A 115,558-nucleotide genomic window follows, 5' to 3' on the forward strand; every position below is an offset into this window, starting at 1 on the left:
TTATTTCTGAGACAGAGAGAGACAGAGCATGAGTGGGGGAGGGGCAGAGAGCGAGGGAGACACAGGATCTGAAGCAGGCTCCAGGCTCTGAGCTGTCAGCACAGAGCCCGACGTGGGGCTCAAACTCACAAACCATGAGATCATGACCTGAGCCAAAGTCGGTAGCTCAACCAACTGAGCCACCCAGGCACCCCTACATTCAAGTCTTTAATCCATATTTAGTTAATTTTTGTGTATGGCGTAAGAAAGTAGTCCAGTTTCATTCTTTTCCATGTAGCTGTCCAGTTCTCCCAACACCATTTACTACAGGACTGTCCTTTCCCTCATTATATATTCTTGCCTCCTTTGTTTTAATTGTTTTTAATGTTTATTTATTTTTGAGAAAGAGAGAGAGAGAGAGAGAGAGAGAGAGAGAGAGAGAGAGAGAGAAAGCACAAGCCGGGAAGGGGCAAAGGCACAGAGACACAGAATTTGAAGCAGACTCCAGGCTCTGAGCTGTTAGCACAGAGCCCAACGTGGGGCTCGAACTCATGAGCTATGAGATCATGACCTGAGTCAAAGTCGGACGCTTAACCGACTGAGTCACCCAGGTGCCCCGATTCTTGCCTCCTTTGTAGTAAATTGAGCATATCTGCATGGGTTTATTTCTGGGCTCTCTATTCTCTTCCATTGATCTATGAGTCTATTTTCACTCCAATATCATACTGCTTTGGTTACCATAATTTTGCAATATAGTTTGGGATCAGGGAGCACAATGCCTGTAGCTTTGTTCTTTCTCAAGATTGCTTTGGCTATCTAGGGTCTTTTGTTGTTCCATGCGAATTTTAGGATTTTTTTTTCTATTTCCGTGAAAAATATCACTGGAATTTTGATAGGAATTGCATGAATCTGTAGGTTGCTCTGGTTGGTATGGACATTTTAACAATATTAATTCTTTCAATTTTTGAGCACAAAATATTTCTCCATTTGTTTGTGTCATCTTCAATATCTTTCATCAATGTTTTATATCAATGTTTTCAGAGTATAGATCTTTCAACTCCTTGGTTCAGTTTATTCTTACTCATCTTATTCTTTTTGATACAACTATAAATGGGATTGCTTTCTTAGTTTCTCTTTCCAATAGTTCAATATTAGTATACAGAAATGCAACAGATTTTTTACATTGATTCTGTATCTTGTAACTTAAATGAATTCATTATTAGTTGTAACAGGTTTTTAGTGGGTTTCCTATATATAATATGTCATCTGCAAATAGTGACAGTTTTACTTCTTCCTTTCCAATTTGGGTGCGTTTAATTTCTTTTTCTCGCCTAACTGTTCTGGATAGGACTTCCAAAACTGTGTTGACTAAAAGTGCTGAGAGTGGGCATCATTGTCTTGTTCATGACCTTAGAGGAAAAGCTTTCAGCTCTTCATTGTTGACTTTGATATTAGCTGTGGGCTAGTCGTGTATGGCCTTTATTATGTTGAGGTACATTCCTTCTATAGCCACTTTGTTGAGAGCTTTTTTCAATCTGAAATGCATGTTGAAATGCGTCAAATGGTTTTTCTGCATCTATTGAGATGATCATATCATTTTTATCCTTAATTTTGTTAATACGGTATGCCAGATTGATTGATTTGTGGATGTTGAACCATCTTTGCATCCCTGTAATAAATCCTGCTTGATTACGGTGTATGATTATTTTAATGTATTATTGCATTCAATCTGCTAATATTTTGTTTGGGATTTTTGCATCTATATTCATCAGGATATTGGCCTTTGATTTTCTTTCCTTGTGGCATCTTTGTCTGCTTGTAGTATCAGGGTAATGCCCTATAAAATGAGTTTGGGAGTATTCCCTCCTCTTCTACTTTTTGGAAGACTTTGAGAAGGACTGGGTATTAATTCTTCTTTGAATGTCTGGAAGAATTCACCAGTGAAGTCATCTGGTCCTGGATTTTTGTTGGGGGGGGGGTTTATATTACTGATTAAATCTTCTTACTAGTAATTGGTCTGTTCAGATTTTCTATTTCTTCATGATTAAGTCTTGGTAAGTTGTATGCTTCTAGAAATGTATCCATTTCTTCTAGGCCATCAGATTTGTTGGCATATAATTGTTCACAGTAGTCTCTTGTGATATTTCTCTTTCATTTCTGATTTTATTTATTTGACCCCTCTCTTTCTCTCTTTTTTTCTTGGTGACTCTAACTAAAGTTTTGTCAATTTTCTTTATCTTTTCAAAGAACTGGCTCTTTGTTTCATTGATGTTTTCTATTGTCCTTTTAGTTTCCATTTCATTTAGTTCCACTCTGATGTTGTTATTTCCTTCCTTCTACTAACCTTGGAATTTGTTCTTTTTCTAGTTCCTTGAGGTATAAAGTTAGGTTGCTTATTTGAGATTTTTCTTGTTTCTTCATGTAGGCATGTATCGCTATGACTTTCCCTCTTAGAACTGCTTTTGCTGCATCCCATATGTTTTCATATGTCATGTTTCCATTTTCATTTGTCTCAAGGCATTTTTTGATTTATTCTTTGACCCATTGGTTGCTCAGTAGCATGTTTTGTGATCTCCACATATTTGTGAACAACTGATGTCTAATTTAATCCTGTTGTGCTCAGAAAAGGTGCTTCATATGATTTCAGTCTTCTTACATTTATTAAGACTTGTTCTGGGGCACCTGGGTGGTGCAGTCGGTTAAGCGTCCGACTTCAGCCAGGTCACGATCTCGCGGTCCGTGAGTTCGAGCCCCGCGTCGGGCTCTGGGCTGATGGCTCAGAGCCTGGAGCCTGTTTCCGATTCTGTGTCTCCCTCTCTCTCTGCCCCTCGCCCGTTCATGCTCTGTCTCTCTCTGTCCCAAAAATAAATAAACGTTGAAAAAAAAATTTTAAAAAAAAAGACTTGTTTTGTGACTTAATGTATGTTTTATCCCAGAGAATATTTCATGTACATTTGAGAAAAATGATGTCTTTGGATGGAATGTTTTGTATACACTTGACCCTTGAACCATGCAGGGGTTAGGTGTGCTGACCCACTGCAGGGCAAAAACCCAGGCAGAACTTTTCACTCTTCCAGAATTTAACCACTAATAGCATACTGTGGACCAGAAGCTTAATGATAACATACACAGTGGACTAACACACATTTTGTGTGTTGTATATATTACATGCTTTATTCTGACAAAAAAAGTAAGCTGGAGAAAAGCAAATGTTTTTAAGAAAATCATAAGGAAGAGAAAATACATTTACAGTACTGTATTGTATTTCTTGAAAAAAAAATCCACATAAAAGTAGACTCCTGTAGTTCAAACCTGTGCTGCTCAAGGGTTAACTGTATATCTATTAAACCCATCTGGTCTCATATGTTAAGGCCAATTTTTCCTTTTTTATTCTCTTCTGAATGATCTGTCCACTGATGTAAGTGAGATATGGAAACCCCCTACTACTATTATATTGCTATTTGTCCCTTTAAGTTTAATATTTGCTTCATACATTTAGGTGCTCTTATGTTGAGCACATAAATCTTTACAAATGTTATATCCTTTTGTTGGATTGACCCCTTTATTATTTTGTAATGCTCCTCTTTGCTGCTCATTAGTCTTTGTTTTAAGGTCTGTTTTGTCTGATATAAGTATAGCTACCCCCCGTTCCTTTTGGTTTCCATTTGCAAAGAACATCTTTTTCCATCCTGTCACTTTCAGAGTGTGTGTGTCTTTACATCTTAAGTGAGTCTTGTAGGCAGCATACAGACGTGTATTGTTTTTTTATCCATTGAGTCACCCTATGTCTTTTGACTGGACAATTTAGTCCATTTACACATAAAGTAAATATTGATAAGTATGTACTTATTTACATTTTGTTCATTTTTATAGTTCCTCACTGTTCCTTTGTTCTCTTGCTCTCTTCCTTTGTAGCTTGAATTTCATTAGTGCTACGCTTAGAATCAGTTTTCTTTATCTTGTGAGTATCTACTACAGGTCTTTGGTTTGTCGATACCATGAGGCTTACATATAATGATATATTTTAATGGTCTATTTTAACTTGATAATAACTTCAGGTTGAATGCATTCTAAAGCTCTACGTTTTTACTATCCCACACACACTTTATGGTTTCGATGTCACATTTGACTTCTTTTTATCTTGTGTGTTCCTTAACTAATTATTGTAGTTACAGCTATTTTCCCCACTTTTGGCTTTTAACCTTCATACTAGTTTTATAAGTGATTAATCCACTACCTTTATGTTACCAGTGATATTTATACTTTCATGTTTTCTTGTTCATAATTAGCACACTTTTCTTTTGAGCTTCAAGAACTCCCTTTAACAATTCCTGTAAGGCCAGTCTAGCAGTGATGAACTTCTTTAGTTTTTGCTTGTCTGGAAAACTCTTTATTTCTCCTTCAATTCTGAATGATAACTTTGCCAGGGAGAGTATTCTTGGTTGCAAGCTTTTTCTTTCAGCGTTTTATTTTTTTAAGTAATTTTATTTATTTTTATTTCTTTTTTAGTTTTTTTAATGTTTACTTCTTTTTGAGAGAGAAAGAGACAGAGCGTGAGCAGGGGAGAGGCAGAGAGAGAGGGAAAGACAGAATCGGAAGCAGGTTCCAGACTCTGAGCTGTCAGCACAGAGCCTGATATGGGACTCAAACCCACAAACCGGGAGATCGTGACCTGAGCCGAACTCTGGCACTTAACCGACTGAGCCACCCAGGCGCCCCCATTTTTATTTTATTTCTATTTCTATTTTTAAGCAAGCCCTACACCCACTGTGGGGTTTGAACTCATGACCCTGAGATCAAATGTTGCATGCTCCACTGGCATGAGCCAGCCAGTCATACACCCCCACCCCCACCCCCACCCCCAACAGCGCTTTAAATATATCGTGCCACTCCTTTCTGGCCTGGCAAGTTTCTGCCGAAAACTCTGCTAACAGTCTTGTGGGGATTCCTTTGTAGGTAAGAAGTTGTTTTTTCTCTTGATGCTTTTACCATTCTCTCCTGTCATTAAATTTTGACATTTTAATTATGATGTGCGTTGGTGTTGGTGTCTTTGAGTTCATCTTATTTGGAATTCGGTTTGCCTCCTGGGTTCAAATGTCTTTCCTCCCTCGGGTTAAGGAAGTTTTCAGCCATTACTTCATGGTATACTCAAAGCCCCGCCTCTGAGCAACTGCCAGCATCTACACATACTGGGCATTTAGGAGCTGAGACTAAATGAACACCCCACATCTGCCAACATGTGTTCATCTCCCTCCTCTAGACCGTTCCCCCCACCCGCCCCCCAGCTCATCAATTCATCTACAAGGCCCTCATCAGAGACCCCAGGGCCTGTCATTGGAAAGGAATCCAGAGGCTGATGTTCTTTGGACACTAGCTCGGCCTCCTCACTAGGCCTTACATAATTTTATGTTAATCTATGTAAATCCATACTATTGTGGAGGGTAATTCGTAAAGGTTGGACCTTTAGCTAGAAAAACATTTCCAAAATGTCAGAAAAAAGGTTGCATGCTAGGCTTGTGCAGGAGGACACGGGGGAGAGTCCAGGGGAGCCCTTCTCTCTGCTGGTGAGGAACGAACCAACACTAGAGGGGACATCAGCAAGCTGCAGACAGCATCACCAATGACCAGTCCCAAGAAAGAGCTTGGATCTGGGCTAGGGGGACCTGGAATTCCGTACAAGTGAAGGGTCTCTCAGGGAGACAGACGCAGCTCTAGACTCAACCACTGCAGCCTGAGTTCCCTCTGTCACTGCAATGTCTCCGTGTCAGTGAGAATAACTGAGCCACGCAAAGCCACGCAAAGCCATGGATGAGCTCTGTGCCAGTCACACAGGATGGTGTGAGTCCCAGTGTCCCCGAATTCTTGTCTTACCGTTTTGTTGTTTGAAGCAAGGCCTTCTACCCCTCAGCGACTCATCTATTGTGTCACCAGGCTCTTCTCAGAAGCCCCCGTGAAGTCCAGGGACAGCAGCAGAAGGGTGGTAGGGCCTACACTAGGCCACCACTTCTCAAGAGCCAGAGCTTTGAAAATATGAGTGTGGAGGTCCCTTTCCACCCTCAAACCTGTGAGGTCCAAAGAGGCCCCTGCTCCCAGGAGTTTGGTGAGGCTCCACTGATACCCCTTCCCATTGCCCAAGAAGCAGGACCCGTGGGGCTTGGGGTCCCGGGCCCATGTGCTTGCTCACACTTGCCTTTCCTCCTCCAGTACCTGGATGACTGAGGGGCTGCCCCTTCCTGCCCTCCTCGCATCCGTGTCCTCTCCCTAGATACCACGGGCTCCTGCCTACGTGTCCCTGAGAGGGCACGGATCCCCATCCGTGGTCCTGATTCCCCAGGCTGGACCTGCTGTGGGTCCTTCACGAAGGAGCGCAGCGCCGCCACGAGGGGGCGCTGCTCCTCCTTGAAATCCTGCTCCAACCTTCCCTGGACTTCCTACACATTGCTTGCTGAAGAATTTCAAAAAATAAACGTGTGGAAATAAGAGTGAGCAAATAGGAAGCTTTGCGGGGGGGGGGGGGGGGAAGACATCATAACAATGGCCAGGTTCCCTAAATTCTAGACCCCTGGTTCACAGAAAGAGGCACATGTTCCAGCAAGTATCTGCCTATAGAAATTTGCTCCTGACATCTACCCAATCCCCCACTTCTGGGTGAATATATGTGGGATTTTGTTTGAGCTCATCTGGGGACCAGATGTCCCAAGACTTATAGGGACAATAGGGAATAGAGGAGATGGGGGCTTTGGAAAATTTTTCCTGGGGTAAGAAGCTACATGTCCCTAAGCAAGTCCCCCAGCCTCTGTGAGGCTATTTTGTCATAGAGATAAAAGTGCCTCCCAGAGGGTTGTTAGAACCATCAGAGGCAATGTGTACAGTTCTCACCCCATCACCAGGCAGCTCGATCTTCTCTCCCACCCCACTGGTGAATCGCTGCCACCTGAAACCACTGTTCATCCGAGAAAACGAATACACCAGGTATCACTCCATATCCGTTAGAATGGCTGTAACAAAAAAGAAAAAAGAAAAATAACTAGTCTTGGTGAAGATGTACAGAAGTTCGAGTCTTCATACACTCCTGGTGAGAATGTAAAATGGTCCAGCCACGGAGGAAAACAACTTGATGGTTCTTCAAAAAGTTAAACACAGAATTGCCATATGATCCTATAATCCCACTCCTAGGCACATACACCCAAAGAACGGAACGTTGGTACTCAAATATATATACATATATTTGTATATAAATAAATATATATACACATATGTCCATTGAAGCACTGTTTGCAATGGCCAAAAAGTGGAAACAACCCGAATATTCACCAGCTGATGAATGGATAAGCAAATTGTGGTAGATCCGCACAATAGAAATGTGACGGAGGGAAGAGAGGAAGGTGCTCACGGATGGAGGGGGCGTTAGTCCCGAAGCAGGAGACAGGACCCTGTTCGGCTTCCTCTACTGTGACTTGGGTCTCTCTGGACCCGTTTCCTCATCTGCAACCCAGGGCAACACCGTGATCGTTGGCTTCGTGACTTGAATTAACAGCACAGTGCCTACCACACTAACAATACTAGTAAAAACAGTCATTGCTTTTAGTACGTCCTTATTGAGATATTGGGAAGAACCACAGGAGTGCAGATATGGCTGCAGAGAACCTGGGGGGATGGGGTAAGGTAGAGTATGGGACCAAGGAATGAGGTGTGGCCTCCTTAGTGACCTGGGAGACGCCACTGACCACAGATAGGGCCAGAGGACCCAGCTGGGCAGGTCCCCGCACTTGCAGCCTGCTGAGGCTGCCCACCAGGATCTCTGTCTGGGCGGTGTAACCAGGCCCCAAGGACACTCCAAGCTCCGCAGGCCAGACTCGGACCCTCCACACACACACACACCCCAGCCGTCCCCCCCTTCCCCCACCCCACCCCCCCACCCCCAGCTCCGTGCCAGCATCCAGACTGAATCACCTGGGATAGGAGGGGCCACTCCCCTGGCCTGCAGTCCAACCCGGCGGGGAACGGGGAGGGGAGGGAAGGGTTAAGTTACCGCCGCGCGCGCCGGGTAGGGGGTTGGAAGGGAGAGCTGACGCCGCCGGCGAGTCGTCGCGATTGGCTCGGGCGCAGGACCCGGGGGCAGCTGCGGGCGGACGGCCGCCCAGACTTCCCGGACGCGCCTGGCGCCTCCGCTGCGCCGCCGGCGGCCTCCGGGGACGCGCTGCCCGGCTGCCTGGGGACAGCTCTGCTCCTGCGCCAGCCCCCCACCCCGCAAGTCTCCCGCCCCCGTTGGGGGACTGGCGGGGACTGTCTTTCTCGGTGCTCGTCAACCGCGGTGACAGCGAGGTTGTCAGCGCGCTCCAGCGCGTGCCAGTAGGAAGAGCGCCCGCCAGCCAGCCAACATTGTGCCCCTCCCCGCGGGAGAGCGGGCAGGGTCCCAGGTCTCCAGTAGGGGCTGAATCTGCCTGTCCTGGTGTCTAGCCATGGGGCAACCTGCCAGGTCTTGAAGCGGGGGGAGGAGCTGATCACACCTAGGGGAAAGCCGGGGCTGGATGCTTTCATCCCCCCTCCCAGACCCCAGGAACTTCGCATGCCATACAAACAGGGGTGGACTTGTTCCCTCGGCACCCCGTGGAGCCCTCAGCCACCCCACTATGGCCAGGGACCTTGGTGGTGGCTGAGCAGGCCAGCACTCCCACCGCCCACCCCCCCCCCCCACCCCACTACTGACAGCCAGCCATCCAGGCTAGAATCCTAATTGGAGCCACAGAGGCTCCAGAAAATCCAAAACTATAGGTTCTAAATCTATGTGACAAGTGTGGATAGTCTTGGTTATTTTGAAAAGTGTACATGTGCTCATGCTGGTGAGACGGGCACTGGTGAAAAGGATATCGATTCAGAGAGTTTCACCGCAAAAAGAAGACAAGGTTAAGATCAAGATGAGGAAAAGATTATGGAGGTTTTCAGAGAAAAGTTTTCTCCACTTTCTCTGTCTGGACACTGGAGCCACATACCTGCAACCACCCCAGCAGGACCCTCTGGGCCTCGGCCCTGCGCAAGATTTGGGGGGAAGGACATGTCTGCTTCCTTACTTTGGCCTTGCCTCATCTTCTTCATGGGGACCAGGACCTAGTCTGTGTCCTTCCACTCCCCAACCCCACTCCCACCGTGGCCCTGCCAGCCACCCTATCCTGGCTCCCCTCCTGCTCCCCCCTCCTAGGCTGCTCTCCCTTTATAAAAGGGCAAGAATCTCCTTGCAGGCTCCCTCTCCAAGGGGAGGGAGGCAGTGAGGCGATCACCTGTCCCACTCCCTCATCTATCACCCTGAACTGTGTTTCACGATAAAATTACTCATCCTCAGCCAGTGATAAATGAAATCAGTCTAGAGGCGACCATACAGAGTGGGGGTGGGGCGCCCCATTCAGGGTTTCTGGGCCTGGGTGAGGGAAACCCGGGGTGAATTATCTCTGTGTTAGCGCATAGCCTGGCGAGGGCCAAGTTAGTGGATTTGTGCGTCCTCATGTGTACTCTTGGTAAAAAGACATGTGTGATTCTGTGTCTATCCTCTGCAGAGTAATGGTGGGATGGGGGCTGGGGGCTGAGCCTTGTAGCAGCTGGGATTCAGAGTCTAGGCAAGGCCACAGATAGGAAAGGCTATATCCCCAGATGAAGGGCCTGGAGGGATCAGAAAACTGTGGTGAGCCGCGGAGTAGGGTGCTAGGGCAGACAGGAGGAGGGTCTGGGTGTCTAGGAGCTCTGCCTGGTGCTGAGGGAAGGAAGCGGGCAGCTCATGAGCATACAGGCAGGACGACCAGTGGCCATGTAGCTGCAGGTGAGCACAGCAAAGAAGCCTCCAACAGCTTCAGGTGTCAGATGAGCCCTTGCCCATCCTAACTGGAGCCTCTGGACCTTGAGACAGCTAGAGCTCAGGCAACTCTTAGTACCAGTCCCAGGCAGCAGAATGATATCCGATGGCTCCTCTGGATCCTACTGGATCCCCTGCTTTCTTCTTCTTTCAGCCCAGGAATCCGTGAGAAGTCCTTTGCTGATAACTAAGGGGTTAATTAATAATCAAAATGATGACCTCAGGGCCGCGCCGTGGCCCAGAGCAGCCGTGGGCTCCTTTGGTAAAGCACAGAGGTCCAGAGGCCCCGATCTCAAAGCTATTCCACCACGTGCCAGCTGTCATCTATAAAAGAAGGTGGAAAGAGCACCGACCACACAGGTTGCTCTAAGGGCACTTGAGATTATGCTTGTGAACTGCTGAGTCATTGTGACACTTCTTTCCAAGGCCTCCTGAGAGCTGACTGGCCCCTGGAGTAGAGATGAGACCCCTCTGGGGCTGACAGATCAGGTAGGAATATCAGATTCCTGTGCCAGCCAGATCCAGAGTCAGAGTTCTGGAAATGCAGGGAAGTGTGCTCAGATGTTCAAGGGACAATGGACTCATTCTGACCAGAGAGCTCTAGGAAGCTTCAAAGAGGACGCAGCACTTGAAATCAGCATGGAAGGACAAGTAGAATGGGACAGAGGGGACTGGTGTCAAAGTGCTGTCCTGGAATGTGGATGGTCCCACCAGCTTCAGGTAGCCCCTTTTCTGTCTCCTGCACCAGGAAGAAAGGGCTGTGTGAACATTCACCTTTGTGCCTGGGTGGGCAGCACTGTGACAGGCACGGAGTCCGACTCAGTGGTGATGAAACAAACCAGGGATAAATAATAAATGTGTGTTCATCTTGCAGGCAGTGGAGCCATGGAGTTAATGAGTCGAGAAATGACAGGTCAAACACTCTGGGCCGTACAGGAGAGGCCAGTGGAGAGACAGCAGTACCCTAAGCGGGCTGCCCACAAGGCCAGGCGCGGGGCAGGGGCAAGCAAGACTCTAAAAGGGGAGCGAGTGTGGGACAAGGAGGAGGGGGCTCATCAGAGACAGCTCGGGGCTGGGGAGGAAAATGGCTCCGTCGAGTGTCTGTGGTGCCTGCTATTTGGGCACTGAGCTCCCCAAACTCACTGCCTTTGAGAATAGTGCCTTGTGGGGACAGAGGTCACCTCCCAGGAGTAACACTGGTCTCCAAGCTCCCCTGGGGTGGCTGGTGGCAGCATCCTTTCCCCGTGGAAGCCTCTGACACGGGGTTCCCGGATGCTCTACCCTGATGCTGGCCGTGCTGAAGGTGGGTGGCATTCGGGACTGGGCCCAGGTTCTCTCTCTGAGAAAGAGGTTCATCTGTCACTCAAAGAATGCCTGGCTCATAGGAGCCTTTGGATCCAACCTGTCCCCCAAACAGAAGAAACAGAGCCCAGTTCAAACCCAAGACTCAGGTAGATGGTGCCCTCACTCCCCTCCTCTCTGCCCCTCCACACTGCTCTGGAATACCCCATTCCTGATGCTGTCTGCCCATCTATCTGCAAAGGTAGAAGTCAAGGCCCCTGTTTGCCTGCAGGTTAGCTGTCCACCTCTTCCAGGTACCATGCCCCAGGTTGCTTCTTCAGCTAGAGGGCCAGCTGCAAAGAGTTCCCCCACGCCGAGCTCCCCATGTCAGAGACACCCTGTCCTTGGAGTCCCTGGGTAGCGATCGGCCAAGATCTGAACCCACCTCAGTTTCAGGAAATGTCCACTCCTGCCTGTGTCTCGTGTGTACACGCATGTTAGCAAATGCACAGCCTTGCGTGGCACATGTGTGTGTGTTTATGACCGAAGCTGCTGTTCATACAGTCCACAGATACCATTTCCAGGCAATAAAGAAAACCCAGCACCTTTAAGGCTTCTCTCCATTCCCAGGGACTTACCGAGATGGAATTTCCTCCCCCAGTGACAGCATCCTAGGGCACTGGTGATGAGGCCCTCCCTGCTGAGGGATGGATTCCTGGCCCAGGGTCCATCGCGCTCTCCCCAGAGTGGACTTAGCCCCCACTCCCAGCTCTTGTTGCTCCAGGCATGGGGTGAACCTTCACAGTTCCTGTGCTGTGGCCCATTCCCTCTTTCCCTGTCCTCCTGGTCCCCACAGCAAAGCTGCTAGTCACTCCAGGCAGCAGGGATTGGCCCAAGGTCCTGGAGGTGGAAGTGGCCAGTGGGTACCACGATGGGAGTGCTTCAGGGAGCTGTGGCTCCCAGGCCCCTGACCGTGGAATCCCCTCTGATGCCCCTTTCCTGGGCTGAAGTTCAGGATGACCCAGCTTTACCAGGCTGTGATTGGGTCAGCAAGTGATGGGCCCAGGGGTCTGGTGTGCTGCAGGTTGTATGGGCCACAGAACTGGGTCACATAAAGAGCTCAGGCATGCTCAGAAAACATTCACTGAGAGCTTCCTATATGCCAGGCCCTACACCAGGTACAGAGCACATCGTAGGCACACTCATGGGACAGGCAGATGGATAAGACAGAGCGGCCAAACTTACCCTCCTGCCAGAAAAAAAAAAGCAAAAAAACCCTCAAATACCAGACAAATACAGAAAACATGGCCTTCAAGACACTGGGTATCATGTGATGAAGAGGGAGCCCCTGAGAGGCCCAGCTCGCTTCCCAGAGCATTTCCAGCTATAGTGCAGGGAGGGGACCCGGCAGGCTCAGGGGTCCCCACGAGGGGAGAGAAGGAGCTGGGAGTCCCGGGAAGCTAAGGCAGCTAGAGTTTGCAGGAGGCAGCACGGGAGAGGGGAGTCCTAGAGATCTGCAGAGCGCGAGGAACGTGCTCGAACGTGCCAGGAAAACCAGCGAGAGGGTCACAGCAAGTCCTGCCCGGAGCTCACACGGGGCTGTGAAGAAGAGTGCTGGGTCCAGGGGCCAGTCCGGAAGACCTCAACTCAAAGCAGGACAAAATTAGCCCTAGACCAAACACTGCTCTGGTCCTCCCAGCAAAGCTTAAACGCAAGACCTAGAGGAACCAAACTTCCTCTCAATGACTTCCTGATGTCCAGAGCAAAGTACAAGAATATTCATGAAAATATTCAGCACCCATCAAAGTTCACAATCCTGGTCACCCAACTAAAAACCACCAGGCAGGAAGCAGGAAAACACGACCCATGAGAAGGAAAGTCAGTCACGTGATGCCGACCCAGAAATGGAGGGGTTGGCAGAGTGAGCACACAAGGGCATGAAGAGGCCCACTACAACTGTCTCCAGGTGTCCAAGAAGTCCGAAGACAGACTGTGTTTAGTGGGGACCTTCTGGGGCTTCCCAGAAGAGGTCAGTTCTGGGAAGAGGGCAGACTTCTTGGATGTGGACACAGCAGCATCTCTGCCAGGGGGACTTGGGCTCAGACCCAGATCCCGCAGGTGGCCGCCCGGCAGGCCCGGCTCCCGGGAGGCCTCATCTCCATCCCACTGTACGCAGACTTAGGATGCCTGGGGCACAGCTGGTGCTCAGTATATATTAACTGTCTTGTTTCATTCTCATTCCCACTTTACAGATTGAGACTCAGAGAGGTTAAAGGTCTTCCCAAGGCCATGAAGCCAGGAAGGGGTGGGTGCAGGTCCCTGGGCTTGCAGCCTCAGGCACTCTGTGCAGCACACCTCCAGCCACCAGGTCTCACCAACCTGGCGGGTTCAAGGTAGCCTTAGAGTATAACCCCAGTCCCCCAGGAGGCAAGCCAAGGCAGGAGGCACATCAGAGTTCGGGTCCGATACCAGTAGCTGGTAGGAGGCAGACGTCAGTGCCCGCACCCGGATTCGCAGCCGGATTCTGTCTGCACCCTCCATCCAGGATATGTGGAGTCTAGGGCAGAGCCCCCCCCCCCAACCCAATTTCCCAACCTCGCCTCGGCCTCCCCAGATTGTGGGTGGAGACAGGGAACGGCAGTGGGCAGGCTGGGAGCCCTGCCTGAGGGTGCTCATTTCTGTAATTACCATAATTGCCTTAATCACCACTTGGGCCGGAACACTCATCTGCAGCCTTTGCGTTCAGCCCCCCTCCTCTGCACACCTCAGAGCTCCATCTGGGGGTACAGATGCACAGCCCAGGGGCGCAGCATGATCTCCCAGCCACCCCAACAGGCCCCAGCCTTCTGCAGCTTGGGCACCGGGTGCCTCCATCAGCACCCTTGCCTAGACTATTTGCTCAGTGCCTGCCTACCAATGCTGGACACAGGAAAACAAAATGAGCCAGGGAGCAAATGCCAAGTCTGCAGGTATGACACTCAGGTACAGGTGTTTGCTCTGAGTCCCACCCAGGAAGGCAGAGACATACTCGGAGGAGCTGACCCAAACCCAGAGGCAGACCTTTCCTTTCCCCTGATCTGGGGCGGCAGTGGGGGGTGGGGGGGTGGTCGGTAGGGGGAGCCGTCTGCGGGCCTCTGTTGTGTTGCTCATAATGACCGCTGCCCTTCTTGAGCCCGTGCCATGGGCCAGGAGCGTGTGGTTGCTTTCCCAACCTCCAGTGCTTTGGCTTCACTTACAGAGAGGGAGAGTCTGAGGCTCGGGGCACAAGAGCTGAAACCCCAGTTCCCCTAGCTCCAGAATTGGCCTCCATGCCAGCTGCAGCCCCTCAGCCCACACGGAGGCTCCAGGGTCCCGCCAGTGAGGGACAACGAGGGTCCGCACCCAGAGTCTCCACAACAAGCAGCAGCTGAGAGCCAGGCCAAGGCAGGCAGTGGAACTGCCGCTGGCTCCTGCTAGGCCCCTGGCAGCATGAGCGATGGCAGGCTGAGCGATAAGAAACTAATAATTTATGTTTCCAGCTCCCGCGGCCCCGGCGCCAAGGGAAGGCTGGGCCACAGCCTCCTCCTCACGCTGAGCGGCCGCAATCCTTTATTGCACAAATTATTAACGACCAAAGAATGAATGACTCCGTAATCAGATCAGGACTGCCAGCACTTTTCATTTCGTTTATTTGTACAAATTCTGAAGTCAGGGTCTAGTCTGAGCTCAGAAAGCCAGCCTCACGCTGGATGGGTGCTCAGACCCCCACCTGGACAGAGCACACCCCTCCTTCACCCTCACCCGGAACCCAAGGGGATGTGAAGACAGAGGGTGCCGAGGAGGGGACGGAGAGGTGGGGTGACTGAAGTGTGCCCACTTCAACCTCATTAGGCACCGTGCCCCTGGGCCAGGGTCAGAACTCTGTCCTTCAACCTGCCTCAGGGCCACCTCCTACCTGTTCTGGGGGCCAGGGGCTAGCCCAGGGCTTGGCAGTGAGAGAAAGCGCCCCTGTTCCTGCATGACAGCCTCTGCTCCCTCCCTCTCTTTATCCTTCTCCCCCAGTGTTCGCCTCATCAGACATTGCTGGCCTGGGCCATCAGTGGCCCCAGCCCTGTGCCCTGCTCCCCCTGCTCCCCCTGCCTGCCTCCCATCCTCTTCCCCCTACTCAGGCTGGTCTCTCCCCTGCCTTCCTTTTTCCTGTCCTGGTGCTGGGCTGGGCTGTCCTCCCTTGGGACTCAGAGACTCAGGCCATGAGGTTTCTGTGGCAGCACGGAGGAGTGAGCCGCCTGTGGCTCTCTCACGAGCCCACTTTTAATCCCATTGACCTCTCGTTATACTACAGCGCATAAATTCAGATTTGGAGAGCTTATGTTCCATCATAAATTGGGCTGGCAGACTTCCGATCAACAAGATAAAGCTGTCTCCTGTGAGGTGGGTGTTTTATTGGTCTTGGCTTCAGTGCTGCAGGCGCCAGAATTGGGGGGGAGGGGTGAGTCCTCTGCTCTGGAACCCTCCCGTGCTGTTCAGAGTAGCCTGGTGGTGCCCAGGGATCAGTCTTTCCTGTTGTCGTGGGCAGGCACCAGGAACTGAGGCATCCCCTGGACCTGGTCTGTAACTGCCCTTAGATCCCCATCCCCAGAGCACCAGACTGAGCAGCCACTATGAATCCCCAGGCCGGGCACTCAGGGGTCAAGACAGAGACCCAGTGTGCACCCAGGCATGCGTATGTCTGTGCCCCTTCCTCCCTGGTGGACCTTTGGGAACCCAGCCAGAGCCAGAGTGGGGTTTGGGGGTTGGGGGAAGCGGGACTTGCCTGGGAATTCTGGGGGCCAAATGGCTGCAGGGGGTGACCAGAAAGAGGGAAGTCAAGCCCCTGCCTCCAGAGATGTGGTCCAGAGGGACCCTCGTTGTCCCTCACTGGTGGGACCCTGGAGCCTCCGTGTGGGCTGAGGGGTCCGGCTCTACCTGCAGGTACAGACACAACCTGTCCAGAGTCCCCACGGGCGGACACAGGAAGGTCTTGGCAGCTATGGGCCACCCTGGGCCTGGGATCCTGCCACCCAGAACTGGGAATAATATCTGCTGGCCTTGCCCGCCCCTCTCTAGAGGTCAAGTCTTTCTTCCAAATCTCAGTCTCTGCCAATACCACCTCTCTCTGCTACTGATACTTCCAGCCCAGCCTCTGCACCAGCCAGCCAGGATTTCTTCTAAGTGAGGTCACCCAAATCAGCACCCCCAAGGGGACTTCACCTGGCCCCTCTGAACACCCTCATCTGCCCAGGGCCTCAGCAGCACAGGAGTAAATCTGTGGCGCCAGGGTATGTGCTGGTGTCCTGGGGTACAAGGGACCCTGACAGGAATGGAGTGTACTCCTAGGAGGCTTCTTGGAGGAGGGGGTGCTGCTGTGAGTCTTAAAGATAAGTAGGTGGTGGCAGGGCCAACATTACCACCAGGTGAGGGAAGCACAGAACCTGGACTCCTGGTACTATTAGAGACCACAAAACATTTTACTTTTAATTTCCCTTAAAACCAGAATGAAAAAAGAATATAATAACAATGAATGTTGAAGAATGAATCTATCATGGGCTATATTTATCTTTATACCAATAGAGTTATAAGTTATAATTTAAAACTTTTCAATGGAGGAAAGGACTCCCAAAGACAAAAGGTGCTACACGGGTGGTAACAGGGCCATTGGTTAGTGATTCTAGGGAGTGGCACTCCTGGGCAGAGGAAACAACTCAGCCTCACTCAGAGACACTGAGGGGAGACAAGGAAACAGGAAGTTGGGCCCTGGGGAAGAGGCAAGGCCTGGAGGCCAGGGGTCCTGGACTATTCCCAAAGGAGCCCCTGGAGAACAAGTTGGCCAGATGTGCCCATCAGGCACTGGGTGAGTGCAGGCAGAGTCTGGGAGTATCAGAGAAATATGATAGGTGAGAGGGGCCAGGTTAGGTATTCAGCAGTGAGAGGAATCTAGAAGGGAGCATAGATGAAGCTAGCTGCTTGGCTCATGGGGAGGAGTCTAGTGCCAGCTCAGTGACTGCAAGAGAGGTAGGCATGACAGCATGATGGTGGGAAAGGGACCCAGGGGACCATGGGGTGGACGCCTATGGCAGGCTATAGACTCTTGAGCGTCTGGACCGAAGATAGACTTTCAGATTCCATCACCTGTAAAGAAGTACATACGAAAGAGAAGGGTGCCTAGAGTGGAAGCCTAACCCACTTACCCTTTCACCCATCATACACTCGTTCACCCATCAATCCATCCCCCCACCCATCCTATGCTTGAGGGGTGGGTGAGGCAGAAGAGGGTCCTGAAGGAAGGAATGAGCAGGGAGGCTGAGCTGAGAGGAGGGTCTCAGGGCCCATGAGTGCAGCTCATCTAATACATAGCAAGGCGTCAACTAGAAGCACCAAGGAAAATCCCCATGTGTTGATGCCAAACAAGGTTTATGCAGAAGCTGACAAGGTTGCTGAGGGCCATGTTCCCGGCTGGAAGATGGGATGACCCAGCCCAAGTCCTGGCTTTGCCCCTCACCAGTCATGAATCACCCCATCCTGTCTCTGAAGCCCCAGGAGCCCGGGAGCCCACACACACCTGCTGGACTCAGACACACAGTTACTCAACTGCTAACATGTGGCAAACTCAGGTTTTTGCAAGGCCACCCAGTCTGAAAGAACGGTCTATCTGTTCTGCTGGAAAGAGTCTGCAGCACGCTGACATCTGTTAGCATCTGCATGTACACAGAGCATGAAAGGTCAGGCTCCTTTGTTCTGAGCAGGGCATGAGGACTCCACATCTGGGGATGCCCACCCTCCTCTATGCAGAGGGAAAACCCCCTCTGACCGGCCCCAGTCCTGCCAGGTGTCTCTTCTGCTCGCGCTTTCCATGGGCCTCCAAGCAGCCTGGCCAGTCTACAGGTGGGAAGGCCCCCAGGACCAACCTGGGACTTCGTTAAACGCCCTGGAGAAAGTGCCAAGTTGTGGCCTTGGACAGAACCCCGGAATCGCTGCCCTTCCCCTGCCCACGGCAGGTGTGGGTCCGGCCTCCGCAGGCGGGTCCTGCTCAGTGTCTCAGCCCACACCAGAGGAAACAACTCAGGGACACAATCAGGCTGTGCTCTTCAGTCCAACACACTTCTGGGGCTGCACCTGGGGCACCGTGCAGAACTTCAAAGGGTCGGACATCACAGAGTTCCCGCGCTCATGGCAAAATGTGCAGAGCTACTCTGTTGTGAAACCGCAGACGGCAACGCGGAAGACGAAATGACCCGGTGGAGGACGCGGACAGTTGCAGTAATAAAGGAACCCTCATACCCAGACGGGCACCCACAACGACATCATTGCACTCAGCAGGCATATCACCAGCTCAACCAAGCCTTGGATGGGGTCAGGCTAAGTCATCACCTCAGAAAGCCAGCCTGGGCTGCAGTTGTGAAACAGTAAAACTCACTGACCACCTCAGCATGCTACTTCTGAAAATCCCTGATGTGACAAATCAATGATGACAAGGTGACTGTTGGTCGTCTGGGTGACCCTGATGGTGGGACTGTGCGTGAAGTACGCCCAAACAACCCACCCCTCCTCCCAGGGTAGGCAGACACAGAGTTGCAACCCTGCTGGAGCATGGTAGATGAGGCCGGGCCAAGAGATTCCCCCAGACTTGGGAGTTTTCGCTCTCTCTCTGAAGAAGACGATGTCTGTGGCCAAACCTTAAGAAGCTTCTGGGGATAGGAAGGTATTCAGAGTCCTGCCTGGGCAGAAGCCCAGTGGGCAGGTGCTGGGAGAAGAGGTTAGCAGGCCTGGGGCTGCCTCAGGCCAGGGAGGCCAAGCCGGGAGGGTGGAGGGGGCCACACCAGGGTGGAGCCCTGTAAAAAGCCTCAAATGCTGACACGTGGTGGGTATGTCAGAAAACAAACAAAAGTCCTGCTCGCAGGGAGCTCACAGTTAGCAGGAAGTCCAACATAAACAGTCACTTCCAGGGCCAGTCTGGGCTCGCTGTGGAGGCTGGGAGTCTCTCAGAGCTGGGCCTGGGGGCAGTACCTTCCAGCCACCCACCCTCCTAGCCCTCCACCAACTGGCCCCTTACCTCCAGCTTCTCTCTTCCTCCAGGATTTCTGTGCCGAGGGTCCCCACCTGAACGTCCTTTCTCCTTCAACTTCCACTAACAGTCCTGGCAGAGGCCCACCTGAGCCCATTCCTCCCGCCCAGAGGCCTGACTGCTGCCCTGTGACTGAGGGTGGCACATCCTAGTGTCTCTATCAGGACCGTGGTAGGTTCCGAATGCTCACAGGTCTTCCCAGGCCAAAACAGGTGAGCAGGCCAAGAGTGAACATGTGACCAGCACAGCTGGGATTGACCCTCCAGGGCCTACACCCCCACAGGGAGGAGCATGGGTCCCCAAGGCCTTCATGTGGGATCTGCACTGAGCGTGAGCAGCAGGACCGTGGTCACAGGAGGAGGAAAGCACACTCACGCATAAGCACACAGCATAGACACACGTGAGCACATGCGTATCCCTACACTCTCGGGTAAGGGTCTGCTCTTCCCTCACAATCAGCCCCTGCTGGCACACTCCCGAGACGCGGGGGTGTAACGGGACTGGAACTGAGTCTGCGTGCAGCACCACTCCGACAGCTCTGCCACTCCACTCTGGTCATCTCCCTGACCTGACATCCGAACGATTACGGTGCTGCAGTGGCTTGTGCCATGAGGGATAAGGACCACAACCCCATGGACACACAGCAGGACAACAGCTGCAGCCAGGGGTCCCCTCGACCCCCTTCCCACCCCAGGCCGTGTCCAGGCAGCAGACCAGGTGATGTTTGCAGGGACAGAAAGGGGTGGAACCAGCCCACGTGCCCATTCATTGGGACAGATTCTTCTGTCTCCGGGGGCCCTAGAAGACTCTATTCCTGCCCTTTGCTTGGCCCTACCTTGGGGTGAACCCATCCCCCAGCTCCTGTACTCTGGGCCCATTTATGGAGAAAGCATCAAGAGTGTGCTAGGCCTGCCTCACCGTGCTGACCAGGGCACCTGTAGCCACATTTCACCCTGATTGCTCTGCTCCGGGCCAAAGGACCCCACAGATTTTGAACCCCTATCTCATTTTCAGATGGAGAGAGCAAGGTCCTGAGAAGGGCGGAGAAGGCTGGGTCATTCAGTGGCTGGCTAGGAGGGCCCACATCTCAGGCCACTGAAGGGTCTGCCACCCTTACCACCTGTGTCAGCCTAACTCCAGCACAACCCAGGCCCAAGAGGGGCCACAGCACGTGACAGGCTGCCCGAGGCAGGTGCTGCTCTCTGTCCCCGGTGATGCCAGTGAGTGGGTGTCTTCACTCCTCCTGCAGAGGAACTTGGCTTGCAGAGCCAGTGGTAGCCAGGACTCCCATTCACGTTGCCAGACCAACAGCTCCCTCTGTATGGCTTCCGAGTGTATCCAGTGCACCCTGTGGTGTGTCAAGCTCACCTGTGTCACTGTGTTTTTGCCTGGGGTCACTGTGTGTGTGTTTGTGTGTGTGTGTGTGTGTGTGTGTGTGTGTGTGGCTGCTTATGCGTGATGAAGCAGGTGAATATCATGGTATATGTTACCAATGCTCTGGCAGCGTGTGCCCTGTCGGTGCCCCGAGTCTGCGAACCCACAGGGGAATGTAGGGTTGACCCTAAGCCCTATCTCTCTACTCCTTTATATAGCATCAGTTAAGGTCGGTGAACAGGCTGGCCTCGGAAACATGTCTACTCCTGAGGCATGGCCTGCAGCCAGCTCACGGCGGGCCGAAGGCAAGGCAAGTCTTAGCAGGGCAGCCCCTCCTGTGTCTGACCTGCAGCTGGGAACCGACACATTTCTGGAAGCTCTGACCACTCTAGCAGGGAGTGTAAAGGAGCCCTAGCTGATTCGCCACTGACCTCTGACCTCCCAGGCTAACCCTTCCGAGTAGAACACTGCTGCCAGCCAGCAGACGCTTGCTCCAGACACGCTGTCTTGGGTATGACGGCTATATCCATCTGGCGCTCATGCTGCAGGCCTGTGTGTCTATGTATGCTTTTGCACAGGTGTTGGTGGTGTCTTTGATCTTGGATGTAAGTTAACACACATACTGTCTGTGCATGTTTGTGGTGAGGATGTCAGCCTCTGTGCTGTGTGTGCAGCTTGGGGAGCTGCTGTGCATGCATATGGAAGCGTATCGGCATGAGCTTTTGAGAATGCATGCATCTGTTGGTGGCTTTGGGCACATGTATGTGTACCCGTGGATGTGCTTCCTCACAGCTGTGTCAGCTGTGCCCGCACCTGTGTGATCTGTCCCTACATGCCTTCCTGTGTCTGGCATGTCTGGGCCTGCTCTCCCACCCCGACAGTCACCCTAGATGAGCTCAGGAAGACTAAGGCTGAGGGAGCAGGTCTCCTCTGCATCTCTCTTCTTCCAACCTCACCCATCTCTCTTCCCGGGGTTCCACATCTGGTGCTCAATAAATGATTGCTTGGTGAAGGAATGGCTCAAAAGGGGGCTTTAAGGGGAGCAGTCTGGGGATGAGGGTAGGTAGGCACTCCAGGATGGGAGGGAGGCTTCTGGCAGGAACGCCAGTTGTGGACAGGGTCAGATAGCGCCAGAGGAGGCGGTCATGGCTGGCCGAGCCCCGGGTTGGGGGCAGCAGGGTCTACGGGCTGCCCCGCGTTCCCCGGAGACGTCTCGGGTCACAGTCTGCGCTGCTCAGGCCGAGCCGCCCCGCGGGTTATTTATGACCCCCCTCCCCCTCCCTGGCGGCGGCGGCGGCGGCGGCGGCGGTGGCGGCGGCGGCGGTGGCGGCCGCGGCTCCGGCCTCGGCCCAGCGGCGGAGGGCCCCCAGAGGGGGTACCGCGAGGAGCGAGGGCGCCGCGGAGGCCCGGAGGAAGGGGAGGGGGCGGGGCCTCTGCGGGTCGGAGGAGGGGCTTTGGCCGCCTAGCCCACCAGTGTTCCCCCGGGGTGCCGCCAGGCCAGAACGCGAGGCGAGGGGTGGTTCTAGAGCCAAAATTCTGTCCGTCTGACCTCTGGCTCAGTCAGAAGTGCAGAGGAGCACACGGGGCCCCAGATGCCAAACCAGGACAGAGGCGGATAGGAGGGAAGAAGTGAGCAGATCCTTGTGGAAGGAGTGTAATGTCCAGGACTAAGGACGTCTGATCCCTGTGGGAAAGTGGCTCTGACCCTGTGGGCAGAGAGGTCTATTTCCCATGAAGAGGGGGAAACAGGTAGGGGTGGGGGTAGGGGTGAACTGATTAGCCAAAGCCCTGGACAGCCCCTGGAAGGGGGTCTCCTGGGAGTCAGGGAGTGGCCCTTGGAGGAGAAGGGGTTCTGCAGGGAACTTTGACCCCAGTCATGGTCTTTTCAGGAAGGCACCCTGGTCCTCCAAAGAGAGGTGGGGGGCAAGACAGTAGCACGGAGGTTAGGTTGGGTGAGCTAGGTTAGCCCCCATACCTTGCCAGCTGGATCCTGCTCCTGAAAGCCAAGGTTGGGGCCTTCTATGCCCCTCCTTCCCCACTGTGGGCCTGTTCAGGATGAAAGAGGCCAGGGGTGAGTGAGGGGTGGTCCTGCAGAAAGGAAGGGAGGCTCCCTCCGCAGGCTACATGGTACCTTCTCAGATCTAGAGACATACTTCACTAGGCTTCCCTCCCCAAACCTTAGTTTAAAGGTCAGGGGTTAGGAGGCCTAAGGATCCGTGAACAGGTGCAGACAAACATGAGAAGAAGTGAGTGGAGGAAACCATCTTTTGAAAGCAGTGTCAGGGCTGTGGCCAGACGAGACAGTTGGCCCCCCTCTGAGTCCTGATAGCCTCTCTCCACACTGTGCCATGACCACAGATTAACATGATGGCTGCTCCGTGGGCCACGGCTCTTGGGCAGCAACAGCCTCCTGCATCGATTAGAGACGGAGGCACCACACCTGAGAGCAAGACAAGGGCCACCAAAGGTGAATGTGCATCTAGGGTCCGACATTTTCTGGACACCCTGCCAAACGCATCTCACAGGGCTGGCGGGGGGAGGGGGGTGCTGTCTGCGTGCTGGGTTTGGATCTGAGGCTACTTGCCAGCTTGTCCAAAATAACACACCAGGGAAAGCCAAACCTGTCTCAGCAGCTGCGAGTGGGTTTCTGTTTCTTCTCCTAATGCTCCTGCTGCAAGCTGACATGCTGCTGTGCAGGGAGACGGGCGGGAAAAGCTGCCCTCATTCCAGACCTGCTACCTCAGGACACCAAAGTGGACATGGATGTAGCGGGTTCCTCTTCCCCAGACCGGCTCCTAACAGGGAACAGAAATGTTCTCAAGTGCACGATCCCACATTCATTGGCCCTTCCTCTTCCCCACATCCCCCAACCCTCACTCAGACAGGGCCCAGCCCACCTTCCTGCCCCACAACGTGTCTCAGATATTGTCTGTCCCGGTGTCAGACGGCCTGGATTTAAAGCAGCTGTGTGACATCAAGAGAGTTACTTGACCTCTCTGTGTCTCACCTTCCTCATCTATAAATGACACAATGAGGAAAACTCACTGAGATGATCAAGTGAACTAAGGCATGTAAAGCGCATAGTAAGGTGGCAGTGGCTGACAGAATTGTTGTTACTCACAGAGCGTGAAGCCTCCCCAACACATCTGCTGAGGCCACACACCACAAACCCACAGCCTCACGCCCTGCAGATGCAGAGGAGACCCCCCACGCCCGACAGTAACGCCCACCACCCACCGCCGCTGTGCCAACACTCCTACCCAGAGCCGCCACGCAAGCAGGCGGTCCCAGACCACCGATCCCCCATCGGCTAGGAGCCCACTCCGGGTCCTGGGCCCGCCCCCTCCCCACGTGCAGTCCGGACTCCAGCTGCGCCCAGTGACTCCCTCAACAATGGCGCGGTAGGTGCGCGCGGCTTCTCGCTGGCATACGCCCCTTCGCACACCCGGGACTCCCTTTCTCCTATCCTCGTCCACTCGGGAATGAGGCAAGGGTGCGTGCAGCCCCGTCCCGCCACCCCCCGCCGCCAGCCGCGTGAGCCCAGTCGGCCGTCACGCACCCCCTGCCGGAGCCCGCGCCCGCCCGCCCGCCGCGCCGGGGCCGTTTAAATGGGCCAAGTTGTGGCGGCGGCGGCGGCGGCGGCGGCGGAGGCGGCGGCGGGAGTCTCCCAAGTCCCCGCCGGGCGGGCGCGCGCCAGTGTACGCGGGTGCGCGGCCGGGGCGGCGGGGCGGCGGGGCGGCGAGGCGGCGAGGCGGGACCTGGGCCTGGGACCCCTGGGCGGGGCGGGGCGAAGGGCCGCAGACTTCCCGACTCCACTGCCAGGCTGGGCCCGGCGGGCAGTCCGGCGAGCGGGGCGCGGGGCCGCCTCACGGGGCGCGGGCGCAGGTGGCCCGGCGCCCTGTGGAGCCCTGGCGCTCCGGAGCGCGATAGGAGATCGATAGCAGCTCCCGCGGCACCATGACTCGGGCAGCCGAGGCCCCGCCAGCCGGCCGGGAAGCGGTCCGAGGTGGCCCGGCGGGCGGCGCGGCGGCAGGTGCTGGGGTGCAGTAGCGGATAGGGCGGGCGCGCGGCCCTCGAGCTCCAACTCCAGCCCGGGCCCAAGCAAGTTGCGCCGGCGGCGGAGAGCCGGGCTGCAGGGCCACCGGCCCGCCATGCCGGCGGTCAAGAAGGAGCTCCCAGGCCGCGAGGACCTGGCCCTGGCTCTGGCCGCCTTCCGTCCGACCCTGGCCGCACTACCACTGCCGCCGCTCCCAGGCTACCTGACACCACTGCCAGCTTCGGCCGCCCTGCCCCCGGCCGCCTCGCTACCCGCCGCGACCGCCGGCTACGAGGCGCTGTTGGCTCCGTCACTCCGCTCGCCGCGCGCCTACCTGAGCCTACACGAGGCCGCCCCGTACCTCCACCTGCCCCGGGACCCCCTGGCCCTCGAGCGCTTCTCTGCCACTGCGGCCGCAGCACCGGATTTCCAGCCGCTGCTCGACAACGGCGAGCCGTGCATCGAGGTGGAGTGCGGCGCCAACCGCGCGCTACTTTACGTGCGCAAACTCTGCCAGGGCAGCAAAGGTCCGTCCATCCGCCACCGCGGGGAGTGGCTCACACCCAACGAGTTCCAGTTCGTCAGCGGCCGGGAGACGGCCAAGGACTGGAAGCGCAGCATCCGCCACAAAGGTGCGGCCGCCACCGTCCCTCCTCTACGCTCCCCGAGGACCCCTGGGTCGGGACCCCCTCATTCTGCCACCTGGGAGACTCCGTCTCCGCCCAGAGAGGGCGCTGCGGCTCCGGGGCTGCAGCAGAGACACTCCCCCGCCAGCCCTCCCAACCCCCCCCCCCGTCCCCTCCCCCCCCCTCCACCTCCGCAGCACGGTCGCCTTGGTGGACCGAGGCAGAGCTCCCTCGGCCTCCACCGTCACCCCAGCTTGGGCCGCGGTGCTCTGGGCTCCCAACTGCACGCAAGCCGGCCCCTCCTCCCACTCGGAAGGTCTTTGCGGGATTCCTGGGCATTGTGGCTCAGGGGAAGTTTACGGGAACTCGGGAAATTGCGGGAGACCGGCTGGGCGGGACACACTTCCCTCCCTGGTCGGTGAGCCCCCAGGATCCGGCGGGAGTCGAGGGACACACATGCGGCCGGGCTGCGGGTGGGACTCGGTGGAGGGAAGGGGAAGGTGTGTGGGTGGCGCAGGCAGGTGGGGGGCGCGGGGGCGCGCGTAGGGGCGGGGGCGCGCGCGGAGCTGGAAAGGCAGCGGGGCTGGTAGCAGCCTGCTTGGAGAATTCAGGAGTCTGGCTCCGAGGGCGCGAGGTGCGGGCGCCTGAGCAGGCAAGCAGGGGAGGCGCGGCGAGCGCCAGGCGCGGGGGTCGGGGGTCGTTAGAAAGTTAGGGACCCGGTCGCGCTGGGCTTTGGGGTTCGCAGCTCAGCTGTGGCTGCCCTCTTCCCGCTGCGGGGTCACGCGCAGTCCTGGGTCCTGGCGGCGCCGTTCACCTGCGCGCTGGATCGACCTTCCTGGGCCCGGTTCCCAGTCCCCGCAGACAGGCTTGGAGAGGGTTGGAGCGCGGGAGGGGGGACGCAGGGGGCGGGGAGGAGGCGGCTTTTGGTCAGGGGAGGGCGCTCGCCGGGAACTAGAGTTTCTGAGCTCTGCAGATCCCCGTGGCTTCCTCGAGGGTGGGGTGGGCGGCAGGGCCTGGGGGTGGGTTCGGAAGTTGGACTGAGGTGGTTGTTCACACACGTGCCGGGAGGGGGAGCGGGCCTTGCAGTTTACTGTGACCCGAAAGCGTTCCTGCGTGCGTCGACTCTACCTGTGCCCAGCCCTGCTCTCTCACCGGTTCTGCCTTGGCCCTCCTCACAGGAAAAAGTCTGAAGACGCTTATGTCCAAGGGGATTCTGCAGGTGCACCCTCCGATCTGCGACTGTCCAGGCTGTCGAATATCCTCCCCAGTGGTGAGATGTGGGAGAAAAGTTGGGGCTTTGGGATCTTCTTTCTCCCCTGCAGAGCTTGTGCCTGTTTTCTAGGATCCAGAGTCCATGCCAGTGTGCAGGAGGGAGCCCCTGAAGAGCAAACAGGGGAGACTTTGCTTTGGGTGGGAATCCTGGGGGAGCCCTCTCCCCTTTGGATGCAGGGCCTGATCACGCCTATCTTGAAGCCACTCCTTGGGGAGCCTTGGAGCTGCTTCTCCTGAGGTCCTGGGGACAGGGTGTGAAGGTGTCCTCCCTGGACATGTCATCCAGCTGTGGCCTGGGGATCCTGCCCTGTCACATGTTTGGGGGGGGGAGGGGGTCCCACTGTGTCAGCTGGCCCAGGTTGGGAGAGAGGCTGGTCCCAGGGTAAAACTTGTTCTGGGATGTAACAGTGTTGGCTGGCCTGGATGTGCATTCTGGGGTGGTCACAGCTTAGCTGTGACTAACATGTGTCTCTGGGATGCCAAGAGCTAGACCCCTGCTGGGCAAGGCTCTGGATGTCCAGGAGAGTCTGAAGATACAACCCAATTAGGGGCAGAATCTGAGCAGTGTGGGCCTTTAGTGTCAAGAACTGGGGTTGGAGGCTGATGTGGGGTCCCCAACCCAGCGCAGACATATACGACCCCCTCATTGGCCTAGCGGAGCAGCAGAGATCGGGGTGCTGTGCCTGCCCCTGAAGCACTGTCTTCCATGTCACATGTCCTCCAGGCAGCGGTAGTTGGAGGGTTGATCTGAAGAGGAAATTGTCTCTTGAGAGGAACCAGTTTTGAGCTTCTGGGGGAGAGCCACTTAGGGCCCTGGCTCTTGGTGGCAGTTAGGGTTATGGCGCTGTTCCTGGCACCATCAGCAGCACCCTCTCACAGGAGGTGGTGAGAGAGGACCCGAGACACCCACCTTCGGCTTCTTTGCTTTGGACTAGAGGTAGGAAGGAGAAAGGGACGTCTTGGTTTCCTTGTGGACCCCGGAGGTAGCTAAGCTGGGCGAGCTGGGAAGCCACAGACACCCCTGTGAAGACAGACACCAGATCAGACGCACAGATTGGACAGGGGAAGGGGGATACAGCCACGCCTCCCCTGTGTACCTATCCCAATCACGTGCCTGACACGGGCTTATTGCCAGAGTCTGTTGCACAGGCAGCCGGCCTCCTGCCCACCACCACGGTTCCTGCCTGGGGCAAGAGACTGAGTTCCTTCCCCACATATGCACCTTTCCAAGGAGCTGGTACTGGAGAAGAGTCCTCTGGGCACCTTCCAGGCTGGCCTGGAGTTTCTCCTTGGGTCGGAGGAGACCCGCCTCTCCCAACCCACTCTTCCAGAGATCTCTCCCAAGAGTGTGGGGTACAGGTGGCCTGAGCCCAGTATCAGTTTCCCCAGGACACTGCTTGGATTGGGGGCAGGGTGGGTGGGTAGGTCAGACAGGGATGAGGCCCAGCCTAGAACTGCCTACTTGTCTGGGGCTCTCAGGTCACTGCCCTACAGGAGGGATGCCTCAGACCTGGGCCTGCCTCTCCTGAACCTGGTCCCTCCCAAGCCTATCGCTGTACCTCACCCTTAGGAAGGAGCTCCACAGACTTCCTTGTCTTTCTAGCACCCACCTTAGCCACACAGAGACTGTCTTGCTCTACACCCCCCCACAGCCAGGCCCAAAGGTACGTACACACTTCAGAGTCACAGATACTCCAGGGGCAGAATGTGGGTGTGCATGTGGCGCAGGGATCGTGCAGCCATGCAAGCTGGCTTTCATGTACCCACGCTTGCACTCTGAGGGCCCAGTGCTTGGCGAGGGGCAGAGGCTGGGCACCCAGCTTTCAAATCTGTGCTGCCGAGCACGGGTTGAGGTCTTGGGTGTGCCTGGGAGGCACGTATGTTCTCTGTCCTTGGCTGGAGCCCTGGTCCCTCTTCCTCAGTTCCCCTTCACAGGAGCCACTCCAGGCCAGCACAGCTGGTCAGGCTCCGTCCCAGGTGGCAGTCTTACTGCTGTCATTTCCCTCTCCTCTTCCTTGTCTTACAGATGAGAAGCAGAGGGAAATGCATTTCCTTTTCTTCGCGAGAGAATAGTGTAACTAAAGCAGAAAGGAGAGGAGGTCCAGGTGCTTGGGCTACAATAGGCTAGAGAAGGGCAGGGCTGAGGGGACTTCCCGGCAGTGCACACTTCAGACAGGCCAGGGGCTGTTGAAAACACTTCCCCCTGGAGCCCACTAGCTGGCACAGAGAGGCACGGGGACCAGACAGGCGGTCACACCTACAGCCTCACCCACTCTCTGCTATTTCCAATAGAGCACAGGGCCAAGGCCAGGGTCTCAGAAGGGGCCACAAAGCAGGCCCTTTCATCTTTCAGGCCTACCCTCAGACTCCATTGCCCCACCCACCCCAATGCTGTCCCGTATATCTCATTGAGGGTGTTGCAGAGAGGAACATGAGGGTGTCCCAAACGGATTCATAAGGGCTGGCTTATGGAGACTGGCTCCTGGAGTCTGGGGATGGGGCTAATTGTGGTCCCCAGACCCAGTTGAGGAGGGGGAGAAGACCAGGGCTCCCTGGCTCTCGGCACCACTGCCCAAATCTGGAGCTTGAGTGGGCTGGGTCTGAAGAGAAGGACCCTTACTCTGGAGGACAGGACTACTGTGGTGGCTGCACAGCTGTCCATTAGGTCCAGGATGACACTGGTGAGGCAAGACCCTCCTTCACACCTTCCTCCTCGGGTCCCCGGGTATGGTGGCATTGTCCTGGCAACAGGGAAGAGGGTGTCTGAGGAGGCCTCAGTCACTGAAAGGATGAGAGAGAATTAGATAATCCCAAGATCCCTGCCACCTCCAGGAAACAGCAACCTGTTATTAAATAAGAAAAGGCTTCCTGCCCACCAGAAAATAATAACTTTTTTCTTCCACTGGGGCGGCAGGACCTAAAGACACTGGAGGGAGCGGTGGTATATAGGGACCTTGCCTGTCCCACTGGTGTGTGAGCATGCTCTGAGCGTGGAAAAGCTCAGTGTGGACTGGCCTCCACGTCTGTGCAAATGCTTCCTGCTCTGATCTCCCAGCATACGGCACACACATGCATCCACATACTCACAACATGGGTGCAGGGTGGGGAGAAGTAGGTATTGTGAGAGATACTGAATCTCTGTTTCTGACCCAGAGGCTGGGCCCCGAGAGGGGCAGGGGAGAGGCTGGGCCCCCAGAGGCAGGGTCAAAGGGTCTGGGCTGGTAAGGCCTCCCCACCAGGTGACCTGCGAACCCCAGGACTGCAGTTTGCAAGGGGTCAGCAGGCTCAGGCCCCAGACTCAGGCTTCACACTGCCCTCGAACTGGACCTGGCATGGCACTAGCAGAACAGAAAAAGGACCTGGCATCGGTTGGGGGTTCACACAGGAGCTGCGTGGGATTGTCTGGCAAACACATGCAGACAGTGGTAACGGCACATTGAACAAGTGGCAGAACACAGACCTCTGTTGTGGGGGCTCTCACGGCCTCTTGGGGCTCCCTGGCGCCAGGAAAGCCGGGGCTGGCCTTCAGGTGGACATCCCCACACTCAGGCTGATCGCCTGTGGAGGGAGTGAGGCTGGACTATGGAGTCTGGACAAGGCATGTGTCATGAGCAGCCTGGCCAGGGCCCACAGCCCTTCGCCTCACCCCCCTCCAGGGTGGCATGGAGCAAGGAAGGTGGTCTGTGGAAGGGTCCCTGACCCAGGCCTCAGCTCTCTGCTCCTGTCTTCGCCTGTGGCCACCGGGGCTCATGTGGACCCTGGGGCCTGCACTGCAGGCTAGAAGCACCTTAGCAGGGCCTCTGATGGTCCCTATTTGATCTTAGTGGTTGCTGTGAGGGCTTCTGTCACCCGGGCCCTGCCCGAAGGTTGGGCCTGGGGTGCAAGCTGCCCAGGAGGCTGAGGGTCCTGATTTAGCCTAACCTTCCTCTGCTCCCTCCCTTCCCAGAACCGGGGGCGGCTGGCAGACAAGAGGACAGTTGCCCTCCCCACTGCGCGGGTCCTAAAGAAGGAGCTGACCACCAGCTTCTCGGCCAGTGATGGTGACAGCGATGGGAACGGCCCCGCCTATGGGCAGCGGCCAGGCTTGAAGCAGGAGGACACCCCCCATGTCCGTATCATGAAGAGAAGGTACTTTTACCGATGACCAGGTGGGGAGGGCACATGGGCTCTGGCTGTGGTGGTGAGGGAGGGACATCAAGACTGGGGCCTCCAGGCAGCTGAGAGCCAGGCCAGGGTGAGGGCCCTTGGACCTCAGGACAGGGCCCAAGTTTGGATTTTCTTGTCTTGGTATCTGCCGAAGCTGAAATAGCCTGAACCCCTCCATGCCACGGGACCGTAGTGAGAACCCACCCGGAGGGAGGGGCCGACATGGTTCTGTGGGGGGGAGGAAGGAGGCTGGGCCAGCGGCTCTAGGAGGAGGCAGTCAGGGAGACCCAGGAAGGGATGGCCTGGCGCCACCGCAGCCAGGCAGAGAGGAGGAGGCTGAGCAGCCCCTAAAACGCTCGTGCTCATTCTCCTTGGCAAGCAGCGGCTCCCCTGGCTTCTCACCGTCCCTTCCAGCCTTGAGGGTCACTATTCCTGACTTCCCACCCTCTCCCCTCCTGGCAGAGGCACCTCCCTCTGTCCACTCACCTCTTCATCCCTCCATCTGTCTGTCTGTCCATCCAGCACATGTCACACATCCCCAGAGTCTCGAGGCCTTTTCTCTTCTCGCCTAGTCTTTTAACATGTTCCAATTTCTGCTACCCTCAAATAACCCTCCCAAACCCCCAACACCCCCACTTCCCAGCCCCCATACCCCCGCTGGCTAAGTTGACACGCCCACACAGGCTTCCAACCACCCTCCTTCAGCCCGAGGGTCTTTCTGGGAGCACTGCTGTGGGTGAGGACACAGGCACAGGGCAGAGCTGTTTCCTTACTTGACTGTCGTACTGTTGTTCTGGCATCCCTCCTACCTACGGGGCGCGGTGCTCACTTCCAAGAGGCAGACTGGTAGCACCTGGGACCCAGGGAGCTGCACCCACCTGGGCCGACACTGAACCATTGGTGCTAGCGGCAGTCTGGGGGCTTGCTCCGTCCCTAGTTCCAGCCTGGCCGAAGCAGCTCTAACAACAAGCAGTTTGGGTTCAGTCGTATGGCTGCTGGGCAGAAGCAGCCTTAGGCTGCCCTGCCCCCTCTGCACAACGTGGCAGTTCTTCTGGGTTCACTGCACCAAGAGGCAGAGGTATGGCAGCCTCGATTCCATCCTTCCCAGTTTCTTTGTTCCGTGAGACCAGGAACTGGCTCCCACCCCATGCTTCTATCCTGATGTCAGCCACCGGCTGGTTGAGCTGGTACCAGACGGCACAGGAGACAAAGCTGAGCCAGCCCAGTTCCCTTGGGGCCAGCGCTCTGGGGCAGATGAGGGCTATGCCATACCCATGCCCTGCTGTTCACGTACTAGGTCCCGGAGGCCACTTTGACCCTCTGCTTCTCTCCTTGCAGAGTCCACACCCACTGGGACGTGAACATCTCCTTCCGAGAGACGTCCTGCAGGTAGGGCTCGGGTCTGGGCCAGGCTTTTCCCCATACCCTGTGCATGGGCAGGATGGAGACCTGTTGCCCCATGTCCCCTGGGTCTGCTGCTAAATCTCTCTAGCTCCCTCCCTTCCTCCCCTCCTTACTCTGTGGTCTGTCTGTCGACTTGTGTCTGGGCCTTGACAGCAGCACAGGCATGGGTTCTGGGCAGCCCAATCCTGGAGCCAGAGTGCACTCCCCTTCCCAAATGGGACTGGCCATTTGAGTCGATCTGCCCAAAGATGAGGCCGTGACCTCTCCCTCTCACCCTCCCAAAGACCCACCAGGAGGTGAGAATGGTGGTGTGTACATGGGATCTTACAGGATGCATAGGTGTTTACTAGGGAAAGAGGAAGTCTGCAAAGGTATGGAAGAACAAGGCAAGGGGATGTGTGGGATGGGGGTGGGGGTTTGGGGGGAACTGGCAGGTCTGACTCAATTGAATGCTAAAGAACTTTGGATGCTGAGGCTGTAGGACAGGGTCCTCCAGGCAGTGAGGAGCCACCAGAAGTTCTTGAGCAGAGGACTGACAGAGTGTTTTGATGGGGTCCTTCTTGGAGGCCCTGCCCAGGAGGTTGGAGGTTTGCTCCAGTACACGGCACTTCAGGCTGTAGAAGCATGGGGGAGGGCAGGGGGGCTGCAAACCCAAGACTTAGTAAGGAGAGACAATGAGGGGACCTGATGAGGAGGTTGGGGGACATTGAGAAGGCCCAAGTTCCAGGTTCCAGAGGGGCAGAGGATGGTCAGTCTGTGGATGCAGCCCAGGCTGCGGTTTCTGGTCAGCGGGGTCAAGTCTTACCCTGGGGTTTCCAGGGAGGACACAGGAAGGGGCCAGCCCAGCAGGTTAGGGGCTTGCGCTCCCCACCCCCAGCCTGGCCCTGTGCCATATGTGTTCTTAGTTACATCTCTGAAAATGTTTGGGTCCTGGAGCCGGATTACAACGAAAACACCTTCAAACTTATTTCCACCTCATTCTGAAGTTGCCCACTCAACTGTTCATTTTTATGAACCGTCATGAACATTGATGACATTTTATGAGGCTTTTACTTGGGAAGCCACAGGAAAAATTTGTCAGCGAAGCTTATAGGGAACCCAAGGGAGGCTCCTGCATTCCGAGAATGACTCCTCCTGCCTGCAGCCCCCTCCTCATCCACCCCAGCCTTGTAAAGTGAGAGAAGGTCCCAGGTGTCCAGACGCAGGGGGCCCCTGGTAAGGGGCCAAGTCCAAGTGCGTGTGGGGTCCTTCACTCTTGCATAAGCTCCCAGAGGTGGCTGGGATGACTTTCTGGATTTTACCAGAGGGGAGATTGCAGTTTGGGGGCAGGGGCAGAGCACGGTCAAGAGGACTTACAGCCCATCCGCCCTCTACCTGCTGGTACGGCCCCTCGGCCTCTGGCCAGGCACACAGCCCAGCTGCCTCACACTGCCCCCTCCCCGGCTGTCTTTGTCTCTTCCTGGCTCCTTTTGGCCCCGTCTGTCTGTCCTTGTCTCCTGTCTGTTCTCTAGGCTCTGTCCGTCCGTCTCTCTGCTATTCTCATCCTTTCGATCTCTGCATCCGTCCACTCGATAGTGCCTGTCTGCTCGAACGTCCTCATCTCTCACTCTCCGTTTGTCTGTCTCTCTCCATCCATTGGCCTGCCTGCTTGAAACTCCCACCTCGGGCCATGCACCCCAGGCAGCAGGCAGAAGATATGGTCCCTGCCCTCCTGAGGCCCCTGAGTTGGCTAGGATATGGGCAAGGACTGGACAGTATGACAGTCGCTGAGGGAGCCTGGAGGAGCCCTGGGTGCCCCTCAGAGAGAGTTGGGGTCCAAGGGTCAAGACCCTTCTCCCTCATCCTCGCAGCATACCCTCCTCCATGTAGCCCCTTCTGTCACTCAAGCTTTCCCCCTCACCTTCTGACACACAGCCCCACTCCATGGTGCCACAGAGAGCCTCCCAAGTCCCTCATGGGCTTTGTCCCTTGTGCACAGCAGGACGCAGCAGAGGGTGTTTCCATGGCCACAGGAACCTCGTACTTGGGATGCCAAATGCAAGGCTTACGCATTTTCAGCCTGCTGTTTCTTTGTAGTTCTTTATATAAAACCTGGCATATTTTGTTCAGTGAGTGGCCAGATGACCAGAACATGTTTTCCAGGCTGTCTTGGGCCCTGTGGGATAAACCCCCAAGGCAGAGAGCAGGGGTGGGGTGGGCGGCAGTGTTCTGGTTCCCACTAGGCCTCACTTCCACCGTGCCACAGCACCTGTGCCCGAATAACTGACCTGTCAGTAAAAGAACTGATGGCCATAGTGGGGGGGGGGGGGGCGGGGGTACAGTCCAAGGTCCCTGTGTGGGCGCTGGACTAAGGGTTCATGGGGAACAAACTGATGGGCTCCTTCCTCACCTATCCGGTCTGCGGGTAGTTGGTTCACTTGCTATAGGAGCCCTGGGGACACCAGAATTGGATCCCCTCGGGAGAACTCGGAGGCGTCTCTAGACACCCCCTCACCCCCTCCCTAGTGCTGAGGACAGCAGTTCTCTCCTCAACACCTTCGCATTGATGAGGATGATAGAGGGATGAGAATTGCTGCCAATTAATCCCATAAAGTACTTACTCCCACCCCACCTGCACTCCTGTTTGCGTAGGGGGGGCCCTTCTCTCCTGGGAGAGGCGGTGGGGGTGGGGAGAGAACCCACATCTGGGTCTCCCAGAAGGCTCTAGAGCCCAGCCCTGGAGTCTTTGGGGGCTGAAACTGATCTGCTTAGGGGCCAGCCTGGATTAGCCTACTCCAGCCGCCCAGGCCAGGGGGGCTGGGGGCTACTTAATGAGGTTTAGGGTCGGTTCCCAGGTCACTCCGTGGAGGCCCTCTAGCAGGGGCCCAGCTGGGAGGCTGCTCTGGTACAGGTGGGCCAGGGAACAATGGTCCTGGGGAGGGTGGGGCGCCAAGGGCCCTCCCTGCTCCTCTCCCGTTCTGTCTCGACTTCCTGTTGCTCTAGGCTGTATCTGTGAGATGGCGGGTGACCCTTCCCTGTGCCAAGAACATCAACAGCAAATGGGGCCATTTACACACACAGTCGCGCTGAGATCTTCTCACTCCTTCTTTTCTCTGGGACTCTGTGGTGTAGGATTGAGCTGATTTAGCAGGAAGAGAAATGAGGAAACAAAAGAGTTAAATACATGCTTATTCCAGGCCCGCACATGCCTGGTGGCTGAGGCTCTTAGCTGGGAGCTTTGGGGAGAGCAGAGGGTCCTGAACACACGGGAGGACCAGGCTCCCAATTCATGTTGTGTGTCTGTGTGTCTGTGTGTGTCTGTAGGTGCATGCTCTTTAGGCCCTTTGGGTGAGTGTACACGTGTCCCTGTGTGTGCACACACCTCATTGGCTGCAGGACTTTGGTCCGAATCTTGGTTTCCTTATTTGAAGAAATTGAGGGTCTGTGGGTGGTTACAAGTTTTAGTTGAAAGAGCGCGTGCAACTTCCTTAGTGAAGCACAGTAGTTAAGTGCTAGATAAGTGATATGTGCATGTATGACAGTGTGTGTCCTCTCTGGGCACCTTCTCATGAGCAGACCCCGCCCCCCCCCCCCCCCCCCTTGCCTGGTGATTGCTCTGGTCACTCAGGGGAGAGCATGGCAAAACTGAGCTGGGCTCCTGAGCTCTGTACACGCCCTCCCTGGAGACCATGGTGGGGCCTGAGTGTAAGGTCCCGTGCCAGGTAGACACTTGGCAGGTCCTAGTGGTCTTGGGTGGGGCCGGATAGGTCACACCCACTAGATGTTTCCCCTGGGACCGGCCGTGGGGATGCCCACATGTGTGCTGTCACAGGCCACAGAGAGGTGTGTAGGAGGCCTTGCACTTTTGTGTTGTCCTCGGGCTCTATGCGTGCCCACACTCGAGCTCGGTCAGGCATTTGCTGTACCCAGCACTGGGCACACGGCCTCTTGGGGTCTCACCCTCACTGTCTTGCTTCACGACAGCCAGGACAGTGACCTGCCCACCCTCATATCCAGCGTCCATCGTAGCCGCCACCTCGTTATGCCCGAGCATCAGAGCCGCTGTGAATTCCAGAGAGGTGGTGTGGAGATCGGCCTGGGAGCTGCAGGTGAGGAGCTGGGGGGCGGGGGGGGGAGAGAACAGGGCTGCCAGGGCCACTGCAGCTCAGCCTGGGGACAGCCTGCCCTGCCACCCTCCCAGTGTCTCTGCTCAGCAGCTCTGGATGCCGCCACCCCCAGCAGCCTTGGCTGGCAGCCAGGGAGGCCAGCGGAGGCGGGAGGTGGCAAGGCCGGCTGTCCCCTGGGGCTCCATGTGATGGTAATTGTGTTAATCCCGGCCAGCTGGGCAGACAGGAGGCACAGGCAGTGGCTCCACCGTGGCTGCTTCTGGGGTGGGCTTGGAGTGGCCAAGGCCACTGCCATCCCCCTCCCGTAGGAGCAGAAGCAGGAGGATAGTCACGGATGTGCAGGCCTCATAGAGGCTCAGAAATCCACACCGTGAATGGCTCACTTGAGGGCAGGGACACGCTCTACATGCATGAAAGTGCCCACCGACCCCATGGAGCACAGGCGCCTGGAGGAAGAGGGTCCGTCACCTAAGAGAGGGGGCATCTCTGCAGGGGTGAGGCAGGAGAGTGCTAGCTCAGAAGCTCCTGGGGTCATCTCAGAGGGACGGCTCCTGGGGGCAGCAGGAGCTCAGAAGGAGGGAGCAGCTGGGGGACACCGCGCCCCCCCGCCCCAACAGAGGAGTAGGCCAGAGGGGACTTGGCCACAAGGCTTTGCTGCAGAGAATGGGGCATGGCTGAGCTTCGGCTAAAGGGGAGGTAAGAGGAGCTGGCAGGGGCCCCTCGCAGTCCTACGGACCCTGGGCAGGGAAGTTTCCGGCAGCTGCTACAGCTCTCAGAAAGGCTGGGGAGAAGACGGTCATCCCCCATTAGTGCCCCCAGGCGTGCCTGTGCCTGGGAAGGCCTTTGTGGGGTGGGTGTGAGGGGGCTGCTTCTGGAGCCTTGTTGGAGGCGGCTGAGCAGGCAGCTGATAAAATCTAATTGCCCCATCGATCGGGCGGAGCTGCGGGAGCCACACAGTGATTGAGATATTCTAAGCCAGCAGGCCCTCCCCATGCTGCCCGTACACATGGAGACCTCCCCACGGTACACAGCACGAGTGTGCATGCGTGCCCTGCTCCCAGCTGGGGCTGCATGCCTGGGGCCTTCGCGTGGCCCCGCACCCAGCTCACACCCCGTGTCTGGGTGTCACCGTGCCACACACCTGTGTCCTCACTCTCACTTTATGCTGAGACGGGCGTACAAGCGTGTCAGGGGTCACAGGTGCTCTGCATGGAGTGTCACATGTGTGCGCTGTGCCCAGGTTTTGTCAGAGTTTGCCCTCTCCTCGGGGCTGCAGTCCCCCATTGGCTTCCACTTGTGCCTGTGGGCCCTTGGGTGGAGACATTTGCCTGCCGTCACCTCCTCTTGCTTCTCCGGGAGCCGCTTGTCAATCTTATTCCCACAACCCCAGCCCTGGTCCTTCCCTGGATCCTAGACAGGAAGGGCCGCGGAGGACTGTGAGGGGCTCAGCTGGGGTCCATGCTGGCATCTTACGACTGTGTGTGTGGGTCTATGAGTGAGTGTGGCCCTCATCAGGGACTGGTGGGCCCCCAGATCTCCATGGCGGGCTCTTACTGTAGTCACAGGGCTGAGTCTCACTGTGGGCCCTTCTGCCTCCAGCAGCACCTCCCCCAGACAGAGGGGAGCCTTCATCCCCCAAGAGAAAGGGGAAGGGGAGGTTCCACTGTGGAAAATGGGAAACAGAACTCAGGGAAGTGAGGGTGCTGGGTTCTTTGCTAAACCCAGAAGGGGTGTATGCAGGATGGGGTGTGGACCCAGCCCAAAGCCACTTCCAGGCCCAGCACAGCTGGATGTTGTGGCCCTCCTGCCCTGAGGCCCCAAGGCTGTTGGGGGCTGGCCCTCATGCTGGTTGTGCCCCCTACCTGTCCTGCCAGGTCACTGAGGTGGGGACCCTTCAACCGAGCAGTGAGGACCTCGTCTCCCAGGGCAGGGGTTGGGCTGCCGAGCCCAGGCCAGTGGCAGCGAGGTGGCTGAGATCAATAAGTTATTAGCACCATTCTGTCAGCTGTAAAGTGGAGATTGATCGGCCTCTCACTGCTGCCGCACTTCCCCGGCCTGATAAAAATGACAGATTAAGGGAATAAGAGAAAGGAATTAGGCTCTGGGAATTAGGCTTCTGGGAAGCCTGCCTTGCTGAGGTGTCGTGGCAGGCCTGGTTCACAAAGGGGGTAGCCCCCTCACCCCACCCACCCAGGCGGCCTCTCAGGTCAGAGAGGGGGCCAGAGCACAGGATCTGGCCTGGAGGCCAGCACTGGGGTGGTCCCAGGAGAGCAGGGCATCTGCTGAGCTGTTCAGCAGAGACCCCCACCCCAGGCCCTGAGCTCAGGAAGGAGGGATTAGGGCCTGGGATGGAAAGGGGCTGCCTTGGGGGAGACAGATGAGTATGTTTTAGATGTAGGACCTGAGAGAGGCCTTCGGGAGAGAAGTGGGGCTGCCCCTCCCCCCACTACCATGGCCAGGCTGTGTAGAGCAGGTGAGACTGCTCAGGGGTGCCCTCAGGAGCTCAGAGCCCAGCTAGGCAGGTAGGCAGGTGTGTGGCCGGAAAGGCCAGGGTGCTGGCGCAGGCCTTCTGAGGGCAGTGAGGGGTGTGGCCTTGGTGGAGGTACCCAGGAGTTGGTGTGGCAGGTGTGCCTGACCTTGGAGGCTTCAAGGTGGCCTTGGGGGCCTGCTGCCTAGGGACTTCCCTGAGCAGGTAGAGGATAGGGGAGGTAAAGTGGCTTCCGGTCTAAACCAAAGCCTTCCATTCCCCTTTAGCAGAATGACCAGGAGGGGCCATTACTTTGTACAGGAGACTAATCTGGCTGGGTAGGGGCAGCAGGGTGCCTGTGGGGTCCTGAGTTGCCACCTGAGCTGTTACCACAAACCTCCTGTCACGTACACACATACGCCAAAGCCCAGGATCAGAACTGTCCCTTGACCTGTCCAAAGCCTGGCAAGATGTCCTTTGGCTGGCAAGATGTCCTTTGGGAGCCTGGGCTGGGAAAGGCTTTGACCTGGCCAGGATCCAAGGGCACCTGAGCAATGATGGATTTGGTTCCCCAGCATCTCTACCACCTGGGCCTCCCCATGGCACGATCCCCTACCCACGTGTGCTAGGCTCTGAGCTGAGGTTGGCAGGGACCGAGGCCTGGGCTGGGTCCCTCCCTGCCCCCGGCCTTCCCAGCCTCCATCCCCTCCAAGCCCTGAGACACAGGGCGGGGCTCACTCTACCCTCCCCCAGGTGACCTGTTGGGCAAGAGGCCAGGCCGCACCCCCCACGTCAGCGGTGAGTGCCCACTGGAGAAGAAGGCACGAAGCAAGCCCCCCCAAGGTGGGAACTCAACTTCAAGGTGGAGGGACAGGTCCCAGAGGAGGGGGGGGGGGGTAACTCAGACCCTGCCACGGCAAAATCAGCCCCACAGCAGGGTCTAAGAGGGGAGGTTCTGCTTCTCTCCCATGGTGGCATCTGAAGGAGAATCCCTTTACCTTATGCTCCGCCCAACACAGAGACTCTGTTGCTGCCAGAACTAGGGCCCAGCATGGCCCCTGAGGATCACTACCGCCGGCTTGTGTCTGCCCTGAGTGAGGCCGGCACCTTTGAGGACCCGCAGCGTCTCTACCACCTGGGCCTCCCCAGCCACGGTATGTGCCCCCTCCCCATGGCACGATCCCCCACCGAGTGTCTACCCACATGTGCTAGGCTCTAACTATCCCTGGAGGCCTCTGCTCCGTGTGAAAAGAGGCCCTGGGGTCTTTGGCTGCTAAGACCAAATCTGGGTCTGGATGTGGGTCTGTAGGCCCCTCGGTCCCTACAGGCCCCTTGTAGGTGGGCAGTGAGGAGTCACTCTCCTCCCCTTCTGCCCAGGCAGCCACTTGCCTGGGCAGATGTGGGGGATCCCCCACCTGCATACCCCACTGTCTCCCAGACTGTCTAGCAGAGCCATGCCTCACTTGTGACACGCAAACACTGTCATTTCACAGACACAGAAAACAGAGTCTGAGGTGAACCCCGGTGAGAGTGGGAGGTGGGGACTGAACCAGGCCCACCTGCTTCTCTCCAGTACATGCAGCTTCTCTTTGTCCCCGGGTCTATATGCTGTAGTCCTCCCTACTCCAGCTGTCAGGGCCATGTGTGCGATTGTGCTAGCCACCTCACCTGGGGGTCAGCCTGGGTCTCTAGGTGGGAGGGGCCAAGAGGAGGGGAGTAGTCAGGCTAGGACATCCAGAAGGCAGGATGGGCGGCAGTTGGGATGTGGCTACCAGGACCTCACTGGTGCTCAGGAGAAGCTCCAGCTGGAGGCGGGGACCCTGCCCCACCCGGTTCCCCACCCTGTGCTCTGTCCATCTGTCCTTCCTGCCTCTCATGGACACACCTCACCCACCCACCATCTGGCACCCTGACCGGCTGCACCTTGGCCTGGCAGACCCCAGCCCACGGTGCTGCCGCTAGCTTGGCTTTTCTGGCTGGAGGTGGGTGAGGGGTGCTGGGAAAGGGGGCAGGATTTCTTCTCCTTACACAAGGCACTGTCCCCCAGGGCAGTCAGGCACCGAGAGCCTGAATAATTCACCAAATGTTAATAATTTAAAAATCTTCCTTTTTAATTGCTTTCCCTGCCCTGCCTGGGGCCCCGCTCGGCTGGCCTGCGCGGGGGAGGGGGCGCCGGCCACCGGGGAGCAGCACCGGGAGCCGGGCTGTCAATCATGGCCCTGCGCCGCCGCCCCCGCCGCGGAGCCGACTGTAAATAACCGAGGCCGTCGGGCGGGCGCGGGGGCGAGGGGCCCCGCTGGGATCGATGCAGGCGGCCGCGCCGGCTGGGCTCTGCGGGCTGGCACCCGGCCCGGGCAGGGCCCACCTCCGCTTTTCGGGTAATTAATTTATAAACAGGCGGCGGCGGCCACGGCTGGGGCTGCGCAGGGCGGGCGGGCGGGGGGGGGGGGGGGGGGGGGGGGGTGCGGGGGGGGGTGCGGGGAGGGTGACGGTGGGAGTGGGGGAAGACTCAGAGGCCCGGCCGAGCAGGATGGAGGGACCCGGATGGGGAGCAGAGGGCTAGACTCCTCGAGTGTGCACGGAGTGTTACCGGGAAGGAAGTCACCTGGGCATCGTCTGTCCAGGGCTGGAGACCCATCCCCACGCCTCCAGGAGCAGGCCTGCCTGAGGATCCCTCACTCTTGGGTCTTTGCACAACACCATCCCTCAAGGCCCCCTGCAGACTTGATCTCCATAACCTCTGAACTCCTGTCAATATCAACATTCAGAGGCCACAGAAGCCCCTGAAAGGGAGGCCTTCCCCTCCCTCCCACTGCATCTTGGTTACTGGCATCCCCACATCCCTTTCAATGCTAACCTGCCCCTCTCTCAATACAGGTGGGTGCCTCCCAACCCCCACTCCCAGCGCCATACAAAGCTAGCGGCACTGTTAAGGGTTTGGTCTCCCCTGCCCTGTGGCCTTCTGTTCATCTTTCCGTCCCCATGACCAAACGGCAAGGTCGCTCTGAGGACATGCTCTCATCAGCACCTGGTCTCCTTGGTGTCCTTGGCCAGTGTCCTATGTTCACCAGCCCTGGGGGAGTCTGGCCTCTAGACCACCACTGACCATCCTCACCCCCCCCCCAACCCCCCCAGATCTCCTGAGGGTCCGGCAAGAGGTGGCAGCAGCATCTGTGAGGAGCCCCAGTGGCCTGGAAGTCCACTTACCCTCATCCACGGCAGGTCAGCGCCGAAAGCAGGGCCTGGCTCAGCACCGAGAGGGCACCGTGCCAGCTGGCACCCCATCCTTCTCAGAGAGGTACTGGGTGCCCACATCAGAAAAGGCCCCATATTCTCTTTGCTGGCTTCTCAGATACACCTAGCACCTGGTTTCTGCAGGTCACGTCCACAGCCTGCATCTGCCCTCAATCGTGCACACACTCTCCTCCCCCGCCACAGTCACACGCAGCCATGTTGGTACAGAAAGTGTGCCAGGCAGTGTGCTGGCCCTAGGTTCATGGTCTGACCCCCGAGTTGGTCAGAGGCCTAGAACACTCCTGGAATAGAATGGGGGGGGGGGGTGACCCCTCCTCTGGGCAGGGTGCTAAGGGTGATGGCACTTTCTGTTGAGCAACTGTGGGACTGGCTGAATCCAGGTGCTCCAGAAACAGCTGAGGGCTTTGCTCCCCCAACAGGTAGGTGTGGGGGCTAGAGGCAGATTGGGGGAGTCCGTGGAGAGGAGGGTGTGGAGGGGGCAGAAGGCAGAAGATGGGAGCAGTGCGAGGCCTGGAAACCGTGAAGTCAGCTGGGGAAGGGAGCCCTCCCCCCCCCCCCCGTCCGCCCGCCCCCCCCCCGCCCTCCGTCTACCTGCCGAGGCCAAGGGGTGAGCGAGCTAGGGGGCGGGAAGGGCTGTGGCGGCTCTCGGTGGTCTCCAGCCGGGCCCCAGGGCACAACCCCCAACAACGCCGAGCCCCCAGCCCTCCGCACCGCCCCCCCAACGGAGCGCTATTTGCAGCTGCCTCCACCGCCTCCAGGATTGCAGCTAATTGCGCCCCGCCCCCCTAGCCGCCCAGGGTCCGTGGGGAGCGGGGAGGCGGGGGCCCGGCGCGCCCCGCGCGGTAATTACCGCTGCAGTCGCCGCCGCCCGCCGGGTCAGCGCCTCCGCGCCGCCGCCGAGATTAATTGGCGCCGCCAGCCGGGGGCGGGGGCGGCGCGCGACCCGGAGCCGTAACGAGCGGTGCATCGACCGCCCGCGGGGCCGGCAATTAGTAGAGGCGGCGGCGGCGGCGGCGGCGGCGGCAAGGGGGGTGGGGCGCAGGGCAGTTACGGGAATAGAGGGGGGGCGCGGGGCCGGGGCCTGCGGCGCGCACTCTTACCGCCCCGTCGTCCACAGGGAACTGTCGCAGCCGCCCCCCTTGCTGTCGCCCCAGAATGCCCCTCACATCGCCCTGGGCCCCCACCTTCGGCCTCCCTTTCTGGGGGTGCCCTCGGCCCTGTGCCAGACCCCAGGTGAGGAGTAGGCGGGTGCGCGACCCTGTCCTAAGGGGCTCGTGAGCGCGCACGCCGGGAGGCCTTTGGTGTGGGTGCACCCGGGTTTGCCTATGACCGACCCGGTTTCCACGAGGGCTTCCGTAGTACCAACCCTCGCCCCTGCCGAAGCCAAGGACGGACCAGGTGGGCTTGGGCGGCCCTAGACCACTCGGCCACCTGGCCTCGTGGTCTGTCCCCTTCCCACCAGGTTACGGCTTCCTGCCCCCTGCCCAGGCGGAGATGCTCGCCCGGCAGCAGGAGCTCCTGCGGAAGCAGAACCTGGCCCGGTAGGTGCCGTGGCGACCGGTGAGGAGGAGGTGGCCCTGCCGAGCCACATGACCCACACTACTGTCTGCTTTTCCTGGTCCAGACTGGAGATGTCGGCAGAGCTGCTGCGTCAGAAGGAGCTGGAGAGCTCGCACCGGCCGCAGCTGCTGGCGCCCGAAGCCACCCTGCGCCCCGCCGACGGCGCCGAGGAGTTGCAGCGGCGCGGGGCCATGCTGGTGCTGAGACACAGCTCCGCGCCGCTGCTGGCCCTGCCCCCCCAGGGACCCCCGGGCCCCGGCCCACCCACCCCTCCCCGGGAGCCTGTCCGCCGAGCCCCTCGGAAGGGGGGACCCAGCCCTGCCTCAGCCCACTCCAGTGAGTCCAAGGAGACCACGGGGGCTGGGCTCTGGGCACAAGATGGCTCTGAGGATGAGCCCCCAAAGGATTCAGAAGGAGAGGACCCTGAGATGGTGGCCGCCGGGGGCCAGGGCCCCACCCTGGGCCAAGCCCCAACTGGAGGGGCCAGCCCTGAGGGGAAGGGGCTTCTCTCAGGGTCCATGCTGCCCCCTCCACTGCCCCTGGGCTTACCCTACGCCGTCAGCCCCTACTTCCACACAGGTGGGCATCCCCTCTCCATGCTTTAGATCCCTCCATGGGGTGGAAAGAATCCTAGCTCCCCTTCTGCGCCCCCTCCCCCCACCACACCCTGGGTCTTAGGGAGGGTGCCCATGGGAAGAAAAATCCTTTTTAGTGTTCAGTCCAACATCTCTGAACATTTTGGGCAAAGGTCAGCAGACAGGGGTGGGAGCCTAGGAAAGAGCTGGCCATAGTCCTAGTAATACCACCCCCCCCCCCAACCCAGGCACCATGGGGGGACTCTTCATGGATGGGGAGGAGGCCACAGCCCCTGAGGACCTCAGCAAGTGGACAGTGGACGATGTCTGCAGCTTTGTGGGGGGCCTTTCTGGCTGTGGAGAATATGCACCGGTGAGGGGGGTGGGGGGACACCTTCCTGAGATGGTTCCGAGCGCCTCTCCCCGCCCCTCCCCATCTCCCCTCCTCAACAGTGTGTGGGGAGGAGGGGGATGCTGTTGCATGCTTCCCCCTGCCCTGTGCCGCGTCAGTGCCTCTGCCTCCAACACTGGCACGTACACGCTCAACACACAGACCTTCCTTCCATTTGCAAGCTTTTCTGGCACACTGTGCCAGCAGCTTCCCTTGGCCCTGCTCTCGCTGGAAAGCCTTGGGGCAACCCCAGACACTCAGTATTTGGTGGGCTGGAGGGACTCAGCAGGGCGGGCGGGCACTGGTCCCAGCACTCAGGCCCGGACCTCTGCCCGCCCCCAGGTCTTCAGAGAACAGGGGATCGACGGGGAGACCTTGCCCCTGCTGACAGAGGAGCACCTCCTGACCACCATGGGGCTGAAGCTCGGGCCTGCTCTCAAGATCCGGGCCCAGGTGAGTGCCAGCTGGGGGCAGCAGTCTCCACACAATGGTGGGTCAGCACCGAGGCTCTTTGTGGCTGCAGGCCAGCAACCCAGAAGGCCCCCCCACCCAGGCCCATCTCTCCGCAGGTGGCCAAGCGCCTGGGCCGAGTCTTCTACATGGCCAGCTTCCCTGTGGCTTTGCCACTGCAGCCACCAACACTACGGGCCCCAGAGCGGGAGCTCACCTCTGGAGAGCAGGCCCTGTCCCCAGCATTGGCCCCTTCCCCCTATGGTGGGGGGCACCCCCCTGCTGGGAGAGCCTCGCCCAAGCAAGAGAATGGAACTGTGGCTCTACTCCCAGGGCCTGCAGACCCCTCCCAGCCTCTGTGCTAACCTGGTGGGTGGACCACCCTCATCCCTAAGCCCTTCGGTGCCAGCAGCTCTGATACAAAGGACCCACTCCACAGCTTCTCTTCCTTTTGGTTTTGGATGCAAAAACAAAGACTTTTTTAAAGGAAAACATGACATCAAAGGAAAAGAGTTTCTGAAACTTTCTGGGAGTAGAGTCAGGTGCAGACAGCCTGGGGACCCAAACCTGAGCCCAGGCACAGGGACTCTGCATCCTGGGTACCTGCAGACAAACCAAAGAATGACAGAGGAGGCGGAGAAGGCACATCATGCCACACTGGCCTTGGCCATGCCTGCTGGCCCTCTCTGGAACCGGGACAGTTCTCTGCGAGATTCTCAGCATCCTGCCATCGGGTGAGAGGTCAGGGCAGAGTCCCACTCCAGACCAGCTTCCCTCACGGGGCTGATGTATCTAACCCAGCAGTGCGGTACGCACTGTGGGCAGGCTCCACGGTGCTGGTTTCCATCCCCACAGCCGCCACTCCGGGGATCTGCACAGGGCTCGGTACTTTCTGGTCTTTCATGTTGCGAAAATAAAGCCCAGTCCACCATCTACTGCCCTCCCCCGCACCGCGCGGGCCCTGGCCTTGGGTCTCAGCACCGGCCAAGAAGACACAAGCCTGGCTGCCTGGTAAGGTGGGAACACTGCACGGCAGTCCCCGCAGGCCCCGCCCCAGGCCGGCAGCCCTCAATCCTCCTCAGAGAGCTGTAGCTCCTCCAACTCATCCTCTGGTCCCTGGGCCAGCCGCCACAGCTCCCCGAGGTGCAGCCCCGCCTCTGTGTCTGGGTCTCCATCTGCAGGGAGAGACCGAGGCTACATAAATTCTGCTTTATCAGGAAGAAGCCAGCCTTGGAGATTACTCATCACTAATTAATCACAGCCCTAATTAATTTATTGGTGCCACTGTTACTGGCTGCCAGAGCCAGCGGGAACAGAGCAGCTGGCGTGGCAACCTCAAGGAGGGGTGTGAGCCCAGCTTAGAGCCATTCTCCCACCCAAGGGCGCCACCCACCCACCGACCAAGTGACGCCCACGACAGCCTTGGGTTCCTGAACAGACAGGTTCAAAGGGCCAAGCACCACCCCTCACTCCCAGGAATCACTCACCCTTTGAATTGCTGATTTCCTCTTGGCTGCTAAGGCTGCCATCCTCCTCCTCCTTTTCCTCCTCTACCCCCTGCCAAGCTCTCGGGGACCCAGGCATCCCTGGGGACCAAGAAGAGCCCATGGGAGTAAGCCCACCAGCAAATACATACTGGGGACAGCTAATGCAGGAGTGTGGGCCAGGCTCAGAACCCCGTACCCACCCACCCTTCCCTCAGGCCCCCTTCATACAGGTGGAAAGGATTCAGAAGTGTCCAGCCACTAGTACAGGCGAGGGAATAAGGTCTTGGGACACGTGTCCCAACTCTGGGAGGCCCTCACCTCAAAGCAAGTGAAGTGGTGGGAGAAGGCGCACCGCAAACGTGAGCAGCCAGGGGGAAGCAGGCACCCTCTTCTGGTTCCATGAGATGTGTCAGGAAGCCTCCCAGGGCCACCTACCCCTTCCCCACAGGGAGCTCAGGCTCAGGAGCCCAGGCCCCTACCTCTCTCTGAGAAATCCATGGCACTGTCTTCCTCGTCACTGTCCAGATCAAAGAGGTCCTTAAATTCCACTCTGTCTTCATTCTTATTGCCTCCCACTTTCCGCCGCTTTATCTCTGGGAAGTTCAGGTCTTCCAGCTGGAAAGACCCAAAACCAGAGTAGTGAGGGTGGTCTGGTGGCCATGAGAGAACCCACCTGGCCCAATCCCCAACCCACCATGTCTCGGCCCCGGGTCCCACCCTCCACCTCAAGGCTTAGCTCACAGCCACAGCTGGGTCACATCATGCGTCAGTCATGCAGCAAGAGCCCTGACCGCGGCTACAGTCCTTCCCTCCCATTCCCAAGGACGGACTTTACCCAAACCCAGCATCCTATTCCCTTTTCCATTTCCCTTCAGGCCTTGCCTCCCAACCCGTCCCCCACACAGACTCTGCTTGGCCAACTTGGTAGACATCGCCGGGTAGGACTCCTGGACAGCCACCCTGCCAGGCAGGTGAGGGGGCCCCAGCCACGCACACTGGCCACTAAGTACCATCAAAAGCGTAGTTACACCCACTGGCTGAAGGCCCAGCTACAGCCCCCCCCCCTGCCCCCGCCCCCTGTGTGTCTCCACGTCTTTAGCCATCACGTCGTGGGACGGCAGACCCGTGATACCAGGACAGGGATACAGTCACAGGCATGCCACTCAGCATGAAACTGTCCCCTCAAGTCACACCATGCCACACCCACTGGCACAGCTCCTCCTGCCCCTCCCTGCCTGCCCTCCTGGTGTCCACAGGCTGGCCTGAGAAGTAAGGTCAGTCTGGCCACTTATTCCCCCAAAATCCCCAGCCCAGTCAGGCCTGACAAGGCGTAAGGACCTCCTCCTGGAGGTCACGAGAGAAGCCCCCTGGTCACCCAGGAATGCATGATGTCTGCCCCTCCAGAGCAGCCCCAGGACGGGCTGCAGCTGGGAACAGGCCCCAACCGTCCTGGTGACATCGTCCCTGAGACTATTTCCTCCCACAAGCCCCCTTCCCCACTCTGGTCTTAAAGTCAGAGCCAGGGTGCTAGACCCTGGTCTCAGAACAAACCAGGTGGTCATGCCCACATCCCCGCTCCGAACCTCCTCTGCAGACATACCCGCTCTTTGCCACTGATCTCCAGCTGGATCTCTCGCTCTCTCAGCTTCCGCCACTGGCTATAGTACTTGGTGAGAGGTGTCCCCTCTTCTCGGGTCTGCTTCTCCCAGGTGTCCTATGGGGAGAGTTTCAGGATCATGTCCACCCTGGGGAAACCTCCAAACCCCAGCCCTCCACTGACTAGTGCCTCAGGCAGTGCTGCCCACCCCACCCACCCAGACACCAGCTCCCAACTGACCACTGCATGCTGGTCAGCCACACCGAAGGAGGCCCTCTGGCGGCGACTGCAGATGTACTCAGCATTCTCCTGCACCTTCTCTAGCAGCTGGCGTAGCTGCCGACAGTAGTTGGCCACCTTGCATTCCCGGAGGAAGGATTTCAACTGCAAAAGGAAGGGGGGGGTGGGGGGGGTGCTCAGCCTAGGTCCAGGCACAGACCATGATCTGCCGGGATCACACATGACCACAGGGAGGTATGGGGGAGCAGGAAACATGTGTCTCACAGCCCTAGGGCACACAGTTGGGGAATGGGGCAGTTACGTTGGTGTGGGGTGGGGGCCGTGGCATGGTGCCGCATGACCCCTGTTGTCTGGGCCCTGTGGGGGCTGGAGAGCAGACGGCCCACCCTATGGGCCGGGCAGAGGAACAGGCGGCATGGATCTACCCTCCAGGTCACATCCCACCCTCAGCCTGTCTGTGTAAATAAAGCTGTATTGATACACATCCACACTCCTTCACTTAGGCATTTCTGTGGATTTTTTGTACTTCAAAGAGGAGACCTGAGCAGTTGTGAGAAACCACATGACTGTAAAGCCTAAAATACCATTTAGCTCTCTCTGCCAGAACAGTTTGCTGACCCATGTTCTAGACCATGATTCTGGGACCTGGAGTCCACAAATAAAGCCTTGCCTACACGGCCACATGTGTCTGGATGGGCCTCTGAACCAGGTGCAGTTCGGGTGCGGGCAGCCCACCCCTACTCACCAAGCCGGCCTACAGCTGGGGGAGCTGACTCTGCCCACCAGAATCAGGGACAGGACCTGGCCCTTCCCGTGAAAGGCCCCTGCCTCCTTGAGATGGCAAACACCTGGGCTGAGAGCAAGGGGACCTCTGACAGGCCCAGAAGGGACTTGTGAGAGAAAGGACTCCAACCCCACCCTTGTATCACCTGAAGGAAAACTGAGGCAGGGTTGGTGCTGAGGCTGACCGGGACTTCCTCCTGCCCCAAACCTGCATGCGGGACCATTTGGGAAAGTATACAGTCAGGAGACCAGCTTGACCCAGGGCTGGGGGGCCGGGTCCAGCCCGCTCCACCAGGACTACTCCTAGAAGAGAATTCTTGGTCGGTCTGGTCCCTGGGCTGTGACAGGCCTGGGGAGGAGCTAGCAAGTCCGAGGGTCCCCGTTAACTCGCCTGCGCCAACCCTACCCCTCAGGACTCCACACCCCTATGTTCGTGCTACCTATGATGAGGCAGCGCCAACATGAAACCCCGCAGCAGGTTAGGCTCTGCTACTGACCCTGTGTGGCCGTGACAAGGATGCCTCCTTCTGGCACCTGTGTCAATGGGAAGCTGAGCCCATGAAGACAGCCTAGTCTGCTACGAAGCACGCCATCAAGGCATCTGGGAAAGGAAGAGGGAGCCGGACAGCTGGCACACACCTGCAGCACAGCGGGCAGCGCCAGTTCGGGGAAGGCAATGCTCTGGGCCTGGCTGTGCAGGTACTCCAGGGTGAGGTCGTACAGCTGCTCCACCAGACCATCCTGAGGCAGCGGAGAAGAAAGGAGAACTCAGCCCTCTTCACGCCTGCTTGCTATCAGGGTGGAAATCGGAGGATGTGCCTCCACAGCCTCCCCCTCCCCGGAAGCCACACTCTGGCTCAATATGGCTGAGGCCAAGGAGCACCACCTCCCCCACAAGAGCCCCATGAAGGCCCACACAGACTGGAGGGCAGCAAGCCCCCTCCCGTCCACACTAATTGGACTCCAGTCACCCCGTACACTGACCTCGGTGCCCTAGAACATCCTGCCATGACCCCGCCCAAGGTATTTTCCCAAGCGTCTCCACAGGAGGCCTGGAGGCCAGCCTTACCCGGTACGCCTTCTCCTGTAGGTTGACCTTGGACAGCTTTAGGATCACAGTGAAGTTGATGGGCTTGGAGCTCATGCGCCCCGGCCTCTTATTGAAGTCGACCTGCTGGAAAACCTGTCCCCAAAGCCACTTCAGCTTGGCCTGCTGTGCCTCATGCCCCACTGTATCCCACCCCCCCCCATCTGTACCCCAGATCCTTAGAGGCCCCAAAACCAGGGAGAGGTAGCCACACAGAGTGCCAGTCCTGTGGCCCCAGAGACCCCCTGCCTTCCAGAGCTCCGGCCTCCAAGGGCATCACTTCTTTGCAGAGCGGGATTCTGGCCAATGGGCGCAGGACCAGAAGCACACCCGTGCACACTGCTACCGACCCTCTCCTAAAACCAGACCAAGAAGCCCTAAGAACCAGTGTCTGGAAACAAAAGAAAGGTCCTTTCTGTACAGGGTCACTGACACTGCAACGTCCTCACCCATGACTGCATTCCCAAGGCCTGGTCCCAACCCCAAGGCTGCATCCTGGGAGTGATATGCCAATGGCCAGAGGGTCTCAGCAAGGGCCTGAGGAGCTCATAACCCCTCATCCTCCACAGAGACCACAGGCTGTGCCCATCGGCCTCTGCCTCTCAGGGAAGTCCTCCCTGTGTCCGAAGGCTGCGGGCTGTCCTGGGATAGCGGAGCGGGAGCCATGCCTGGCCCCTCCTCACCACCCTCGAGCAGGGGTGATCCAGGATGTTGTCCTGAGGGGGGTGGGTGGCCGATGCTGAAGACACCACAGAGCAGAGGATGATGCTTCACAGCTGAGCTCAGCACAGCTCCAGATAAAAAGCACCCATGACTGTGCTAATAACAGGTTTCCCTAGGGGATCACTGCCCTTTCTCTAGCCTGGCTCAGCCTGAGGTGGAGCAGGGGCTGCTCTCAGCACCCCTTCCCACCCACCCAGGGAGGCAAGGGCAAAAACGCCCTGGGGGCAAAGAGCTTTCCTTCTGCCTCTGTGACTTATTTTCTCTGGAAAGGACAGGCCTGCACCTGTGGATGTAAAAAGGACATGCCGGTCTATGGCATGCTGACGCAGGGACCAGTACAAGGGTTGTGCAAAAAGAAAACACGAAATCAGAAGAGAAACCCCAGGGGCTCCCTTCTCTCCCCTACTTTGGTAAACCGGTGCAGACCACAGCTCTGGCCACATTGAGCCACTAATCCGGCCCATCCAGCAGGTGGCACTAAGGGCCTCTCTAGTAGGGAGATGTGAAGTCCTAAGTATAAGGTGGGGTGGGGCCTAACCCCCGGGGCATGCAGGCATGCACACAGATCCGCACAGACACGCACAGACACACGCATACACAAAGGAGCATGCAAAAAGAAACGCAGCTTTGGAATCAGATCTAGGGTTCCAGCCCAGCTCTCCTGCACGCTGGAATAGACTCAAGCGTGTCCTAAAACCAGCGCCCTCAGGCCAGCCCTGCAGAGCAGCTGTCCTTGTCCTCCCTGCCACTCGCCTGCCAACACACACCCCAGCTGGGGCAGGTAGCAAGGCGCCGCACAGACCGATGTCCTCATAAAACCTCCTCTACAGATGAGAACACCAGCACTCAGGAGGGTTACGCTGCATCTCGGGATGGGCGGTCTGTGCGCAGCAAGGAGCACCTCCAAGCAGAGCACAGAGGCACTGTGCTGCCCCCTCCCAGCCCAAGCGACAGGCACCCTCTCACCTCCAGTATGAAGGGCAGCACTGGGATGAAGGTGCCGGTGCTCTCCGAGAGCAGGGTCAGAGCACGCACGCAGTGCATGCGCAGGGGGTAGAAGCGGGCAGTGGGAACCAGCCTGGGGGCATGGAAAGGCAGGAGTGAGCAGAGGCCGTAGCCTCACCATCCCAGCCTGGCTCCCCGTGACCTGTTTCCACCCACGGGGCTCGAACCTCAGGAAGGGCCCCTCTTGGTCACTTCTGTCAGGGTCAGTGGCCACACCTGCCCTATCTGATTCCTCCAGACAGAACAGGGCAGACCAGAAGTCCCCGACTAAAATCCGGGTCTTAAGGACCTGCCTCCTCACTCAATTATCGGGTGAGAGAACATCCCACGCGGCTTTTAACTTAATTTCACTTTAATGCAGGAGGAGAGCAGCGGGAGATGGTTCATTCAAAGCTCTCTTTCTTCCCAGCTCCCTGCTTTCAAGGCTCCTCCTTCAGGAGCACAGGGGCGACCCCTCCTGGCTAACAAAGGCAGCCACCTGGGCACACGCGGCTCCTCCATTCTCTGCCCCCAGAAACTAAAGCTCAATGGTTACAACTGAAATGTGGCGCGTTGTACTAGACCCGCCACCCAAGAACCCCACGGTAAGACAGACACCCAAACTCCCTTCAAACCGCACATAGTCCCTTCTACCCAGCATCTCCCAGAATGCACGAATCCGGGGCATTCTCCCATGCTGGCCTCTGGGCCACAGATGGCGCCACCCCGGGTCCTTCCACAGGTGCTGCCAAGTAACAGACCCCAGGGCCCAGGGCTGGCTCATACCCTTGGAGAACTAGCTCCTCCTGACCCTCCAGGATGCCTCCCTGTGAAACCCTCTCCTCTAAACCAGCCTCCCATGACCTTGTCCAAAGACAGTCTGTACAACCCTGACCCCGTAGCGGCCCACATAACCCTGGCCCTGACCTCCTTTGGCCCTCAGGGTGGCCCCGCCCATCCGTGACTCACTTGATGCAGCCAATCACCACTTGCGAGAGGGGGTAGATCAAGGGCTGCAGGGCTTCGCTGGGGTACACAGTGCTGAGGGCACGACACCACAGGTAGAGACAGTGCACGAACTGCCAGTTGTACACTGACTGGTAGGTCTCCTGGGCACAGAGTGAAGTCCGTTTCCAAGTCAGCCCAGGGGTCCCAGAAGGACCCAGCCCTCCCTCACCCACGGTGTGCACGGGCTCCCAGCCAGCAGCAGCAGCAGCGACCACCTACCCCACCCCCTCCCCTGACCCACCCTCAGAGCTGCCCGCACCCTCCACCTGTTCCCCAAGCCCCCACCGGCAAGGCCCCTGAGCCCTCCAAGGCACTGGGTTGTCTCTCCCCAGGGCTACACGGGAATACGGAGGCTTCCAGGAGGTCCCAGCCCCTCAGCCGTGGAGCCCTAAGTATACGGTGGGGTGGGGCCCGACCCCGGACATGCCAACCCCCACCCCATAAGCCCAACCACGCACTTTCTTGCGTGTGGTCATGGCATTGCGCAGGTGGATGGCGAGCTGGCGAATGTAGAGGAAGGCATGCTGGTAGGCGATGCCAGTGTCCAGGGCAAGCAACTCGGTCAGGGTCCGCTGCATGAAGTTGATGAAGGGCAGGGTGCCGGGGGAGGTAAACTTGCAGTTCCTCACGTAGGTGATGTACATTTGCTGCCGGAAAGATCCCAGTCAGGGCCACCCGAGCTGCCAGGGCACTGTGCACCCGCTACCCAGCTCCAAGCCGCTGCCGGACACCTGGGCCTTTCCTCAGTGGGAGCCACGGCCGGCCACGTCTGCTGCAGACCCCTCCCCCTACGTGGCACTTGCTCCTTGGGCCCTCTGCTGCTCAGCTGCCACACACGTATACCCACACAAAGTCTGCCGCGCGGAACAGGAGACTTATAGGGAGGGTGCGGTGCCAAGGAAAAAGCAGCGCGAATAACTGCAGGAAGAGGCAAGGAGACCACGGAGGGACTGGGAAGGAGGGGCTAGAAAAGCTGCAGCTACAGGCCAGGCCCACGCAGGGGTTTCTAGAGGGTCACCGTGTGGGACACATCACCCCAGGCGTGCAGCCAAGCAGCAGGGTCCCTGTCCCTCTCCACACCTGATGTCCTCATCTGCTGAGGGGAGAGCTGTGCAGAGCAGTCTATGTGGAGCCCCAGAGGACCAAGAGCTCCCATCCCTGTCACTGTCCCCCACTTCCTAGGGAGAGAACTGCAGTGATGGCCTGGGTCAGCCCAGAGCCACAGCCTCAGCAAGAGGAGCTGACCACAAAGGCAGCCGCCCAGACCTCAGACCAAGACTTTCAACCCAGACTCTACTGGACACAGCCTGGGGGGCATCGGAGGCAGGAGCCGGGGGTCCACACTACCTTGAGGATAGGACTCAGGAAGACAGCCTTCTTGTGCCGACAGACCCTGACGAGGACCAGGAACGCCAGTACACGCAACGTCTCTTCACCTGTGCTCCACAGAATCACCATCCTCTGCAGAAGGAGAGACATCGCTGCCTGCCCCAGCCTCCCCAAGCCCAGCCAGAGGCCCCTGTGGCCACTGCTAGGAGACAGCCCTTCCCAAAGCACCTCAGGATAGAGCTACGGTTACATCTCAGTGAAAAAGTAACAAAAACGTGAAAGGTAACACGAGGCTCCCCAAGAAGGCTGTACCACAGAAACACAGCTTTGTCGTGAGGCACGTATCCAGAAAGGCACGTTAGGGGGCACCTGGGTGGCTCAGTCAGTTAAGCAGAAAGGCACGTCAGAAGACAAGAAAAGCTCGTCTTGCTACAGCTCTTGTCAGAAAGCGGTTGCCTCACACGACCGGGCCCGCGGCACCAAGGGCAGAGAGCTGACCGAAACAGAATCCCAGCAGGGCGTAGGGCGGGGGGCGGGCGCAGATGCCGCCCCCACTCTGGCTGGGAGCGGGGCACGCTGGAGGGGTGGCCACGCGCGCCTCCGATCACAGTGCCAAAGGGAGAGAGCCGGGTACCTTGAGTAGCATGCGGCACTGCTTGGGAAAGGTCAAGTAGTACGGCACGGAACTGCTGACATGCTGGAGCACGGCCGCCGCTGCTGTCGCCTCCGTCACGCAGGCCACCAGCTGGGGAAGCAGGAGGGTCAGCGAGGCCCCAAACCCACTCACGTCTGGGACACGAGGAAGGACTGCACCACCGGCTTCAGCCAGGCCTCGCGGGATACGGGAGGCCCCCTCCTCACCTGTACGACTGAGCTCAGGTAGACCTTGACGTCCAGCCGGAGCTTCCCCCACAGCGGGCTACTGGACGGCTGCAGCACCCTGCAGAGAGACCGAGCCCACCCCTTCTTGAGCGAACCCCCCCGCACCGCACACCGCCCCCCAAGGCCCCCCACCCTTCACGGGGACTGCTCTCCCAGGGCAGCGGCCCCCTTCGCACAAGAGTCTGTGCCTGGCCGATGCCAGCAGCACTCACGACACGTGTGTTTGCCGCCCACTCGCTCAACGGCTATCCCCTCCACCATCACCAGTCAGCTTCCTCGATGAGGCCCCTACCTACAGATACACACGCCATCCCCAGAGCAAACAGCAGAAGAGTGGATGAAATATTCACTTGCAGAGAAAAAAAAGAGTGAAAAGGGGAGAATCCTGACCTAAGGGACTAGTGGCACAAAGCCAAGCACACACTCTGGGCCCCCCCGAGGAACTGTGGGCAGAGAATGTACCTTTTCAGAAGGAAAACAGAAAGGAGGAAGGACAAAGCCACCCAACTGGCCCCGCCCAGCCTCTCCCCAGGGCCCGGCAAAGGGCCCGGTTCCGTCTTCGGCATCCCTCCGTGCTGGCTGGCTCGAGAGGGGGACTGATAGATCACAAGGCCTCTGCCTTCCCCAGTGCGGGGTCCTGACCACGCCCCCCTACCTCCCCTCTTCCCTTTCACCTGCTGTTGTCCTTGGGGGCTTTCCCAAACAGTAGCTTCTGGAGACAACCAAAAAGATCTCTAATGCAGAAGGTGACCAGGGCGTTGAACACTGCAATGAGGGGACCACAGATACCACTCACAGGACAGAAGACAGAACAGAGAGGCTGCATCCCAGGTCCTCTCACCCCAGCTCACCAGCACTGTCCGTGACCTGGAATTTGCTGACTTCAGCACCTTCCTGGTCTCCTTGGGTGGTGACCACAGCAGCTCGGAATGCCTGCACAACTTCATGGAACAGCTTCGGAGTAAGGTGCTGCTAAATTAGGGATAAGAGGACCCAGAACGTCGGGGAAGCGGTCAGCTGTGCTGGACAGAGCAATAGGCAACCAGAGCTCCAGAAACCTGCCGTGACAGAAAGGTACCCCTCGCCCACATTCTGAGACACGGAGCAGAGGTGGAGGCAGTGTTGCTGAGCCACGTGCAGGGAAAAACAACAAAAAACCAGAGTCCAGAATCTTCCTGGGAGGGCAGGGAGCCTGGCTCAGGAGAGAGGCTGAAGGTCCCAGATCTGGATGGTGGCCTGCACCAGGTGGTTTCTAGGGTTCTCCCTTCTGTCCTTTCCTATCTCTGCAGAAACCAACGTAAAACCCTTGGAGGAAGGGCTCTAGCTCCTGACAAAGGCAGAGACTATGTCCTAACCCACAACAGACTTCAGGGAACAGGGAGCCCGAGAGAGACACTGAGTGGAAGAGAGCAGAAAGAGCCCCTGGAATCTCTGACCGAAGGGGAGAATGCAATGCTGGAGCCTCTTAGCATAAAGGCAGACCCATGCGACATCCTTCACGTGAGGGTCTGGTGCAGAAGAGGACCCCAGTGTGGGTGCTCAGAGAAGGGGCTCCTCCCGTCTGCCACAGACCCAGGTAACTAAAATGAGTCAAGGGCAGACTCCCAAAGGGGTGGGGGGTGTCCAGCTGCCCACACCATGCCACTTCTCACCATTGCTGCCTGCTTCCACCTCTCAACCATGGCTAGGGTCACAGGAACAGAATCCCTTTTCTTCCCCTTCAGTCCTCTGGGGACCTCATCCTCATCCGAATCTTCCTCCTCCCCACTTGCTTCCTGCACCAGACACAGAGGACCAGGCTGGAGCAGGATGCAGAGGCCATAAGTGTGCCCCTGCCCCCACCAGCTCTGCCTAAGCCCTCACTTCCAACGTGTCGGGCAGAGTGTGCAGCTGCTCCTCCTCGTCCTCGGTGCTGTCCGAATCACTGAAGTTCAACAAGCTCTGGTCATTCTCCTGCAGGAACTTGTAGAACTCCGGGTCTTTGTCCTTCAGCCGAGAGAGCTGGTCCTTATGCTCAGACGCACGACCTTTACGCCGACTGAGAAGGCAGGGGTCGTCAAGTCCACAGGACAGGCATAGCCCACAGGACTGGGGAGTAGGGGACGTGGGGTAAGGCTTCCTGTCCTCCACACTGTAAGCTCGCCAGCCTCCACAGGGAAACTACAGGACTTGATCTGCTCTCTCCACAACAGCTACCCACAACCAAGGTAGGGGATTTCCAGCAGTTAAGTTTTCAGCAGATTCCTCTCTCCCCCAAACTCCACACTCGCGCAGCCAACTGCCTCAACACCTGCCATTTCAAACCCGCATACAACACTGAACTTGTGGTTTCCCCCAAACTTGCTCTGCCAGCCCTCTGCTCCACCTCAGTTGTGGGTAACTCTACCTTTACAGGCACTCAGGTGAAAGACAACCTCTGTCTCTCATACCCAGCATGCAATGTGCCATGAGACCTAATTAGCAAAAGCCCTTCAGAGCCTCTCATGCCTCCTAGTTAAACCAGCACCATCTCCGGGCGCCTGGGTGGCTCGGTCGGTTAAGCGTCCGACTCCGGCTCAGGTCATGATCTCACGGTCCGTGAGTTCGAGCCCCGTGTCAGGCTCTGTGCTGACCGCTCAGAGCCTGAAGCCTGTTTCAGATTCTGTGTCTCCCTCTCTCTCTGCCCCTCCCCTGTTCATGCTCTGTCTCTGTCTCAAAAATAAATAAACGTTAAAAAAAAAAATTAAAAAAAAAAAACAAAAAAAACCACCATCTCTCAATTCTCCCAGTTACCACAGTGGTCTCTCCCTATCTCCACACCCACCACCTCCAACCTACTCTCAACACAGCAACCCAAGTGACTCTTGAATTGCATGTCACAGGACGTGACTTCACAGCTCGAAACCCTGAGATGGCTTCCCATTTTAGCGCAGGTCTTATAAACTGTCTACAAAATCTGACCCCGTTATCATCTCTCCTGGTTCACCTCCTACTACTCTCCCCCTCGCTCCTCCATACACACTCACCTCTGTGTCAGACCCGCTCCCACTTCAGGAGCTTGGCTGTTCCTGCTGCGTGAAATACCAAAGCATTCTTCCCGCCTTCGTGGCTTACTCCCCCAAGTCTCTGTCCAACTACCACCTCTGCAAAGGGCCTTCTCCACTAAACACAGCAACAGCTGGTGGCCAACGTGCTCCCCATTTCTCTACCCCTTCAATTTTTCCCGTTTGCCGCACTCATTTCTTCTCACATACCACACGTCGTGAATCACCCGAGACTGAGCGAGCTCCTCTACACCAGAAAAGGGCCTATTATTCACCGATGTACGTTTGTCACAGAACAGAACCTCAGCAAACACGGGAAGAAAGAATGGGTAAGGCGAAGGGTCTGGGGAAGGGGTCAGCGATCCCCAGGCCCCAGGACTGGTCAGCATACACGTGACGGGTGGGCCAGGACGGTGAAGAGGGTCTGGCTTTACAGACGTCCCGCGGGAAACGCTCCCCTCACCTGGACGAGGGGCTTCCGCCTGGCTTATCCACACTCCGGTCGGCTTCACACGCCGCCCACGTCTCCGCTTCCGGGGCTCCTTCGGGATCCGATTCAGACTCAGAATCAAAGCCCGAAGCCAAGAACTCGTCCACCGTCAGCTCCGCCAGCCGCCTGCGGGTTACGACATCTGGATCAGGACTCCCTGCCAGGCCGGTTTGCCCCAGCCTTGCTGCACCAGGAACGCGTTTAAGCTCAAGGAGAGCCCCTGTGAATATAAGGGTCCCCTGGAAAGCCGAATCGATCCTCAGAGCCTCAACTTACCGCTTGGTGCCCCGCACCACCGCCATTACTGCCAAACCTCAGCGTGCGCCCGACTTCCGGCTCCAGAATGCCGTGCGTTAGCCGCACTTCCTCCAGAAGGGCCCCGCCCCCAATACCGCCCCTCCGCGCCCCACCGGTGGCTCTAAGTTTCTCCAGCGGTGGCTCCGGAGGCATCCAGGCGGAAGGGCGCATTCACATCCTCCTGGCTCCGGGCTCCCACGGTGGCCGGCGGAATTGGGGCTAATGGCGCAGGCCTGGTTCAGTCATGGGTCCCGCACACATCACTGAGTGAGGGGCTGTAGCTCTCGAAAATCGGGCAGAACTGCATATGATAGAATCCTGACCTGCTGCTCACAAATCTGTGTCCTTCCTGGTTCTAAGAGACAGTAATAGCGGTACCTGTCTGAGGGAAGAGAGGCCGGGACCTGGGGCAACCTCTCCCAGCCCTGCCCGCAGCCTCCCTAGAGCTCCATGGCACGTGCCTGTGAGATGTCAACGCACTGACAGTGGACAAAATGCATCCAGATGGAAACACTTGACAGACAGGACTTCTATGCAACAAGCTTTTACAAATCAATAATAAAAAGCCAACAACCTAGTAGGAAAAACGGTCTAGTTGAAAAGGCAATGCCTTGGATGGGCAGTTCGCCAAAAAAAAAAAAAAAAAACAACAACCAAAAAAAAAAAACAAAACACTGAGGGACAGGCAAGTCTCATCCGGATCAAATGAGGATGAGAATGATGAGAGTCATTACAATTTCACTGGACAGACCACATCACGGGGCGGGGGGGGGGGGGGGGGGGGGTGGGTGGGCGGTGGGCAATGGACAGATCCCAGAGCCCTTACTGAAGTCCGTTTGGCCAAATCTTCCTTAAAGTGCTGTGCCTGTACTTCAGTCCAGCGAGTCTTCTGCCGGGAACTTGCCTATGAATACACTAGCCCTAGTCCACATACGGGGCTGGGCATGAATGGCCACTTTTCCTCTGCCCTGTCCTGGGTACGGCAGGTACAAAGGCCCAGAGGCTGGAAGTTTGCCTTGCCTGGAGAAGAAAGGAGGTGGAAGGCCAGCTTGTGCCCTCTTTCCCTCCACCCATCTACCTAAAGGCAAGGCTCTGTGGGCCTGGACAGCCAGATCCCACAGCCCTCTTGGGAGCAGTCGTGGCTCCTGCCAGGTCCCCCAGGCCATGCACCCCTGTCCTACCACACCCTACCCCGCCCCACCCAGTTCAAGGCCTGGTACTTGTAGGGGTTCATGGAGCGAACTCAGCAAAGGCCAGACAGGCAAAGTGGTCTGCGTGGGGTCACAAAGGGTCAGGGAGGATGTGGTCCTGGGCTGCCTCAGGCCCCAGGGGCAGCAGGGCCTTCCAAGCTTCGGGTCCAGGATGCTAACAGGGGCGGGGCTTCTTGAATGAATTGGCGGGGATGGATGATGGTCGGTGAGGCTTCTCCTAGGCAGGCGGCGGGCGGGGCCCAGGGGGCTTCCTGGAGGAGGAGGCAGGCAGAGCGCCCAGACATTTGGTAGGATTAGAGAGCCTCGTTCAGTCCCCAAAGACGCGGGCTGCGCGGGAGGCGGAGCGGGCGGCGCCGAGAAACAGCGGCTGCGGGCAGGCGGCGGGACCGAGGGAAGCTGAGCCGGCCGCCACCGCCTAGCAGCCCTCCAGCCGTCAGTGCGTCCGTTCATCTGTGCGTTCTCCGCGGATCGCGGCGGGTCCGGCGGCCGAGACCATGCAGCCGCGCAGCGAGCGCCCGGCTGGCAGGACACAAAGCCCGGAGCACGGCAGTCCGGGGCCCGGGCCGGAGGCGCCGCCGCCGCCACCGCCGCCGCAGCCGCCGGCGTGAGTGGGCCGAGGGTCTGGGGACCGTAAGCCAGACCTGGGGCTGAGTGGGTCCGGAAAGGAGACAAGGAGGGGGCGCGCGCCGACCCTGGCAGGCTGCCCGGAGGAGGCGGCCTCTGCGCCCCGCAGACTCGGCCGGCCGGTGGAGGGTACAACTCCTCCGTTTATCGCGCACACAGAGACCTGGGACAGGACGTCCAGAGGTGGCTGCTTCCCGGAGGCTCTGTCCTCTCCCGCCGCCCTTGAATTCCGGCTGCGCTCTTTAGACTCAGGCGGCTTGTCTGCAGGATGCGTGTTGCGGGGGGGGGGGGGGGGGGGGGGGGGGAAGAGGGGCGGGTGGAGCCGCTCCGGAGGGTCAAGTGAGGTCAGGCCTGATGGTGGGCATAGGGGTCTTCTTCAGAGCTGTCATACAGCATTAGCCAGTTTCGCTTCATGCACGTCCTGTGTGCCCAGCTCGTGCGGAGGACACTGGACTCATGGGAAACAGGAACGGTGGCGGGTCACAGACAGAAGAGAACCTGGTCCCAAGGAGGGCAGAAGAAGCCTGGTTCTTGGGAGAGTCACAGGCAGAGGGGGTCCTGGTTCTTATGGGTACACCTGGGCAGGGGGGAGTGTGGTGCCAGGAGGGTCCCAGCAGAGGAGGCCGTATAGGCCCGACAGTCGACATCAGGTGCGTGACTGAACCTCACGCTAGGAACAGGGACGGGGCAGTTTTGCTGGACTCCAGGGAGGCTCCCCGTATGTGAGGAAAAGTTGAGGAGGGTGGTCCTTGATGGAAGCCAGGTACGGGCTGCTGGACGGAGGGGTGACCTCCTGGGTGTCCTGGCCCTGCCCGAGGTTTCAGGGGTGGGTGGACAACTCCCTGCAGAGTGCACCCTGACCTGGCACTCCCCACCTGCAGCCCAGAGGCAGAGCGTGCGCGTCCTCGGCAGGCCCGGCCCACGGCCCCCATGGAGGGTGCAATGCAGCTGCTGAGCCGTGAGGGCCACACTGTGTCCCACAACTCCAAACGGCACTATCACGACGCCTTCGTGGCCATGAGCCGCATGAGGCAGCGTGGCCTCCTGTGTGACATCGTCCTGCACGTGGCAGCCAAGGAGATCCGAGCCCACAAGGTGGTGCTAGCCTCCTGCAGCCCCTACTTCCACGCCATGTTCACAAGCAAGTACCACCACATCCAGTCTGGGCACTTGGGGGGCTCCGCAGATCTCACAGGGCAGGGACCGGCCTGACCCGCTGTCCCCACAGATGAGATGAGTGAGAGCCGCCAGACGCACGTGACGCTGCACGACATTGACCCTCAGGCCTTGGACCAGCTGGTGCAGTTTGCATACACTGCCGAGATCGTCGTGGGCGAGGGCAACGTACAGGTGAGGGGGCCTCATCTCACAACCCACGGCACCTCTCCTGGGCCTCGTGCCTCAGCTCCCGGTGTCTTCTCGTGCCTCTCCCTGTCCCTCAGGGCCTCACGTCCCGTTTCTCCGTCCCTCTTCCCCTGGCTCTCTCTCATCTCACCCCACAGACTCTGCTCCCAGCTGCCAGCCTCCTGCAGCTGAATGGCGTCCGTGACGCCTGCTGCAAGTTCCTGCTGAGTCAGCTCGACCCCTCCAACTGCCTGGGCATCCGGGGCTTTGCTGACACACACTCCTGCGGTGACCTGCTCAAGGCAGCACACAGGTACGTGCTGCAGCACTTCGTGGATGTGGCCAAGACTGAGGAGTTCATGCTGTTGCCACTAAAGCAGGTAACGTGCCAGCTGGCATACAGCCTCGACCCTGACCCAGTCCCTAGACCCTGGACCCCAGACCCCGTCCTTAGACCCCTGGCTCCCTTCATCTTGGCCCTTAAGACCTGGCCCTTTGCCCCCCTCCCCCCGCCCCCAACCCTTATTCCCAACCTCTGACCCACGCTGCAGGCTCACGACCCATCCCCTGACCAAGCCCCCCCACAACCTCATTCCCATTTTCTGACCCACCTAAGCGTTCAACCTTTGACTTCTGATCCCATCCTGCCCTGACCACATCCCTGCCTACAACCTCTAGTCCCTGGTTCCACGTCCCCAGGACTGCTCTGGGCCTAGGTCCCCAGGAACCAAATCTGTGGCTCCTGACCTTGCTTGGCCCCTTCTCATAGGAACTCTGGGCTCCCTATCAGACTCTCCCTCCCAGGCACCTTCAGGGCTCCATGGGCCCCCAAGACCCTCCCCAGATCTCAGGTCTGAGGGTCCCCACCTCCAGGTGCTGGAACTGGTCTCCAGCGACAGCCTGAACGTGCCTTCGGAGGAGGACGTCTACCGTGCCGTCCTGAGCTGGGTCAAGCATGACGTGGACTCTCGGAGACAGCATGTCCCAAGGGTGAGGCCAGCGCCTGGGGGGGGCCCAGTGTACCCGGGAGGGGCTGCACAGTGGCGGAGGGCCTGGGTGCACCTGGGCTCTGCCGTGTCCAGAGAGCCTTCACAGGAGTGATGCAGGCACGTGTTTCAGGAAGGGTCCAGGGTGTCTGAGAGTGAGTCTCTTCACTGGGGCCTGCCCCCTGACCATGGCACCCCTGCACCCCCCAGCTGATGAAGTGTGTGCGCCTGCCCCTGCTGAGCCGGGACTTCCTGCTGGGCCATGTGGATGCCGAGAGCCTGGTGAGGCACCACCCTGACTGCAAGGACCTGCTCATTGAGGCCCTCAAGTTCCACCTGCTGCCTGAGCAGAGGGGCGTTCTGGGCACCAGCCGTACGCGGCCCCGGCGCTGTGAGGGCGCTGGCCCTGTGCTCTTTGCTGTGGGTATGTTCACCTATCGTGTCCCCTGGTTTCCGGGCCCCCCACATCACCTCCTTCTCCCCTCCCATCCCTGACCTATGCCTTCTATCTGTAAGCCAGCGCAAGCCTACCCCACGTTATATTGGTCACATCCTGCACCCACCCCACACCGGCTCCTCTTGTCAGCCTGCGGAGGACCCCGAGTGGTGTGACCCGCTCACCAATCCCCACCCCCACCCACCCTTCGAGCCCCCATACTCTTGACCTTGACCTATGCTAGAGACCCCCAGCCCATTGCCTCCCTGGGGCCCCTTGTCCTGCCCTGTCACCTCCCCATCCCTAGGTGGAGGGAGCCTGTTCGCCATCCACGGGGACTGTGAAGCATACGACACACGCACTGACCGCTGGCACGTGGTGGCCTCCATGTCCACGCGCCGGGCCCGGGTGGGCGTGGCAGCAGTTGGGAACCGGCTGTATGCCGTGGGTGGGTAAGTGCGGAGGTTGGTCTGGGGTCAGGGGCTCAGCATATACCCGCTGGGCCAATCCTGACCGGCAACGGACCCCTCCCCTAGTTACGATGGGACTTCAGACCTGGCCACCGTAGAGTCGTACGACCCCGTGACCAACACCTGGCAGCCTGAGGTGTCCATGGGCACAAGGCGCAGCTGCCTGGGTGTGGCCGCCCTGCATGGGCTCCTGTATGCAGCTGGTGGCTACGATGGGGCCTCCTGCCTCAACAGGTAGTGGCCGGGGTCGGGGCCGGGTGGCCTCTTGGGGTTGGTTTGGCTGTAGGTGTGGCCGCATCAGGATTGCAGAAGTCATGCCTGAGGGGAGCAAAGAGGGATCCCACCTGACTCGAGTCACCCGGTGCCCTGGGCTTCTCCATCTGCACCAGCCCAGCTGCCCTTTCTTTTCCTCTCAAGTTCTTCCCAGCAGCCCGGGGGCTGGGCCCATGTGGACACTTGCCCAGGGTCTTTCAGGCAGTCAGCCAGTGGCTCATGCCCACCCAGAAGGCCTGTTTCTTGCTGCAGTGGGATTCTGGGGTCAGTCTCTGTGACTGCCCAGCATGGGACTATAGTCATTCCGTAGGGGAGGGCAGGTCCTGGAACCAGGGCAGCCTTTCTGCCACTGCTCAAGGTCAGTAGCAGACCTGGTGTCCACAGTGCTGAGCGCTATGACCCTCTGACGGGAACATGGACGTCCATCGCTGCCATGAGCACCCGGAGGCGATACGTGCGTGTGGCCATGCTTGGTGGGTGACAGAGCCTGCTTTGTGTAGTGCCCGCACCCCCACCCCTACCTGCCCCCACCCTGAGGACCCCACATGTAGCAAGCACGCCGTGGGTATGTTGACTCTCTGCAGATGGGAACCTGTACGCGGTGGGTGGTTACGACAGCTCATCGCACCTGGCAACTGTGGAGAAGTATGAGCCCCAGGTACGAACCCTCACATCGATTTCCCTTTCTAAGAGCTATTTGAGGTCATCACTCTGGTCACCCATGTCACCCAGAGGGTCAACCCTCTGCGTCCCATCCCTTTCGCACAGATACCCTGCCCCGGAGTAGGGGTCTGCGCTGTGGAGAAGGGAGGCTTGTGGTGGGTCTGCCCCCAGCCACTTTCCTCAACCACAGGTAAACGCGTGGACCCCCGTGGCTTCCATGTTGAGCCGACGAAGCTCAGCAGGGGTGGCCGTGCTGGAGGGGGCTCTCTACGTGGCCGGCGGCAATGATGGCACCAGCTGCCTCAACTCTGTGGAGAGATACAGCCCTAAGGCGGGTGCCTGGGAGAGTGTAGCACCCATGAACATCCGAAGGTGCGCTCGCCCCTCCTCCACAGCCCGGGGGGTCGTCACCACCACCTACCAGCGCCTGGCAGATAGGTCTTAGGGCCTCACCCCTGTGGGGTGTGCCAGCCCCTCCCATCTGTAACCCCCCCACCCCAGCTCCAGGTCCCCGCCCCCAGAGGCTCCTCCCCTGGCCCTGCCCCCAGAAGTTCCACCCCTGGTCCCACCCCAGAAGCGCCTCCCTGGTCCCGCCCCCAGAGGCTTCTCCCCCCCCCCCCCCCCCCCCCCCCCCCCCCCCCCCCCCCCCCCCCCCCCCGGCCCCCAGAAGCGCCTTCCTGGCCCCGCCCCCAGAAGCTCCACCCCTGGCCCCGCCCCCAGACGCTCCTCCCTGGCCCCACCCCCAAGGCTCACCACCCCGACCCCACCCCCACGCCTCTAGGAGCACCCACGACCTAGTGGCCATGGACGGCTGGCTGTACGCGGTGGGGGGCAACGATGGCAGCTCCAGCCTCAACTCCATCGAGAAGTATAACCCGAGGACCAACAAGTGGGTGGCCGCGTCCTGCATGTTCACGCGGCGCAGCAGCGTGGGCGCGGCGGTGCTCGAGCTGCTCAACTTCCCGCCGCCCTCTTCACCCACGCTGTCCGTGTCGTCCACCAGCCTCTGAGCCGCCGCGCGGACTGCACAGAGACCCAGCCCCGCGGCCTCCCACATGCCTTAAGCCCCAAGGGGTGGCCCCAGCGCCTCGTGTGTCGGGGTCGGGGTGCTCGACCCCCACCGGGAAAGTCCTGCCCTGTGTGTCCCTGTCTCTCTGCGTCGAGGCTGTCCATTTCTGTGTTCGTTCCTCAGTGTTTGTGTGTGTACCGTTTATTTACTTAATGGTTGGTTTATTCATTGTTTATTGATCGATGAGCAGCGCAGCACCCACCAGTTTACAGTTTCCCCTTGAAGTGTCCTGTGTCTCTGGGACCAAGCTGCCTTCCCCTGAGTCCTGCGGCCCCACTGGGGGCACCAGGGAGAGATGGGTCAGGGGTGAACTCAGACTCTGCAGACCTAGATGGACTGAGGGGCAGATGCAGAGCAGCAGGCCAGGGTTAGTGTGGTGGGGGCTTTCTGCGCAGGTGCAGACCCTTCCAGCCTGGGCTTTGCACACCACCCCTACCATGCCCAGCCAGGCACACTCCCAAGGAAGTCATGAAGCAGCAGGCTTCCTTCTCGTGGGCATGGTGTCTTCTCTGGATCCTGCACTGAGCTGAGCACAAGCGTGCCACAGACCCCACACAGCAATATGAGCCAACTTGAACAATAAACATGTTTCTTGGGCTCTGGGGGCTTGAGGCTGAGTGTACATCTCCACCCTTTGGGGTCCTGCCTGGAATGACCGGCAGGGCGCGGGGACAGGCGTGCGGCTGGGTGAGGCTCTGCGCTGGCAGCTGGGGGCTTTGAGGCAGCATCGTCACATCCAGGTGGGACAGGGAGGTGATGTTGTGGACAAGCACCCGGCCAGGAGTGTGGTTTGCTGTCAGCACGGTCCGGAGAGGCCTTCATGGTCCCATCTCATCATCCCAGGCTCTGGAGAGGGGGGTGGGTGTACACAGCATTACCCCTGCCTCACCGTGATGGTCCTGGGGACACCCAGGAGGTTTGTGGCCTCCCTTCTGGGCATTGGCCAGGGACCGAGAGGTTGGGGGAGGGTCCTGGCTTCCCCTTCCCTAAAGTTGCACACTCCTGTTTCAGCAGCCGGGAGTAAGCACACACCCCCTTAGTCAGTGGTGACTCAATGGCATTTGGGTGGAAACAGGATGTGTGCTCTCAGTGGGGAGGGGTTGTATCAGGCAGGGGAGGGGGGGGATCCTTGGGCTCACGGAGCTCCAGCCCCAGGCAACCCCAACCCGAGTGTTGGCAGGCCACATACTCATAAACCAGGCCTTTGAGGCGACTGCTGTACAGACTGGAGGCCAAGATGGGTGCTCTTGGCCGGACCCCAGGAGAAGACTCTTCCCACACCCCACACCCCTACCCCCACCCCAACTCCAGCCTAGCCTGTGTGTGTGGAGGACCAGGTCAGAGAGCTGAAAGGCTTGGGCCCAGGGAAGGGTGGGTCCCTCCCAGAAAGGCTCCACCCTCGTCTGGCCCTTAGGTATAGGGCAAGACTTCCCAGAGCCCCGCCTGGGAGGCGGGACGTGAGGCTCAGTACCGAGGGACACAGACCAGTCGACCTGTTCCACTGGGGCACGCCACTACCGCCGCCCATGGGGAACAGCCACTGCGTCCCTCAGGCCCCTAGGAGGCTCCGGGCCTCCTTCTCCAGAAAGCCCTCGCTGAAGGGAAATAGGTGAGGGCGGGGGGGGGGGGGGTGGGGGGGGGAGCTCAGCCTCGGCCACTAGGTCACAGGGTGTCCCTCAGTCTGCCTCTGGGGCCAGGCTGTGAGCCCCACTTCACTTGTCCCCAGAGAGGATGGCGCAAGGAAGCTGGCTGGCCTGTTTGGCACCGAGGCCGGTCCTGACGGGGACACCACTGCTGACAAGATCTTCTACTACGTCCCTGGGACGGTGAGCAGGCGGGTGGGCGTGTCCCAGCTCACAGGGGTGCGGTGGCGGTGGTCTCCGTGTGGCTGTGTGTGCCTGTCCTATCTTCGCTCAGCCCAGGGTCTTACCCCCTCAGCCTGGGGGGAGTCAGATCCCGAGTGAGGTGAGGAAGCAGACGCTGCCCCACCCCAGGGAGCTCATGCGGCCGAAAGTCTGAGTGGAGAGCGAAACTGAGAGACACTGAGTCAGTGGGGCGAGGGAGCACCGGGCAGGGGCGGGCCACAGGCGGGGCCTCCAGGAGTCTCTCTGCTACGCGGGAGGGGGTCCCAAGGTCAGGCTGTCCACTCGGAACCGTACCTGTGGTGTCTGCCCACCCCCAGGACTTGGGCGCGGGACAGCATGTCCAGGCATATTCGAGATGGGCCAAGCGCATGTATCTATGTCGCCGCGTGGGCGCGGGTGTCACGGTGGTGGTGTGGCTGTGAACCCCCACCCTCTGTCATTACTCTGAGAGGAAGAGGCTTTAGGTGAACAGTGAGCCAGCCTCTCACCTACTCTGGACCTGTTTCTCCCAGGGGGTATCTCGGCATCCACTACTGCCTCATTCCACAGCAGCCCACTGTGCCCCCCCCCCCAAGGCCACATAGCAGGGATGTGGCTCCCGTGTGCTAGGCCCGCCTCTGAACTGAGTTCCACCCCCTCTCACCCTGCCCACCTCCTTGAGGCTAAGGATTAGCTGAGTGGGGAGAGACCCCAAGCCCTCTTCCCCAGCTTGGATAGCATTGGGTAGGGGTGAGGCTCTGCTATGTGCAGAGACCCCGGCACGTGAGGGAAATGAGCCTCCAATTTCTTGGGAGACATAGAAGCAGTAACATTTGTGACTCTGGGCCAGGGCCCACGCCCTGCATCCCTCTGTCCTCGCACTGCCCCTTCGAGGCCTAGCAGCTGGTGTGGGCTTCCAGAGCTCACCTTTCCAACGTGTTCCTCTCAGGCTGGGAAGCCCACCCCTGTCCCCTCTCTTGCCGTCTGTGGTCCCGGGGCTCTCCGCAGGCAAAGTGCTGGCTTGAGAAACCATGCTGCCTCAGAGAAGTGGGCAGGGCACTCTGTCCAGGGTCTGGCTGGGCTGGGCTGGAGTCCCTCCATGTGGTCGCATCTCAGACCTCGACCCTCTCTGTCCCAGCCTGGGACACATCATGTGACCCTGGTGGAGTCACGTGAGGTGTGGTGGCCCTGGTGGTCCTCTTTTGCCAGGACATAGCAGGAAAGGGGACCAGGCAGGTTGAACCTACAAATGAATCAACCTTGCCACAGCTATGAGCTAACTCCTCCCTGGGCCCTAAGGCTGGGCCCGGGCCACAGGGACAGCTGTGTGGCCCTTCCTTCTCCATGGCCTAATTTTCATGGGTCCCATCCCTGAGCTGTTCCCCACACTGGGTGTGGGTACAGGAGGCCCCACCCAGAGTCAGGGAGGCCAGGAAGCCGTGAGCCTGTTCACATTCCTGGGCTTGCCCAAGGGGTGGCTTAGCTTGGCCGGGACTCAGCAGCCTTTGAGACGGCCCCTGCTAGCACCCAAATGAAGCATGGCCCCAACTCGCCCCTGAGCCCCTAGACCTCAGCCCTTCCAGCCAGCGTGTCAGGTCAACACCCATCCCTATCCGACTCCCAATCTGATGATTAACCCCCCCGACTACAGAGGATCCCCTGTGTGCCAGAATCAGCTAAGTGTGTGTGGGCACTGACAGCCCCTCCCCTCAACAGACAGGCACTGAACCTCCAGCACATCCCTGGCCTGGCCTAGGCCCTGGGGATACAGCAGTGGGCAAAATAGACAAAGACCCCATTCTCTTGATATTCCCATCCCTGTGACAGAGCCAGATAACAAGGAAAAGATATGATAAGTCAGATGTGGTGGCGTTAAGGAGAAAAGTAAAGGAGGAAAGGTGTGCAGAGGGATCGGGGAAGGTTACAAAGTTACCCAGAAGGGATCTCCTAGAGAAGGTGATATCTGAGCCAAGTCCTGATGGGTGAGAAGAGAGTTGGCCTGAGTAGTCCAGGCAGAGGGACAGCAAGTACAAAGGCCCTGAGGCAGCCTGTGCCTGATATGAGAGAACAGGACTAGAGGAGGGGGCAGATCACAGAGGACCCTTTGAGCCATTTCCAGGACCTTGGGCTTCTCTGTGGGTGAGGTTAAGGGGCCCGCCGTGGTGTGCCAAAGCTGTCGGCACAGACTCTCAAGGGCTGATCTGATGCATCTTTTTCCAGCTCCCCAGTCACTGACATGCTGGTAGTTTGAAATGGGCCATGGTGGGAGTATTTACATCGAAATCGCCTCCCCCACTTTGTAGAACCGGGTATTAAATATTTACAGCCAACACTACAAGCATGGGAGTGTTTCGAGCACCGTCTCCGTCAGATGCCCCCAAACCCCTCTGACCGACAAGTCTTTGGAGGCTGAGTAACTGACACAAGGGTACGCAGCTGAGGAAATGCCTAAAATGAGGGTTGGATCTCCGCTGAGTTCAGACTTCGCTGGCTCTGCCACTGGGCCATGTGATTTTATGACTGGCAGGCAGTGTTCGCTCGTGTGTGTATCTTCCCACTATTTCCACGTTAAGAAGCTGTGAGTGTGTATACGGTTCTGTACCTATGAGCGATGGTGTGTGTGCGTGTGTGTGTTCCTAACCTTTGTATTGTGTGACTGTAGGGGTGTGTATGGGCGGGGCAGCTGGTCCCAGGTCAGGCCCCCTCCCCTGAGCTCTGCTCCCCGCAGGACATCCCAGATTTGGAGAGCCAGCGAGAAAATCTAGAGCAGCCGTTCCTGAGTGTGTTCAAGAAGGGGCGGCGGAGGGTGCCTGTGCGGAATCTGGGCAAGGTTATACACTATGCCAAGGTCCAGCTGCGATTCCAGCACAGCCAGGTGGGGCCAGGCCGGGCCGAGCGGGGAGGGGGCAGGGGTGCTCGGGTACCAGCCTGGGGGCTGACCCCCAGCCCGTCACACCGGCAGCCCTGCTCTCCCCCAGGACATCAGCGACTGCTTCCTGGAGCTGTTCCCCTCTTACCTGTACTTCCAGGCCCATGGTTCCAAAGGACTCACCTTCCAGGTGCGGGGAAACAGGCAAAGGGCGGAGGCTAGGGGTAGAGGAAGAGAGCAGCCTCCTGGGAGGTGGGTATCCACGTCCCGCTAGGGGTCCCCCAGCCCTCCTCTCCCCCACGTGCTCTGGCAGGGGCTGTTACCACTGATGGAGCTGAGTGTCTGCCCGCTCGAGGGATCCAGAGAGCATGCCTTCCAGATCACAGGTGTGTGGGGGGCGTGAGTGGGCCTGGCCCCCAGGAGGGACCTCTAGCTGGGGCTGCTCAGGGACCTCGGTCTGGCTGAGCTTCAGAACAATGGAGGGACCCTGAGTGCACTGGGGGATCCTGGCTTTTCCTCCAGTGTGCCCATGAGCGTTCGCTGGGCAGGGGTGCAAGGTAGCGGGTAGGGGACCTCCAGGGCTGTGAACGTGGCCCTGTGAGTGGCCGATGGTCCCAGATGGTGTCACAGGCTCCTCCTGTCCCAGGCCTTGGGGTGCCCACGGATCCCTTGGGCAGGGCCTTTCCTGTGGGCTGCTGGCCCAGCCCACTCCACTCCTCCACCCCCAGGCCCGCTGCCTGCTCCCCTTCTCGTGCTCTGCTCCAGCCAGGCTGAGCTGGGCCGCTGGCTGTACCACCTGGAAAAGCAGATGGCCCTCGTGGGAGGGCTGCAGCACTGCCACTCATCGCCCCCGCAGGTGAGTGCCAGGAACCCCCACCCCCCTTCCCATCCCCCCTGCGCCCACACCCTCTGCCTGCCCCTGACCCCCCTCCACTAGGGCCTCCCTGAGGACGAGCTGCCCTGGACTCTGCAGCGCAGACTGACCCGGCTGCGGACAGCATCGGGGCGTCAGATGGTGGGTAGTGCCATCTGTGCCTCGAGGGTCAAGCTGCAGCATCTGCCCTCACAGGTGCGTGCGAGGCGGGGGGGCCCAGGGGTGACAGGAGATGGGGCCACAGGGATGAAGACGTGGGGGCACAGGACGGATGGGAGGGGGAATGGAGGAGGGGACAAAAGATGGGGGAGGGGTGAGGAACGGGGTCCAGGCCCTCGCACACACTGGTCGAGCCCCCCCTCTGCCTTTGACTCCCTTGCAGGAACAGTGGGACCGGCTCTTGGTCCTGTACCCGACATCCCTGGCCATTTTCTCTGAGGAAGCAGATGGGCTTTGCTTTAAGGTGGGTCCCTCCCCACCGTGGACCTGCCCCAGGGAGACACCCTGTGTGTGGGGGTGGGAGAGGGCAGTGGCTCCGGAGGAACCTGTATTTCGGGGCCTGTTGGGACAGAGTGTGCTGGCCCCACCCACCTGGCCCGCTGCCCTGGTCAGTCTGGTCTCAGCTGTGATGTGGCTAAGGAGGGACCCCTGCGTAGGACCCCTTATTATGCCAGAGCATCCTCCACCACCAGCAGGACCGTCACCGAGGCAGGGTGCATGGGGGCGGAACCCCTCCCGGGAGGCACTCTTGTGTTGGCCCCCAGTATCTCTGAGAGGGGCCTATACCTCCGAGCGGACATTTTCCAGTGTGTGTGTGTGTGTGTGTGTGTGTGTGTGAGGGTCCTCTCGAGCTGGAGTGTGTCTGTCACGTGTATCACAGTAACCTTCTACCCTCAGTCACTGAGGAACGTACAGGGGTCTCCTGCATGATCCCTCCCACCCTACCCCCGGTCTTAATAGGTGACCCAGGGGACCAGTCCCCAGAAGCATCCATCTGTGCCTGCCATTGGCTGATGGAGGCCCTACCCAGAGTCCAGGGGTAAAGGTATCCCTCAGGAGAGACGGGGAGCACTGACCTCCCTCGGGGATGTCAGCCGCAGCCTGCCTTGCCCTCTGCCTGTGCTCTGAGGGCCCAGCCCGGCTCTGGAGAGTGAGACAGAACTATGGGCCCAGGCAGAGGCACAGGGGTTGCACCCACCCCAGACTGGGGCTCCGTCTTTCGTCACCGCCCCCACAGGGGGAGCTCCCACTCAGCGCCATCCACATCAACCTGGAGGAGAAGGAGACGCAGATCTGCTCTTTCCTCGTCGAAGGTGGGTGGAGGCCTGGGCTGGGAGGGCGGGCACGGGCCTCCCGGGTGCCCCAGCTCTTCAGTGGGGCCTTGCAGGGGGCTTCTGTTGCCAGGCCCCCTCACAGTGTCTGTGTGCTAGGCCGTCTCATCAACACCATTCGCGTGCTGTGTGCCAGCTACGAGGACTACAGCCGCTGGCTGCTCTGCCTGCAGACGGTCTCCCGCGGGGACGGAGCTCCCCCACCGCCCGGCCCTGAGAGCTTCCCAGGGCTGCGGGTGTCCACACAGGTGAGGGGCCAGCGAGGACAGATGCTGCACCCACCTCTCAGGTTCTGGGCAGAAGGGGGGGTGGGGAGGGAGAGGGGTCCTGCTGTCTGTCTCACCTCCCCTCTGCCTGCCCCCTGGTGTCCAGGTCCTGGGTGGTGGCCGAGGCTCACTCTCCTCAGATGGACGAACCAGCTGGGGCTCAGGGTGCCCAGCACCCCCGTCCACGCACACCAGCCACTCTCTCCCTGAATCCTCAGTGCCGTCCACCACAGGCTGCCCCGCCCAGCCTGTGCCCGTGAGCATCTGGGAGTGGGGAGGGATAGGCAGAAGAAGGGGGCAGGGAGTCACGAGGACAGTTTGTGTTGGGGAACCTGGACCCCCATGGCACCCCGTTTCAAGCAGGACCCTAGTTCCCCGGGGGGAGGAGACTCAGACTGAAGGGAACTTTGTGCAGCCTCATGGGGTTGAGTGGGTCGGGGCCCTAGGCAACCTTCTGGAAGGTCTTTGGTCCCCCCAGGACCAGGCCCACCCTGGCGGCACCAGGAGGCAGAGGGCAGAGCCGAGACGGAGCAGCAGCAGTCGGTCACCCAGGAACAAGGCCCGGGCCGAGGGGCCCGGCCTGGCCACCTCGTTGCTTTTGGACCTGACCAAGGTGAGCCCAGCACGCTGACCCAGTTCTCCATCCCACCCTTCACCTCCCTGGCCTCCATTTCTCAGGCCCGGGTGGCCCTGGAGCCACCTAGAGGCCTTCTTGCTCAGAGAAGGGAGGACTCGGGCCACCTCCTCGTCAGGAAACCTGTCCCTCTTGCCTCTTGCCTGCAGCTGAGCAAGCACAGCCCGGAGGGCAACCCCGAGGCCCGAGACCGGCCTCCGGAGGCCCCACGGTCCCCGCTCTACGCTGATCCCTACACACCACCTGCTACCTCCTACCACAAGATCGCAGCTGTCCAGGGCCTGGATGAGGTCAGTTCCCTGTGGGGGACGGAAAGGGCCGGATGTGCCCACAGGCTGAGGTCCACTCAGCCACGATGAGAGGCCAAGGCATTTCGGGGACAGGGATCCCTCAGCTCCACCGAGGCTCTGGTCCAGAGCCTCAGGTCACCACCCCTTTCTTGCAGTTCCTCAGCGCGACGCAGAGCTCACTTGGACCTGAGTCCTCGAGCGCATTCCCCTCGGTCCCTGTGTCTGTGCCTGTCTCTGACCCCAGCTCTGGGCTCTCCGGTCCCCACTTGCTCTCCAAGGAGGGAGCCCTGCAGCCGCGAGCCTCTCAGCGGCACCGAGGCTCTGTCCAGGGCCAGGGTCCACCACCCCCAGACTCCCCTCAGCATGTGAGTAGCAGCACCCACCCCTGCTGGGCAAAGGGTTCTGCGGGGAGGTGGAAACAGTGTGTGGCCTCGGGGACCCTGGGGGAGCAGGACAGACGGAAACAGGGAAGATACGGCAGGTCAAGGACACCGGAAGCAGCAGCAGGCTGGGGGGAGGCTGTAGGAAGGGTAGATGCGGGAGGAAAAGGTAGGGGTGGGATCTGGCAGATTCGTGGGCTGGTCTCCAAGCGTCCTCCCCCGGGGCTCAGATCTCAGACTTGTGGTTGGGGTCCCCAGGTCTCCCCTGTGAGAGAAGTCTCACCCGACCCCCTGCTGCCTCCCTCAGGTGAGTGAGGGCCCTTGCCTCTTTCTGAGGGGAGCTCTGGGTGTTGCTTCCTGAAGGCACATGCATCTCTGTCCCCCCCCTCCCCAGGTGGCCATCCCCTCAGGAGCTATGACAACATCTGGGACAAAGCTTCATCTCCTTCCCACAAGCGCTGGCCCCGCGGAGCACCTGAGGCTGGTGGGGGGCTCATCCAGTGGATCTGATGGCCCCTGGGCCGGCTGGTTCTTGGGACTACCCGCCAGCATTAACCCGGGAGTGGGGGTCTGCAGCAGAGCTGGGTCTTTCTTTGTAGGGCCACGGGCTGACCAGCATCCAATACCTGAACGCCATCGAAGGCTGAGTCAGTGTCTGACCCCAGCAGGGTGCAGGGGTCTCCAGAACTCTGAGTTTCCCTGGGCTCTGGAGGGGCCAGGCAGAGGGCCTCATACCGAAGATGGCCTGGTGACACTGCTCAGGTCAGACACAGATCAGAGCAGGATGCATGGAGGGACCAAACTTGAACCATTCCTCCAGGGAAGACACGGGGAGGCCACTTGGTGCAGGCTTTACCTGGGGGTGGGAGAACAGCGTAGGTGTGAAGGCCAGAGGGCTGAGAAAGAGTAGTGGGGGTCAGAGCACGTGAGGTCAGAGAGCACAAGGGTAGGAGGTCAGCGAAGTCTGAGACGTCACAAGCAGAGGCAGGAGGGTGTTCCGGGCAAATGTGAGTGCACCGCGGCCGGCTGGGAGAAACTGACAAGAGACTAAACAAGAAAGATGAAGATTGTATTTGTGCTGCGTGTCCCCGCGTTTTCCACTCAGCAGCCAGAAGTCCCCTGTCCTGGGGACCCTGTGCACACGCCGACCCGGCACCCAGCTTGGTAGCCTCCGTTGCTTTGCCGCCACCAGCCTCCCACCCGCGTTCCTGCCCCATCTCTGGCTCCTCAAAGCCCCGGGACGACCCCAAATGTTCAGTCCCTTTACCTGACACCACCATATTCTGCCCCTGTACCTCGTCCAGGGTTCCCCACAGGAGGGGCTCCAGCCTCTGCCCTACAGACCCTCACCCTGCTAGGACCGCCCTCCCATAGGCCCCTGTGGGTTCCTGCTCACGGTCTCAGGAGCCCAGAAGGCCTTGGCCACACGCCCCTGGGGTTCAGGGGTCAAAGAGGCCTCAGAGGTTTTCACTACCCCAGTCCGCTTGTAAACAGGGCAGATAGTCTCTGGGACTATCTGGAGGGGGCTCCACCTGAAGGCCACCCAGTCTCCTCGCCCTTGCCCCCTGCCCGGATTTCCAGCTGCAGCCTTGCTGCTGCACTGACACCTTCTAGTTTCCAACACTTTGTCCTGCTTCTCACCCCAGCTCACCAAATGAAACATAGGACACCTCGTTAAATTTGATTTCAGATGAGCCACGCGTAATTTAGTACAATCTCCAATACCGCATGTCTGAAATGCAAGTTTCACCGGACACCCTATGTTTTTATTTGCTAATCTGGCCACCTTACTAACCAGCTCCTTGCTCAGCCCTACCCACCCAGCCTTCCAGAATCTCCCTCTTTCCAGGTGTGGAGCACAGCCTTGGCCTCAGCCACTGGCTAGACCTTTGGGTGGAATCCAAGGGAGCCAGGACCGAGGACACTGGCTCCTTCCTAGATGCCATAGGACACAGGGATCAAAGGGCAAGACCTGAGGCGGCACCTCGTCCTGAGCCCCTGGGGCCACTTCTTTGTCCTGTGTCTTCCTGGACCAAGCCTGGATCCTACCAGCTGGGGCTGGGGCTGCGGCTGCGGCCGGGCCTGCGGCTGCGGCGCCCCTGCCCCACGTGCCGGCGGAAGTAGTGGATGGCGGAGATGGTACCGATGTTGGCCAACAAGACTGCAAGAGAAGCACGAGAGAGCCTCCTGAGTGCCGGCTGCCTTCCTGTCTGGCCACTGTCTTCTGTCCACACGGCCTGGCCCTCAAAGGGCAGGAGGAGGCCAGCGGAACTAGGGGTGGGTCGGGGAGAAATCTGTGCCTCTCCACGCACCCCTCATCCCTGGTGGCCCGGCAGCTGAGACTGGACACCAGCTGTCATCCTGGGCACCAGCCCACTCCTCCCCCAGGGCCCCCGAACCTGTTTTCCAGGCGTCTGGGGTGTGCAGATCTGACGTTCTCACAGCCCAGGTGGCAAAGGCTACGAACACCAGGCACATGTCGTTCTGGCTGAAGGTAAATGAGGTGAGAGGCTCCCGGGGCTCTCCTAGGGAAAAGAAGCATGCTCTGTGCTCCGGCTCCACCCAGGCTCGTCTGTCCCAGACCCGCTGTCTGAGTCACTTCTTCCGTGTAGTACCCCGTCCCAAGACACAGGGTAGTGTGTGGCACAGCTGAGTCAAGCTGACCTCAGCAGGATTTGCCGCTGGGGTACCATTTCCTGGTTTGTAAAATATCTTGCAGGGAAATGTGAGAGAAAGTCTATTGAGTGCCCGACCCAGCAGGCAGCAAGGCCTGAGCGTGAGCTGTCCCGGTGTCTACTGTGCTAGAGGCTGGGGGCAGGGCACTGCTGTCATCTGGGCCCGGATACAGAATGACGGTCAGTGCAGAGACAAGTTCCCGAGTGGCCGTGGTGTCTGGCCTCATCCACCCCACGTGGACTGTGTCCTGGGATGGCCAGGAGCTGGTCCATCCTTCCCGGATCATCCCTAAGGCCCCCCTAAGGGCTCATGACCCGGGGTCCTAGCCTGCCCCTCCCCAGCAGCCCTCCTGGCTGAGCTCTCTGGACAGTACGTTCTCGGGACCTGGACAGCCCCGGGGCCCACGCGACACTCACCTGCTTGGCTGAACTCTCTGGACAGTACGTTCCCGGGACCTGGACAGCCCTGGGGCCCACGCGACACTCACCTGCTTGCCTGACTGCCAGGCTGAGCTGCTCTGCTGTGACTGGGCTAGGCTCTGGTGAGGTTCCAGACCCCACTCCCCAGGGGACCGACCCGGGAGGCTCTGTGGCCTGCAGCTGGAGAAGGGCAGCCAGCTCTAGCACGCCCCCCGACACGTCCTCCCCAAGGAAGTGTTCATAGGCCTCGGGGATGGAGATGGGCACGGGGTCTCCAGGCGGACAGGCTGGCACAGGCTCAGCTTGTGGGGGGTGGGCCACGGAGTGGCCCCCCCAGTGCCCTGACCTCTGGGCTCGGCGGTCCTGGAAGAAGAACTCGCACGTGTCCGGCCACTGTACTCCGGCCAGCGCCTGGTCAGCTTCTGCCGCCTCCACGGCATCTTTATCCTCCTCCTCAATAGTGTCACAAAAAAAGAACTCGTAGGCCTCTGGGAGGGTCACTGCAAAGCTGCTCCTGGGCCTAGACCCCACAGAGGCAGAGGGGGGAGGGGAAGGCAGGTGTTTGAGGATCCGAGGCTGGGGGGACCGGGGCCCGACTGCCACGGCATCCCAGCCTCCAGGCCTGTCTCGGCCCCCGGCTGCTGTCCTGGGAGGCGCGGGCCGGGCTGTGGCTGGTGAGGGTGGGCCTGAGGTTTCTCCCAAACCTGGCTCCTTGGGGCTGGGCACGGCCATGGAAAATCGCACTCTCTTCTTCTTGGGTGCTTGAACAGAGCCTGGTGGGGGGGGCTCCCCCGAGTGATGTCCAGGGGCACCTGCTGAAGGCTCCCCTCTGGGTTTCTGTTGGTGTCCTCCTGGAGACACAACAGAGCTCAAACACAGCCTGGCCATTGGGGCAGCCTCCACCTCCACCAAGTCAGGCCCAGCCCGGGGAAGGGGAGCAGGTGTAGACACACCTGCATCGGACCGGGTCTTGGAAACAAGGTGAGGCAGAGCAAGTGTAGATGAGTCCACCTCTGGCTTAACCACTGGGCCCACCACAGGTAGGTCCATGTCCAGTCTAGACTTGGGGGCAGGTGTAGACAGAGCCATGTCAGGTTGAAGCTTGGAGGCGAGTGTAGACGCAGCCACATCTGACTTAGCTTCGGAGATATCTGGATGAGTCTCCTGGGCAGGTGTGGACGCGGTGTGTGGCTCGGCTCTGGGCGTCATTCTGAGTGGGTCTGTACCTTGCTCAGTCGTAGGGACTGGTGTAGACAGACCCAAATCTGTTCCTTGCTTGGTCATCTGCGCAGGCGCTCCTGCAGACTCTGGACTCAGTCCATTCTGCCTGGTTCCTGGTGTCTGCTCTGCTGTTCCAGCCGAGAGACCCTTCCCCCTGGACCCAGCCAGACCAAGGTCCTCCTTGGGCCTGGCCTCAGCAGGCAGCAGGGAGCCCAGGTGGGTGGGAGCAGAGCCCGGAGTATTCGAGCACCGGCCCCCCTTGGCTCCGGCCGCGTGCCTCTTCTTTCGGCCAGGGCTGCGTGGCGCGGCTCCAGGAGTGCCGGGGGGCCTCTGGGGAGCAGTGGTGCAGCCGGGAGACTCGGGGCTCTGAGGAGACTCACCAGGGGGACTAGGATCAGGGTCCTGGGGGGCTGGCCCCTGCAGAAGTCTCTGCATCTCGTCTCTGGAAGACGCTGGCCCTGGGAGCGACGAGCTGTGACCTAGAGGGGCGGCGTCAGATGCGAGGGACGGCAAAGCTTCTGACTGTGCGGACGTGCCGGGCATCTGCTGATCAGCCCCCAGGGCCAAGACAGGCTCACGCCAAGACCTGCTGACCAGTGGCCGGGCGGCGGCCTTGTCCTCCTTCTTGAAACCAGGCCAGCCCCTCCCCCCAGCAGCCGGCTGCCCCTCGAGGAGGGGTGGAGGCCCAGGGGGACTGTGGCCACTGCTGTCCCCTTGGTCAATGTCACTGGACAAGAGCTCATCCGCAGAGGCCAGGCTGGCCTGCGGGAGGCCACACTCTTCAGTCGTGGCTGCAAACTCGGCCCAGTCCTGGTCACTCAGCTGGATGCTGTACTGGAAGTTTTCCATTTCAGGTCAGCAGAGGCGCTTGAGCAGCACAGCCTGAGGCTAGGTGGGATCTTCATGGACCCAGGCCCCGGACACAGGCCAGCATACGCTGCCACCACCCTGCCCAGTCCCCGGGGTGCCCCCCACCTCCTCGGCTCGGGGGCCGGCACTCCATCTATGTCCTGCAAGAGAGCAGAAAAGGGAATCCAGAGGGAAGCTGAGCCGCTGTCAAACCCGACCTTTCCTCCGAGTTAGAGAACGCGCGGCTCCCGCTTTGCCTGCTTCCAAACTGACCCCTGATAATAACCGTGTAATGACATATGTTACATTCTGCAAATCAAATAGTGAGGCACACTAAGAAAATAGGGTTCCTTGTGTTTGAATTTTTGTCCCCAGAAGTGGTTTACGTCACATCTTTGAGCATTTTCTGTGCAGCTAGGTCAGCCTCACTTTCTCCAACTTTCCTGCAGAACGATAGGTACCAAAGTAAACTTCATACAGCAAAACCCATTTCAAGGGTCACTCACTGGGAGTCAGTTCACGTGGGGGATGGTCAACTCTGGCCTGTCCCCACGGGCCCACGGTGGCAGCTGGCCACGGAGGAGGGGTGGCAGCGTCCAGCAAGCGACCAGCCTTTGGGGATGACCTTCCACCATCCTTGGCTGGGACAGGTTTCCGGGCTTCCCCTGAGTTCAAGGTCACTCTAGTGCTGGCCAGAGCCCACTCAGAGGTCACCAGGGAGCACCTGGCTCTGCCCCTTGCCTAGGCAGGAGGTCACAGAGCAGAAATGAGCCTCCTAACTCCCAGTGGGTTACCAGAGCCATCCTCAAGGTCTGCGCCCCTGACCCAGGCCTGCCCAGCTAGCAGAGCCCCCTTGTCTGCCTCATCTCTGTGAACAAAGGCGACCCCAACTGCCTGAGAGCCCCTAGTGTCTCAGCCTCCTACGGGAGGTGACCTTCGACCTTTGGCCAGCCACCACCGCACCCTGGGAGATGGGAGGTCACTCTGGTCAGGCCGGTGCTGAGATGAAGATTCCTTGAGACCAGAGCATTGTGGCTTCCTGACCCACTGAAATGTCCCCTCCTCTCTGGCCCTTGGGGAAGTCCCTCTGGGGCTGTCTGACTTTTGGACTTCTTGGGGTGGGAACAAGGGACTAACAGTGTCATACCTGGGACCCTGTGGCCAGCCAGGGCAGTGGAGCTGGGCGTCCGAGCTGCCTGTCCCAGAGCGGCATGGTGCTGGGCTCACCACACAGGCCCCACCCCCACTGCCAAAAATACCCCATCCCTGTGGTCACATGTCTCCTGCCAGCCATCAAGGTCCAGGCCACAAATAGATGGCATTTGAGGGGCCTCCAGCTATGTGAGGGACACCTTCCTGGGCAGGTCAGATGCTGGCCAGAGAATGCGAACCTGCAATCAGTTCTGCACGGGCCTCCTCTTTCCCAAGCTGAAGGCCACACTGCACTCTTGGCCCGGGCTGACTTTTCCTCTTAAAGTGGCCTCACCTGCTGTGAACCCTCCCCCCTGCCAGCAGCGCCACCCCCACCTCCCACCAGCCCAGGCCTGTCTGGGTCTTAGGGCCTTGCCCTGTCGTCTGTGTGGAATAGAGAGGGTTACTGAGTGATGATAAAGGGGAAATGACCTTTCCAGAATGTTCCTAGAGATCCTTTGGAGGTGGGCCGCTGATGACTGGGTGTGGAATAGTGGAGCGAGGCGTGCACCTCTCTCCTCCGGCCTCCAGAGGGTTACTGGCCCCTTCCCAGGCAGCACTGTTGCACCTGCTGGTGGGGGCAAAGGGACAAGTGGGGCCACTGAGGGCTCTTGGTAGCCAGCATGCCGAAGGGGAATGGGCTTTGGCCTCTAGAGAGGCTTGGGAGGGTTCAGGGGAGGAAAGTGCATTGCTCCGCACCAGCATCTCTCCTGACCTAGACGCCGGTGGTGGGCGCAAGAAGGAGGAGGCAAAACAGAGTCTGTTCCTTCAAGAAAGGGGGCCTGGTGCTGCCACCCCCAGCACAACCAGTCACCAAGAGTAGGCGGGCAGGGGTAACAGTGCCTCAGAGATGGGCCTCCAGAGTGCGCCTCCTCTGCCAGGCCTCCCTGAGCACTCTTTCCAAAACTTATCCATCCTGGGAGGGGGCACAAAGAAGACCCCGTTTTCAGAGTTGAGCCTGGTGAGGCACAGAGAGGGTGAGCGACTCCTGCCTGACCACACAGCTAGCAAACGGCAGAGCTAGGACCCAGCGCCCTTAGCTGCGCTCCAGGCCATCCTGATCTCGGGGCTGATAGTGCCCATCCCACACAGGTCATTGTAACACACACTTGTGGCTTCCAGGCTGTAAGGGATGTGAAGGGGGAGTAAGGGAGCCAGACAGCAAACATCTAAACAGACAGGTAGATGAGATCATCTCCGACAGCAACACAATGGAAGAAGGAAGTATTGTGGAGAGAAGGGGTGCCCTGGAGGGGCTGGAGACTTCTCTGAGGAGAGGGCCTTGGACTAAAAGGCCTTTGAGAGCCTGAGGGACAGCACTCAGTGGGTGGGAGACAGAGAGGGCCAGGGCCATAAGGGTAATGGTGGAGAGGCAGCTTCACACAGGGGGAGCAAGGCCGGGGCGCTTCGATTCCCAGTAAGCCAGCCAATGTATGACATGTGCAGGAAGGGCACGAACTGTGTAGGAAAGGACCCTGCCTGTCGGTGTGTGCCACCCGGCCACCTCGTGCAGGCCAGCCTGGCCCATAGTGAACTTTACATAAGTGGAGTCGTGCCCTAAGAACCTTTCCGCGTCTGTGCAACAAGAAAAACTAGTTTCCTACTCACACTGTTCTCCTGTGAGTCTCCTGTGCTACCCACACGACACACTTCACTTCTGTTTCTGACACCAGCTGGGTGTCCTACGGTTTAAGTCAATTCTGGCACCATCTACCTGGAGACAGCATGAGATCCCCAGGTGAAGGGCTCAGTCCCACAAGACTGCCCGCCCCCCTTCCGGGTTTAGTCACAGGTAGTGGGTCCCCAGGTCACCCACAACTTGTTGGCTACAAACCAGTTTCCCATGACCCTTCCCCCTTGGATTTGATTAACTTACTAGAGCAGCTCACGGAAGTCAGGGAAACATTTACTTACGTTTACCGGTTTACTGTACGAGGGTATGATAAAGGGTACAGATGAACAGCCGGATGGAAGAGATGTGCGGGGCGAATTATGGCCTGGGTGCCACTCCCCCCACACCTGCACATGTTCAGCAACACGGAAACTCTGTGAACCCCATACGATCGGGATTTTATGGAGGCTTCCTCACATAGGCATGATGGGTCATTCAATCCAATTCCAGCCCCTCTCTCTCCGGAAGAGGGGGTGTTGCTGGGGCTGAAATTTCCAAGCTTCTAATCATGGCTGGTCCTTCTGGTGAGTATCTCTATCCCAGAGCCCACCCGGAGTCAGCTCATTAGAACAAAAGGTGGTCCTGGTGCTCTTATCACTTAGGAATTCACAAGGGTTTCAGTAGCTCTGGGCCAGGAACTGGGAGCAGAAACGAATATGTGTATTTTCTACAATCTCACGTCTGCCTCCTCAGAGCCTCAACGTGATTCGGAGTCAGGCACCTCGGGGGCTGTGCTGGTCAGTTTCACCACCAACAGTGGCCTCGTCTCTGCATCATGTTTCTGTGGAAGGAGATTTGGGTTGTTTCCACCTCACAGTCGCAAACATGCCCGAACGTTTCTCTCGGAAAACCTGTGTACTTGGCCTCGGAGAGGCCAGAGGGTCGGGTCGGGGCGCGAGCTTGTTCAGCTTCAGAAGCCACTGCCCGACGGTTTCCCGAGTGGCTGTGCATCTGCTCCGACTGCAGGACACGTGCGGGTTGTCTCTGTGCTGCGCATCCTCACGGACCGCCGTCTCTGCCACTCGGCGCTCTGGTGGCTCCGTGGTCATGCCACACTGCCATTTAATCCACATTCCCTTTGGCCCCTGGCCTTTCTATTCCCTCGAGGGTGTGTCTTCCCGGTGCCTGTGCCACCTTCATATGCCTTCTCCTCACTGGTTTGTAGGGCTTGTGCACTCTGGACGAGAACTCCTCACCGCTGTCTGTATTATCAATACCTTCCCTCAGTCTCACATTCTCACTCTCTTAACAGTGCCTTTTGGTAAACAGTTTTAAATTTTAATATGGTGCAAGTGATCAACAGCTTCCTTTATGGTATCACCATTTCTGTTCTTTTAAAGAACCTTTGCCTGCCCCAAAGTCATAAAGATTTCATAAAGGTGTCCTTGTATATTTTGTTAAAGCTTTGCCGTTTTAGCTTTCAAATTGTATCTGCAACCCACCTGGTATTGATGGGAGGTCCTGCCACACTTTTTTGTTTCCGTGTGGACACCTAGTTGGCCCAGTGCCACGTCAAGGCTTGGGTGGCACACGTGTGTGGGCTGATCTGTCTACAGGGGCAAAGCAGCACAGCCTCACATGGCGTTGGAGCCCCATAAGGTGAGGAGGTTTGGAGGGTTTGGGACAGGGGCTTTTTAACAATTGCCCTGGCTGCCCTGGGAGAGGCAGGGAGACCAGCTCTGAGACTGCGGGGAGGGATCAGGGGGACTAGGGTGAGGCCATGTGAGGACTGAGCTCTACCCAGAGGCTTTCCTTTCCTCCTCTCCCACCCAATCTTGGAGGACCTCACCGTGGGGGGCAGTGGAGGGATGTCTGCTGTAGGATGAGGAAACCAGGCAGAGCTCTATAGCACATCAGGATATGTTCCACAGTGGATGTTAAGTCTTGGTGGAGACCTGGGCCAGGGGGAACAAGTGATGGATAGATGGGCAGTCAGACACACATTCTATGGAGCAGGGAGCATGGGCCCAAGCAGGGGGAAAGGTGCAGGGAGAGGGAAGTAGAGGGCAGCCTGCTGTACCCCCAGGGACCACATGAGGGCACCAGAGTTCCACCGGAAGCAGACAGAGCCCAGCCCTTCCGGCCCTTACCCAGGTCTGAGGGAATGGACACTTAGGGGATGCTGGGCTCCCTTTCCTGAAGCCATGTAGTCCCCTTGAGCCCTTGAACTTGAGACAGTAAAAGTAAGCCAATTTCGATGAGTAGCTATTATGTGCCAAGGAGTCTTTCTCTTTTCTTTAAGTTTTATTTTAAGTAGACTCCACTCCCAACACGGGGCTTGAACTCACGAGGCTGAGATCCTGAGATCAAGATTCCCATGCTCTACCAAATGAGCCAGCCAGACACCCCACATGCCAAGCAGTCGTAAACGCTTTACACAAATTATGAGCTTTTAACTTTTTAAAAAATAGTTTTATTGAGGTATAACTTACATACAATAAACTGCACATATTTGAGTGTAAAATTTGCTAAGTTTTGACATTTGTGATGCCCAGGAAGCCATCACCATAATCCAGAGAGTGAACATGCTCATCACCCCTAAAGGTTCCTATGCTCTTGGTGATACCTCCTTCCCCTACTCCCAAGGTAACCATCAATCTGCATTTGGTAACTATAGTTAGGTGACACTGTCTAGAACTACTATGCTAACAGAAATAAGTCAGTCAGAGAAAGATAAATATATGATTTTACTCATATGTGGAATTTAAGAAACAAAACATGAATATAGGGGAAGAGAGGCAAAAATAAGATAAAAACAGAGAGGGAGACAAACCATAAGAGACTCTTAAATACAGAGAACAAACTAAGGGCTGCTGGAGGGGCACTGGGTGGGGGGATGGGCTAGATGGGGGATGGGCATTAAGGAGGACACTTGTCAGGATGAGCACTGGGTGTTATACGTAAGTGATGAATCGCTAAATTCTATTCCTGAAATCATTATTATACTGCATGTTAACTAACTTGGATAAAAAACAAAAAACTAATTGTGCTTGAGCCATAAAAATAAAAAATAAATTGAAAAAGAAAATATCAAATAAATAAATAAAATGGCTGCACCATTTTACATTCTTATCAACAATGTAAAAGTGTTCTAATTTCTCCACAACTTTGCTAACACCCCCATCTGTACTTTAAAAATTTTTTTAATTTTATTTTATTATTTTTCACAGTAATCTTGGGCACCTAGGTAGCTTAGTCGGTTAAGCGTACGACTTCAGCTCAGGTCATGATTTCGCAGTTCGTGAGTTCGAGCCCCGCATCGGGTTCTGTGCTGACAGCTCAGAGCCTGGAGCCTGGAGTTCTGTGTGTGTCTCTCTCTCTCAAAAATAAATAAACATTAAAAAAAATAAGTAAATAATAATCTCTATACCCAATGTGGGGCTCTCACTCATGACCCTGAGATCAAGAGTCATATGCTGTACTGACGGGGACAGTCTTTTTTTTTTTTTTTTTTTTTTTTTTGAGAGGGAGAGAGAGAGAGCACCAGTGGGGGAGAGGGGCAGAGGGTGAGAGAGAATTTTAGGCAGGCTCAGAGCTCAGCGCAAAGCCCAATGCAGGGCTCAATCTTCGGACCCTGGGCTCGTGACCTGAGCTGAAATCAAGAGTCAGACACTCAACCGACTGAGCCACCCAGACGGCCCTTTTTAATTATACCTATCCTGGTGGGTGTGGAGCGGTATCTCATTGTGGTTTTGATTTAAATTTCCATGATGGCTATGATGCTGAGTGGCTTTTCAGGTGTTTGTTGGCCATTTATATATCTTTGGAGAAATGTCTGTTCAGATTTTTCACCCATTTTTTTTTAGTTGGGTTGTCTTTTTATTATTGAGTTGAGAGTTATCTATCTATATATTATATATATATAATACCTATTAATACATATTTATATATTATATGCATGTTTTGCAATGTTTTTCTCCTCTGTCTTTCAAATTTTTTTGGATAATGCCTGTTGAGGCACAAGTTTTAATTTTTACAAAGTTCAATTTATCCTTTTTCTTTTGTCACTTACGCTTTTAGTATCATGCCTAAAAAGGCTTTGCTTAAGGCCCTTCATCACCCAAGATCATTTTCTTCTAAAAATTTTACGAAAGTTTCAGCTCTTACATTTATGTGTAGTATCTGCTTTGAGTTAATTTCTGTGTATGGTGTGAGGAAGGGAATGGCTGATCAGATGTCCCAACATTTGTTGAAATGACTCTTCCCACATTAGGTTGTCCCGACATTCTTGTTGGAAATGAACTGACTGTAAATATGACGGCTTATTTCTGAACTCTCAGATCTATTCCACCAGTCACTATGCTTAACCTCATGCTAGTTCCACACTGTCTTAATTATTATTGCTTTGTAATAAGTTTTGAAATCAGGAAGTTTGAGCCCTCCAACTTTGCTTTTCTTTTTCAAGACCATTTTGGATATTCAGGGTTGCTTAAATTTCCATATGAATTTGGAAATTCAGCTTGTCTGTTTCTGCAAAAATCTTAGCTAAAACCTTGTTAGAGATTGCATTAAAACCAACGGCCTATTTGTAAAGTATTAGCATCTTTTTTTTTTTAAGTTTATGTATTTTGAGAAAGAGAGAGAGAGAGAGAGAGAGAGAGAGAGAGAGAGAGAGAGAGAAAGCAGAGACCCGGAGCTTGATGCGGCGGCTTGGAACCCATAAACCATGAGATCATGACCTGAGCTGAGATCAAGGGCCAGATGTTCAAATTGTCTAAGCCACCCAGGCACCCCTGTGAAGTATCAATATCTGAACAATGTTTAATCTTCTGATCCATGACATATCTTTTCATTTATTTAGAACTTCTTTAATCTCTTTCAGTACATGTTCTGTTGTTTTAAAGTCTGAGTTTTGCACTTCTTTTATTAAATATATTCCTAAGTATTTTATTCTTTTTGATGTTATTATTAGTGAAAGATTTCTTAATTTCATTTTCAAAAGTATTCGATGCCAGTGTTTAGAAATACTACTGATTTTTAAAATATCTATTTTGCACCCTGCAACCTCACTTAATTCATGTATTAGTTTTAATAGTTTTCCTAGTGGATTTCTTTGCATATAAGGTCATGTCACTTGAACACAGGCAGCTTTACTTCTTCCTTTCCAATATGGGTGACTTCTATTTCATTTCCTTGCCTAACTGGCTTGAACTCCCTACACCGCCGGACAGAAGTGGCAAGAATGGACACCATTGTTTTAGCCCCGTATCGCGCGCGGCAGTTTGATTATGTGGCTCCTTGACGTAGTTTTCTTCAAATTTCTTAGGCTTGAGTTTCTTTTTCTTTTTTTTTTTTTAATTTTTTTTAACGTTTTTTATTTATTTTTGGGACAGAGAGAGACAGAGCATGAACGGGGGAGGGCAGAGAGAGAGGGAGACACAGAATCAGAAACAGGCTCCAGGCTCCGAGCCATCAGCCCAGAGCCCGACGCGGGGCTCGAACTCGCGGACCGCGAGATCGTGACCTGGCTGAAGTCGGACGCTTCACCGACTGCGCCACCCAGGCGCCCCTAGGCTTGAGTGTCAATGAGCTTCTTGGATCTGTGGGTTTATAGTTTACATCAATATTGGAAAAATTCTATTCATTATTTCTCTCAGTGATTTTTGTTGTTGTTGTTGTTGTTTTTGGCCTCCTCTTCCTCCTCCTTCTGGGACTCCAATTACATGTATATTAAGCCACTTCAAGTTGTCCCACAACTAACTAATGTGCTTTTCTTGTCTTTGCTTCTTTTCTACTTTTTAAGTCTCTTTCACTTTGAATAGGTTTTATGGGTACACTTGCAGTTCACTATTACTAGTATTTTCCTCCTCGATGTCTAATCTGCCATCACACCCATGTCTAGAAGCTCAGTGGGTTTCTCTGAAGGTCTCTCAAACCTTCAGTCTTTCCTGTAGCTTCTTGAACATATGAAGTATGACTGTAACAACAGTTTTAATGTCTTTGTCTACTGTTTCTATTACCTGTGACATTTCTAGTTTACTTCAATTGATCGATTTTTCTCCTATCATGGGTCATATTTTCCTGCTTCCTTGTATGCCTGGTAATTTTTTACTGGCTGCCAGACATCATGAATAGTAATTGTTGGGTGCTGGATATTTCTGTGTTCCAATAAATATTCCTGGGCTTTGTTCTGGGGCTTTGTCTGGAGACAGCTTGATCCCCTGGGGCCTTGTTCATAAACTTTATTAGGAACAGCACTCGCCGTAAGGCTAATTATCCCTCACTACTGGAACAAGTCCTTCTGAATACTCTACCATGTGCCCTATGAATTACGGGCTTTTCCAATCTGGCTAGAGATGAGCCTGGGTAAACTCAGAGGATTTTTCTCTCTAATCGTTTCTGGTGGCTCCTTTCCTGGCCTCAAGGAGTTTCCTCCCAGTGTGATCCAATCAGCCTTCAGGGAGACCCTCTGCATGTCTCTGGAGTCCCCTCCGTGGCTTCTCTCGCCTTGCTGACACTCTGTCACAGGACTCCAGCTGCAGTGGTCCCCCCAGCCCCACCCTGCCAGCTCTGCCTCCCGGACTCACGAAGTCTGCTAAGCTCTGCCTGGCTTCCCCTCCCTGAGGTCAAGGCCTAAACACCGTCTTCTGACAGCTGGGGCAACACAGGGCTCACTTCACTGGTTTCTCACTTCTCAGGGACCCACTGAGGGAAAAGCCTACTACTTCATATACTTTGTCCAGTTTTTAGTTGTTTCAGGCAAGAAAGTAAATCTGGTCCCTGCTACTCCATCTTTGCTGGAAACAACTGTCATTATGCCGATGATTTACTTAATCCCTTCAACCACACAGCGCTACCGGGGAGGTACCTTACTAACCTTATTTTACATGGGAGATTCTGTAACTTGCCCAAGGTCACACAACTAAGTGACAGCAGAAATAAAATTCAGTATCAGTCTGTGCTAGAAGCCTTCCCTGAACCACTCCTGTGCTGACAAGACCTTGAGGGGGTGCCCAACACGGGTGCCCCACCCAGAGACTGTGGGTGTGGCATGCATGTCTGGGGCCTTCCCAAACACAGAGCACACTGAAGGAAGTTCAAGGACATGGGAGAGGAGGTCTGAGTCTGTATGTCTTTGTGGGAAAGGCCTCGGCCACCTCTGAGGGGGTCTCTATCTCTATGTAACTCGGTCTCTAGCTCTGACCATGGGACTGTGTGTCTCTGGCACTGCATGTCTGTCCCCCTCAGTCACCCGCCCAGGTGCAGCCCGGTTCCAGGCGGGCCAATCCCCGGAAGCCCAGAGGCAGGTGCTGCTCTAGGAACAGCAGGTAACTGCTTCCCCCCTCCCCACCTTCCCTTCTCCAAACTTCCCCCGACATCACATCGCAGGTCTGAGGGGACCGTGCCCCCCAGACTCCAGTGGATGGCAGCCAAGAAACCCACAGCCCAGTTACCACGTGCACACGCTGTTGCAGCCACAGGCCGTGCAGTCACAGCTGCCAGCCCTAAGAACTTCTTGGGGACTGGAACAATGTCATTCATTTCACACAACCCTCCCAAGCTCCAGACGGGGGTGGCCCGGACATTCCCCAGGGTTCTGGGGCTCGTGCTGGGCAGGCAGGTCTCCCCACCCAGGAGGAAGCTGCCTTGCCGCCTTTGGGGAAAAGGTCAGATCGGAGGCAGCTGACGAGGCTCATGGGGGTTGGGGGGAGGCCCACGGCTCCTCAGGCCCCACCCTCCCAACTGTCTGTGCCTGTGTGCCAGGGAAGGACCCCGCGTGGCGTGTGCCCTCTGCGGGGGGAGGGGGGGGGGTCCTTCTGTGTACCCTAGTGCCAGGGAGGAGCCACATACACAAAAGAGCATTAGCCTAGACACCCGAACCTTAGTTTCTGTCTTCAGAGGGGCAGGCATTCGCCCAGCGACTTCTGGAAAGTCAGCAACAGCCTCCTGCCACCAGTCTACTTGGTAGCAGTTAGCTCTGGTGTCTAATCCTCTGGGGACCACAGGCTGGGTGGCTTATCCACAACAGAAACATATGTCTCACACTTCTGGAACCTGGAAGTCCGAGATCAGGGTGCCAAAGGGGGTCTGGTTTTGGCGAGGGCCCTCTTCCAGGAAAAGCTCAGCCGGTTAAGCGCCCGACTCCTGATTTTGGCTCCCGGGCACTTTTTTTGTTGTTAGTTCGAGGTCACAGTTTGTGGGATCGCGCCCTGCCGTCGGGCTCTGCGCCGACAGCATGGAGTCTGCTTGAGATTCTGCCTCTCCCTCCGCCCCTTCCCCACTCTCTCTCTCTCACACAGTAAATAAACATTAAAAAATAAACAGGGCAAGGGATGCGGAGGGGACCGTGAGTGTGGGGAGAGGCAGGGCTGGAGAAGCGTTCCTCTCCACCAGCCTCCGGCCGGCACAAGCAGCCGCAGGGAGGTTCCCCTTCCTGGCCCACTGGGTAGGATGTTCCTGCTGGCTCAGGTGTGTGAACCTCCGTTACATTAAGGTCAGGGCTTGATGAGGACCAAGCCCAGGGCTTCAAGCGTCCAACACTGACTTTCTACTCCTCGCTGAGCTCCTATCTCCCCACACAGACATTAAGACTCCTGACTGTGGAGGCCCAGGAAATGAGCCCGAAGCGACCGGGTAGGCGGGTAGGCGGGCGTCAGGTGGGACACCAGGAGGAAACGCCTTCGAGGCAGCAGCAACCAGGTACTTTTTGGTAACCATGGTTACCAGGCTGCCAAAAGAATTGAGGCACCCCACCGAGTAGGAGCGCAGTGTGGCCTGAGGGTCACTGAGTCTGTGCTGGGGGGGGGGGGGCGGTGCAGGGCCAGCTGCCCCTCCAGGGTGGTATGCCCTGTGGCTCTAGCATGAAGCATCCCTCATCTACTGGAAACCTGTAGCCTGTGAATCCCCAACCCCATGCTCTGACTCAGGGTGCCCTATCACTTACACCACAGAAACGATCCCCAGTCTCACCTGGATCCCTCAGGGGTGGACCCGGCCTGTGGCTGGTCAGCACCATGGCAGGGCCCTGGACCTGTCACTGTACCCATCCACTTGGGGCTTGCTAGGAACTGCTTCCAGATCAAAGCCAGACTGGCCAAAAGCAGAATCAATCTACCCTCCGCTTATGACCACAGCTGTAGGGACTATTTCTGGGGTTACTCTCCCCAAAAGTCCAGTCCTCACCCCCACCCCACCTCTTCCACCATTCCATTGTCAGGAAGGCAGGTGGGGGTGACTTGTCAGGTGACCGTGGGTACGTTAGCTGTTTATTGCTATTATTTATTTTACGTACAACTTATTGTTACTTACTGCCACATAACAAATTAAAGTATAATAGCTTAAAACGACACGTCACACAGTTTCTGAGAGACAGGAGTCCAGGAGCTGCTCAGCTGGGTGGTTCTGGCTCAGGATCTCTCATTAAGTTGTTGTCAAGATGTGGAAAGTGGCTGGGATCTCACCTGAAGCCTCGAGGGGCTGGAGAACCTACTTCTAAACTCACTCTCACTCACTCAGGTCCACACTGTGTTGGCCTCTCCACACTAAAGGACAGCTGGCCTCCCCCAGAGTGAATATGGCAGACACAGAACAAGAGGTACCTGCAGCCTAACCTTAAAGAGACATCCCGTCACTTCTGCAGGACCTCACTGGTCACATTCACAAGGCTACAATCCAGGAGGGGACCACTGGTGGCCTTCCAGGAAGTGGTCGACTCCAAGGCCTTTTGCCTTGACCACGGTACATCCCAGGATGGATGCAGTCTGGGGAGCAGAGACAGAGAAGCCAGACACAGCTGTGGGAACTCTCAGCTCAGCTTTCCACTCTGGAAAGGAGCAGGTCCTGGAGTCAGAGTGAGGCAGAGCTTGCCAGGTGATGGGAGGAGGCTGCCGGGGCCTGGAGACAATCGGGGCGGCCACTGCAGCTTTGGCGCCAGAGCTAAGGCCTCACCTCTCACAAATCAGGGCTCCAAACAGCCCAGCCCCTCCCCTACTCTGAATTTCCAACTGACTGCAGTTTCATGGACCTATTCTTCTGTCACCATAGGAACTGATTCTCCAAATTCCAAAAACCTAGGATTTGCTGTCATCGATTGGTCCCCCAGCTCTGGCCCCACAGGCAGAAGGGACCCGGACAAACAGGGCTCCCACACCCACAGAGGCAGGCAATTCTGCTGACCGTGCATATGGATTCAGCACACATTTATTGACCCTTGATCCTTGCCAGGAACTGGGCTGGAAGGAAACGCAGATACTGAATGAGACTCTGCCTGCTTATGGAAGGGAACCGACCCAGGAGGAGGAGGTCTGGACCCCTCCCCCACTCCTACCACACAGCCTGGCCAGGAGACGGTGCTTCCTAAGTGTCTGCAAGACAAACGCTGAGACAGAAATAGCTGGCTGGGTGGGTAGGAGGCTGGAGTCAAAGGAATAACCAAGAGCCCATCTGGGGGTTGGGGGGGGGGGTGGAGGGGGCAGAAAGGGTGGAAGAGTGGGGAGTGTGGGAAGGAGAACCCCTGATGAGGGAGGGATTACTGCAAACCTGGGGCCATAACTCCTCCCACTGAGGCCTTGTAGAAACTGCTGGAGGGGGTCTGCTGGACTGGGCTGGTGTCCAGGCTGGGCGTGGGGAGGGGTGGGATGCTCTCCACAGCTGGAGGCAAGGATGCTGTTCCTGAAAACCAGGTGCCCTCAGCTGCTGAGAAGGGGCAGGCTGCTGGGGAGGGGGCCAGCTTCGGCCTGAGCTGTGCTTGCTCAGACCTCCCGAATCTAAGCAAGAATGACACCCCTCAGCCATAAAAAAGAATGAGATCTTGCCATTTGTGACAACACAGACAGACCCAGAAGGTATTGTGCTAAGTGAAATGAGTCAGACAGAAAAAGATAAATTCCATGTGCTTTCACTTGCAGGTGGAATCTAAAAAACAAGACAAATGATCGAAAAATAGACTCCTGGGGCACCTGGATGACTTAATCGGAGCACGCTACTCTTGATCTCAGGGTTGTGAGTTCAAACCCCATATTTGGTGTAGAGATTACTTAAAAAATAAAATGTTTAAAAAAACAGATTCAAATACAGAGAAACAAACTGGTGGTTGTCAGAGGGAAGGTGGGTGGGGGGCTATGTGAAACAGGCAATGGGAATTAAGAGGTACAAATTTCCAGTTATATAATAAATAAGTCACCGGGTGCCTGGGTGGCTCAGTCGGTTAAGTGTCTGACTCTCGTCAGTTCAGATCATGATCCTGCAGTTCGTGAGTTTGAGTCCCACATCGGGCTCTGTACCAACCATAAGGAGCCTGCTTTGGGATTCTCTCTTTCCCTCCATGTTTGCCCCTCCCCTGTTCACACTCTCTCTCAAGATAAGTAAAATAAACATTTAAAAATTTTTTTTTTTAATTGGGGCAGCTGGGTGGCTCAGTCAGTTAAGCATCTGACTCTTGGTTTCGGCTTAGGTCATGATCTCGTTGTTTGGTGGATTCGAGCCCTGCATCGGGCTCTGCACTGGCAATGCAGAGCCTGCGGGGATTCTCTCCCTCTCTCTCTGCGCCTCCCCTGCTCTCTCTCTCTCCCAAAATAAATAAACCTCATAAATTAAAAAAAAATTTTTTTAAATAAAATAAATAAGTCACGATGAAAAGTACAGCACAGGGAATATGCTCAATAATACTGTAATAACTTTGTACCCTGACAGACGGTGGCTACTCCAATCACAGCGAGCACTGTATGGAATCGTTGAACCACTATGTTGTACCCCTGAAATTAATGTAACGTTGTCCATCACCTATACCTCAAAATTAACAAAAGACACTCTTCTCAAACCTCCTGACTCCATCCAAATTAATCAAGTCAGTATGAATTGAGCCATTCCAAGCAACTGTGAGGACAAAGGTGGTTGACACAGACATGGCCCTGGCCTCTGGAGCCCACGGAGACTGGTGGGAAAGTGGGGAGAGAATTCCAGCCAGGAGGCTGAGTTCAAAGACACAGAGATCAGAAGGGGCTTGCGTGGCTGAGGAACTGTGTGTGGTCCCCGACAGAGCCTGAGAGACCCTTGGAGGGTCCTCACTGCAAATCTCCCTTTGGCAACAGCGTTAAGACATTACCAGAAACAGGAAGTAAAGGTAGCATGGGGGTGCAGGTGGGGGTGGGAAGGACAGGGAGTAAGGCAGGCAGGAAATGGGACACCAGGGATCTGGTCTAGAGTTACCACTGCCCTTTTATGGGAGGAGGGAGAGCATGACAGCCCCAAGTTCCAGGTGATTTCCCCAGGTGGCTCTTTTTCATTTGGCCACACAGGTAGGGAGGACCCTCTCTTTCCTGAAGGGTGTGTGGGCCCCTGCTTTGTACAAACTCTACCCACCCTCCAGCCCTCCCCCCCCCACCAGGCTTCACATCCCCACCCCACCCCTCTTCTGCACTGAGGCCCTCCCTGAGCAACTGCTCTCCCCCAACCAAGCTGAGCTCCCTGCTCCAGCAATAGACCCTGGGCAGATCTCTTGCCAAAGAGGGCTTCCCAGGCCTTGATCAACTGTTCTTTCCCCACAGCCCTGCCAGAGCTGCAGCTCCGAGACAGAGGGACTACTTTGAGGTTCCCCCAGGGCCAGGATCACTGAACGTGTGTATCTCCAAGGCCCACGTGGCTGCCACCATCTAGCACCACTGACCCAGGTCCTTGACTCTCAGGGAGATGGGCAAAGCAGCCAGAGGGCAGGGATGACAGGCCTGGTGGGGACTTGGAAGTCCCTGACAGGTGAGCATGGCTGAGTGTAGGAGAACCAGGTGATTCCTGTCTACGACACGGCCACGGAGGCCACTGGAGGAGCAGCAGACTAACCTCTGTCAGTGACCCACCCTCTTTCTCCCTGAAGAGCCCTGGCCAAGCAGGAGGCAGGCAACCATCTGATGATCTCGGCTGCAGTTGGAAATGAATCTTGGCTCAGCCTCAGATGGGCTCAGGGGGAGACACTCCAGTCTCAGCTTATGTGGCTCAGACCACCCCTCGTTGACCTAGAGCACAGCCCCCTGCAGCAGCTCAGGAAGACCTGGGACCGCAGGACAGTGACTCCAGGGCTGATATCCAGTGCTGCCTAGTATCACTGCCTGGCACTGTATGGCTGACGCAGTAGGTACTCAGGAAAAGGCATGGGCAGGACCACCCTCCAGTCTTCTCCCACTAGCAGAGACCTCCCCTCCCAGGGCACAGGTCAAGACTGGACTCTGGTGGGGGAGTACCCCTCCCCCTCCCACCGCTGGCGCTAAGTGTTCTTTGCCAGTCTTGCCCCAGTTCCTTGTCCCCAAGACTCAGACACCCTCTCCTGGGCAGACGCTGCCCTGGGGCTGACTCAGTCCAAGGAGCTTTGTGTTGAAGGAACCAAGAGAGCAAAGTAGGAAGTGGACCAGGCCAGTGCTGAAGCTTCAGGGCAAGCTTTCGGCTCTGGCCACAGCTCAGCTGCCCAAGACAAGTGTGTGACTATGTCTCCACCTTCCAAGGTCCCCAGAAGTGGCAGTAGGGTAAAGTACCTTAAAAAAACAAAAACAAACAAACAAACATCTTGCCCAACGACGCTGCACAACTGCTTTCCCACCCTGGGATACATTCTGGGAAACGTGATGACTGTCACCTTCCCGCCTGAACCTCCTGAGGGGCCTCTCACCCCCCCCCCCCGCCCCGCCCCACCACTTCTAGGAGGGTCGCTGGCCTCTGAACCATTGCAGGCGCACCAGCCAGGCCCGGCGGGGGGGGGGGGGGGGAGGGGGGCGGGAGGAGGGGCGGGAAGGGACGGAGGGAAGGGCCCACCCGAGGGTGCAGACTGTGGGGAAGAGCAACCCGAAGTCCCGCCCTGGAACTCCAGCGCAAAGTAACCAGCAGACCGCCCCCACCCCCACCCCCAGCTAAGCGCTGAAAGAGACGTCAGACTAGACTCTTCACAAGGACAAAAAAAGATAAAAACTCTCTCAATGTGGGCCCTGGAAACAAATACTCTCTGGTCCACTCCCGGCAAAGGCCGCGGCCCTAGAACGGGGTGCAGCTTCCGCTACAGTCCTCACCGCAGCCACGGCCTCCAGGGCGCGCCCCGGCCCTGCAGGCCAGCCGTGGGGGCGGCGAGGGGCGTCCCGGTCAGGCCTGGCGGGAGCCGCAGCGCCAAGACCGACCCGGGGCGCGGCAGGGGGAAGAAGGGACCGTCGAAGGCCGCGAGCGGCGGGCAGCCGTAGACCTGGGCCGGGGGGGCGGGGCGGCGCGAGGGCCCCAGCTGGCGCAGGCAGGCCGCCAGGTGGCCCAGCAGGCGAGAACGCACGTCGGCCGGGACGCCCTCGCAGCCGGCCAAGAAGCGATTCACCTCCGCCAGACACTCGTTGAAGCCGGCGCGGTACTTGCCCAGGACGGCGGGGTCAGCGCCGAGCGCGGCTGCGGGGGCGGCAGGGGACAGGCGGTCGGTTCCCCCCGCGGTGGCCCTGAGCGCCTCCCGTCACCTTCCCCTCCCGCGCCCCGCCCGCGCCTCACCTGTCACCTGTACGCGTCGCAGGCTCTGCAAGTGCCTCACGGTCATCTCCAGGATGTCCGCTTTCTCCAGCTTCGAATGGCGGGAGCTCTGGGGACAGGGACGGTGTGGGCGGCTGGCAACACAGCGGCGCGCCGAGGCTCCCGGCACCCGCCCCCCCCTCCGCCCCTCGATCCCACCTCCCGACCCCGACTCACATCCTTCCTGAAGGCATCCAGGACGAGGGTCTTGAGCTGCGCGAGGCTTTCGTTGATGCGCGCTCGGCGCCGCTTCTCCATGACCGGCTTGGAGGACTGCGGGCCGGGCTGTGGCTGAGTCCCGCGTGCGTCCGCCCCACCCCACGCCCCCCACCCCGCGCCCGGCAGGTCCCCACCTTTCGGTGTTCCGCCGCGCTCCGGGGCTTAGCCGGCGCTCCGGCCGGCGGCGAGGCTCTCGGCTTCCCCGGGGTCTCCGCGGGCATGGTGCGCCCCCGCGCCTCCGGGCCCGCGCGGAGCGTCGCCGGCCGCCGGGCTACTTAAGGCGGCGCGGCCGCAGGGCGTGTGAACTCGGCTCCGCATTCTTTCCCACGCTGGCGCCAGCCAATGAGCGGCTGCGCTCCCCCTCCCCGCTCCCCCCAGCACACTCGCGGGCTGCGCGCGGGGCCGCCCGCCCCCGGCCGCGGCCCCCGCCAAACGTCAGTCAAGCCTGCGCCCCGGGCCCGCGACAAAGGCCACTGGAGGCGCCCTGCCCGCGCCCGCCTCCAGCTAGGCCGGGACCACGCGGGAAGGGCGCCTGCCCCCGCCTCTGCAGCCGCGGCCGGAGCCGCACGCCTGCGCCGGGCCTCTCCGGCCCGCCCCGGGCAGTGGACCCCGCCCCGCCCCGCCCCCCTCCCCGGGCGGGGCGGAGTCGCGAGGCCCTCACTGAAGCCCAGCGGAGTCGGGGTGGGGGTGGGGCGCGGAGTTCACGGTGGGCGGCGCGGGAAACCTGAAAGGAGAATTCTCCAGGGGAAGTGGGTCAGACGCCCCATCCCCGCCCGCCCCGGGATTGGCGAGCCTTAGTCCACAGGCCTCCCGTTTTCCTCCGCCATCGCCAGTCCCCACCGGGGCCTAGGGTCTCATCTGACCTGCCACGCGCTTAGCCTCCCGGGTTCCCCACGGCCTGCACACCTCCTCAAGGCCTGTGACACAGTGAACACCAGCCCCTGGGCAGGACAGAGGTCCGCTGCCCAAGGTCATGAGGCAGGCAGGGTGGCGTCACGGGACATTTAAATTGTGACATAGAACCAATGAGGGTGCTGCTGCAGGTAGAGGGATGTCACCAGTCACGCAGGAAGATGTAAGGATGTCACCTGGTCAGTCTGGCGATGCCACCAGATAACAGAGGTGATATCTCTGGTGAAGGTACATGGTGATAGCCCAGACAAGGGGATGTCATGGGGCTGGTGATGTCACATTGGTCTAGATTACCCAACAGCAAAGTAGGGCTCACAAAAAATGAGGAACAGTTACTAAAATCTGCTTATTTCAGGGGTGCTGGGGGCTCAGTCAGTTGACCGTCTGACTTCCGCTCAGGTCCTGATCTCGCCTTAGTGAGTTCCAGTCCCACGTGGGGCTCTGTGCTGATGGCTCAGAGCCTGGAGCCTGCTTCTGATTCTCTCTGAAAAATTGTCTCTTTCTCTTAAAAAAAATGTGCTGTTTCAAAGTGACATAGTGGGAAAAACAGGACTATGTTTATCTTCCTGTTCCATATTGTTTTCATTCTGGGGGCTTTTTTGATGGGTTTTGTTCTGGTTTGGCTTTTTGTTTTTTGTTTGGTTTTTGGTTTTTTAAGATTTTGTATTTAAGTAATCTCTACACCGAAGGCGAGGCTCAAACTCACAAACCAGAGATCAAGAGTCGCATGCTCTACTGACCAAGCCAGCCAGGTACTGTGATATTATTTTCATTTTGAATTATATTGCTGGCCTATACTCTTTCGAGTACTCAGAGTCTCCAGTCCACTGTGGCCTGATGGCAGTGTTGCCATCCATCCCACAGACATTTCTGGGGCTCACTGTGGGCCTGGCCAGCCCTTGGGGTGGGGGAAGCCTATCCTGGGGCTTCTAATCTGGTGGATGACAGGGCAAACAAAATAATCATTCCTTTGGAAGTGATAGAAAGAAATGGGTGGGCTGCTGGGAGAGAAGAAATCTTTCTTTTCACCTCACGTCAAGGTGGGATCTTCTGGCGAGAATGCAGCTTTGCAAGGCCCCAGGGTGAGGGAGTGGCATCCCTAGACTTCGAAAGGGACCACAGAGGCCAAGGGAGGAGGGGAAGGGGCGGGCAGAGGCTTCTGGCTCCAGGAAGGATCTGAGAGCCTCAGGGGCCTTTTCTGAGCAAGGCTACGAGCCAAATGGCAGCTCGGAAAGGGTTCCCTCCACTGTTGTGGGTCTCCATAGTGAGTGTCGTTGGTGTTGCCCCCTGACCCAACACCCATTCCCGGGGTCCCACTTTGGGGTCCCATCCAGAGGCCTTCGTCCCATTCCGAGGCTGATTCTAGTCTAGTGCCAGGCAAAGATTGCCCCTGCCCTCTACCGATGCCCCCCACAGTCGGCCTGGGGTGCAGGGATGGGGCAGGGGGCAGCTAAAGTTCTCCCCACCACACAGTCGCACATGGGCACCCAGATGAGGCTACCCATTCCCCTTTCCGGCCTCAGAGGAGCATGCGGGAGGAGTGGAGGGGGCATTGGAAAGACGCTGGGGTCAGGCAGGGTTCTTCCGAAGGGGACCCCACCCCCCCCACCCTGCTAGCACGAAAAGCCTGGGAGCGTGATTGGTCCAGCGGCACAGGCGCGGCTCAGACTAGTCTTGCTGTCGAGGAGGTGGAGGTCCTGAGGATTCCAGAGGACAGAAGCCCTCGGCGGCCTCGGTGGCCACTGGCGCCTCCTCCTCTTTCTGGGAGCGATGGAGGAAGCTGTCTCCAGGAGGACCAGATGTGGGTGGGGTCTGGGAGGCCCCTAGCCTCCTGTGGAGGCCAGATAGGCAGGGGATTCAGACTGGAAGGAGAGGCCTGAGGAACTACGTTTTTGGCCATTCTTTCCCTCACTAGTTGTTAGATGGGCTGACTCACCTTCCTATACCTGCGTCCTCGCCTGTAAAATCGGTCATCTTTCTATTTATGCCAGGATTATTGGGAAGATAAATGAGACCCTATTATGAAAGCGCGCAGCACGTAGAGAGAACTGGGTACATGTCAGCTACCTTGTTGTTACTTCCCCAGGGGAGCAGGTGGGAGACAACTGGATAGAGGGGAGACCCAGGCAGGGGAGACAACTGGACAGAGGGGAGACTGAGGCAGGGGGAGACAACTGGGTAGAGGGGAGACCGAGGCAGGGGGAAACAACCGGGTAGAGGGGAGACCCAGGCAGGGGGAGACAACTGGAGAGAGGGGAGACAGGCAGGGGGAGACAGCTGGGTAGAGGGGAGACCGAGGCAGGGGGAGACAACTGGGTAGAGGGGAGACTGAGGCAGGGGGAAACAACTGGCTAGAGGGGAGACCCAGGCAGGGGAGACAACTGGACAGAGGGGAGACTGAGGCAAGGGGAGACAACTGGGTAGAGGGGAAACCGAGGCAGGGGGAGACAACTGGGTAGAGGGGAGACCGAGGCAGGGGGAGACAACTGGAGAGAGGGGAGACAGGCAGGGGGAGACAGCTGGGTAGAGGGGAGACCCAGGCAGGGGAGACAACTGGACAGAGGGGAGACTGAGGCAGGGAGAGACAACTGGGTAGAGGGGAGACCGAGGCAGGGGGAGACAACTGGATGAGGGGAGACCGAGGCAGGGGGAGACAACTGGAGAGAGGGGAGACAGGCAGGGGGAGACAACTGGATAGAGGGGAGACCCAGGAGGGGGAGACAACTGGACAGAGGGGAGACTGAGACAGGGAGAGACAACTGGGTAGAGGGGAGACCCAGGAAGGTAGAGACAACTGGATAGAGGGGAGACTGAGGCAGTGGGATGCCTGTCCTCAGCTTCATCATGTGCCCCACAGTGCTCTCTACACTCTGAGCACGCCCTAGGCTCATCCTCAGACACTGGCCAGAGAGGGAAGCAGGCCCCCACCCAGGGTCTCCAGGGGCCTGTGTCTTGGCCTTCCCAGCCCCAGCCAGCCAGGAGCCCTCTCTAGGGCTTTTCCAACGGCCTCACCACCTACATCCTCACTGTGTCTTTCCCACAGGGCCGCACCCCCGCTATCTGTATGGTCTTGTCTCTCTGGGCCATTGTCCCTCAGACTGCCTCTGCAAGGAAGCACAGACTGGTGCCATGGAAAGCCCGCAAGGAGAGGTCCCATGGAAAGGCTTGGCGTAGGTATTGTAGCCAATAGCCCAGTCGTCTCAGCAAACACGTGAGTGAACCCCTAACCCGAAGTTGCCATGCCACCCACTTTATGTTTTCCCAGCTGCCCTGTGTGCTCTGCTCCAATTGTTTTTAACTTTTTTAAATAGTTCATTTGTTTTTGAGAGAGAGAGAGGGAGGGAGTGAGGGCAAGTGGGGGAGGGACAGAGAGAGAGGGGGACAAAGGAACCGAAGCAGGCTCTGTGCTGGCAGCATAGAGCCTGATACGGGGCTCAGACTCACGAATCATGTCATCATGACCTGAGCTGGAGTCAGATGTTTGCCTGACTGAGCCCCCCAGGCACCCCTCTGTTCCAATTGTTGATTCACAGGACGGTTGTTTACTATGACATCTTGGGGTCATTTGCTACAGTAGTAGGAACTGGGATAGCTGGATGGACCAAGCCCTGGACCCCGGAGGGGGGCCCTTTCCTCCCGCCCACCTCTTCCTCGCTGTCCTCATTCCCTATTTTCTTCAGCATTCTTAATTTTTTGAAGTTTATTTATTTATTTTGAAAGAGTGAGAGAGAGCTCGCGTGCGTGCACGAGAGAGGGACAGAGAGAGAGGGAGAAAGAAAATCCTGAGCAGGCTCTGTATCAGCACAGAGCCCGATGCAGGCCTTGATCTCATGTGAGATCAAGGTCTGAGCCGAAACCAAGAGTCAGATGCTTAACCGACTGAGCCCCCCAAGTGCCCCTCCAACCCTTACAGAGGCTCAGTGGTTTTGAGCCCTGGCTTTCCATCTGATGAGGTGCTTCTTGGAGCCGTCAAAGGTCAGCTGTCTGTCTTTTGTACCCAGGCCCAAGTGGGCCAAACCCCAGGTGGCTGATGGTCCAGCGGGCATCTCTGGGGCCCTCTGGTGGTCGTGCGGAGTGGGGGGGGGGGGGGCAAAGCAAGATAGTCAGTGTGGGAGTTTGTGGGGAAAGACAGAGGTATCTTCTAGGCCAGACCTGGGACTCCAGCCTTGTGGGCAGGAGGTCTCACATAGGCCACTGTGAGCATTCCACGTGACAGTATTCAGCCAATGTCCCTTGAGGGCCTGTGAAGTGCTGTCTACTGATAAACAGCCCCATCCCCCTCCACCACAAATTTTGACATGGGATTAACAACTGTATTTACACCCTGCCCCTCACATTCCTCTGGCGCATGGATTCCAGAACATCAGAGACACCACAGACCACCACCTGCCCCTGTCCCTACCCCCCCCCCCCCCGCCCCCGTGTACCCTCCTCTCCTGCCAAGAGGCAGCAGCCCATTGGCTCAGGCAGCTGGGACCAGAGCTGTCCAGTGACCAGGCTAGAACTGTTGCAGTTTCTCTCCTGCAAGGTGGGAGTTAGGGGCTGAGTCTTTTATTGGTGTTTGCTGGAATTGTAAAGTGACAGAGGCCAGGGCTGATGGGATCCAGGATGCAAGATAGAGGTGGGGGAAGCATAATGCCCAGGACCCAGGCAGAGGCCAGGAGCACAAGCTGTGGACGCTGTTTTAACATTCCAGGACGACCCTGATCTTCTGTGGCCAGAGGGGCATCTTCCTCCCTTACAGGACCTGGAACTGACACACCTTCCCTCAGCTCCCAAATACTGCCCCCAGCACCCGCTGAATGACAGCACCACCCCCCAGCACCCGCTGAGTGACAGCACTGACCCCCAGCACCCGCTAAGGGACAGCACCGCCCCCCAGCACCTGCTGGGTGACAGCACCGCCCCCCAGCACCCGCTGAGTGACAGCACTGACCCCCAGTACCCGCTGAGTGGTCAGGGTGTTATCAATGCTTTCACCCAAATCTGAGCACTGACACCTCTCTACATTTGGGAGGTGACAGGAGCCCCTCCAAGCTCTGTCTGCATGGGACGCTGCCTGGCCCACTGGCTCCCCCGGGTGCTGCTGTTCATTCTTCTTGGACCGCTGCACCTGGTGAGAGGTGAGCTTCCTGGTGCCTCCTCTTTGGCACTTCCAGACCTGTCTCTTTCCTAGCACAAAAGCCCCAGATTTGAACCTCATATCGTCAGATCTTAACTTGTTGAAGTTGTCTGCATGCCTGGGGGCTTCCCTAAAATCCTTCCTGTTTTACTCCTGATTCCCTGTCACTTTCCCCAACCACTCCCGTCGTAGTTCCTGGTGATCTCAGAATCCACGGGGGATTCTCCAACCTTCTGTACATCCTCCCCTTCAGCAGTCCCGTCACCTTCCCGGCTGGCCACTCGCTCCCCTGGCCAGGGTCCTTCTCACAACTGCAGCCTCTCCGCAGTCTAACCTCAAGGCCCACATTCTCTGACGAGTTCCCAGCCTTGCAGCTCATGCCCTCCACTCCCCTTTAGCCCCGCCGAGATCTGCGGTCCTTGGATAAGACCCAGGTTAGTACTTTCTCATCCCCTGATGGCCTTTCCCTCCTCTGTATCAAGAGAGACTCTCCGGATCAGCCACTGTGCCTGCTCCCTAACCCTACGCCCCTCCTCTTGCTTCATCAGATTCACTCGGCCGAACCATAACCCATGTTAAATCCCAGCTATCTTTGTGTCTTTGTTCCTTCTCACAGTTGGTGGATCTGGGTGGTGCTGGTGGCTTCCCCAGGGCCCCACTCGTGCTGTCAGCTGAGGGTCAGCTAGGCTGCGAGGATACAAGTGGCACTGTGTATGGACACGTGGGGTGGTGGTCACTGGGCTTCTGGCGCTCTGCCACGTGGCCCCATCCTGCCCAAGCCGGACCAGTTTCCTCACGTGGCTTGGCCAACGTTGCAGAAGGGTGAAGCGGAAACTCAGGGTCTCTTGAGGCCTGGGCTACAGAACTCACACGGTGAAACTCCTGCCAGCATTTCATCAGCTGAAGCAGGTCACAAGGCCAGCCAGATTCAAGAGGGAGATGCGGTGGCCGAGTTTCTCTATCGGTCACGTCAATCTTCCGACATCCTGTAGCTGCATGTGGCCAGAGAGGCACCGAGCCACTGATCAGCCTTGCCTTACGCTCTGGACCACGGGCCTCTCGTGGCTCTGATGCTGCCCAGGCGTCTTACGTTTCCTGGCCCCTCCCCAGCGTGCTCCTGAACAGCTCTGGCACACTTTTGGTCTCTCTCCCACAGTGCCTCCTCCCTGTCCTGCTCTCATCTGATATGGAGCCGAGGACACACAGGCCTGCAGATCACACGTCCTTTGGTTGAGCCCCGTGCTCTGCGTGTACTGGTGCTTCCTGCACGAGGCTGGTACCTGGCACCGTCCCCTCTCTCTGCACCCTCAGTCCCTCTCCCTGTGCATTCATTCCCACTTTGCTGTTCAGGGTTAGGAAAGCACACACGGCATCAACTTATCAGGTCCCCACCTCACTTTCCATCTGCCACTGCTGCTCTGTGGCAAAGATCCCAGAGCGACCACCTACCTCGGGAAGCCATTTCCTCCCCTCCCTTCTCTGCAACTCTCTCCCGGTCTGCCAAGACCCTATGGACACCAAGCTCACCAAGGTCACCAGGATGTCCCTGTGGCTGATCTAGTAGTGACGAGGTGCCTACACATCCCTCACTGCTTCTCAGACCTGTCAACCCCCGATTGCCCTCCTGCCTCACTGCCACTCCTTCTGCCTTTCTGATTTCTCCATGAGTCCTCACTCTCTCTGCGTGTCCCCACTCCCTTGCACGCCTCACTGGGGCTCCTGCTGGTGGCACTCCAGTTGGTATCCACAGCCTGGGCTTACCCCTGAACCCCAGGCTGTATCCTTTACCTGATTTTAAGTCTAATAGGCATTTCGACTGCAACATGCCCGTAACCAAGTTCCTGATAGTGTCCTGTGGTGTTGGATTTTGACCGATGCTCTTAGTTTCACACCCAACCTGGAGTGCCCACCCACTAGGAGGCCCTGACCACAGGGGCACAGGTGAGGAGGTCAACCTCCCTCGGGACTACTTTTGACCTGCCTCTACCCTGCACAGCCCCAGCCTCTTCTCTCTGGCCCAGCCTCTCACCTGCACTGACTAGCAGGTGTCTTCATGTTCTCCGATGTAGCCTCAGGCTTCTGATGCCTCGTGAATAAGTCTTTACACTAATCTCTCTGTTTAGACAACCGGGGCGGGCAGTGTCTCTGCCTGGTGATTGGGCCTGACTGAGGCTCCTTGCCTCCTCTGCGTCTGACCTTTCTTGGGATTCTCAGGCCAGCATTCTGCCGTCACGCTTAACACTTGGAGTCCACTCCCCACACCGGCCCATCAGGCCCTACTGCAGCTCTAGCTCCCTGATATATCCGAACGCCACTTCTGGCCATTTGCTCTCCTGCCACTGACTGTGTCACCGTCACCTTTTGCCTGGATTTTCACAGAATCTCCTGATTGGTCTCCAGCTCCCTTCCCGACCCAAGGTCTTTCACTTCATGCAGCTGTCCTGATGATCTTGTCAGGCCTGAGTGGAATCAGGCCAGGACCCTCCATGGTGAAAGCCTGGTGTGTTCAGTGGCCAGCCACATGCCCTACTTCTCTGCATCCGCTCTCCAGCCTCACTGCCTCACTCCCGTGCAGACACACTCCTGCCTCAGGGCCTTTGCAGCATCTGTGTCTCCGCCTGGGAGGCTCTTCCCTCCCTGAGGTGTTTACTCAAAGGCCACTTTGGTATCTCCTCTCTGCCTCCCCCGCTTCAGGACTTACACTCCCCCCTTTCCTGCTCTCTCTTCTTCCCGCTTATCCCTGTCACCAACGTGTGCCATCTGCACCTCCCCATCCCGTGTGATGTCTGTCCATCACACTAGAACATGAGCTCCATCTTGCCCAGGGTAGTACCTGGCATGTAGCCTTGTACTCCGTAAAGACGTGTTGGCCAAATGAATGAGTGACAGAGAGGATATCTCCCAACATCCAGACAATGATGCCATCTTTTCCCAAAATCAGTGTGGTGACCATTCCACTGGCATCCGAGCAATGGAGGGATACCTTCCGATATCTGATGTCAAAATATGATTTTCAAGGCAAAAAAATCCCAAAAAGCAAACACGACTTCCAGGCAAATGCAGAGCGAGCCCCTGTCCAGTGTCTGTTTAGCTCACCAAAGAGGAAACCAACAGGTTCCAAGAGGCTTTGAGGGAGGAGTACGGGTCAGTACAACACTGGCCGATGTCACATGGGGCGACAAGACTGTGTTTCTCCAGGATTGACGTCCCCTGTGTCTGGTGGGACAGATGTCTACACCGTATTAACTTGTAACTTCAAGGATATCGGCAAAGGCACCTCCAGAGAGACCTTCAAGGATAGGAAGGATCCTTGTGCCTGATTTCCAAGTTTAGGATAATTTGCTTAACGCTAAGAACTGGTGGCCTCTCCCCCAACCATCCCACCTGAGTCTCCTCCTCCCCACTTTGGCCCCAAGGCCCAGATCCCAACCAGGTAGAGTGAAGGATTGTGTGGTGTGGCTCAGGGCAAGGGCTAGACTTCGTGGGGTATCAGGGCTTTGTCTCCTGAGGCGAATTCTGCACAGAGGGAGGATAAGATGACTGATCTTTCCTTCTCTTCCCCCTCCCCACCTCTTCCTCTTCCATCGAAAGCGTGTGCGGAACAGGTCAGGCCCACAGATGCGTCCCATTGGATTTTCTGTTTTGTGCCCTTCACCATCAGCCTTGGGTTGGTCGGGTGCCTGCTGCTTCCCTGCTGGGTCTGGGGTGAAGGGATGAAAGTGTCATTTAGTGGCAAGGGACGTCAGGGAGCCTGGTTGGGCACAATCCAAGCCCCTCCTCCCCTCGACGGTACCTCCAGCGCACCGGGCCCTGGGTCTCCACACTGCAGACTCCAGGCCTTGTTTTCACGTGGTCCAGAACTCAGAAGACTTGTCCCTAGCACACAGGCGGCCACATAGGATTACAGGGTGTGTCTGGGTCTTGGGGCCGTGTGGGGCAGAGTACAGGTGTGCTTCTTCCTTGCCCTCACCAGCTCCCGTGGGTTTGAACTAAGTCCCGTGCCCCCCACCTTGTTCCTCCCATACCACAGCTCCAAGTCACTGCCTCCCCAGGTTAGTACAACCCCTGCATCTCAGGTCTGCCTTCTACTTCTCTTCCCCCCCCCCCCCCCCCCATAGGCCATCCCTGTAGCAAAAGGAATCTTTCTCATCTGCAGACTATCGCTTGACTTCCCTGAGGACCAACCACCCCTATCCCAGAATCTGTTTCGGGGGAGAACCAGACATGGGGCTGTTTGAGTGTCCCTCTAGGATAGCTGGTCAGTGTGGGGATAGCAGCTTTATTTCCACTCTCTGTCCTCCACTGAGTCCTGTTTTCCCCGGACACCCATTACAAGGAGCTGTGGCTAGGAGAGGGATGTGTCCACCAAGTGGGTGGTGAGGCTCTTGCATGAGAAGGGATGGGGTCCAGGACAGTGAGCTTGTGGCCCGGGTCAGGGGATCCTCGGCCTTCCTAGCGCTGGGTGGAGAAACAGAGTGACACTTTTCCCTCAGAGCACGGAAAGGAGGGGCTGCCTATTTAATGAGCTCAGCCAGCAGATATTTACAACTAATTAGACTTCAACAATAAGTGGAAATTTGGCCCACCCGGTGTCTCTGACAACACTTTTCCTGGTCAGCCACGGTGACCAACAAGCTCTGTGCCACTTTCTCAGCAAGTCGTGGTGTGCCTGGGCTTCCAACATCTGTCCATCAGGAGGTCTGTGGGGGCAGCCCACCCTCATCATTCCACAGCGCATGACCTTCGAACTGTGACCAAAGGCCCTTAGCTAATCAGACGTCATCCAGGATGATCGTCTCAGGGAGCAGTGACTGGCCAGGTGGAAAGGTAGGGGAAAGGAATCAGATCTGAATAAGAGCAAAGATTGTTGTGTCTCATTAAAAGGTAAACTCAAAAATAAAACAAACTCAAAATGGATGAAAAGGCCTAAATGTAAGACAGGAAGCCATCAAAATCCTCGAGGAGAAAGCAGGCAAAAACCCTTTTGACCTTGGCCACAGCAACTTCTTATTCAACACGTCCCTGGAGGCAAGGGAAACAAAAGCAAAAATGAACTACTGGGACCTCATCAAAATAAAATCTGCAAAGCGCTGCACAGTGAAGGAAACAACAAAACTAAAAGGCAACCGACAGAATGGAAGAAGATATTTCCAAATCACATATCAGATAAAGGGTTAGTATCCAAAATCTGTAAGAACTTATCAAACTCAACACCCAAAAAAACAAATAATCCAGTGAAGAAATGGGCAAAAGACATGAATAGACACTTCTCCAAAGAAGACATCCAGATGGCCAACCGACACATGAAAAAATGCTCAACATCACTCATCATCAGGGAAATACAAATCAAAGCCACAATGAGATACCACCTCACACCTGTCAGAATGGCTGACATTAATAACTCAGGCAACAGCGGATGTTGGCGAGGATGTGGAGAAAGAGGATCTCTTTAGCGTTGTTGGTGGGAATGCAAGCTGGTGCAGCCACTCTGGAAAACAGTATGGAGGTTCCTCAAAAATTAAAAATGGAACTACCCTACAACCCAGCAATTGCACTACTAGGTATTTATCCGAGGGATACAGGTATGCTGTTTCGAAGGGACACATGCACCCCAATGTTTATAGCAGCACTATCGACAATAGCCAAAGTATGGAAAGAGCCCAAATGTCCATCAATGGATGAATGGATAAAGAAGATGTGGGGTATATATACAATGGAGTATTACTCGGCAATCAAAAAGAATACAATCTTGCCATTTGCAACTACATGGATGGAACTAGATGGTATTATGCTAAGTGAAATTAGAGAAAGACAAATATCATATGACTTCACTCACATGATGACCTTAAGAGACAAAACAGATGAACATAAGGGAAGGGAAGCAAAAATAATATAAAAACAGGGAGGGGGACAAAATGTAAGAGACTCTTAAATATGGAGAACAAACAGAGGGTTACTGGAGGGGTTGTGGGAGGGGGGATGGAGTAAATTGGTAAGGGGCATTAAGGAATCTACTCCTGAAATCATTGTGGCACTATATGCTAGCTTGAATGTAAAATAAATAAATAAATAAATAAATAAATAAATAAATAAATAAACAAATAAACAAATAAACAAACAAATAAAAGGTAAAGGTGGTAGATTTCCAACTAATAGAAGAGTCTGGGCTGTGAGACTAAAACCTCTATGAGATAAGAACTGTGGACATTCTTGGAAAGGTTTTTTTATGGTTGCAGTTTTTAGATAGTGAAGGGTTAAAAAATAAAATCAAGTATGTTAAATGACTTGAAAGGTTTTAAAGGTTTAAGGAAGTTTAAGTTCGTTTGTAAATGAGACAAAATATTAACTAAAGGTCCCCTTCTAAGTGACCATTATAATTTCATAAGTAGAATATTAATGTTTGAGACTAGAACTTATATATTTGTGGCCATATTATTAGGTGCATACAAGTTTACAGTTATTTTCTTTTACCAGTGAACTCAACCTTTTATTGTTACCTTCTGTATCTCTGTGACACTTTGCATATAAAGTTTCTTTGTTGATATGTTAATAAAATTGTTAATATGGCTACAACTGCTTCATTTTAGTTAATAGTCATGTGGTATGTTTCTTCCCATCCTTCTACTTTCAAATTTCTTGTATCCTTGTGTTTTAGGTGATTCCTGTCTTCTGTAAGCTACATAAAATTAGATTATTTTTAACCAGCCTGACAATACTGGTCATTGAGTCCCCCTGGATTTCAGACTTCTTGCCATTGTTTCAAGCCCCCCAGTCTGTGGTAGTTGGTTATGACAGACCCAGGAACTGAGACAGGTTCTGTCAGTTTGCTTCCTTAATGACTTCGCATTTAGTTCCTCCTATCAAAAGCAGGAAGACAACTGGTGACAATGGGATGAAGTAACTAAAAGAAAAGGAAGAGTCTAGTGCCATTATGTCAGTATTAAGAAATCAGAAGACATTGGGGCACCTGGGTGGCTCAGTTGGTTGAGCGTCTGACGTCTGCTTAGGCTGTGATTTCACAGTCGTGGGTTCGAGCCTCGCATCAGGCTCTGTGCTGACCACTTGCTCAGAGCCTGGAGCCTGCTTCGGATTCTGTGCCTCCTTCTCTCTCTGCCCCTCCCCCGCTCGTGCTCTGTCTCTCTGTCTCTCTCAAAAATAAATAAACATTTAAAAAATTTAAAAATATATTTTAAGGGATAAGGAAAAGGGAATTAAAAAAAAGTCAACACATCCTACTCTCACCATTTTGTAACCTGTTTCATTCAAATAGTGTATCATAAACATTTTTCCATATTAATAGATACTTTTATGCAAAACAATTTTTTAATGGCTACATGTGTTTCCCATAGCACAATGAATCCATTATAGTATAGAGGGGAATTTAGTTAATCAATCCCATATTGTTGAATATTTAGGTTGTTCCCAAATTTTTGCTAGGCGTAAGTTAGCTAAAAATAAATAAAATTTAGGCAAATAAGAAAGTAAATAATTTTTGAAATAAAAAAAGTAAAAGAGTGGAAAAATAAATGTTGTGAATATAAATCTTTCCCATCTCATTTCCCCATTTTCACCACCTACCTCCCAAATCTCATAGGGCTCCAAAATTGTGAACAAACAAAAACCAGAGGGGTTTAATTTTTCTTCTTTTTATTATTTTAAGTTTATATCTTGACTCATTCCTTGCATAAGTAATATTGGTATTGTAAAAAGAAAACCACAAATGTTTATTGAGATAAAGAATACAGAATGTGAAAATCTCCCCCATCTCCCCCAAATGACCATTATTAAACATGGTATTGATATCTTCTGATTTCTTTTTTTTTTTTTTTTTACATTTATTTATTTTTGAGAAACAGAGTGAGACACAGCGTGAGCGGGGGAGGGGCAGAGAGCCTGTCAGCACAGAGCCTGACGAAGTGCTCGAACTCACAAACCCTGAGATCATGACCGGAGCCGAGTGGGAAGCTTAACAGACTGAGCCACCCAAGTGCCCCAATGTGTGTTTTTAGCTTTGTTTTTCTGAGGTGAAATTCACATAACAAAAATTTATCCATTTTAAAGTGTATAATTCAGTGTCAGTATATTTACAACGTTGTGCAACCATTACCTCTACCTAGTTCCAAAACATTTTATCACCCCCAAAGGAGGCCTCATATCCATAAAGCAATCACTTCCTATTCCTGCTCTCATCCAATGCCTGGAAATCCCTACTGGGCCCTGTGGATTTGCTTATTGTGGGTATTTCATATAAATAGAATCATATAATATGTGGCCTTTTGTATCTGTCTTCTTTCACTTAGCATAACGTTTTCAAGGTTCATCCATGTCGTAGCAGTTATCAGTACTTTATTCCTTTTTATGGTTCAGTAACATTCTATTGTAAGGGTGTATCATATTTTGTTTCTGCATCCAGCTGTTGATGGATTTGGTTGTTCCCACAGTTTCTACCTTTTGTCTATTGTAAATAGTGGTGCCATGAACATTTGGTTACAAGTATTTGTTTGAACACCTGTGTTCAATTCTTTTGGGCATATACCTAGGAATGGAATTGCTGGGTCATATGAAAATCCTGTTTAACTTTTTGAGGAGTGACTACACTGTTTTCCACAGTGGCTGGGCCATTTTATATTCCATCAGCAATACTATGAGGGTTCCAATTTCTCTACATGCTCCTCAACATTTCCTATTGTTCTTTTTGAATTATTATTGTTATACTAATATATTATTATTATTATAGTTATGCTATAATAATGGGTATGACATAACATCTCATTGTGATTTTGATTTGAATCTCCCTAATGGCTTTTCCCTAATGGCTAATGAAGTTGAGCAGCTTTTCATGTGGTTTTGGCCATTTATATATTCTACAGAGACATATCTATTCAAACATTTGTCCAATTTTTAATTGAGTTGCTTATCTTTTTATGGTTCAGTTATAAGAATTCTTTATATATTATGGACACTAGACCCTTATCTGACATATGATTTCCAAACATTTTCTTCCATTTTGAGAACAATCTTTTCACCTTCTGGATAGTGACCATTAGTTCATTTTTATAGAAAATAAGAGATACATCTCTTTCATTAAAAAAAAAAAAACTATCTGAAGAAATATTGTCCTAAACCAATGGTGATTATCTCTGGGTAGTTTGGATTGCCACTCTTTTGTTATTTCTGAATCACTTGTGGCAATGTGTTCCCTACTTACTAATTTTGCAAACTGGTAAATGGAAAGTGAAAGTTCCAATCGTTAGCTCATGTTATTGTGACTTCTGTGCATCTTGTAAAGGACCTGAAGTGATGGGCATTTAGGGGGTTTCTGAATGCACACAGGGGTTAGGGTCCTGAGTGCTGGGGCAAGTGGATAGTCCCAGCTTTTACCCTTGTCATTCTGTTTTGTTTCTGTCACTCACGGGGCACACCTTGGGAAAAGGAAACTGAAACTGAAGCTGAATTCAGCCACTGGTGAGGCTCCCTTCCCGACACTGCCCCCTGACGTGCACAGCTCAGGTTCATAAAAGGGCTGAGCCACAGGGGAGCTGGAAGCTGAGAGGCAGCCTCCTCGTCTGTGCCTGTGGAGGACCTGGTGCCAGAGCCTACAGCCATGGTGAGGGGGGGTTGCCGGGTGGGGGCAGGGGGGCTCTGTACCAGTCGATTTTCCCATTTCATCGCTGGGGTCTCCCAGGGGTGGAGCACTCACTGTGTGCCAGGCAAGTGGAGGTGCTCAGAGCTCCCTCAGGTCCCTAATCGTGCGGGGTGGTGGACAGAGCTCCTTCTGACGCCAGGGTCTGGGTCTTGGAAAGTGTGTTTTGCCGAGTGTTTAACCCTGAGATCCCTGGGCGTTGGCACAGAGGGGCATCTTCGTGGGTTAAGGGAGGTGAGGTGATGGTTGCGGGTTGGCTGCCTTTCTTCTGGAAATGCTCCTTGCTCGCCTCCAGCACCTGGGGTCCATTTCCTGGTGGGTGGGGAGGAGAGCAGCATCCCCAAGCCCCTAGGAGCTTGCCCTGTGGCCAATGCCAAGCATGCAGTGGCTCCAGGACTGATGCCAGGGTCTGTAAGTCTGTGTGATGTCCACAGGGCGGGGACCTGAAGGTGAAAATGCTGGGGGGTGAGGAGTTCCTGGTGCCCCTGAGAGACAACATGCTGGCGTCGGAGCTGAAGCAGCAGATCGCCCAGAAAACTGGCGTGCCCGCATTCCAGCAGAGACTGGCCACCCACCCTGCCGGCACAGTGCTGCGCGATGGGGTTCCCCTCCTCAGCCAGGGCCTGAGCCCCGGCAGCACGGTCCTGCTGGTGGTGCAGAGCTGCAAGGACCCCCTGAGCATCCTGGTGAGGAACCACAAGGGTCGCACCATTGCCTACGAGGTCCGGCTGACGCAGACGGTGGCTGAGCTCAAGCAGCAGATATGCCAGCAGGAGCATGTGCAGGCCGACCTGTTCTGGCTGAACTTCGAGGGGAAGCCCATGGAGGACCAGCACCGGCTTGGGGAGTATGAACTCACACCCCAGTGCACTCTGATCATGAATTTGCGCCTGCGGGGTGGGTGAGGCAGGACCAGGACAGCAGCGCGGAGGGCTGCCCACCCAAGTCCCTGACCAAGTGTGGGTAATAAAAGTTGACGCAAAATTAAACGTCTCCTTCCGTTTCTGCCCTCCTCCTTCCCCCAGCACCCCTCCCTTCTGCACCCCTACTGATGAGGCTGGGGGAGGGGCAGAGGAGGAAGTGGGATAAGGAGACGCAGGGTCACCGGGTGGTCACTAGGCTGCATTTGCCAAGTAAGTGAAGGCACAAGTCTAATGAGATCAAAATAGTGACCCACTGCCAGCCACTCCTCGGAGAAACTGAAGGTGTCCCCTCACCTTTGAGAAATTAAATTCTAGAGAAAGAAGAGACATATCTGTTGGCGTGCACAGCCTACCTCCAGGCTGAGCCTCAGTCAGCCTCTGCATAACTGATTCCCATCCCCCACATCTGGGTCAGCAGACAGTACAGGGAGGGAAAGGTGTGGTCAGGTTCTTACTAGGACCAGCACCCCTGGAAGTGCTCAGAGGGTGAGGCCCTAGGGCCTGCCTGGCTGGGTTGTGAGGCAGGCTCCTCCACTGGCACTCATGGCCCTCCAGAACCCATCAGCCTGCCCTGTCTGGCCTGCACGGGTCCAGGGAGGGGTGTGGGCAGGGCCTTGAACACACACATTACCATCTGGCAAGCTGCTGAATGGAGACTATTCTCCAACAAATACACCTTAATGGAGAGACCATGGCCAGCAGGTGAGGGGCCCCCCTGGAATGCGCGATTCCTTCAGTCCAATGTGGAAGAGCTTGTCTCAGATGGAGGGCACGCACCTAATTTGACACAAACTACACCTGCTTCCACGTAGACTGTTTCTCTATATACCAATTTCCCAGGAATTCCACGGGAGCCAGACTGAGTCAGCTTTGGACACAGGCAAGATGGGGGGTGGGGGGAGAGACACAGAACATACCCATACGCTTCTCTGGGCTAAAGTCCACGACTCTGGGGACTCAGACCTCAGCCTTCAGTCTGTTCAGAGTAATTTGGCTGGAGACCCAGAAGCCCCTTTCTGGTCTGGGGGGGGGGGGGGCGGGCAGGGAGGGGAGGGGGCGGTCTGTATCTGGGCTGAGAGACTTCTAGGTCTTGCTCATCTGTGACCAGTATGTGTAGACAGGCAGCTGTGTGTATGTCTGCGGGAGGGGTGCTCTCTGGGTTCCAGGTTCATTTCCTGGGTCCCCACCCTCACCTCTTTGTCATACTACAAATTAGCAGGTGTGAGCATACATCCTTGGGGCCATCCTCCTTCCCTGAACCCCTCCCACCAGGGTCGGGGAGGTAAGGTACCCTCTCCCAGAGGGGCTACTTCCTGCATTGCTTCTGGCTCAGAGATCTGTGGATGGCTTGGGGTGAGGGGGTGTGCCACAGATTCAGCCCTGGACGGACAGAAGGGGTCTCCTCCCCCTCCCCCTCGATCTTCAGCTAAGCTAGGCTCCAAATTGTACTCTCTGGATCTCAGTTGATCCCATGTACCTAGACAGGCTGGCTGGAGAAGGGCCCACCGCGGGGCTGAGGAGGGGGCGTGGCCGGCCGTCCCCTGCTGAGCCGACACAGTCGCGGCTGGACGACAGAGGGAGCCCTCCGCTCTGCAGCCAGGCCGGGGCCGACCCGGGACCGGGCGGTGGGCGGGTCTGCGCTCCATTCTGACCAATCACCACAGCCACCGGTCCACATTGGTCCTAGCCGGCCGGGGGCGCGGCCTGCTGGGGCCGCCTCCTCGCCCGAACCTGCTGGGGGTCCCGGACCCGGGCGAGTTTCTGTCCCCAGCTCCCGAGAGGGGCTGTGGTGTGCCATCGAGCTGTTCCCGCCAGGGGAGGGGCGCAACCCTGCAGGGTCCGAGGGGCGGCGGGGCCCCAGGACCTGGCAGCCCCTTCCCGCGGCCAAGGAGCTCCCGCAGCTCTGGCCCC

The 115,558-nt window shown here is 56.9% G+C and overlaps 7 protein-coding genes and 2 long non-coding RNA genes across 21 annotated transcripts; 5 read left to right on the forward strand and 4 right to left on the reverse strand.

The window, feature by feature from the left end:
- Positions 1-21,574: 21,574 nt before the first annotated feature.
- LOC122479763 lies at positions 21,575-24,077 on the reverse strand. 2 transcript variants are annotated; one of them, XR_006296434.1, is made up of 3 exons: positions 23,456-24,075; positions 23,180-23,353; positions 21,575-22,604 (listed from the first exon to the last, which is right to left on the reverse strand). It is a non-coding gene; the product is annotated as an uncharacterized LOC122479763 (long non-coding RNA). The 2 variants fall into 2 exon arrangements; XR_006296433.1 differs by lacking the exon at positions 21,575-22,604 and having other exon boundaries at positions 23,456-24,077.
- A 126-nt stretch (positions 24,078-24,203) lies between these two features.
- On the forward strand, positions 24,204-48,668 carry SAMD11 (sterile alpha motif domain containing 11). 9 transcript variants are annotated; one of them, XR_006296432.1, is made up of 15 exons: positions 24,204-25,226; positions 26,399-26,490; positions 30,439-30,620; positions 31,977-32,027; positions 36,006-36,130; positions 39,369-39,458; positions 39,635-39,769; positions 41,751-41,913; positions 42,988-43,103; positions 43,333-43,411; positions 43,495-44,009; positions 44,254-44,378; positions 44,739-44,849; positions 44,966-45,580; positions 45,702-48,668. XR_006296432.1 is itself a non-coding variant. In XM_043573466.1 (14 exons), the coding sequence occupies exons 1-14, from the start codon at positions 24,710-24,712 to the stop codon at positions 45,209-45,211; spliced, it is 2,547 nt and encodes an 848-aa protein (XP_043429401.1). In that variant the 5' UTR covers positions 24,204-24,709; the 3' UTR covers positions 45,212-48,668. The 9 variants fall into 9 exon arrangements, 8 of the variants coding, with proteins under 8 accessions (XP_043429401.1, XP_043429404.1, XP_043429406.1 ...); XM_043573466.1 differs by having other exon boundaries at positions 44,966-48,668; XM_043573469.1 differs by having other exon boundaries at positions 43,495-43,766; positions 44,966-48,668.
- On the reverse strand, positions 45,287-60,222 carry NOC2L (NOC2 like nucleolar associated transcriptional repressor). 2 transcript variants are annotated; one of them, XM_043573474.1, is made up of 19 exons: positions 58,756-60,222; positions 58,453-58,605; positions 56,830-57,004; positions 56,619-56,741; positions 55,818-55,938; positions 55,641-55,731; positions 54,946-55,024; positions 54,719-54,829; positions 54,103-54,216; positions 53,214-53,402; positions 52,717-52,856; positions 51,730-51,841; positions 50,023-50,136; positions 49,593-49,694; positions 48,171-48,314; positions 47,934-48,047; positions 46,813-46,948; positions 46,334-46,432; positions 45,287-46,021 (listed from the first exon to the last, which is right to left on the reverse strand). In XM_043573474.1, exons 1-19 carry the CDS (start codon positions 58,779-58,781, stop codon positions 45,915-45,917), a joined length of 2,250 nt encoding a protein of 749 aa, XP_043429409.1. In that variant the 5' UTR covers positions 58,782-60,222; the 3' UTR covers positions 45,287-45,914. The 2 variants fall into 2 exon arrangements, with proteins under 2 accessions (XP_043429409.1, XP_043429410.1); XM_043573475.1 differs by having other exon boundaries at positions 55,818-55,935; positions 58,756-58,868.
- Positions 60,223-60,481: 259 nt separating this feature from the next.
- On the forward strand, positions 60,482-66,450 carry KLHL17 (kelch like family member 17). The gene is made up of 12 exons (XM_043573477.1): positions 60,482-60,591; positions 61,493-61,752; positions 61,840-61,961; positions 62,114-62,335; positions 62,829-62,945; positions 63,152-63,365; positions 63,685-63,829; positions 63,914-64,081; positions 64,505-64,593; positions 64,705-64,778; positions 64,974-65,155; positions 65,565-66,450. Exons 1-12 carry the CDS (start codon positions 60,482-60,484, stop codon positions 65,791-65,793), a joined length of 1,932 nt encoding a protein of 643 aa, XP_043429412.1. The 3' UTR covers positions 65,794-66,450.
- A 736-nt stretch (positions 66,451-67,186) lies between these two features.
- Positions 67,187-75,418, forward strand: PLEKHN1 (pleckstrin homology domain containing N1). Of its 2 annotated transcripts, XM_043573478.1 has the most exons (16): positions 67,187-67,461; positions 67,579-67,678; positions 70,425-70,571; positions 70,675-70,755; positions 70,879-70,951; positions 71,294-71,421; positions 71,503-71,634; positions 71,822-71,902; positions 72,677-72,752; positions 72,870-73,018; positions 73,143-73,292; positions 73,515-73,649; positions 73,820-73,960; positions 74,116-74,325; positions 74,599-74,647; positions 74,735-75,418. In XM_043573478.1, exons 1-16 carry the CDS (start codon positions 67,379-67,381, stop codon positions 74,848-74,850), a joined length of 1,851 nt encoding a protein of 616 aa, XP_043429413.1. In that variant the 5' UTR covers positions 67,187-67,378; the 3' UTR covers positions 74,851-75,418. The 2 variants fall into 2 exon arrangements, with proteins under 2 accessions (XP_043429413.1, XP_043429414.1); XM_043573479.1 differs by lacking the exons at positions 67,187-67,461; positions 67,579-67,678 and having other exon boundaries at positions 70,427-70,571; positions 70,659-70,755.
- On the reverse strand, positions 75,389-80,893 carry PERM1 (PPARGC1 and ESRR induced regulator, muscle 1). The gene is made up of 4 exons (XM_043573476.1): positions 80,653-80,893; positions 77,504-79,666; positions 76,740-76,865; positions 75,389-76,501 (listed from the first exon to the last, which is right to left on the reverse strand). Exons 2-4 carry the CDS (start codon positions 79,503-79,505, stop codon positions 76,386-76,388), a joined length of 2,244 nt encoding a protein of 747 aa, XP_043429411.1. The 5' UTR covers positions 79,506-79,666; positions 80,653-80,893; the 3' UTR covers positions 75,389-76,385.
- Positions 80,894-93,960: 13,067 nt separating this feature from the next.
- On the reverse strand, positions 93,961-97,444 carry HES4 (hes family bHLH transcription factor 4). 2 transcript variants are annotated; one of them, XM_043573480.1, is made up of 4 exons: positions 97,182-97,444; positions 97,006-97,101; positions 96,811-96,898; positions 93,961-96,714 (listed from the first exon to the last, which is right to left on the reverse strand). In XM_043573480.1, exons 1-4 carry the CDS (start codon positions 97,266-97,268, stop codon positions 96,353-96,355), a joined length of 633 nt encoding a protein of 210 aa, XP_043429415.1. In that variant the 5' UTR covers positions 97,269-97,444; the 3' UTR covers positions 93,961-96,352. The 2 variants fall into 2 exon arrangements, with proteins under 2 accessions (XP_043429415.1, XP_043429416.1); XM_043573481.1 differs by having other exon boundaries at positions 97,006-97,102; positions 97,215-97,437.
- Positions 97,445-100,958: 3,514 nt separating this feature from the next.
- On the forward strand, positions 100,959-106,143 carry LOC122479764. Its single transcript, XR_006296435.1, has 2 exons — positions 100,959-101,170; positions 102,656-106,143. It is a non-coding gene; the product is annotated as an uncharacterized LOC122479764 (long non-coding RNA).
- A 6,420-nt stretch (positions 106,144-112,563) lies between these two features.
- Positions 112,564-113,713, forward strand: ISG15 (ISG15 ubiquitin like modifier). Its single transcript, XM_043573490.1, has 2 exons — positions 112,564-112,688; positions 113,159-113,713. Exons 1-2 carry the CDS (start codon positions 112,686-112,688, stop codon positions 113,627-113,629), a joined length of 474 nt encoding a protein of 157 aa, XP_043429425.1. The 5' UTR covers positions 112,564-112,685; the 3' UTR covers positions 113,630-113,713.
- Positions 113,714-115,558: the final 1,845 nt, after the last annotated feature.

The sequence above is a fragment of the Prionailurus bengalensis genome, chromosome C1 (assembly GCF_016509475.1).
Source record: "Prionailurus bengalensis isolate Pbe53 chromosome C1, Fcat_Pben_1.1_paternal_pri, whole genome shotgun sequence".
NCBI lineage: Eukaryota > Metazoa > Chordata > Mammalia > Carnivora > Felidae > Prionailurus > Prionailurus bengalensis.

Coding starts and splice junctions, on each gene's coding strand:
- SAMD11 (XM_043573466.1), top strand. CDS start 24,710: ATGCCGGCGGTCAAGAAGGAGCTCCCAGGCCGCGAGGACCTGGCCCTG. Junction 26,491..30,438: donor GTCGAATATCCTCCCCAGTG/GTGAGATGTGGG, acceptor CTCCCTTCCCAG/AACCGGGGGCGGCTGGCAGA. Junction 44,010..44,253: donor CAGCCCCTACTTCCACACAG/GTGGGCATCCCC, acceptor CCCCCAACCCAG/GCACCATGGGGGGACTCTTC.
- NOC2L (XM_043573474.1), bottom strand. CDS start 58,781: ATGGCGGTGGTGCGGGGCACCAAGCG. Junction 49,695..50,022: donor TACAGGAGAAGGCGTACCGG/GTAAGGCTGGCC, acceptor CCGCTGCCTCAG/GATGGTCTGGTGGAGCAGCT. Junction 48,315..49,592: donor CGCTGCCCGCTGTGCTGCAG/GTGTGTGCCAGC, acceptor TTCCTTTTGCAG/TTGAAATCCTTCCTCCGGGA.
- KLHL17 (XM_043573477.1), top strand. CDS start 60,482: ATGCAGCCGCGCAGCGAGCGCCCGGCTGGCAGGACACAAAGCCCGGAG. Junction 60,592..61,492: donor CCGCCGCCGCAGCCGCCGGC/GTGAGTGGGCCG, acceptor CCCCACCTGCAG/CCCAGAGGCAGAGCGTGCGC. Junction 63,366..63,684: donor CCCTGTGCTCTTTGCTGTGG/GTATGTTCACCT, acceptor CCCCATCCCTAG/GTGGAGGGAGCCTGTTCGCC.
- PLEKHN1 (XM_043573478.1), top strand. CDS start 67,379: ATGGGGAACAGCCACTGCGTCCCTCAGGCCCCTAGGAGGCTCCGGGCC. Junction 67,462..67,578: donor CCCTCGCTGAAGGGAAATAG/GTGAGGGCGGGG, acceptor ACTTGTCCCCAG/AGAGGATGGCGCAAGGAAGC. Junction 74,648..74,734: donor CCCCCTGCTGCCTCCCTCAG/GTGAGTGAGGGC, acceptor CCCCCTCCCCAG/GTGGCCATCCCCTCAGGAGC.
- PERM1 (XM_043573476.1), bottom strand. CDS start 79,505: ATGGAAAACTTCCAGTACAGCATCCAGCTGAGTGACCAGGACTGGGCC. Junction 76,866..77,503: donor CCTGGCAGTCAGGCAAGCAG/GTGAGTGTCGCG, acceptor TCTTTTCCCTAG/GAGAGCCCCGGGAGCCTCTC. Junction 76,502..76,739: donor CCCAGACGCCTGGAAAACAG/GTTCGGGGGCCC, acceptor CTTCTCTTGCAG/TCTTGTTGGCCAACATCGGT.
- HES4 (XM_043573480.1), bottom strand. CDS start 97,268: ATGCCCGCGGAGACCCCGGGGAAGCCGAGAGCCTCGCCGCCGGCCGGA. Junction 97,102..97,181: donor GCGCGGCGGAACACCGAAAG/GTGGGGACCTGC, acceptor CCCGGCCCGCAG/TCCTCCAAGCCGGTCATGGA. Junction 96,715..96,810: donor GCGACGCGTACAGGTGACAG/GTGAGGCGCGGG, acceptor CCGCCCCCGCAG/CCGCGCTCGGCGCTGACCCC.